Source organism: Lynx rufus, unplaced genomic scaffold, assembly GCF_022079265.1.
Source record: "Lynx rufus isolate CCGP_SWC_20201006 ecotype Redwood Valley unplaced genomic scaffold, mLynRuf1.p SCAF_2, whole genome shotgun sequence".
Taxonomy (NCBI): Eukaryota; Metazoa; Chordata; class Mammalia; order Carnivora; family Felidae; genus Lynx; species Lynx rufus.
This window is the reverse complement of record NW_025814834.1, coordinates 145101920-145246098: the sequence shown is the minus strand read 5'-3', so window position 1 is coordinate 145246098 and position 144179 is coordinate 145101920. Positions and strand designations below refer to the sequence as shown.

General features: G+C 37.4%; 1 protein-coding gene and 2 pseudogenes across 1 annotated transcript; 2 read left to right on the top strand and 1 right to left on the bottom strand.

Annotated features, from left to right (window-relative positions):
* Positions 1 to 27594: 27594 nt before the first annotated feature.
* Positions 27595 to 47879, top strand: LOC124514313 (peptidyl-prolyl cis-trans isomerase G-like; annotated as a pseudogene).
* An 8065-nt stretch (positions 47880 to 55944) lies between these two features.
* On the bottom strand, positions 55945 to 141063 carry HFM1 (helicase for meiosis 1). The gene is made up of 38 exons (XM_047084925.1): positions 140993 to 141063; positions 136854 to 136966; positions 135381 to 135693; positions 126006 to 126271; positions 125580 to 125627; positions 119457 to 119527; positions 118863 to 118995; positions 118057 to 118208; positions 117395 to 117472; positions 117026 to 117184; positions 114328 to 114528; positions 114156 to 114244; positions 109495 to 109538; positions 109286 to 109387; positions 108740 to 108885; positions 107750 to 107844; positions 106985 to 107118; positions 105971 to 106018; positions 103044 to 103124; positions 101095 to 101186; positions 98860 to 98966; positions 98721 to 98768; positions 97785 to 97882; positions 97570 to 97701; positions 94746 to 94831; positions 93783 to 93866; positions 93469 to 93626; positions 91947 to 92050; positions 91196 to 91342; positions 74067 to 74147; positions 73729 to 73844; positions 71274 to 71353; positions 70198 to 70301; positions 63753 to 63866; positions 62287 to 62377; positions 56942 to 57053; positions 56695 to 56849; positions 55945 to 56014 (listed from the first exon to the last, which is right to left on the bottom strand). Exons 1-38 carry the CDS (start codon positions 141061 to 141063, stop codon positions 55945 to 55947), a joined length of 4323 nt encoding a protein of 1440 aa, XP_046940881.1.
* On the top strand, positions 82452 to 83332 carry LOC124515879 (homeobox protein NANOG-like; annotated as a pseudogene).
* Positions 141064 to 144179: the final 3116 nt, after the last annotated feature.

The following is a 144179-nucleotide window of genomic DNA, read 5'->3' as shown; positions in this document are numbered from 1 at the left end:
TTGGTTTCTTTTATTTTTTTTTTTTCAACGTTTATTTATTTTTGGGACAGAGAGATACAGAGCATGAACGGGGGAGGGGCAGAGAGAGAGGGAGACACAGCATCGGAAACAGGCTCCAGGCTCTGAGCCATCAGCCCAGAGCCCGACGCGGGGCTCGAACTCACGGACCGTGAGATCGTGACCTGGCTGAAGTCGGACGCTTAACCGACTGCGCCACCCAGGCGCCCCGCTGGTTGGTTTCTTTTAAAAGCTGTGAGGGAGAGATCTATTCCAGGCCTTTCTCCTTGGCTTGTATAGGTGGCTGTCTCCTCCCCGTGTTTCTCCTTCTGTGGGTGTCTGTGTTCAAATTCCACCCCCACTGGTTTCTAAACGCTTATTTGTTTAGAGAGAGAGGGAAACAGAGGATCTGAAGTGGGCTCTGTGCTGATAGCAGAGAGCCCGATGCAGGGATTGAACTCATGAACTGCGAGATCACGACCTAAACTGAAGTCAGAGGCTCAACCGACTGAGCGACCCAGGTGCCCCCACCCCCTTCTGATACACACACCCGTTCTGTTGAATTAAGGCCCACCCGAATGATCTAATCTTAACTGATTACATTTGCTGTGACCCTATCTTCAAGTAAGTTCACATTCTTGGGTTTACAACTTCAAAATACGAATTTGGACACAATTCAACCCATAACAAGAGACTTTGCGAATATGATTAAAGTTAAGGACTTTGAGAAGAGGGAGGGCATCCTGAATCATCCAGGTGGATTCAATCTAATCACATAGTCCTTAAACGTGAAGACACTTTCCCTTCTGTCCTCAGTGAGAAAGAGTTGTGGTAACAGAAAAGAGGTCAGAGAGAGGCAGCATTGCTGGCTTTTAAGGATGGTGGAAGATGCTACAAGGGAAGAAATGCTTGTGGCCTCAGAAGCCAGAAAAGGCAGGGTGATGGGCATTGAGGAGGGCACCTGTTGGGATGAGCACTGGGTGTTGTATGGAAACCAATTTAACAATAAATTTCATATTAAAAAAAAAGCCAGAAAAGGCAAAGAAGTAGTCTCCTCTAGAGGCTCCAGAAAGGAATTTGGCCCTGCCAATACCTTGATCTCAGTGCAGTGAGACCAGTTGTTAGAATTCTTACCTCCAGAATCGTACGACAGCACATTTGTGTTGTTCTAAACCATTAAGTTTGTGGTGATTTGTTATGGCAGCAACAGAAAACCAAAACAATTTCCTCCCAACCACAGCCCCTCCGTTCACCATACCATCTCCCATCCCCCTTATCTAATGACTCTCCCTGGGACTCAGTACACAGAACTCCCCCCACCCCTACCACAGCCGCTCATAAAAGTCAAGTCATGTAGGGGCACCTGGGTGGCTCAGTCGGTTAGGAATCCAACTTTTCATTTCGGCTTACGTCATGATCTCATGGTTCTCGGGCTCTGCACTGACAACACGGAGCCTGCTTGGGATTCTCTCTCTCCTCTGTCTCTCTGCCCCTTCCCCCCACATGCACATGGGAGCTCTCTCTCTCTCTTACTCACTCCAAACTAAACTTAAAAAAAAAAAAAAAAAAGCCAAGTCTTGTAAAGTGAGGGATTCCTCCCTGAGTATCAGGCCAGCTCATGACCCACTCCCACTGCACATTCCCCAGCCTCTGAACACTCACATGAGACCCTCCTACCTGGACTGAGCTGCCTGGAGCGTGCGGGCATGTGAGCCAAGCGAGAACCGTCTCTGTCTAGATTTTGAGCTAGGAGTCCCCAAGGCCAGGAGTCGGGAGCTGATTCCTGTTGATGGCAGGGGTCTGGAGGGAAGGTCCGTGGATTAGTGTTGCTCAGGTTCTGAAGGCTGTGACGTTTCACTTAAACCGGGTGGCAGTCGGTTGGTTTGACTTGCCAAAGAGCCTGAGCACTTACTTACATTCGCTCATCCAAAAACTGTGCCATGGAGACGAGGCGGGAAGGGAGGTGCAGCAAAGGCCAGGACAGGATGCGGCCGAGAGCCCTGGTGTGGAGAAGGCTGCCGCTCCCGGCTAAAATGAGTCTCACAGAAGTTTCTGGTTCTTCGTTACCATGACATGTTGTGAAATGACTTCATGTTTTCTGCAAAACCGGTCGCCAATTTCTGGAAGGCTTGTTTTCCTCTAGAAGAGCCAAACCGCATATCCCTTATTGTAGGTAGTTCTTGTACCAAAGACATGCTATCTCTTTACACAAGTGATTGCAAAATGTGCAACTGCCTCTCAGGGCTTTTGTTTTGTATTGTTTTGTTTGAACGTGTTTGATTTTTGAAAGCTGTTAAGACCTAGACTGGAAGCTCTCAGATGATCAGATCCTTTCTGGTGTCAGGATGCAAACACGCTACTCCGTACTTAAACAAGGCTCTAGTCTTTTGTGTCTCTTCCATCAGGAACTGCTGCAGATGAAAGCAAATGTCTTCGAAGAGCAAGTGTGACATCTGGTTCGCTATCAGGAATAAATCTCTACCTGCCAAGCAAGACTGTAAGGCAATCTGGAACCGGTTACCACATAAACTTGTTTTATTTCAAAACCGTATCACCTGACTTACCTTTCTATTTATTGCCTTGCCTTGAGTTCTTTTTCACTATCAAGGTGCTTCTAATGAAACACAGTTGACCTGAGTTTTGAGGTGAATTGTGAGAGAGTTTGTAAAAGGGGCTTAAAGGGGAAGAGCCCTCATTTCCTCTGGCTTGTGGGGTGGAAAGGTCACCACAGAAACCAAGCCCCAGCTCTGAAGGGAAGGGAAGGGAGGAGAAGGGAAATCAGCGGTGCTCTGATGCCAACCCCCCCGCCTAGCAGCCGGTTTTCAGATGTGGCAAATGCACAGTGAATTTCTGCTCTGATGTGTAATGTGGTCAGATGCCTGTGGGGCCGCTGTGTGGTGCGTGAAGGGCGCTCAGACGGAAGATGCCTGTGTGACTCGCTCTCAGCTGTGTCACACCCGGGCGGGGACTTTGTGCAAGCCCTCCGATGGCGGACTGATGTCTGGGGGTACCTGCCGGCTGCCGCGTGCTGACCAGGTAGTGCCCTAGCTTTTACAGATGCCCGTGTCTTCCCAGGTGAGTATGCCTCCATACATCCTCAGTGCAAGCACGAAAGGAGTGGGGGTGCCAGTGGGGGCGCCTGGGGGGCTCAGTCAGTTGAACTTCTGACTTTGGCTGGGGTCATGATCTCGTGGTTGGTGAGTTCGAGCCCCACGTCAGCCTCGCTGCTATCCACGCACCGGCTTCAGATCCTCTCTCCCCCCTCCTGCCCCTCCCCCGCTCATGCGCACGCGCGCTCTCTTTCTCTCTCTCAAAAATAAATAAACATTAAAAAAAAAAACCCAAAACGATGGGTGCAAGGGGCCCGTGATACGGGGCTAATATTTGTGTGATAGCCTTGACGTTTTCTCTTGTCCTTTTTAAAGTTTATTTGTGTATAGCCTTGACGTTTCCTTACATACTGTCACATACATCATCTCATAGTGCCCTTCACGGAAGCCTGGTGAAGACACTGCGTCTTTTCCATTCTCCAGATGAGGGTATGGAGACTCAAAGGGCTGACTGAGCCATTAGTAAGTTGAAGAGGGTGGGTCTCCAGCCCAGCTCCTCTGACTCTAATGCAGGGCTCTGAAACTCAAATGGCTAAGGGACCAGGAGAGGAATCTAAGGGACAGCATGACCCGGGAAGCACACACCCTGCCCACAGGGGCAGCCGCTACTCAGCAAAAGCTGGGCCCTGCCAAGCAAGAGCGCAGGTCCACACTTGCCATAGCTGTCTAGTTTTTGCCCCACATTATGGACTTTTGTGCATGAGGTTCCAACCTATTCGAAACACCTTGCTAAAAACTAACACACAAAAAAACTTGGGGCACCTGAGTGGCTCAGTCGGTTAAGCCTCTGACTCTTGATTTCGGCTCAGGTCATGATCTTGCAGTTTGTGGGATCGAGCCCCACACTGGGCTCCTCTCTGTCAGCAGGGAGAATCCCTGCTTGGGATTCTCTGTCCCCCCCTCTCTCTCTGCACCTCCTCTGCTCGAATTCTCTGTCTCTCAAAATAAATAAACTTTAAAAAAATAGAACAAAACAAAAACAACTTTGTGAGCCCTAAACATGTCTTAAAGCCCTGTCCAGTTTCCTTGCCAGAGCGCAACTTTGGCTGGTGGTTCATTTTACATTTATTGAGCACCTATTGTGTCAAGGAATTGTGCTGGGGAGTGGGGGTGGGGCAGGCACAGTCGCTGTTTGAACAAAGCCAGCCTGCTGGTGGAAGGTTTCTTTATTCACATGTACTGAGTGAGTCTATGTAGACTCAGCTTCTGTTACTGTTCAAGTGCAGGCTGTGAGGGATTGAAAAAAAAAAACACATGGTTGCACAACGATGTGAAGGTATTTAATGCTACTGATTGTACAGTTTAAAACGGTTAAAATGGTAAATTTTATGTATATGTTACCACAAAAAAAAATCATGCTTATATGTGTGTGTGTGTGTGTGTGTGTGTGTGTGTGTAATTTTTATCCTTAACAAAGATAAAATCTACATGAGAAGAATTTAATGTTCTCAAATAACTTCACCAAACACTTGAGCACCCACTGTGTATCAAACACCATCCGAAGTGCTGGGAATACAAATTAAGGAAAATTAGTTCTTGTCTTTAAATGTAGCTTCTGTCGAGAAATGACAGTGACATTGGGAGCAGTCTAGGTTCACGCAGTTAATAATAGCTGCTATTTATGGAATGCTAGCTCCGTGCCAGGCTCTTTAGTGAGCTTCACGGGCTCCGTCTATCTCCTTTGAGCCTCACCGCTGCCCTATGGGGCAGATGCTTCTATCGACCTCATTTTACAGAAGGGGCAACAGAAGCTCAGAGAGGCTCAGTCTCTTGCCCTAGGTCTCACAGTGACAGCGAGTGGAGAAATCACGTTTTGAGCCCAGGTACGCTTTACCCCAGACCCCCTAGCATAGAGATGCCACAAGCCCTGGTGTAACCGGCCAGCAAAGGTCAACCTGGGGCTTGGGAGGCAGGAGCAGTGAGGAGGCTGGGAGAGAGGAGGTCCGAATCAAGGTAAGGTGCTGCAGCCCCAGGCAGGGAAGTGTGCCAGTGTACCCGGCCCCAGATGCAGGGCCAGTTTCACACAGGTTGTTCTTTTGGTCCGTTCGTGCTAGTGTCGCAAAATACCACAGATCGGTGAGCTTATAAACAGCAGAACGTTACTGCTCACATTTTTCAAGGCTGGGAGTGTGAGATCAGGGGGCCAGAATGGTCAGTGAGGGCCTTCTTCCAGGCCACAGACATGTATCCTCACATGGTGGATAGGGCTGGAGGGGGCGTGGTCGGCGGGATAGAACTTATATCCTACAGAGCACTAATATTTTATAAGAGTGTTAATCCCATTCAAGAGGGTTCCACCCTCATGACCTAATCACCTCTCCAAGGCCCCACCTCCTAACACCATCACCTCGGTGGTTAGGATTTCAACATAGGAATTCAAGGGCGGGGACACATTCAGACCATGGCAATCATTAATACTGATTCCAAAAGGATGAGAGATGGACAAAATGGAAGGACATTCTGGTCACACAGAGAAGGCTAACACGAGGGCAGAGGAGAGGGGCTTGTCTGTGTCATTGAGCCCTTAATACCCAGAGCTGTGACACAGCAAAAGATGACATTGCACAACGTGGAGGGACATGTGAGGGGGCTGGCAGCCGTGGCAGGGCCTGGGAACCTTCATGGGGCTTGTGGACCCCAGCAATCTCAGCAGCCGACACTCCACCTGGAACTGGACCAGAGGAAAGTGTCAGAAACCACCTGGCAGCCTGTGGGCTAAAGGCGAAAACTTGAAATTGTGGGAAAGTTGGCTTCGAAGGGCCACTCGAGGTTCTACCAAGCAAGGGGTGGCCACCAAGAACCATCAATGGATGCAGATGTTGTGGCACTGTGTTATGCAGATGAACTCAACTGTAGGTTCCAGGGATGTGACACTACAGGAGGGTGGCTCTGGGACACACTTCATTCCTTCCTTAAGAAACATGGAGTACCCACTAATGCCATGCTGTTTTAGATGTTGGGGATACAGCAGTGAACAGGACAGACAAGGTACTCATCCTCATGGAGCTTACATTCTAGGTAGGGTTTGTTATCTGACTAGATGACAATACACACGTAAACAAAAAGTACATGAGACCATTTCAGAAGAAAGGGAGGAGCATAGGGTGTGATGGCAGTTGACAATCTAGATAGAATGGTCAGGGAAGGCTTCTCTGAGGACACATTATTTGAGGTGACACCTGAATGGGAAGATAGAGGTGGGCATGAGTGGGAGTGCTGAAGGCAGAGGGAACAGTAGTGCAAAGGTCCTGAGGCAGGTGTGAGCTTGGTTTCTGCAGCTTTGAACATATCTTTTTAAGGAAAGAAGGAATGTCAGTGCGGCCTGTGGGGAAGGCTGAGGAAGGAAGAGATGTGACTGGAGTGAGGCCAGATCATATGGGACATTGCAGGCCTGGGGCTGTAAATACACATGTATTGGGGATATGTGGGGAGGAGGGGGACAGCCTCACCACTGGTTCAAAGAGGAAGAGGCTCCTGGACCAGCTGGAGAGGGGCCAGGGAAAACTAGCTTGGCCATAGGGCAAACTCCTATGAGGCTATAGTCCAGGGTGCCATGTCCTTAGGAACGTGAAAATTCAAGCTTCATACAAGAGGGCATGGTCATATAATGTTCTGATGCAAAGCAGAATATGACTGTGGAAGTCCATGAGGAAAGTGCTCAGCCAAATCAGCCCCAGCCAGCCCTGGAGGGGTTGGGGTTGGGTCAACACAGGAAAAGATCCTGAGGGGAGGGAGCCAGCAAGGAACTAGGCCTCTGTGGGAGTTTCAGAGCACTGGAGAAGAGAAGCCAAAGCTCGAGTAACAATTAGGTGAATAGATTGGCAGGCTGATGCAGGGCTGTAGAGGAGGGAGGGTTTGCCCAGAAGGATGATGGTGGAGGCTACTGGCACCTGGCGTAGTCCTAGGCGGAGCCCCCCAATTAAGGCTGATTGGGGTGCCACCTGCTGGTAGCCTGAGGCTACTGCTAGTCTCCTGGTGCTGGTCAGGTCCACCTCAAATGGAGGCCAGGAGGAATTTGTATTGTAACAGCATTTATGATGGGATTCTTATTATCTCAGTTTTGGCTGAGGCATGAATACTAAATCCCATGATGTTAAATTCCAAAGGATTCACTGTGCAGAAACCTCAAAGTAGTATCAAGAACAGGGCAAAACAAGTCTTAAATTCCTTAACCACTAGGAAAAGACCAGGAGGATTTGCAAAGAGAATATTTAGAGCGAGCTGCTGTCAAATCCGGTGCTTCCCAGGGTTAGTGGCTGCTCCTGGAGTCAAGCCTAGAGGGACACTCTAAGAAGAATACTTGGAGAGCATGATAAGCATTTCCTGAATAGAGAGATATTAGACTGGGGTCTGCCTTTTGCCTAGAAGATCTAGCAGGCTAGCAATGGGCTGGCTGGAAGCAGGAGTGAAGAAATGGCTGGTGCTTCAGGCAGAAGTAATAAAGGCAAAGCGAGTGCATGTGTGCGTGTGTGTGTGTTTCCAGGTGGGCAGAGAAAGAGAATGAGAAGGGTTTTTGATGTGTGGTTGTTGTAACTGCTGCTTTTAAAGCAAACAGCAGGGATCGATGAAGCAGCTAGATATGATAAACATCACAAGATAATGAAATACTGTATTTCCCAATTTAAATATCTAGATTTTTTTCTGACTATAAAAATAACACATACGAATCAAAACTCAGACAGCTCAGAAATATACACTAGCAGAGAAAGCATTTCCCTATTTCCCACCCTGATCTTTAAGACCTTTTCCTGCATTAAAGCTTCTCAGGCTTCCTGGGGCACGTTCTGTTTTGTGACCAGCAGGTGGCAGTGCACCACCGCTTTAGGGGGTACCCAGAAAAGTGGATTTAAGAGGAAACTCCCATGCAGCAGAGAGCTTTGCAAACTGGTTTTAATTTGAAGCAATCTTTAAGTTTTCTAAAATGATGTCAGGAAAAATTCCTAGTGATTTTTTTTTTACATGTTTAAGCTGCTCGCTTTTGGCCACAGTGCCCTAGATTATTGCCCCTGGGCTTTGAAAGTAAGGGGAAAAAGTATGTAAAACAAAGGGAATGTATTGGCTCATGTAATTGAAAAGTCCAGAGGTTTGTTCTGAGAAGAGAGAGATGTGCTTCAGGTCTGGTTTGATCTGGCTTCACCCCCTCATCAAGGCCTTGGGTCTGTTTCGCTGATATTTTCTGCTATTCCTGGCTAGCTTCATCCTAGGGCTTCCTTCCCTTATGTTAGAAAACAGTCATAGCAGTTGCAGTCCTCAGATCTGCACAATTCACCTTCTGGAGCCCCCAAAATTACTGCCTTGGGTCTCAGTGGCCTGAGTTGAATCACTTGCTCATTCTTTTTTTTTTTTTTAATTTTTTTTTCAACGTTTATTTATTTTTTTGGGGACAGAGAGAGACAGAGCATGAACGGGGGAGGGGCAGAGAGAGAGGGAGACACAGAATCGGAAACAGGCTCCAGGCTCTGAGACATCAGCCCAGAGCCTGACGCGGGGCTGGAACTCACGGATCGTGAGATCGTGACCTGGCTGAAGTCGGACGCTTAACCGACTGCACCACCCAGGCGCCCCTCACTTGCTCATTCTTAAAGCAAACACTGTGACCAGGGGATAGAATTGCATCATTCACTTTAGCCTAAGCTTCATGTCCCAGGAGAGCAGTCAAGTTTCCACCTGAAGTACATGGGCTGTGTTGGGTGAGGGAAATACCTGGATGATTGAGAACAGTTAACATGGTGGCAGGGACTGGGGGGGCCATGCTGGTGGATGTTTGCTGGCAACATGTAGAATGTCAGTGTGACTCTGGTTCCCTGGGTCTCTGGAAAGTCCTACTGCTCACCAGGGAACCAGGAAAAGGTATAGGACCAAGCCTCCAGGTGGCTAACTGGACAACCTCCTCCAGGCCTGCCCACCCCACTCACTTTCCACCCTGCCAGCCCCTGAATGGCTTCTCCAGATTACACATTTGATTGCATAGTTCCTCTGCCCAAAACTGCTGTGGCTCCCATCCTCCAAGCTCAAATCCTTAACAAGGCACATGAAGCCTCATACCCTCTGGTCTCCAGCCTCATCTGCCTCCACTGACTCCAGCCTCATCTGCCTCCATGACTATGACTAAGTCCAATGTAGGGCTTGATCTCCCAACAGAAAGATCATGATCTGAGCTGATATCAAGAGCCCTCTGACTGAGCCATTCAGGCACCTCCCTTCCAGTCTTAAAGTGTATGATTCTTCACCGGAGGCGCATGGGAGGAACAGAGGAGAACTGGTCCCACTGATCCAAGATGGTAGAGGATCATAGCTTCCCTCTGTGGTGGGTCAGCTTGGATCATTAGGCAACAGCTCCAGTTTTGGTTCTGAGTGAATCATATAAGCTACGCATGACCCGCAAACAGCCCCTCTTCTCTCTCCTTAGAAAGATATTTTCACGTTTGCAGAAATTCCTAACGTTTTTCTTCCCAGCTTCCCAGTGGCCTGCCAGAGTGGAGAGGTCCCAGTGTTCTTCAAATGAGGGAGGTCAATGGAGTTGGATTATTAGGAATGACATTACCATGACTGATAAGGACAGCTCACATTCTTTGCACAATCATTTTGTTAGCTCTCATTTTAAGTATAATACATGTAATAAACCATTTGGTGTTTACAAGAAACCATCCTATGAGGTAGATGCCACTACTGTCCCCATTTATAGACAAGAAAACTGAGATATAGAAATGTTAAATATGTTGCCTAAGGACATGAAGCTACTCAGTAACAGAGACAGGGTTCAAATGCAGGCAGTTTGGTCCCCCATACCTTCAACTACCACCCTATATTGCCAGCCTTAGCCAGGCTGTGGAGGATACAGGAGGGAGTGAGGCCAGGTTGGAAAAGGGCATCAGAGCCAGGGGGACTCTCCCTTCATTGCTGCCATGGCTGCTGGTTCTAAAGACCAAACCTGGCTCAGTTCTACCACCCAGGATTCTTTAAACCATCATAAATACTGATTATTATAAGTGAAATGCCTGTTATTAATCTATCATGTTATAGCTCTTAGAACACGTCACAAGCATGAGTGGGGGAAGGGCAGAGAGAGAGAGAGAGAGAGAGGGAGACAGAGGATCAGAAGCTGGCTCTGCACTGACGGCATTGAGCTTGATGCGGGGCTCGAACTCACAAACCATGAGATCATGACCTGAGCCAAAGTCGGTGGCTCAACTGAATGAGCCACCCAGGTGCCCCAAGCCTTATTTCATTAGAGATGGACAATGGCTCTGTGAAGGAGGCATATTAACTCCATTTCACAGGAGGGGCGAGTCTCAGCTTGGCGAAGTGACCACCCAAAGACCCCAAACAGGTAGACAGAGAGTTGGGACCTGCTCCTGAATCACCCGTCTGTGGACCCAGGGCCGACATCACAAAACCTCTTATGGATGAGGGCCTCTCCGTTGTGGGAGAGTCTCCAGTGAAAATGGCTCTGGGGAGGCTTGTTCTTATTCTCCATTCCCTAAAGCCCCCAGATAACACCCAGATATGTTGCTTCCTCAGTTCACAGCCCCCTGCTTAGAGGACCAGGCAGGTCTGAGGATGGAGAACCGCCTCTGTGTCTAGGACAGCCTTCCAGCTCTATCCACTCCCCACCCACTGCCTCTCCCTCTCCTCCAAACATCGTCTTTTCCTTGCCTACACGTTTGAGATTTCATAGTTTCTGCCTCTGAGGTACCAACTAACCTCAGCCGGTGGCCAGGACTTTTTCCCATGCTCCCTGCAGGGTGAAACTTATTGCTTTCATGGATCATCATCCCCCACTTCCCTTCAGAGTCCTTGGGCCTGTGGACTTTCAGGCACATTAGAGCCTGAAGTGCCGGCCAAGGTCAGGTCTGGACTCTGCCACCCTTTCCAGTGTCATCCAAGGACCCCTTAGGGACGGGGTCTGGGAAAAGTGTGAAGGTTGTGTTTAGGATCTTCTTTTCTCGAGCAGATGTTGATGAATTCCTACTATTGGGTCATTCAAACAGCCAAGGTAGGCCACTTCAGGGAAAACACCCCCATCTCTGTTCAGCAGCATCCCTGACGGCCCCAGCGAATCACTTCTCCAAATGAATCCAATCGCCTTCACTTGCACACTTGGAAGAGAACCCTGGGCTGATGTGGGAAGGTCAAGGGGGGTCTGGCCATTTGGAATGACATTTATCATGACTGATAAGGACAGCTCACATTTTTTGAGAGCTCATTTTGTTTGCTAAGATTTATTGATTGCAAGGTACCATTTTAAGTATAATACATGTATAAATCCTCCAACAGTCACAGCCTCCGAGGAGGTGGACATCATCATCATTCCCATCTTATAGACAAGGAAACTGAGGTGTAGAAAGGTGAAGTACCTTGCCTAAGGCCGTGAAGCTAGTGTGCATAAAAGAAGGTAGGAGTTACGGTGAATCCCTGCTCCATCCCCAGGCTCCCCAAGCAGGTGGACACATTCATTGGTTTGAGTACCTCTAAGTTCAGGGCATATAAGGAAAATAAGGTCTAGGCCTTGGCCTCTGTCAGTTAAACACCAATAGTAAAGACAGATATGTGGGTTATGGTACAAAGAAACATGTGCTGAGAGAGAGGTGGGGGGGGGGAGTATGTGGTGGGGAGGGGGGAACAACCCCCCCAAACAACTGGATTACCCCTGAGTTTCCCAGTCCCTGGCCAAATACCCACTGGGTCCTCTCCACAGAGAGTCAGGGACGGGTGATGGGAACAATGGTGAATTACCAGGGATGTATCACGATAGCATGAGTCCTGCTTTCTGGACCCTTTTAAAATGCATGCTGTGGTTTTCTGATATTTTCCATATGTCACAAAATTTACGAGTCTGATCTCACAGAGCAGCCAGAAAACTCAGAGGCAATTGGTGATGTATGTGGACCGTCTGGCTCCTCTGAGAAAAGATTCAGTTGTGTCTCTTAAAGTGATTTAATCCTACATCTAAGGCAGGAATGAATAGAAAATGCAAATCTATCTTCCTTATTTAAGGATTTTGCATTTTTGATAGTTTCAAAACAATCATCCAGAGGGGAAAAAAACCCATATCTTAACAAGTATATCTTGTTGGAAAGTGTAGATGCTGTGACAAATTAGAAAGCCGACCAAGTCACACACTTCCTTGTCAACTCTTGCTTCCAGCAGGCAAGCATTTAAAATAATATTCCAAGGAGGTTTAACATTCACGATTGTATTGTTTGATTATTGCACTTTCTAGATAATGGTTTTTCAAAATTGTATCTTGCAGCTAAAAATTAAATAGCGACTTCTGGGTATGCACGACATTCTTTAATAAAATGAGACCCAATATAATATTCTCAGAGGCTGAGCAGTAATATAGGAGAGATTTACTGTAGTCCAAACGAGTGAGATCATTGATCCTATAGGATTCTTATTATTGTCTCAAGCTAAACTCCAGAGAATGCTGGGAATGGAGCCACATTCTCTATGCATATCTGCCAGGATCCTAGGTGGGCTTTCTTTTCCCACATGGATCTCTGAAGAATTCGTGGGGGTCTTTTGGCTGTGTGCTGGGAAAATGCCTCAGAAGAGAAAGCCGTGGACAAAGCTGCTTACCTGTGTTCACTGTAAAAATGTACCTCTGATCTTCAGGGCAGTGAAACTATTATATATTTGCCAAAACCTATAGAATGTACAACACCAAGGGTGAACTATAATATAAGCTATGGATTTTGAGTGATGATGGCGTATAATGTAGGCTCATCAGTTATAACAAATGTACCACTCTGCTGGGGGATGTTGATAGTGGGGGAGACTAGCATGTGGGGGGCAGGAGGCATATCAGAACTATCTGTACTTTCTAAGTTTGCTGTGAACCTCAATTTGGGCTTAAAGAAAACACGCACCTCTAGGCAGCTCAGTATACCATGCAAGCCTTCCTGCCAAGGTAGCACTCCATTCTCAGACTGCTGCCTCCTGCTCCACTGTACTTAAAAAAAATTTTTTTTTAATGTTTATTCTTGAGAGAGAGACACACACACAGCATGAGCAGGGGAGGGGCAGAGCGAGAGAGGGACACAGAATCGGAAGCAGGCTCCAGGCTCCAAGCTGTCAGCACAGAGCCTGATGTGGGGCTTGAACTCACGAGCTGTGAGATCATGACCTGAGCCGAAGTCAGACGCTTAACCGACTGAGCCACCCAGGTGCCCCTCCACTGTACTTTTTACATTTTTTTTTTTTTTTGAGAGAGAGAGAGAGAGAGAGAGAGAGAGAGAGAAAGAGGCAGGGGGGAGGGGCAGAGAGAGAGACAGAGAGAGAGAGAGACAGAAGACAGAAAGACAGAGGGACAGAGGATCCAGAGTGGGCTCTGCACTGACAGCCCGAGCCCAATGCGGGGCTAAACTCATGAAATGTGAGATCATGACCTGAGCCAAAGTCAGACGCTTAACTGACTGAGCCACCCAGGCATCCACTGTACTTTCTACCAGCCTCTAACCCTTGACATTGTTTCTTGATTGTACCTCACGATCTCGCTGTTCAACCAATGTTTGTGGAGATTCCAATACGTGCCAGGCACTGGCTTACACTTGGGTTCAAACTTGGATCTGGCTACTCCTCAAGGACATCGGCTCAGACTCAGACCCAGCCTTAAAGCAGAGCCTATTTTGAATAGGCCCCAGGTTAAGTTTGAGTGCAATATTAGGTCTGATGGGGCTTTCCATCTGGAATATTTATTTCATAAGAAAATCACTTACAAATGTGCTGCAAAGTAGGGAGCTGGCTGGATTCCCAGGGAAAAAGTGACCTGGGTTGTAGGTGCATCTGCATTCATACATCAGAACAAGGAGGATACATGTGCCTGATGATGAAATCCATGGAGTACCTTGGTAACATATTACTCACTGGGTTTGCCTGCTTCTGATAGTCAGGTTGGGCTAGGTGAGTGTGATAACTGACAGCTACACAATCTCAGGGGTTTAACACAACAAACAATGAAAGCTATTCTTCATTCACACAAAGTCCAACGTGCATGTTGCTGGTTGTGTGACTTGAAGTCATGAGGTCAGGGTTCCAGCTCCTAACATCACGTGTGGCTCTGACATAGCGGAGTCCTTTGTTCCAGGCACAGAGATGGCAAGGTGAGGGACCAGGGAAGATCTTGCTGGGCATTTTAGGAGCCAGGCCCCAAATGCCTGGCATACACACCTGGGATCTGAATGAGCACCGACAGCCTCTGCCACACACAAGAGGGGAGCCATTTCCATTGCAGACAATCTTAAAACTAAAAAGTCATTTTCCATTCTTTCTAGGATTTTTCTATCTCATCCAGCAGGCTTTTTTTTTTTTTCTTATATGTCGCTAGTCAGTCATTAAGCCAGAGACCCTTTGAGGCAAGTGTTCTAAATTTCCCCTCTCCTACTCTGAGTCACGGGACAGCCGTATGTGTTAGAAGAAGGAGCACATGGGGGGACAGCTTCTTTGCTTGTCAAGAAATGGATCTAATAATACAAGCAATGTAATGACATATGCAGCAAGAATTCTGTAAAGGGAACTGGTAAGAAAGACAAATCCACCCTATTATTTCGGCGACCCATAAATAAGCCCAGAATATGTGGCATATCCTGAATTACAGGTCTGTCTTAGGCTTTAAAAGCATCATTCTCTTCCTGACTGGAAATATATGGTTAGATCTATATAGCACTTGATAGTTTTCTGATCATTATCTGCAAATATTCTTCACTGAACATCTGTTGTCCAAACGCATCCTACACAAAGTTACAATCATAAATTCTATTGAGCTTAGAGAAAATGCAAGTGTCCTCCTTTGTCACTTTAGGCCATCACATCTTCATTCAAAAGGATTTTCCCATTAGAGGATCTCAAAGTAGAGATGATGGTACATGCATTTTCATACATGTGCATTCTGGTGCCTGCCCAAATCCAAACCTTGTTCATGTCAGTAGTTAGAAATATATTAGGATGATAGAGCCTTTATTTGTATAGTTGGAGCTTCAGTATGTACTCCCTGCAACCTCACCCCACACCCCCAAGAACCAGGAAATAAGGTTGCCCTTCGAGTACCAAACAATAAGATCAACATCAGAGAGAAGCAAAGTCACATGAAGGAGAGCCCCTACTAGCAATGTAAAACCCCACCAGCAACACAGGGAAAGTGTAACATACACAGGGGAAGACTACATCCATTAGAAGAGCAGCTCGTCAGCGCTGGAAGACTGGAAAAAGGAGAGAATCAAGGGCATGTGCTGATGGCATAAGCAAAGGACCTTGAATGCCAGTGTAGGGGATTGAGACTGGATCCCGAAGTGATGAAGTAGGTATGTTTGTCTTCGGTGCCTTTCTATTTCCCCCTTGTTTACCTAATTCAACTATTTTTAGAACCCTCTCTCCCTCATTTCCTCCAGACAGCCAATACTATACCCATTTCTTCCAAAAACCAGTATTTTCGGAGGCAATAGGAAGTCATGGAAAGGATTCTTACCCCATTGAGGTCATGGTTCTGGAATTACTCAATTACTGATTCTTAACTTTATTATACATATCATATATGTTCAAATACAAGACGAGATGGGTTTTTTTCCTGAAACACTATTCTTTGGTAAAGAGGAAACAGCCTTATATTTACGGCCTCAACAAGGCTCTTGTGAGGCTACTCTCTCAATTACTTTATTGTGCATGGCAAAGTGCTATTTGGGAAAGATTCGTCCAGGTCAAAGGGGGTCTAACTCAATAAACTGAGTCACTGGGTCTCATTTACAAAGGCATCTGTGATGTGAAGATGAACACAGAGAGTTGAGACCAGTTGAATTCTAGTCTTCAAGCCCCAATTAGTTCTAGATCCATTTGCCAGATGGAAGCATCAGTCTATATTCATTTGGTTTCATATTCAAGTCATTTATCCCTTCTTTTTCTGATCCCATTACCCTTCCTCCACTCACCCCCCCCCCCCCCGGCCTGGCAATTCTGCTCACAACTCTGAGTCTACCTTCAGGAAAAGAACATATTAGTCATGGAGACTTTTGAGCACTGGGGTCCTGATGGAGGTTATTTCTCATTGCTGACTAGTGACCCAGCAAATTGCCTTTATTCTTCAGTCTCTCTACTTGGCTAATGAATCTCTACCCCCAAGAAAAAGGATCTGTTCTTGGTTGTTAAAGTACTGAGTCTGCAACACTGAAGTCCAGATCAGCCCCTGGGCAATCCCCAAAGGTAGTGATGGGCACAAAGCAAGACTTCCCGGCAGATGGAACTACTGATCTTGTTTCTCAAGAAAACTTTTGGACTTGTTGGGTGGATGAAAGAGAGCCCTTGATTTGGCCATACGATGAATATTTTCTATTTTGGACGGCAAGCTTTCAGCTTTCATCTCTGTGCAGCTCTAGGGTGTTTCTCTTTTGTATACTGAGAATGAATTTTGCAAGTAATACCCACAATTTGTGTGTTGCTGGCAGTTTTGGAGGAAACAGACTTCTCAGTTCATATTAGCAATTCACAAACAAGAAGTCACAGTATACTCAACACGAAGTGTGAATAAGAGCTGAACTGATGTATGCTGTGCCTTCCAGATCTGAAAACAAAGACTGGGGCCAATAGGTTGGCAAGCAATACTTTGTCTTTTTTGGTGTAAAGCCCCCTCCCCTAGCTCCTTAGGGGATCTGTTTCTTGGCAAGTTCACCTGTATACAGGCACGCACACCTGAAGCACATGTCTATGAAGTAAAGTTGTGATGGGTGTTTTGGTCTGTTGCCTTTTTTTCTTTGATGACTCTATTCTAGACATGTTAACTAAGCTTTCTCTAACCAAGGGAGGCTGGTTTAAAACATGGATTTTAAATAAAAGCTGAAAACATCAGGAGCCACTGCTTACCTAGAACTTGGGAAATGAGAAATCTTCCCTGGCAGTTTTGTATGATAGGAGAGCAGAGGTCACAGAAAAACTAAGTGGCTAATTCTGATACGCTAATTCTGTAACTCCCTGGAACCCTGTCCCCTCTTTTGTAACTTTTGCCAGGGGTGCAATTAACCAATTATGAAATCATTGGGTTGACGTCTACATTTTTGTAACATTTCAAGTTCCAAGAAGGCAGGAACTGTGTCTGGCTTTTTTCCCCTCTAAAAACTCAGCCCCTACTACAGTGTCTTGTACCTCGAAGATGTTTAGTTAATATTAGATGAATGGATAATATACAATCCAAGGGACTATGTCTTTCATCTTTGAACCACTCACTAATGCCTGGCAGAGTGTCTGGCACAGCAAGAACTCAGGCATCAGTTGTGGAAGGAGAAAAGGAAGGAAGAAAGGAAAGAAGGAAAGAAGAAGAGGTCATCTCCATCCCATGAACTCAGCACAATTGGACTCGAGGTTTCCTGATTAATATCATCAAAGGGAAAATCCTCTTCTGTTAGCAAAAGGTGTGAAAAATAAACAGAATGCCATCTAATTTAATTTGAGCTGCAAAGAAAGTGACTAACGAGGCATTTCTGTATTTGGGTGGGAGGAGGACACTCTAAGTGCTACCTGGAAATGGCTTTAGTTACTTTGGTGACTGTTATAGTCTTGTGAGAATAATCTCTTCTTAATAAGGACAATTACTTAGATTTATTACTCCTCTGTGGTCTTGTTAAAGATCTAAGAAGAATCCTATTTAAATGAAAGAACAATAGGAGCTTTTTAACAGGGAGCAAGTTTTAATTAAAGCCCAAGCATCAGATTGGTGCCTCTGTGGCTGGGTGGAAAAACTGGGTTTAAAAAAAAAAAGAATAAATAAACAATGACACCTACTTTACCTACTTTTGAAGGAAAGTCCATTTTGAATGAAAAGCCTCAAAAGGGTATCTGTATTCAGATTACACAAAACATCCCTGTTTTGAGGGTGGCCTTTTGGAATCAAGTCCTTTTCCTTCGCTTAATGAAACATCCTTTAGGGTTGAGATAATGAGCTGGATTACATGCTGGGAGCCCAATCCAAGAAGCAGAGCTGGGATGACTGATGGGAATCACTGCAATAACACACAGTGGTATTTAAAAAGTATTTTAGAATGTTCCTAGGGAGGAACAGGGACCCAGAGTGCTCCCAAAGAAATGCATTGTCCCAGAGACTCCCATCCCACAGATAGAGAAGTTCAGGGTTCTTTCTGCTTGAGTTAGATTAGCAAGAGCTGTTTGGAAACCCCAAAAGCTCTGGCCCTGAGGAAATGTCATTAAAAAGACAAAAACATAGAATGAAACAAACAAAAATCTGATAAGCCATTGGATGGGTAATCTAATAAGCCAACGGGTGTGCACCAAGCAAACAGTTTCTCAGCTGTCTGATGTGGCTAATGTTTCCGTGTTGGAGTAGCGCATACAAATGCAGCTGTCTGCTGTCTGTAACGTTATTCTGCTCTAAATAAATAACCAACAGCAGTCATTTAGATGCATTTTGGGTGACGATGGCACATGGGAACTCATGTCATCTAACCTGAGCCAGAAGTATTTCCACATTAAATTATATTATTGAAAACAATGAAGGAGTAAGCATGGGGTGGGGTGGGAGTAGGGAGGCTCTTTCTTGGCTTATGGGGTATGTTCTGATTTTATGTCACCCTAGTGGTCAACAAATGTCATACCAAGAACAGATGAACACTAAATGAATCTCTTCTTGTGATGATTATAACAAGACTGTAAAATGGAAAACAGTAAATATAACTCATCCTTATTAAGGCTCCCTGGTATTTGTTTCCAGCTAGAGCTCCTAACAAGAGAGTAAACAATACTTGGTCTCTTGTGATTGCTAATTAAAATGCAATAAATTATGGAATCAATTTAAATTCTGGATCAGCTCTACAGTGGGTTCAACAAACCTCCTAAATTTTATTTTCCCCTCGGGGTCTCTTCCGGAACGTTGAGGTACAGGAGTGTGTGTGCATGGTCTCTCTTTTGTTTGATTTTTAATTGCTCTGGTGGCTCTTTCAAGGAAAGATGGCCAATAGAGAACAAATTCCAGGGTCTTGGCATGTTTTCCCTGCCTCTGAGTTACCTCCTTGTTTTGGCTTACTGTGTGGATAACGGAAAGTCTTGGGCAACTGCCCAAAGTTGTTTAGTAGCAGTGGCCTTTGCAAAGTACCCAGAATAACCAAATAGCCCTGGTTCCCCACAGTCTTGTTTGGGCTGGGAACAATGGGGTCTAGGTGGAATCCTTATGTAGCTAATACATGAAGGTAGAGTGTTTGTCAGCAAGACCCAGCAGGAGAGGAGGCTAGTGCCTCCTAAAAGAGGAAGATAGATAGATATAGATACAGAGGCGCCTGGGTGGCTCAGTCGGTCAAACATCCGACTTCAGCTCAGGTCATGATCTCACGTTCGTGAGTTCAAACCCCGCGTCAGGCTCTGTGCTGACAGCTCAGAGCCTGGAGCCTGCTTCGGATTCTGTGTCTCCCTCTCTCTCTGACCCTCCCCCATTCATGCTCTGTCTCTGTCTCAAAAATAAATAAACATTAAAAAATTTTTATAAAAAATAAAAAAAGATATAGATATAGACAGGTATAGATATATGGATAGATATAGATACAGTTATATATATAGATACAGTATTATAAGTCAGAAATGTTTCTACATTAAATTATATTATTGGAAACACTAGGGGTGCCTGGGTGGCTTGGTCAGTTATGCATCCAACTTTGGCTCAATTCATGATCTTGTGGTTTGTAGGTTGGAGCCCCACATAAGTCTCTGTGCTGACAGCTCAGAGCCTGGAGCCTGCTTCAGATCCTGGGTCGCCCTCTCTCTCTGCTCCTCACCTGCTCATGCTCTGTCTCTCTCTCTCTCAAAAATAAACATTAAAAAAACACCACTAAGGGCGCCTCGGTGGCTCAGTCGGTTGAGCGTCCAACTTCAGCTCAGGTCATGATCTCACACTCCATGAGTTCAAGCCCCGCGTCGGGCTCTGTGCTGACAGCTCAGAGCCTGGAGCCCGCTTCAGATTCTGTGCCTCGCCCTCTCTCTGCCCCTCCCCTGCTCATGTTCTGTCTCTCTCTGTCTCAAAAATAAATAAAAACATTAAAAAAATTTTTTTAAATAAACAAAAACACTAACGGGGTAAGAATATACAGATATAGTTATATCTGTCCTTATATCTATGTATTCTTTTCTATATATCTATAGTTATATAGATACATAGAGTGTATATATATATATATAATGTATATATATTATACATTATGGCTATATATAACAGATAACTATATCCATATAATATATCATAGATAGTAGTTAATAATTTTCAGTTATTAGCAATAATTATATCACCTACATTATCTATATATTGATCTACAGCTATATCTCCATATATAGATATATAGTTTCATTCTGTGGCTATTTTAAATTTAGTAGATTCTGCAAGAAAGCAAAATATTCTAACAAAGATTCCCTCTGGGAAAAACAAAGTTACTTTAACCAGATGTGGCAGTAGCTCTTTTAAACTGTCAGAGAGAAGACAGGAACAACTTGCTGTGACTTATAATTCTAATCTCAGACACTGGGTAGGGTGCCCACAGGGGGACCCTTGCAAGTCTTTGTTGACAGCTCCTGATTTGCATCTGTGACGGGCAGGTAAAGTGTGAAGAGGAGATATGCGTGGTTCCAGCAAGAATACAGTTCAACTAGGGCTGCCCTCGGAGCCGAGCCCCCTAAACAGAGCTGATCCACGACCCATGCCTGCTCTTTCCCTGTGTAGACATGCCTAGTTCCTTTCTGCCTCCTTCAGACAAACAACACCAGCAGTTTCATCTTGTGCTTCCTAAGAAGTAAGTTTGGCACAGTGAGAGATGTGCCATCTACTGACCGTTACTCAGCTATAACTCCAGAGAATTAATGTCTGTCCTATTTGAATGTGTGGAGTGCTCCCCCTTCCTTCCCCTCGTCAGTATTTCACAAACTCTTGTGGGTCATTTGCAAGGCAAAGGACATTTTCACCTTATAGATAGACTGTATGATCTCTTTGAAAGCCAACATGACATAGGGGAATAAACATGGACTTTAAAAAAAATTTTTTTTTTACATTTATTTATTTTTGAGAAGCAGAGTGAGACAAAGTGTGAGCGGGCGAGGGGCAAAGAGAGGAGACACAGAATCTGAAGCAGGCTCCAGACTCTGAGCAAGCGGTCAGCACATAGCCTGATGCAGGGCTCGAACCCACGAACTGTGAGGTCATGACCTGAGGCGAAGTCAGACGCTCAACTGACTGAGCCACCCAGGAGCCCCTAGGGAATAAACATGGACTTTAAAGTAAGACAAAGTTGGATTCAAACCTGTTTTGTCTCTTGTTAACTGCATATTCTTCAGCAAGTTATTCTGCCTCATATATAAAATAAGGTTAATAATGTCTACCTAGGGGGCACCCGACTGGCTCAGTCAGTAGAGCACGTGACTCTTAATCTCAGGGTCCTGAGTTTAAGTCCCATGTTGGGTGTGAAGCCTACTTAAAATACAAAAATAATAAATAATGCCTACCTAACCAGGATTATTACAAATGTTAAGCAAGTTCTTATATATATAATGCCTGTAATAGCTAGTAGACACTCAATAAAAGTTAAAACAATTTAAAATTTGGTTTAGTCTGTTCTGTTGCTTTATATCCATTTATCATTTCATATAATTTTAAACTCCTAAATATAACTGCTTCCATGACTATTGCCCCAGATTATTTTCTTAAAGGAGTAGCATGACAATATACTTTTTTGAGAGAGGGAGGGAGGGAGGGAGGGAGGGAGGGAGGGAGAGAGAGAGATAACGCACACACGCACACACACACACACACACACACGTGAGTGGAGGAGGGGCAGAGGGAGAGAGAATCTTAAGGAAGGTCCACGTTTGTGGAGCCTGATGCAGGGCTCCATTTCACAACTGTGAGATCAAGACCTGAGCTGAAATCAGAAGTTGGACACTCAACTGACTGAGCCACTCAGGGGCCCCACATGACAAAATACTTTAAACAACAAAAGGATAGGGTTCCCCCCCACCCCGGGAGAACACACATACATATGTACACAGAGCACACATACACACATACACAGACGTAGACAGCACATGCACACACAGAAGCAGAGGCAGATAGATGACTTTCTAAAGTACCTCAAGCTTTGAGTTGTCATCATCATTAAGAAGGAAACATGTCCAGTATGAGAAAACACACTCAAGCAGTTAATGCACAATGCATCATAGGAGATGTCTTCTTCCCTGACCTTTAAAAAACATGTTCTAAAAAGCCCAGCAGAAGCAGGGTGGGCTGCCTGCTGGTCAGGATGACCAAATTCTGTGCACCTGTGTTGGAAGAAAATGTAAAAACCAAAACTCAGCAATCACTTGCTCTGATCCAAATATGTGGTAGCTGGTAATGAACATATAATGGTGATTAGTTTCATTCTGCCCTGGAATATCTCACAGGAGTACTATTGGCAGAGCTACAAACAGTAACTAAAAAAGACCACATCTTTAAAAAGAATACTTGGCCACAGAAAGGTTTTTTTTTCCCTCTCCAAGCTACAGCAACCAGAGAAGAAAAAGAAATAAATGCCATTTAAATTGGTTAGGAACAAGTAAAACAGTCACTCTTTGCAGATGACATGATACAATATAGAGAAAACCCTAAAGATGCCACCAAAAAATTATTAGAATAAGTTAATTCTGAAAAGTTGTAGGACACAAAATGAATATATGGAAATTGGTTGTGCTTTTATACACTAATAACAAACTAGGAGAAAGAGAAATTAAGAAAACAATTCCATTACATGCAATCAATTTGCATTCGACAAAAACATTTCTAGGAGTAAATTTTTTTAAATATCTTTTATTTTTAGAGAGTGAGCGAGCATGTGCAAGTGGGGGAGAGGGGCAGAGAGAGGGAGAGAGAGGTACAGAGAGAGAGGGAAAGGGAGAGAATCTTAAGTCAGCTCCACACTCAGCACAGAGCCCGATGCGGGGCTTGATCCCATGACCCTGGAATCATGACCCGAGCCGAAATCAAGAATTGGACACTCAACTGACTAAGCCACCCAGGTGCCCCTCTAGGAATAAATTTAACCAAGGAAGTTAAATCTTGTACTCTGAAAATTCTGAGACTGATGAAAGAAACTGAAGATGACACAAATAAATGCAAAGATATATTATGCTCATTAACCAGAAGAGTTAATATTGTTAAAATGTTCATATCATCCAAAGCAATCTACAGACTCAACGCAGTCCCTATCAAAATACCAATAGCATCTTCACAGAATTAGGATAAATAATCCTAAAGTTTGTATGGGACCACAAAAGACCCTCAAAAGCCAAAGAAATCTTGAAAAAGAACAAAGTTGGAGGCATCACACTCCTTGATTTCAAGTTATACTACAAAGCTGTAGTAATCAAAATAGTATGGTACTGGCACAAAAATAGACACTAACATCAATAGAACGGAATAGAGAGCCCAGAAATAAACCCATATTTATATGGTCAATTAATCTACAACAAAGGAGGCAAGAATATACAATAGGGAAAAGACAGTTTCTTCAATAAATGGTACTGGGAAAACTGGACAACTACATGTAAAAGGTTGAAACTAGACCCAGTTTCTTGCACCATACACAAAAGTAAACTCAAAATGGATCAAATATTAGATATTTGATATTCAGATATTAGACCTGAAACCATAAAACCCCTTAAAAAACACAAATAAATAAAAAAAAATGTAGTCTCTTTGATGTCAGTCTCAGCAATGTTTTTTTTGATCTGTGTCCTCAGGCAAATGCAACAAAAGCAAAAATAAACTATTGGGATTGTTTCAAACTACAAAGCTTTTGCACAGTGAAGGAAATCATCAGCAGACAAAACACAACTTACTTAATGGAGGAAGATATTTGCAAATAATATATCCAATAATGGGTTAATATGTATACATATGTGTGTGTGTGTGTATATACATATATATATATATATATATATATATATATATATATATATATCATACAGCTCAACACCAAAAAAAAAAAAAAAAAAAACCAAAAAACCCAAAGAATGTGATTTTAAAATGGGCAGAGGACCTGAATAAGACATTTTTTCCAAAGAAGGCATTCAGATGGCCCACAGACATGTGCAAAGATGCTCAACATCATTAACCATCAGGGAAATGCAAATCAAAACCACAGTGTCACCTCACACCTGTCAGAATGGCTAGAATAAAAAAGATAAGAAGTAACAAATGTTGGTGAGAATGTGGAGAAAAAGAAACCCTCATGCACTGTAGGTAGGAATGTAAATTGGTGCAGTCACTTTGGAAAACACTATGGAGTTTCCTCAAAAAATTAAAAATACAAATACCATATGATCTAGTAATTCTACTACTAGGTATATTTACTCAAAGGAAAAAGTGTGAATCAGAAAAGATATCTGCACCCCTATGCCAACTGCGGTACCATTTACAATAACCAAGATACAGAAGTAGCCCAAGTGTCCATCAATAGAGAAATGGATAAAGAAGATATGGTACACACACACACACACACACACACACACACACACAGAGGAATACTACTCAGCCATAAAAAAGAATGAAATCTTGCCATCTGCAACAATATGGATGGACCTAGAGGGTATTATGCTACATGAAAGAAGTCAGACTGAGACAGACAAATGCCATATGATTTCACTAATATGTGGAATCTAAAAAAAAAAATGAAAAAACAAAACAGAAACAGACTCATAAACACAGAGAATAAACTAGTGGTTGCCAGAGGGCAGGTGGGTAAGGGGACGAAGAAGTACAAATATCCAGTGATAAGACAAATAAGTCATGGGGGTGAAAAGCACAGCATAGAGAATACAGTCAGTAATATTTTCACAATGTGTTTGGTGACAGCAGTCACCACTACACTTACCACGGCCAGCATTTCCTAATGTATACAAATGTTGAATCACTGTGTTGTATACCTAGAAGTAATATAATATTGCATATCAACCACACTCCAATTAAAAATTCATACATTCATACAGAAGTTTCTTCTCTGTGTCCTAATTGCTCTTGTATTTTTGATCTGACAGTGCCCCGTGTAATGAGCCTTTTCCATTTGTGCTCGTTCTTGTGTATGTAGTAAATCGAATGTTATCTTCCCGTTCCTCTCTTCTGCCTGGTGACTTCTCTGCATTGATATTGCTCAGTGATGGAGGGGGTCCTGCAGAGCCAGTGCTGAGTCAGCTCAAGAAGAGGAGCCCAGATAGTGTGGACAAGTGGGTAGAAACCCTGGCCTGGAGACTGGCTGTGAGCAGACCACTGTCCCCAGAGAGGAGAGAGTCCCCAGAAAAATTCTGTTAGAAAATAAATGCTTCCCAGGTCTGTAAGAGGACAAGGGAATCCTTTTATCACAGAAGGCCACCACCACCAATCTTAATAGATGAAAAAGGAATTTTTCTTAAAAAGCCCCAATGCAGGACAGAGGCCTGGGGAGACCACAGTCAACTGGCCCACCAGACCTTTGGAAAGAGGTGTATCAGGTTCTTCAGGCCCTCTCTTTTTCTCATATCTCATAATCAGTAAATAAACTCTGTTGCCGTAACCTTAAAATATATCCTGGATTTGACCACTTCCCACCATCGCCACCATCACACGCTGGTCCAGGACCTCACTGTGTCTCACCTGGATTCTGCAATAGCCACCTACTTCTCCCTTGCTCTCCTATTAGGCCATTCCCCACACAGCTGCCAGGGTGACCTTGCTAAAACTACAACCTGCCACGTCACCCCTCGCCTCAAAACCCTCCAGTGACTTCCTCTGCATGCAGAACAAAACCAAGTCTTTACAAAAGCCCACCAGACCTGCCTGATCTGCTTTCCAGCCTGCCCCACTCTGACCTCTTCTCCTGCTTCTTGTCCAGAGCTCCCCCCAGCCCCGCCAGGATCTTCCTCTGGGTGCCTGGGGCGGTGAGCTGCTACCTCCCGTTTGTACTTTGCCTTTCCTTCCTGTGTTCAGATCTTGTCAAAGGGGCCGCCCTGGCTGGCCCATCTCAGCCCCATGCCAGACTCCTACTCTTCTTCCTTGTGTTATCTTTTTCTCTCACTGCCTAACATACCGATCTTTTATATATTGCATCTCTGTTTTATTTTATCCTGTTTATTGTCTGTCTCCTCCTACTTCTATTCACTCCTGAGTCACCATTGCCCCAAACCTGTGCCTGGTGCACAGGTGTTTTATAAGTAAGTGAATACCAAAGGCTCTGCGGGTGGCTCCTTGGGGGAGCACAGAAGGGCAAGGTGGAAGTGGCATGCAGATGTCATGGAACCTGGCTTTGGAGGAAGACGTGGGAGAATAGCCGGTAAAACAAGCTGTTTGAAGCTGGCGTGATGGCCTCAGCATCTGGCACGCAGCCAGGCCCCCTGCAGCCACTTGGAAATATTACTGAACTAATAATGGACACCTTTTCTTCAGACTGGAGAAATCTGAAAAAGGATCGAGCCAAAACCAATCAGAGTTGTTGATTTCAGAATCATATGATGCCAGGTTACCCAGAGCCTTTCACCTGGATGTCCTCTTGCTAGGGCACCTTTCCTTTACTAATTAAATGCAAACACCTCAAGTTTTATGGGCCAAGTGCTATGGGAAGCCTAGTAACTTCCCCAAGGGTCACAGTAAATCCCTGTGGCCCACATACTCTGAGTCACCTCTCTCACAGACCTCCTGGGCCTGCCAACCCGTGTCTGACATGTGTCAGGATCCGACTTGGGCTGTACTCCTCCCTCATCCTGTGGAGTCCACAACCCTATAAACCCCAATAATATAGAGTAGTGTATACAGCAGGCTCATCCTCAGATTAGGCATCAATACAACACATCAAACAATTAATTTGAAAATTAGTTATCCTTCTTCCTAAAACCTAAAAGTTCTTCGGCTCCCTCCATCCCACAATTTCTCACTGCCCCACTTTTCTCCTCAGGCCACACAGACGCAGGCGGGGTGAACCTGGCCCATAGCTATACCTTTCCTCATTGGGTCTGGCACAGAGTTCCCTGGAACACCTTCATCTGCAATGTCAGAGACATTGAGACTAGGTCTTAGGAAGCCGTTTTCCATTTCAGTTAAGTACGTGTGATTTGAATTTTAGGAACATGGTTTGGAGTTATCTCAATTAAATGTTTTATGAACATGATTTCCAGCTTGCAAGTAGTTAGAAAACTGCTTCTTTCTCACCCCTGTGTGTGGTGGGAAATTAAGAACAATTTAAACAGGTCCCACCTTCCCCAAGAACTAATAATTCAGACCACAAGCCCCACTCACACCCCCTGTCAATCAGCCACTGCGGATTTAGGGGAGGAAATAAGAGAAAGACAGGCACCAGAGGAGGTGCTCTGGCTCTGTGCATTTTGTAGGCAATGGGGTGTGGGAAGGAATTAAGGCTACAAGAAAATCTGCCTTACACCTCACTTCCATCATACTCTTTAGGAATCAAGTTGCAAATCACCACTTACCCCTGAGAGCAGGCTTTATTTCAGCAGAATGCGAGCCCTCAGCCAGCCTCTGGAGGATCATGAGCACAGGAGTGCCGAGTGCTCCTGGCTGATTGCAAATCAACAACACCTATTTTACCTTGGATTCTCAGAGTGTGGTCCCCAGACAAGCAACATCAGCATCAGCTTTCCCTGGGAACCCATCAGATGTAAATTCTCAAGTCCCACCGCAGACCCACTGAATCAGAAACTCTGGTGTGGGGCTCAGCAATGTGTTTTAACAGGACCTTCCTGCAGTACTGATAGACGCTTAAGTCTGAGAACCTCTGACCTGAGGACCCCTGCCCTCAGGTCTTCTTGAAGTTAATGTTGGGCATTCTGTGTAGCTTATATGCAGTCAGGCCTCCAAATCTGGTGAGATCTGCTCAAGCATTTCCATGTAATGGGAAAACAGTAAAAAGCAACTTAATTTTATTTATACAGATAGATGAACAAAAAAGGCCCAGAGAGGAGGCTGGATAGTGCCACCCAAAATTTTTTTAAATGTTTTATTTATTTTTGAGAGAGAGAGACAGACAGACAGAGCATGAGTGGGGGAGGGGCAGAGAGAGGGGGAGACAGAATTTGAAGCAGGCTCTAGGCTCTGCACTGTCAGCATAGAGCCTGATGCTGGGCTCGAACCCATGAACCATGAGATCATGATCTGAGCTGAAGTCAGACGCTTAACCTACTGAGCCTGGATGGTGCCACTTTAAATCATGAGGCACAACAATGGTGTGGCTATCCATGTCTTCAGGGGTGAGATGCTTGCAAGATCAGCCCTCCAGTAGCCAGGAGCCGACACACAAGGGAGAAAAGAAGGCCCCTGATGTCCACTGAGCTGTTGCAAAGCCCTCAGGTCCTCTTGGTACTGACTTACTTTCCCATGTACCTGATGGAAGCCTGACAACTGTGCCTCAGCTCCCAGAAGTCTGTGCTGGATTCTGTACTAAGGGCCCTTCATCTTACAACAACCCTACAGTGGGTATTTCTTTTCCATTTTATAAACAAGGAAACAGAGGAAGTTAATTGTTCAAGTTCACACAGGTAGTAAGTAGTGAAGCTGGAATTTACTCCAGAATGTTGGACTCTAAAACACCTGGCTTCATCTGCAAAACTCTGCCTTCTCTACTCAGAAGTGATGAATGGGATTTATAGGTAAGCTTATGGGAGAAGGAAATGCTAAGGCCAGGGAGAAGCCTGAAAGCCACAGCCGAACAGCCATGTGCAGCTCAGCAGCCCAGGCAGCCACTGGGAGGTACCTAGTGGCAAGAATTCATTTACACAAAGAAAACGTTGGTATATATGCTAACCCAAATCCAAAAGCTAGGGAGGCAAGCAGTTATGTTAGAAAGTTTGAAATGCAGGGCGCCTGGGTGGCTCAGTGGGTTAAACGTCCGATTTTGGCTCAGGTCATGATCTCACAGTGTGTGAATTCGAGCACCATGTTGGACTCTGTGCGGACAGCTCAGAGCCTGGAGCCTGCTTCGGATTCTGTGTCTCCCTCTGTCTCTGCCCCTCCCCCACTCACGTTCTGTCTCTCTCTCTCTCTCTCTCTCTCAAAAATAAATAAACTTAAAAAAAAATAAAATTTGAAATGCAATGTGGTTACACTGAGTGGGTTACAATAAAAATATCATTTAGTTATTTTGGAAGATTTTTACCCTCCCAGAAAACAACCCATTTTACTGATGGTGCCAGCTAGATAAATGATTACTGCAATATACTTTTGTTCAAATGCATGATGGGTTTTTTGAAGGATGAGTTTAGTTCTGAATTCTAGACAGGTGAAGAGCGTAGTCATTCCTGGTGTCTCAACTGATGAGCCCCAGCGACAATGCAGGCAGCCAAAGCACTTCTCCTGTGGTTTGGGTAGGCAGCAACCTCCTGGGAATGCACCTGAACCTTGAAAGTGTAACCATAGCCAAGCAGGTGTAAGCACTTTGTTATTACCATGATTGTTTTAATAAGCATCATCGGCAAACTTACCAAACTTATCTTCTTGAAAAAAAGAATGTAATTCTTTTTCCCTGGTAACAGGGGAATAACTTATGAAAATAATGCCTTACCATACACAGACAACACTCAAACAGGCGATTAATTAGTACTTGGGCCTCCTGCCTGTTCCTCACATGCATATGGGCTCTGCCCTTGCAAGAAGGGGTAGAGGTATTCATGTGAAACACTAGAGAAGCTAAAGCATTCCTATTCTGAGGATGGAAGAAAGATTAATTATTCCTTTGAATCCTATTGGGTGAAGTGGGTTTTTTTTCCTTTCCTTCCCATAACACAACAGGAGAATTATTTCCTAATAAAACTTCCACTAGGCCAGACAGTGTTGATGGAACATAATTTTTAATATGCAGTGGCCTGGAATCTGACAGATATTGGCAGAGTGGGTGCCCCTGTTTTAAAAAGCTGAATGTGGCTGACAGTAATATCACTGCTTCCTTATGTCTATTATAGTCAGGGCAAGGTTAGACAAATACATTCCCACCAGCACAAAATAGCAACCTTCCAAAATGTATGTCAGTGGTGTATTTACAGCCAAATCCAGAAGGAGCTTGTACTTCTTATGCTGTTCCCATTAATGAGACAAATGTCAGCATCCATAAGCTATTTTTTTGTTCCTGCTTATCAAATCTTTCAAAAAATTGATAACTAGTCTTTATAGATTGTGAAAGTCAGATATAACTCTGAATGTATTACTTTACTGGACCCCTTGGGGTAAACTTATCACCTGGAAACCATTTTACATGGACGATTTGACTTTCATGTGGCGTGTCATAATGCACCCTAGATGGAAATCTAAAATAAAATATCTGGACTACAACCTTCCTCTTGGTGGAATTTATGATTCCCTCAGTACAATAATTTTGAAAATTGTATCCCTTAAGCTACAAGACTTGATATATTATTAACTGCTTGAATTGAAGAAGCTTTCCAATAGGCTTACATGCTATCTAGAGGCATGGATTAATTTCTATGGAACCACAAGCTTATCTCAAACTGTTTTTCAGCAATCTAAACTGCCAGCTTCATCTTCTTCCTAGGATGGAACAGAGTGTCCATTTCATCCAGGATGCGCTGCTTTTAGCAAAGCTCTTCCAGAAGATGGGGACCATGGATCCACTAGAGAATTGGTTGTGTTCAGTCAATCACACCCCAGGGAGACTGACGTCCACTTGGGGCTCTTATCTTTCTATTTCTTGTGACATTTCTTGTGGTTTTAAGTCTAGTCTGGCCAAACTGAACTGGTGAACAAAGAATGCTGATAGGAGGGAGTTTGGAGGGCAGTGTTTTCATGAATTTGGAAAACAACTTTTTTCTTTCCCTCGAAGGGGCTTGTACTGCTGAGAGAAACTGTTCAACTGTCTTCTGCTTGCTTTCTCTGTTCCTCTTCTCTCACCACAGATTCTGGGCAATGAAAATCAGCAATGACCAGGTACATAGGAACCATGAGACTCTCCAAGGGCAGAGGGGGCCAGGAATCTTTCAGCAGGGCTCATTCTAATAAGATTCGTTTTCCGTGCCAAAGTTGAGTTGCGAATTCATTTAATTATATATGTTACAGTCAATTCCATACACTGTAAAGATATTACCAACTGTCCTGATATAAGGACAGCTTCCATAAATACTATTTCTAGGGACACCAAAGGGCTTGAGAGCGCATCACCATGGAAACCAGTGTGGCCTATGGCTGTAGGTACTCTGAAAACATGGAAGTGTTTAGGATCAGTCATTCCACAAGGAGACTTGAAATTCCCTGGAATTTTACAGCTCATGTGTGAAAGAAATAGAAGTTTTCCCCAATTTGACAACAATCCTAAAACCTTACGTGACATTTCCTGTAGCAAGTTGCAGAAATGATATAAACTTTAAAAAACTAGCATTAATAAAAAAACCCTTTTTTAATCAGTCATATTAGAGGTAGTCAATTGTAGGGAAAAGTGTTGAGGTGTGTAGCCAGCTAATCGATCACGGCAGGTTAGTTTTGTGGCTTTTGTGAGGTTTGTAATTTGCTGTGATTTTAGTTTGTAGTTTTGTTGTGATTTTTTTTCTCAACCTAATTAATATTCATATTTACCCAATTTTGTATCAGTAATTTTGTATTCTTTTAAAGAGAGCCCTCCAAATTGTATAAGCTTCAGGCCCCACAATTACTGGCTCCACCCCTGGGTGGTTTAATCACCCTTCTCTGTTAATCAGATGCCTAACTTTGGATAATATAATCACCTTCTATGTGTGTAATTTGATCAATGACCAGAACTAAACTTTTAAAAATTTTGAGTTTTAAAATCTTTCTTAAAGCTAAAGCATCATATGTATCTCCACAAATTATTTTAAGAGAATATATTGAATACATCAGCAAATTGACACTGGGATTGTTTTTCAAGTTAGCATAATCGAGTTCTATAAAATCTCTAAGGTTCTCTATGAAAAACATATATTTATGGTGAGTTTCTAAATTTCCCTTGTTCTTTGATAGCTATTTCATTATTATTAGTCATCTTTAGTCATCTCTTTTAGAAAGTGTGTATAGACCAAGGACTTTATTCATCTAGTAAATGTTCACATGTAGGGTTTAAAAATATGTTGAGAATTGGCTACCTGACTTATTTAATAAGTAATTCAGTGATCAAATACTGAGTCAATAGGAATCAAGTCTGTTACTTAAAGTTACTATTTTTTATGAGCAAATCTAAAGTTAACACTTAAGTGATCATCATTTAGAGGAAAATGTTCTCCCTGAGGGAGCCGTGGGCTGGATTACAAGGTGAAGGTAGTATTGTGTATTCCTATGGCCTTCTCAGCAGCCAAAGTACCACAAGCAGTTTCTAAACAAATTTGTTTTGCAGATGGGAAAGGAGTCAACAAGCAGCCTGACTGGTGCAGGGCCAAAATTTGGGGCATATTTGAGAGAAACCCATCTACTTCCTCCAGGCAGCCTGGAGGATGCTTGCCTGGGAGCAGTGCGGATGATTCCAGGATGTGTCTCTTGCCAGCTGTGAACTCCAAGCCACAGGTCATGGGGCAATGAAACAACAGTGGGCACTTGGCAAATTTGTGGTCATTTCTGGGCTACAGTAATTTCCCCACTCATCTTATAGTCAGGCTGTTCGAAAACTTCTTAGAATATAAAAACTGGAGCCTCCTTTAGCCCTTCAAAAAACAGGTTGTCCCTGCAGCGGACAGACTAAAATTAGAGAAAGCGCCACACAATCTCTTCCACGGGAGACTCCTGGGCACACATGCTTCTTTGTTAGCTGTACAGAAAACCCAAGTTTGCAGTTGGTAACTTTGGCTGTCACGAAGTCTTTGCATTTGTAGAGCGTTTAGCTTATTGACCTAAATGTTCTCATGTTTAGGAAAAAAAAAGTAGTTTAATTAATTCACAATAAAAATCCTCCATTTCATAGAAGATAAAACTCATATAACCCAAACAGAATTGAATGTGTTATATGATGCAGTCATCAGCATGCAGCAGCCTTAAAAATTACAATATCTGACCTTAATATGTGTGAATCTATCAGGATTCCATTGTCGACATGTATATTTTTCAATATTCTTCTCTGAGCTGAAATCATGTCATTTATATGCAAATGACCACATCTTCAGCAGCTGCTGCTTCTCCGTTGAAGCCGAGGGACTTATTTGCACTTAATAAAGCCTCATAAATAGGTTTTGCCTCTAAAAGGGTGGGGGAGCAGGAAACCCATCGTAGCCTTTTACAGTTACCAGCTTCTTTTTGTTTTGAAAGCTAGCGGCCACCCCTAAAAAGGATGGTTCTCAGTTGCCAAAGAAACACGATCTTCACCCAGCCAGTTCTCCTCCTTCCCTCCTTAGAATACAAATCTCTTGTCCTTCCTGGGGCCTTCTGCCATTGAAGCTGTAGACAACGTCCAATCTCCAGCAGGGACTGTGATTTAATCCAGACTTCAGTGCAAGAAGGGCGGCCCTGTCAGCAGAGCCTCTTGCCAGGCGGTCAGAGCAGGTGTCCAGCTGGGGAAGACCCTCTCAGGCTCCCTCGGGCTGTCCTGTCTGAGGGGAGGTGGCGATGGAGAACTTCCGGCCAGCAGAGAGGAATTTTTCCTTTTTGGAGTTACGAGTTTCCCTTTGAAAACACTCTACATAGAGAAGGGGCAACTTTTGGGGACTGTGTGTACACTCTGCTGGCCCAATCAAACAGTGTTAAGACCACATTAAACATGCCTTCATTCATGTGATAAGCACACAGCAGCTCTCTTTTCTCCTCTCACTACCATCTTCCTAGCTGGCCATTCTTGTTCAACAGAACTGGATGAAAAAGGAGGATTGTATGCATTTGGAATGAATTCCACCCATTTTTTAATTAATGCTCCTATAAAACCACCCATGTTTCTACTTTAGGGTCAACAGAAACATTTAATTTACCACTTAAAACCATTTAAGACAGGCTGAAGACGAAGAAGAAGACAAAGAAGAAGACGAAGAAGAAGATGAAGACGAGGAAGAAGAAGAAGAAGAAGAAGAAGAAGAAGAAGAAGAAGAAGAAGATGATTATGGGGTAATTGTCTCCTGCTGTTAGATGCTAAGACAAATCTGAGGCACTTATGAAAAATAAATAATGATGGGAAGCAGGGTCATTTATTTTTAAAGCACTGTGTTGCTGATTTGGTAATAATGACCTATTATCCTTGTCAGAGTAATAGACTGTTACTGGAGCTTCATTTCTGGTGTGTGAGCAACTGGTGTAGTAGAGATGATTATACGGTCTGATAAATGTGTATAACCATCAAAGACACTGGTTGACAATACTATCATTAAATTGTCACCAGCTTGGCAAAGAGACAAACATCGCTACCACATCGAACTAGCAGAGAGGTTTATAACTGCAACAACATCCTAGCATGATATTAATGCAGATAACTGAAATCATATACACACCCTCAAAATCCAGCCAATAGGAGCGACATGTAGCAGGGGAGGAGTCAGAAGGGGGAGATAGCTTGCTCTTGATATATTTAAGATTTTACGTTGGTATACTTTTAAAAAATGTGATAAAATACATTTAACATAAAACTTACCATCTTAACCATTTTTAAGAGCACACTTCATTGTTAGGTATATTTATATTGCTGTGCAACTATCACAACATCCATTTCCAGAACTCTTAATCTTGCAAGTCTGAAACTTTGCACTGATTAGATAATAACTCCTCATTCCCCTCTACCCCTCCAGACTCTGGAAATAATCATCCTACTTTTTGTATCTATGAATTTGACTACTCTAGATGCCTTAGGTGAGGAGTCACACAAGTGCTTGTCCTTTTGTGACTGATGTAATGTCCTCAAGGTTCATCCTTGTTGTAACATGTGTCAGAATTTCCTTCCTTTTTCAGGCTGAATAATATTCCATTGTATGTATATATCACACTTTTAATCCATCCATCCAGTGATAGATACCTGGGTTGCTTTTATTTCTTGGCTATTGTGAGTAATACTGCTGTGACATGAATAAACAAATAGCTCTTTGAAATTCTGCTTTAAATTCTTTTGATTGTAGGGGCGCCTGGGTGGCGCAGTCGGTTGAGCGTCCGACTTCAGCCAGGTCACGATCTCACGGTCCGTGAGTTCGAGCCCCGCGTCAGGCTCTGGGCTGATGGCTCAGAGCCTGGAGCCTGTTTCCGATTCTGTGTCTCCCTCTCTCTGCTCCTCCCCCGTTCATGCTCTGTCTCTCTCTGTCCCAAAAATAAATAAACGTTGAAAAAAAATATATTAAATTCTTTTGATTGTATACCAAGAAGTAGAATTGCTGGATCATATGGTAATTTTATTTATTTTTTGAGGTATCTTCATACTGTTTTCCATAGTAGCTACACCATTTAACATTCCTACCAACAGTATGAAGGATTCTAATTTCTCCACATTCTCATCACCACTTATTTTGTTTTTTTTTTCTATAGTAATCATCCTCATAGGGGTAGGGTGGCACACATTGATTTACTTTTTAATACAATGATATACAAGAATAATTGTTTATGACATCATCATGAAATTTTTCACATTTTGAATGACTTATTTAATGAGAGATTAAATACTAATTTGCCAAGTATATTTACAACTACAGTAGAGAGTGATTTAGGAGCTTCTCTGGCACCTGTACTATGTATTTTTAATAGAAATTTGTCCCCCCCAAATTATTTGTATGCTTAATTATATAACTCATACACATATAGTGATACCTAAGAAGCTTCCAACCCATCAAATCCAAACCCATCCCATCCAAACCCATCCCATCAAATTTAGTGGAATCCCTTCAATAAAGTTCTGTCAAGTAGTTGTCTTCTCTGTGTTTCAACATTACCAGGGATGGAAGCAAAACATTATGGTTGTCTTATACTCAGCTTGTTTTTGAATAAAAAATCTCTTTAAAGATTTTAATTACTCTCTACACCCAATGCAGGGTTTGAATGCACAAGCACAAAATCAAAACACACTCTACCAACTGAGCTAGCCAAGTTCCCCTCAAATAAAACTTTTGAAAAAATAATACAAGTTGCTTAGACATGTACCCCATACTCTACTTATAGGGTTTGATGTTACACTAAAGTCAAAGACTAGAATTTTGTGGGAAAATTCCACATTGTTATATTTAGTCTGTTGTTTTGGCCATATGAGAATCTTTTGAATCCTAATTTTACAATTTAGCATTCTTTCACTAATCAGCGAGCTGTAAATGCTAACATAAAAGTTGTTAGTGAAAACGTCAAACAATTTAGGACTGAGGGGCCAATCTCTAAGTTATTCCTCCCAGAAATCTTCCAGTGGAGTTATATTTCTTAAGTAGCAATGTTAGGATTATTCAACAAGTTAAAAGTTTTCCTACCTGTAGCAACCAGTGCAGTTCTTTCATAAGGGTATCACAAGATTCTTGGTCAGGCTGTAATACCAATAATCTTGGTCTATAAAAATTCCTCTGGTTTCCAGTATATATCCCTTTAGAGCAAGGAAAATGCATTTAGGTTGGCATGACCTTACTGAACCTACACTATTCCTGGAGATCACTATTTACCTTGGAAACAGGTGAAACTATCTTTAATATAATTAGTTCTAGGTTTATTAACTATTCATTCACAATATTTATTCCTCACAATTAAATATTTCTGATGTCATGTAAACTAGTCTATAAAAATAATAATGATACAATGAGTAGCCACTGTGCATCAAGTATTTATTATGTGACAGGTGCTGGCTAAAGTGCTCTATGCTGCATTGTTTCCCTCCCCTATGAGGCAGCCTATTATCCCAATTTTACAGGGGAAAAAACTGAAATTTGGAACTGTTGAGTAACTTGCCAGGAGAATAAAGTAGATGCTAGGTGTATCAGACCCCAAAGCCTATTTTCCCAATCTATTATATTACCTTCCCTTGGGATGCAATGGTTCAGATGTGGATTCTTGGACAAGTTGGGGTGCCACTTCGTTTTGCTAACACTTGTCCACACTTTCCAGTCAATCTTCCAATCTTCTTACCAAGAAAAAAAAAGATGGTAAAATACGAGTGGAGAAGTTCTTTTCCTCACTGTTATTATATACTAACTTATCGTCATTATTTTCAAGCTGGGGCTTTTCCCTTCCCAGAATTCCTCCTGCACTAAATTTTTTATTTTCTTTAGCATTTTTACCTGTTTCTGACCATTAACCTTCTTCTAAGACTTGAGTTATTCCAGGACCTTGGGTATGTGTCATCCTGTTCACTTTCACCCATGTTCATCAGAAAGCTTGCTATCCAACCTAAATGGTCTCACTGGATTCCTCCAGCTTTTCTTCCTCATTGGGTCCATTGCAATGGTCAGAATCAAACTGTGCACTTATTCATTTTCATTGTTTGTCTTTCTTCTAATGGAGTCATGATCATGCCATCAGTTAACAGGCCTTTCCATCAGGCCCATAAGAACTAGTGTGCCTCAGAGAAAGCCAAGCTTGCACTGCACAACCTACCCATTCTTTGACTGCATTTGACAAGAGGACTTTGCTTGGTGTTGTAGTGATATATACATTTCCTCTTGCAAACTCTGCCTGCGTTCTCAAGAATTTGCTGGAGTGGCACACTCAGAACATCAAGAAAACAACAAATCTGCCATGATTCTGTCTATAGAACACTTTCCAAGTGTTCCAAGAATTGTCCAGGGAAGTTCTGATGTGGAGAGGGGACATGGAGTAGTGGTTAACAGCCCAGCCCTTGAGTAAGCCTACTATAGGTGACAGTGGGCACAGTGCCATTTCTTCAGCTTTACTTTCCTCAGTTGAAAGTCGGGATAATAAGCATGGGATAATAGGATAATGCACATGTTACTTAATGGATGTAAGTGCTCCTTAGCACAGTGGCTGTATATATTACCATTTTTTAAAAGTAGGCTCCACACCCAGAGTGGAGCCCAACATGGGGCTTGAACCTCACAACCCTGAGATCAAGACCTGAGCTAATTCGAGTTGGACATTTAACTGACTGAGCCACCCATGTGCCCCATTTATATTTTAGAACTCCTTGACCCCATGTAAGATTTTGATCAGCTGCCCAAAACTCCTACCCTTTCTACCTTATTAGCTCAAGGCCATGTCCAGGGCCAGTGACTCCCAGTGAAGATGCTTAACCACTTTCTAAAGGTTTTGGCCAGAACAGAGGCCAGGTTGATTACAAGACATTGTTTATAGTTGCAAATCATTTTAGAAAATGTCTTTGGAGTTTAAAACCTGAGGAAAGGGGAATTAACTCATAAGAGGACTGATTTCTTCCCACACTTAGGAACCTTCACTAATACTCCATTTCTCTAAAAGGCCTCAGAATAAATGGGAACAAAGTGAGCTTGTGATGAATAAAAGGCCAAGCAAGAGCTTCTGCTGTGTGCTTCCCTGGTTTGCCCTAGCTTTGTCTTGGATTATAGGTCCAGTTTGGGAAAGTCATTTCAATCCAACTAAAATGACACTAGTGTAGCTCTATGCCATGAGCCCCAAAAGTAGTTTCTCTTGCTGCTATAACAAATTACCACCAACTCTGTGGCTTAAAACAATACAAATTTATTACTCACAATTCTAGAGGTCAGAAGTCCAAAAATTAATGTCACTGGGCTAAAATCAAGGTTGCTTGATTTTAAAATCCAGGGCTACATTTCTTCTGGAGGCTCTAGGGGAGAATCCATTCCCTTGACTTTTCCAGAAGCTGCCTGCCTTCCCTGACTTACAGCCTTTTTCTCCATCACCGAAGCTAGAGGCACAGCATCTTCAAACCTATCTCCCTTTCTCCTCTCTTTCTCTCTGGCCTTTGCTTCCATCCTTATATCTCTTTCTCTGACTCTCCAGCTTCCTTCTTTCCATTATAGGAACTCTTGTGAGTACATTGGACCCACCTGGATGATCCAGGATATTCTCTCCATCTCAAGATCCCTAACTTCACATGTGCAAAGTCCCTTTTGACATGTAATGTGACATAGTTACAAATTTGGGGGATTAAAACGTGAATATGTTGGGAGGCCTTATTTTGCCTACCACAGGTGTGTGTTATACATTCTTTCCTCAATCATAAGGCTCAGATATTATCAGTCCCAGTTTATATTTGGCAGCCAGTACTTCAAATGGAACAAGCTGACATTCAAAGGAGCTGTAAGTTAATCAAATAAAAAGCAGGTATCAGCATGCACTTTATCACATCACCAAGAGAATCAAAACAGTATGATAGTAAATTTGACTTCTTGTCATGTTGAATTCTTCTTTCAGTACTACCTTATCAGAAAGAGGCAGTATTGGTATAATGTAATTTATATAGTGCCTTCCCCTGAGTGACAAACAGAATATTCCTCAGGATCCTCAGAGAATTAGTCTATCTCTTTTTATCCCAGCTCAGCCACTCCAGCAATATAATATGTAGCAATATAATATCTGTGTGCAAGGAATAAATCAGGCTCACTAAATTTAAGGATGTTCACTTAAAGAAATCCCTTTTGGAGTTGCTTTTTTCCCCCTTTTCATTTGAAAATGTTCTTTGGGTAGTATAGAGCCATTGACCCACATTAGATTAATTAGGTCAATTAGCCTTTATATAGTAATTGCACTCAGATGGCTTTGAATGATTCCCCTTTAATAAAGATGTGCCTTGAAAAGAGATTATAACTTTAAATTCCTGCCACATAGCGGCATTAAGAAAACATGCATTTGGCAGTTCTTCCTGCAATATGGCTTTAGGTATAGCAATGATACCGGGTAGAAAAAGCTTAAAGACTTTACCTTGATGAGTTGATTATTCACATTCACACCTGGTTAAAAGCCACGTAGGTATTTTCCATTTTGATGGGCTGTTGGTAACCCTGAATGCTGAGCCTAATTCAGAGCAACTCCTTTTCTTCTTCCAAGCTGTCAATATTAATTTCCACATTTCCAAACTCACAGTGGCCCTAGAACCTGATCTCGGGCTCTCACCAGCAATCCAGACTATCTGAAATTCTTTGCTTTCAGCTTTTCTCCTTCAACAACATCCCTTTACTTTATCTTAATATGACAATAGCTACCACTTAGTATTTTCTAGATTCCAGACGTTTCACGTTCATTATTGCTAATTGTTACCTTGAATGAATGAACAAATATTTGTTGATATATTTGTTCTAGATAGTGGAGATACAACCCAATGGAGGTTCTTACCTCTGTGTAATACCATGAGGAAATAGACAAGTTTAGTAACTAGCCTAAGGTCCTGCGGCCACATGACTTTGCACACAGCCCAGGGTCAGCCTGGCTCTACAGCCCAGCTCTGTCCACCCCACCAGGCTGGAATTGTTGTCTGATTGGGAGGCTATGTTTGAAAATGAATTTGACTGTTGCCAATGAGGTCAGAACCTTCAAAACACAATAAAGGCCACTTTAGGAATGAAGTTGAAAAACAGACAACTCACAACTACTTAGAATATGGATCCCACTATTAGTAATTAAAGACTTTAATTTTTTTGACATTCAAGATTCCGATGCATGTACAAGTGCAAAAAAGTTGATGTGCTACTTAAGTGAATCTGTATCCCTTCTGCTTTTCTCTGGTAGTTCACTCAGTCCCTGATGTATAGGTCAGACCAAAGCAGTGCTAAATATTCAGCTGTGTAATGACATTAACATGGTTTGTAGTCTTTGACCTCCCACTGAACAGAAGGTACTAAGTGAGTAAATTAATTCTATTGAGGAGATCTGGACATTTGGATGGCCTGGAATATGGAGATAATTTTGTTGCTGTTTGTTTTACAAGTGTTTTAAGCTTTAACACCTTGTGAGAATCAGAAAGTTTCATATTATGAATGTGAAAATGGTATTTCTGGAAGGTAGTTTGACAACATGTTTCAATAATTAAAATTTTTCTTAATGTTTATTTTTGAAAGAGAGACAGAGCATGAGAGGGAGAGGAGCAGAGAGAGAGGGAGACACAGAATCTGAAGCAGGTTCCAGGTTTCGAGCCGTCAGCACAGAGCCCGATGTGGGGTTTGAACTCATGAACTGCAAGATCATGACCTGAGCTAAGTCAGACGACTAGCTGACTGAGCCACTCAGGTGCCCCTGTTTCAATAATTTAAATGGGCATTTCTAGTGAAAGGCAAGTAGATAAAGATATATGTATAAGAATGTTAATTGTAACATTAGTCATTAAAAAGAACTGGAAAAAACCTAAATATACATCCATGGGGTAGTCATTGAATAGGTTATGCAGATCCATGCACGTACTACATTAAAAATGATTTATATCAACAGATTTATATTATACTGTTTAATGAAAATAAGATTAAAAGCAGATTATAATCCCACTTTAAAATGTGTGTGTGCATGCATGTGTATGTGTATGCATGTGTATGTGTGTGTTATCTGGATGGCTATATTCCAAACTATGCGCTGTGATATTATCAAGGAGTGGAACTGAGGGTGATTTTAAATTCCTCGTACTTTTAAATTATCTGAAATTTCTTCTTTTACTATCTTTGAACCCCATTTCCTACTTAGATCACCCAAACCACCCCCACAACAACTATCCTAATGCATTTAATATAAATCTTTTATTTTGTTTGTATAGTCCTAAAAAATTTTTTTTGTACAGATATTTTAAATTTACTTAGATGGTTTCTCATCCTGTTTCTTACATTTTCCACCTAGTACTATGTGTTTCAGATCTATGTTGCTATGTATACAAGTCTACTGGATGTAACTGCTGAATTATTTTTATAGTATAGTTATTGTAAATAAGCATGTGCTTTCATAATCAGAAAAAATCTAATAAAGCTCTTTTTATTGTGAAGAAAGAAGAGAAAGAAAACAATCTTTCTTATAAGAGCATGAAGCTATAAATTGCTTTACATAATTTTGCCAATAGAAATATCCCAATGGAGAAATATTTATTACACTGGAGATTCTATGTTACTAAACACCTCTACTTTATAAAAGTGCTTAGACGCATGGAATTCTTTTAAAGAGAAAAGAGAATGTTTCTTTCTATGAAGTCTCTGAAATGCTTGACTTAATTTAGGAGGCAGAAATTTCAAAAGACAAAGTTATTTTGAAACTGAAAAGTAGTGAAATGAACTTATTACAGTGTGTTCTCACTATATATTAAAAATGAAATTAAAGTCATTTAAAATAAAAGAAATATGACATTGTAATGCAAACAGAAATTGAGGAAAATCCCAAAAGGATAGGAAACAGTTGGTTGATGGACAGCACATGAAAATGAAAAGACAATCAGAAGAAGTAATAAAGCGTATTGGGAAAAACCTGAAATTTATATATTGAAAGTTCATAATTTTTAACATAAAAATCTAATAATAACTGCTAATCCCTTTTCTTTCTTTAAACTTTAATTTAAGGATAAAAATAGAACTTCAGGTGTAACTTTATTCAGTCATATTTTTATAAGATAGATAATCAAATACTCTCAGTAAAGGTTTGTGTTTAACTTTCAAACTTTTCTTCAAAACAATATATTCCTAAATGAGAGGTGTGAAAAAAATCACATGTAACTATATATTATGGAGAAAAATAGCCAGATGACAATTATATTCCAAGCAGATATGACTGAAGTACTATAATCCCAGAAGAGGTCACAAAAAGCTGTGTCTCCTCTCTTATTTAGGCTAGTTTTCATGGATTAGCAGCAGGGAAGCTTTATAACACAGCACTGGCAAAACAAAACAAAACAAAATAAAACACCACACACAAAAACACAAAAAAACCAAAAACAAAACAAAAAAACCCAAGTTTCCCTTTTTAAGAGTATTTTGTTAAAAACAGGGCCTCCTTTTTTCCCCTCTCTTTTCAAAATACTGGGTTTCGGAATGAAGTCATCGATCTAGGGAAGATAAATAGCCTTGGGAGAGGCAGGTCAGAGAAACAAACTAAAATACAGTAGCTTAAGTGTAAAAACTAAAAATCAAAATAGAGACCTGAAGTTTCAGAGCCAAATGGGAAGAAAAGATGTCTACTCGTGTCGATAGGTGACGTGTAAAGGGGAAGGCTTGGTTCAATGATTGGGACATCTATGGAGAAGGTCATGGTCATCTTGCTTCTCTGGAAACCAGAGAAAGAGACTGTAGAATGTGTCTTGACTAAGAGCCTCCTTGAATTTGTCTTAAATTCTCCAACAGGAAAACTCTGAAGATTAGAAAAACATGGATTTTGATGATTGGATGTAACTTTAAAGATGTAGTATTTCAGTACTTCATTCTAGACAGAACAGCAAAATGATTATGCAAAGCGTTCTCAAATCACATAAAGTTCAAGATTTGCAACCTTTGGCAATACATTTAGCTTTTGCATGCATAAGATACATACATAATGAGTGTATTTACCTCATAGAACTATTGAAAGGATTAAATATGCCATCCATAGGGCTTAGGACAAAGTACAGGACATATACTTAGTAATGTTAGCTAGTACTGTTTTGTTCTATTTTGCTTTTTTTAAAAAGAGAAGATATGTTCAGCACCTGAGCAAAATCTCTACCTGATGACTGAGACTCAGATCTGAGTTTCTACACCAGTTGACATTAGTATGTCGTAATGCTTTTGGTAGATCATATTGAATCTGAAGATGCTACTTGTTACTAATGATATTACAAAATGAGACTTCTTTCACAAACCTATCACTGTTAATAATACAGTGGGTCCAAGTTTAAGATCATAAACTCAAGTATGCAAGAAATGCCAACTTTTAGTTTCTATTGCAAACCCCCATTCCACTAGATGTTGGAGAATCAATCTCCATCAATGCGGTCTCCCCTCCCCTTATGCTGGGATTGTGTTTATGATCCAGGGGACCATCTCCTGTTGTTAGTTGTCATCCTCTCTGTGATGAGGCACACATCCTGGTCCTGATTGGCAGTCCACAAAGTTTACAGCTGTGTACTCCTTGTGTTGGACACTAGTTTCTGTGACTTCTGGGAGAGTGAGAAAAGGAATGTGGCACCAACAGGCCCTATCTCGTCCCTATAGTAGCCTTTGGCTCATGGGAAATGCTTCTGCTGTTCTACATGCCCACAGGGACTCTACAAGGCTACCTCAGTCTCCCCTTTTAACATTAACCTACCACACCACCATCTCTACCCTATTGCTCTGTGCCATCGGCATGCGGGAGTGAGGGAGAACTCTGGGGTCTTGCCACCTTCTCAAAGTACACAGAAATAGTGACATTCCTTCTGCTCTTAAATTTCTAAAATTGAGCAGAGAGGAGTATTCTATTTTTCCCCCAATCTTACCACACATGACTTTAGAATAAATCCAAGAGAAAGCTGAGCCCGGGTCTTCTTTCAGGTACCCAGCATCTGAGCTCTTTTCTTTTCCACTGACTTCTCTCCTTTTCTCCAAGTCTAGAGAATCTTCAGTCTTGGGGGCAGAAAAAATAGGTTTTGACCCATCAGGTATTTTTCAAATTATTTTATCTCAAGTCTGGATCTTAGATTTGAAATTTTAAAATTCAAGGATTTGATAACCCTTCCTTGAGGAACATCTAATTTATAGTTTAGCTGCCTCAATGAAGGAGACAACAGGAAAAACAAAACAAAAAATAACAACAACGTTGGTTAATATCTCAAAAATACATTAAAGTAGGGAAGGATATATGTTTTATTGTTCCCATCTAAAACTATTTTAAATTTTAAATACTTTAACTTCCCATAATGAGTAAGTCTTCCAACTAAAATATTTTTCTTTCATTAGAAACATGGGTTACTTTATACACTGATAATAAGTTCTCGACTTTGTAATTTCCTTTCAGCCCAAATTGTACATTTTAATTATATACCATATATGCATGTAAATGATCCTGACTCCAATCTGTCAGATGCCCATGACTCGTTTCTTCAGTCCCTTTATTCCCTTCTTCTTCCAGAATCTGTCAATCTGTACTGTGATCTCTTGCTCCTTTCCAAAGTCACTCCATTCTCTAACTTTTTATAATCCACTATCTAAAAGAATGTGTAGCCTTCCTTTTCAAAGATTTGACTATGTCTGCATGTTACCTCCATAAGAAGTCCAGACACTATAAATCTTTTGTAGAGTCTAGAAAAAAACATGTCGGTAATGTAATTTGATGGTAATGATATTAATTTTTTAAAAACATTGATAACTTTAGCAGCACCTGGGTGGCTCACTTGGTTAAACGTCTGACTTTTGATCTTAAGTCATAATCTCGCAGTTCATAGGATCGAGCCCGTGTCGGGCGTCTGCAGTGACAGTGTGGAGCCTGCTTGGGATTCTCCCTCTCTCTATCACTGCTCCTCCCCTGCTCTTTTTCAAAATAAACAAACATTAAAAAAAAAAAAACACCTTGATAACTTTAACAGGCCTATGTTTTTGTTGCATTTTGATCATTGTTACCTGGATCATCTATGGGTCCCTTGAAACATGACCTGCTCATATTCATCTTTCTAATATAGGTAGTATAAAACAGCTCTTCAATCACTATGTTCAATGAAAGAACCATATTTGGTCATTTTCAAACAGTAATGCATAGCAAGACCATTCTAATCTACAATACAATATACTAAAATTTATACGTGTGCAATATTTCAAAACTATAAGTATAGCAATAGCTGTACTTCTACCTAAATTGTATTTAGAATTTAAGGGGCGCCTGGGTGGCGCAGTCGGTTAAGCGTCCGACTTCAGCCAGGTCACGATCTCGCGGTCCGTGAGTTCGAGCCCCGCGTCAGGCTCTGGGCTGATGGCTCAGAGCCTGGAGCCTGTTTCCGATTCTGTGTCTCCCTCTCTCTCTGCCCCTCCCCCGTTCATGCTCTGTCTCTCTCTGTCCCAAAAATAAATAAACGTTGAAAAAAAAAAATTAGAATTTAACTATTTTGCCTCATAGCTAGAAAAGAATTCCTTAATACATTTAGGGAAGAAGAGAGTGAAGTACATTTTACCTTTATGATAAAAGATAAAAAGTTTACAGAAGTAAGTATGAGGTATAACCTCATTGCTTAAGAATAGGAATTAAAGTAGGAAAAGTATAATGCCAACCTGGGTTCAATTCTGGTTCTGCCAAGGGCAAGTAATTCTACTATGGGTAAGTAATTTAGTATTTTAGTGGGCTGTTTTCTAGTGCTGTAAGTTGAAATTCTGAATTAGAATCTAAGGTTTGTTTTATCGTACCATTCAATTATTTCCCTATTTAAAAATGTATCAGATAACAACGGAAAGAAAAAATTAATTTTAAAAGTAAAATAAAAGTTTTGTAGTGAATTAATCAGTAAAGGTGATTGTAGTAGTGGACTTCAGTGCCTTTTCTGGGCAGTGTAGTTCTGAAGCACATTAAAGGACAGGATCCCAGGGAGAGGACAGTGTTACCAGTACAGGAGCAAAAGGATTGGATCAGTTGTCCTTGATTGAATCAGTTTGTTCCTGATTTTTCTCTATTTAAAGATTTAAGTATTGGAGCCATTGGAACAATGATTCAGCATCCTCAATGTTTTACGAGTTGTTTTTTTTTTTTTTGACATTGCCATTAATAATCAACCTGCTGGAAGAGTCGTCTTTGAATTTTTTTCTGATGTGTTCCCCCAAACATGGGATGAATTTCATTGTTTTTTTACAAGTGAAAAGGGGTCAGGGATATTCACTCAGGGGGCATTATAAGAGTTTTCTTTTTCACAGCATTGTCAAAGATATTATGGTTCAGGTGGTGACTTCAGTGAAGAAAATGGAGGATATTTTGAAGATGAGAATTTCATTGTTAAACACAAGAGAGAATCTCTCTTATCAGTGAAAGAAGGAAGGATACAGAGAGAGAGACAGAGAGAGAGAGATTGATCTACCTAACTTCCAGCCTACTTCACAGCAGAGGAGACTTTCAGTTACTAGGTCTGGCAATAAAATTAAAGGAATAGAACTACGACATTATACAAACGGTTCATAGTTCTTCCTAACAAAAACAGCTCCTCATTTAGATGGGTATCATGTTGTTTTGGGGGCAAATGACTTCTCTGCAAGAAGTTGTGTAAGAGAGAAAACCAGAAAACAGATGCAGTGAGCAAACCATTTGCTGAGGTAGACACTCAGTTGTGGAGGGCTAATTCCCAAACTAAAGAAAGAAAAAACCGCATAAATCCTCCTCCTCCTCCCTCCCCATCCAGTGACTCATATAGCTCAAGAGATTCTCAGTCCCATTCTGATTCTAAAAGTGCTTCTGAAAAGAAATTTTAAAATTTCTCTTAAATTTTCTTTAAAAAAAAAGAAAAAAAGAAACATAGGAAAAATGCCCCCACACACACAATAGAAAGAAAAGAAAATCACATCTAGTGAAAGTGAGGCTGAAAATCTTAAAGCATAACACAAGTGTATTGTTTATCCAGAAGAGTTCCCTCCTATGCCTGAAAATTGATTCTTAATTAGAAAAAGTGCTCCCAGAGCTGATGGCAAAGAAAGGAGAGAGGAGAGAGAGAGAGAGAGACAGAGAGAGAGAGATTGATCTACCTAACTTCCAGCCTACTTCACAGCAGAGGAGACTTTCAGTTACTAGGTCTGGCAATAAAATTAAAGGAATAGAACTACGACATTATCAAACTCCTTCCAGATCCAGTTCAAGGGATCGTTTCAGATGTAGTGAGACTACTTCACAGAGGAGGCATGAGATTCAGAAAGCTCAAAGAATGAGGGTATCCAATGGTGAAAGATGAATCAAAGTAGCTTAAGAATGAGTTAGCTAAAACTGAAACAAAAGAAAATCAAAAAAGCCCAGTTGGAGTAAAAGAGAAAAATATAACTGACCATAGGCATGTGTCCAAGAGTCCAAACAAAAAGTAAAGAGGAAAAGAAAGTTTAAGACCATAAATCTAACAGCAAAGAGAGAGACATCAGAAGAAATTCAGAAAAAAAGATAATATAATAAAAACAAGGTGAAAAGGGGGCCAAATCTAAAAGAGGCAATAAGAGCAAACAGAAATCAGAGTTAAGAAAAGCATAATACAAAAAAAGAAAAAAAAACATAATACAAAGTATAATGGACATGAAGAAAAGAATATGGGGTCAAGGAGTAAAGGAAGGGATCATGAGAATGTTAAAGAAAAGTCAAAGTCTAAAGGAAAAGATCAGGAAAGGGGTAAAATTAAAGAGAAGTTTAAATAGAAATCAAAGAGCAAGTGAGCATGATCACAATAAAAGTGAGACAAATAACAGATGCACATAGTCTAGAAGGGAACGTGATACAACCAAAGGCGAACAGTTACATGGTCATCACTCATCAACAGTTACTCCTCTGTCCTCACTCGTCCTGGGGCCTCAGCCCTCCTCCTAGTACCTCACTCTCATCAGGAAGGAACTGGGCTCCAACAAACACATAGGAGACAGGGTGCCCAGCAGGATTCTAAAAAAGAAAAGAAAGAGCTTTTCTTCTTTTTCCATAGTTGAGGTGTGTCTGAAACACAATAAAATGGTCCCATATTTTCAACAAAAATTAATTCTACCAGCTACAAAAAGACTGTAAACCAGATGCCACTTCTTAATAGTTTAAGAAACATGTGACCTGGAGAATCAACTCAATTTTGTCACCCATAAAGTGAGGTTCTTTTATCTGACCCCAATATCAAAGGGATATTATGAGAAACATGTATACACTATCTTTAAAGTGCTTGTGGTTGTCAGAGAAGAAAGTGGTGTACAGGGTAAAACTATAAAATAAAGCATCCCCAAAGGAAAACCAGTTACAATGGTAGAATGAGAGAAAGCAGTAGGGCTGGAGTGGAAGGGTGCAATCTAGAAGCCCTGATAGAACTAGCAGCAGAAGCAAGGAGTCCCACAGATACAGAGAACAGGGTACAAGAGGGGAGGGTCATAAAGCAGAGAAAAGTAACATCAAGAAAAAAAGATAGGAGAAGGAGGAGAGGTTTATGGAGCTCAGAGAGAGAAGAAAATCAAAGCAGAAACAACAAAAAATACAGAAACCAAGAAAGTTCACACTGGAAAGAAAATGCTGAAGGTCAGAAAAGAATGTATCTTTTTTTTTTTTTAATATTTATTTATTTTTGAGAGAGAGGGAAAGTGAGAGAGCGAGAATTCGAAGCAAGCTTCAGGCTCCTAGCTGTCAGCACAGAGCCCAACACAGGGCTCAGACCCATGAACAGAACCGTGAGATCATGGCCTGAGTCGAAGTCTCACTCTCAACCTACTGAGCCACCCAGGTGCCCTGAAAAGAATCTACTCTTAAAAACATCCTAACAGCCCAAATAATAACAGGGGGAAAGGCTGATAGAGATCAAAGTCATTCTTAAAATGAGAACAAAGTAGGATAAAGAATTAAAGTTCTTCACATTGAAAAATAAGGAGCATGCAAAGTCCATATCCTCAGTGGAAAAGGAAAACCAAAAATCAAAGGGTTAACAAAATGACCACGTACATGATAAAAATTAAAACTTTGACCATAAAAAAGTTGACTATGAGTCCAGCTCTAGAACACTTGAAGACAATAGTGGATGAGTGAGTTGTGGAAAGTTCATTTCCATTTTGTCTCAAATTTTAAGTTGTAGAGTCTTGCTGATAAATCTTTTTGTTGTCTTCCTCTTTTGTTTTTGGTTTGTTTTATGTTTGTCCTTTTTTTTTTTTAATGTGGACTTCATCTGAGTTGATCTTTTGATAAATTGCAACCTGAATAATTTGTACTGCTAATATTTTAACAAACTTGAAATGAGAAAAAATATTGTAGTAAAATTCATTTAAATTTCAAAATTTTAAAAAATTTCTAAATGGTAAAAGGTTTATATTTCCAAACTGATCAATACAGAAACAAACCCCAGAATAATGACTTTATTGTGTGTGTACTTTCTAAAGGATTGAAGCCACCTACTGTCATAAGGATGTGCTTCAATGGGCAAAATGCTAATATCAGCTGAATTTTCATTCCTTTTTTGATAAAAAAATTATAGTTACAACATATATGAGTGCAGGTTTATGCACATTTTTCTAAATCTTTCAGAATAGTATGGGGTTTGGGTTTTTTTTGTTTGTTTGTTTCATTCTGTTTTGCTGAAATATGTAAGAAGTTTTAAGGCATATGTTAGTTTAGGGAAAGGTTTCTGAACTGAAATGTGAAAATAAGCAAGACAAAGATTGCTCTTTTGAATTATCGGCTTTTATTATGTTAATTAAAACAAAACTCTATAGAGCATCTAAGTGCCTCTCAAGCTACATAAAAAAAAAAAATACCCAGTTGATGCATGGGAATTATAAAGATAATTTACACAGTTGGTGAAGAAAACAACCTATACTGAAAGGCAATTAAACAAGAGTGATATCACCATATTACATTTAAAATAGGAAATATATGTGCAGAAAACCAACTAATCATCATTACTCTTCTGCTTGTCTTCTGGAATGGATTCTCTTAAAATTCTGATATTGCCTCCTTTCCTTTCCTTTCCACCTTAAATAAGTGCTTCTCACAATGTAACGTGCATGTAACCAACCCAGGATCTTGTTAAAATGCAGATTCTGGTTCAGTAGTTCTGGAGTGAGGCCTGAGAACTTCTAACTCCAGCTCCAAGGAGTTTCTCCTGTTACTGGTCTTTGGATCAGACATCGAGTGGCAAGGCCTTTAACTATTGGCAGCCAGGAAGTGACAAGCTAAAGGATAAGAAGTGCCAGTATTTTCCTTTCCTTTTGTTTTGCTTGTTCCACTAACCAAAACCCACGTTGAAATTCTTAGATTATTTACATAATAAACTTAGTAAACTTAGTTTAGTTTACTTCTTTTTGCCCTAACTTTCTCCTCACTGGTATCTTCTCTAGTCCCACAAAAGTAGAAGTTCTTAAATTAAAAAAAAATTTTTTTAATGTTTATTTTTCAGAGAGAGAGAGAGAGGCAGAGTGTGAGCAGGGGAGATACAGACAGAGACAGAGACACAGCATCTGAAGCAGGCTCCGGGGTCTGAGCTGTTAGCACAGAGCCCCACGTGGGGCTCGAACTCACACTGAGCCAAAGTCAGACACTCAACCGACTGAGCCACCCAGGCACCCCAAGAGGTTCTTTATATCGACACCTGTTCTGATGTAAGATGCCACAGGTGTTATCCATATAACCCCTAGGCTACAGGTCCTCAAGGAGTAGCTCCCTAACTATCCTTGATGAGGGTGTTTTCTAGAAATGGGGTCAAAGTAAAGAGACACTTTGTGTGACCCTACTAAGGAGTAAACTGTGAATAATTCAGCAATCATTTCTATCTGGTTTTGGAATGCATTATAATAGAATTTGAAGATTTATTTTTTAATGTGTATTTATTTAGAGAGAGATTGCACATGTGCACATGATTTGGGGGGACCAGAGAGAGAGGAGAGCAAGAATTCCAAGCAGGTTCCATGCTGTCAGTATGGAACATGATGTGGGACTCGATCTCACAAATCATGAGATCATGACCTGAACCAAAATCAGACGCTTAACCAACTGAGTCACCCAGGTGCCCCAGAAGATTTATTTTCTAATTACATTTTACTTAAGGTAATACTAAAATAGATATATATGCTCTGACCATAAAACAACTAAGAATGCTGGTGAGGAGGGGACAGAGATAGAGCAATCTACCTGAAAGCATGAGGAAGTGTACATAGGAGGGAGGTCCAAGAGAAAATTTCTATGGATGATTCATCTATGGAAAGTCAAAGAGTTCATTTGTCAAGTCCTATGCAACTTACTGCAATTCAAATATGACAAATGAATGCAGATTTTCCTTGACTTACACTTACGATGAGGTTATATCCTGATGAACCCATTATAAGTAGAAAATACCATTAAGTCAAAAATGCATTTGGGGTGCCTGGGTGGCTCAGTCAGTTAAGTGTTGACTCTTTGATTTTGGCTCAGGTCATGATCTCACAGTTCATGGGTTCAAGCCCTGCACTGGAGCTCCACTGATAGTGTGGAGCCTGCTTGGGATTCTGTCTCTCCCTCTCTCTCTGTCCCTCCCCTGCTCACGCTCTGTCTCTCTCTTTCTCTCTCAAAAAAATAAATAAAACATTTTTATTTTATTTTATTTTTTGAGAGAGAGAGACAGAGAGAGAGACAGAGAGAGAGAGAGAGAGAGAGAGAGAGAGAGATCATGAGTGGGGGAGGGGCAAAAAGAGAGGGAGACAGAATCTGAAGCAGGCTCCAGTACAGCTGGAGCTGTCAGTACAGCTGTCAGTGGGGCTCGAACTCACGAACCATGAAATCCTGACCTGAGCTGAAGTTGGATGCTTAACTGACTGAGGCACCCAGACGCCCCAATAAAACATCTTTTAAAAAACACTTAATACACCAAACATACTGAGCATCATTGCTTAGCCTAGCCTGTCTTAAACATGCTCAGAACAATTATATTAGCCTACAGTTGCACAAAATCATCTCACACAAAGCCTATCTCAGAGTGTTGAATATTTCACGTACTTTATTGAATACTGTACTGAAAGTAAAACAGTTTGGTTGCATGGGTACAAAATGGTTTGTCAGTGTATGGTTGTCTATCCTCATGGTCCTGTGGCTGACTGGGAGCTGCAGCTCCTTGCTCCTGCCCAACTTTGCCACAGAGTATCCTATGCATATCACCAGCCTGGGAAAAAATCAAAATTCACAGACCAAGTATGGTTTCTATTGAATGCATATCATTTTCACACCATCATAAAGTTAAAAAACTATGAGTCCAAACAGAAGGTGGGGACAGTCTGTTTGTATTATTTCACCCCTTCCCCATGGGCTATTTAAAGTACTGCTCAGTAGGGGCGCCTGGGTGGCTCAGTCAGTTAAGTGTCCGACTTTGGCTCAGGTCATGGTCTCACGGCTTGTGGGCTGCTTCAGGCTCTGTGCTGACAGCTCAGAGCCTGGAGCCTGCTTTGGATTCTGTGTCTCCCTCTCTTTCTGCCCTTGGCCCACTTGCACTCTCTCTCCTTCAAAAATAAATAAACTTTGAAAAATAATAATAATAAAATAAAGTACTGCTAAGGATATTTTTTAAGTATGAACAACTACCACTTACTAAGAACATATTATGCATCAGTCCCTAAACTAAGAGCGTCCCACAAAGTGGCTTATTAAATTCTTGTTTCATACCTATGAGGTAGGAGCCATTATGCCAACACTGTGAGAAAAATACAGCCTGTTAAGGACTTTTTTAACTGAAAGAAAAAAAAACAAAAGATGAAAAAATTGAATCCAACAAAGATTTTTGTGTAAAGCTCTGTTGTGTGGTTCATTGAAATATATTTAAACCTTACGTTACAAAATGGAAACTGTAGGGTTATTCACTCATGGAAAGAATACCCAGTGACTAGACTCCTTTAAGAAATCAGTCTACTTCTTAAGAACTACTACACTTAACTTTCCAGGTAAACACTTGCACAAAATAAGGCATGTCTATGATAAAGCTGTTAATTTGCCATTTGTTTTACTTATGAAGTGAAACTACCCATGTGTTTCCAAAATTGGCTTGATAATAAAGAACAACCTGAAGTCTTGTTAAAACTATAGAATTCCCAGTCCCTTTCACCTGGCGATTCTGAAACAGGTAAGGTCTAGGAATTTTTATATTTAATATATTATCCATATGTTTCTTATGATCAGGCAAGTTTGCGAAACATTTGTCTGCTGAATAAAGCTCAGGTTTCTTAGCATTTAAAGTCCTCCACAGTCTGGCCTTAAGATACATTTCAAACACCTCCTACAACACTAACCTATGTTTAATATTATCTATTCATTATTCCCCAAATAGATATTTTCCTCCCTAGGAGCTTTGCTCAAGCTGTTTCCTCTGCCAGAATGTTCTTCTCTCATGTGTTTGTTCACCAAGATCATTTTCATCTTTTAAAGCTCAGCTCAAATTTTAACTCCTGTATAGGGGCGCCTGAGTGGCTCAGTCGGTTGAGCATCCGACTTTGGCTCAGGTTATGATCTCACGGTCTGTGAGTTCAAGCCCCATGTCAGGCTCTGTGCTGACAGCTCAGAGCCTGGAGCCTGCTTTGGATTCTGTGTCTCCCTCTCTCTCTGCCCCTCCCCCGCTCATGCTCTGTCTCTCTCTCTGTCAAAAATAAATAAACATTAAAAAAATTAAAAAAAAATTTAACTCCTGTATAAAGGCTTCCCCGACTCTATGGTCAGGATTATGTTCTCTCTCCTATGAACTCCCAGAGCTCTTTAAACCTCTATTGCAGTGTTTCTCAAGGTGCAATCCTTGGACCAGCAACATCAGCATTTATTTGGGCATTTGTTAGAAATGCACATTCTCAGGTCCCAGCCCAGACTTACTGAGTCAGAAACTCTGAGTATGGTGCCCTGCATTCTGTTTCCAAACAAGCCCTCTAGATGACTGCAATGTACCCTGAAGCTTGAGAACCACTTCTCTAATGTATTCTGTATTTTATTATTGCATTACTATATGTCTCAGTTTCTCTCCCAGAATGTAAAGTAGGCTCCATGAGAGCAAAAACAGTATTTTCATCATTTGCTTCCTTTGCAGTATCAAGCAGAGTGCTTTTGCTTAGCAGATCATAATAAGTCTCATTGAATTAAATTGCTATTTCTTTAGTGTCATAGTCTATGTATGCAAGATGAGCAGATTGCAGTGCACCAATTTTTCATTTTAATGGTGTTTAATAACCTTTAAAGGTTGTAGCATGATTGATTCAGATGCAGAAACATGCCAATTGTAAAGATGACTAAAATAAAGGAACTGGTTGCTCTTATTTTTCAACATGGTAATAAAGCTTCTTAGTTTTGTTTTAAGCTTTTTCTCTATGCTTAATATATGATGCCTCATAAATGTTTACCAATGATAATAACAACAATCTCATCTGGAAGTTTCTCTTCTCTACTTTTCTCATCTCTAAGGCTTTTATGCTTAAAGAAAAATTCCTAAAATTTCTTTTATTTATTTATTTATTTATTTATTTATTTATTTATTTATTTTGAGAGAGAGGGTGAGAGTGAGCGAGCTTGAGAGGGGGAGGGACAGAGAGAGAGAGAGAGGGGGGGAATCCTAAGCAGGTTCTGCACTGTCAGTGCAGAGCACAATGTAGAGCTTGAACTCATTAACTGTGAGGTCATGATTTGAGCTGAAATCAAGAGTCGGACACTTAACCAACTAAACCACTCAGATGCCCCTAAATTCCTAAAATTTCTTAAGTGGGCTTCAACTTCACCTGTATCTATAAATAAACAGAATAATAAGCACTTCTTAGGCTGCCTATACACTACTTATCAATAAATATCAATAAATTTGAGAGAAAATTCATGGGAAAATAACATGAAATAGTGTTTGCTAAAGGTCAACGTAACAAAGTTTTAGGATTCACCATATTGGAAAACAAGCTAAAGGAAAACAATCTATGTTGATTAATGTTTCATTTATTATTATTTGAAGTTATATAACAACAGTTTCAGACAGCCACAGACTCTTAAAAATCTTTAGTAAAACAAAACAATATTGGTGAATAATCCATACAATAAACAGATTCAGTAACCTAGCATCATTTCTTTTCATAGAATACCTTTCTTCTTGTTGAGAAAATTAAGAATAATTTTTTTTTGTTTTTTGTTTTTGAAGAAAAATTTTTTAATTAGTTCCTGTCAAAATCCAATCAAGATGTATTTAATAACCAAATAATTGCTAAGAGCAACTTAATTTTCAGCTTACTGAAACAAACCCACTGTGAAAGTGCTTTTCATGAAGTTACAATAGGAAAATGAATCTGTCCAAATATTTTGTTGCAAATCAGTCAACAGAACTGATCAAATCCAAGAGAAAAAATAAATTGAACAATTATGAACTACCTTTAAAAAATAAAATGCTTGCTTTATAACTGGATGTCTTTATACTTTGTCTTATTAATATAAGATAAAATTTTTTGGTTTGTTTTAGAAAATACCATCAAATATTCCCAGAAAAGACTTTATTTCCTCAGCTTCATCATCGGGATGATACCTACTGGGGGGGAAAGCAAATATAGAAATATATATAGATTGCTGAGAGGTAATATATCAAATGAACTTCAATATGCATAACCTTAAGAAGTCTGTTGGGGGGAAATCAGATTTCATAAACTGTGAGAAGTAGGGATCAAACATCTTAGGTATTTCTTTAAGCATTTAAAAAAGTAATATTTAATCAATATGTGAACAAGTCTGTAAACCTTGACTATTAAAGAGAGATAGAGAAATTGCTATAGTTAGCCATAGAAGTGACCAGTCATGGGGGCACTAATTTGACTTAATATGCCTTTTCATCGAACCTGTACAATTGTGAAAAAGCTCCATGGCTAAAATACAACTTGAACTTTTGAAAAACTAGCAAATCTCATTTGGATTTTAGTAACTTTACACTTTACATTATCAACATGTTGTGTTCAAATCCTTAAAAAAAAAGTTTAGCAACAAAATATATTTTCATTAAAAGTATCAAACATATATTCTCAAAAACTGACATACTTAAAATTATGAATTGTCTTAAGGGTTTAGGTCACCCTAAAGGGGTATAACTTTTCAATGTCTTTAAGCAAATAAAATGTTTAGGTTATCTTTAAAATAAATCAAGGAAAAAGGAATGCTGAATTTCTTCACAGAAAGTTTTTATTGGTATAGTCTTGAAACACTTTAAAGAATTCTTACCTGAAATCAATTTCCTTTTTACATTCATTGTTGCTAATAAAGAAATCCACTTTCTCAATAAAATGTGAAGAATTTGGTATTTTTTTAGAGTGAGTAAAGCACAGCTTTTCAATCTCTGGTGACAGACTCTGCTGTTTTCTTTCTTGTAAACAGACCTATATTTTGAGGAAAACAGAAAAAAAGGCAATCACTGAAAGTTTAACTCTTCAGGCAGAATTTAAAAGAAAAACAATGAAGTGCTTCTTACAATATCTGCATTTCCAGCTTGTGGAGGCAATTTTGTCATGGAGGATGCATCAAACTTGAACACAGGAGAATCTGATAAATAAATATCTGGCTTCTCATGTGATGAAACAACACTAAAAATCAAAATTAATTATTTTTAAAATATGGGAATAAGAGAAACAAACCGTCTTAATTAGATCAATAGTGATTCTTTGGGGAAGATGATTATAGTCTGTCATATTTATTACAAAAAAAAGATGCTCTGTTTTTTAGACTCATGGAAAATCTGGTGTTATCTCCTTTCCTTTAGACAAAATACCACTTTATACATATTTTTTTAATTTTTTCTTTTTTTTTTTTTGAGAAAGAGGAAGAGTGTGAGCACAAGCAGGGGAGGTGCAGAGGGAGAGGGAGAGAGAGAATCTTAAGCAGGTTCCATGCTCAGGGCAGGGCTGAACGGAAGGCTTGATCTCACGACTGTGAAATCATGACGTGAGCAGAAATCAAGAGTTGGACGCTTAACTGACTGAGCCATCTAGGTGTCCCCCAATCTATATATATTTCAAATTAGATAAAAATACTATTTTTAAAAGGCTACAGAAGTAATCATTCAGTAATTTTCCTTAAAATTGGGTCTCATGCTTAATTTTCTATTACCTAGCAGTCTGTAAATCTTTTCTAAATCTCACTTGGCTCAACTTTTAATCTCCTTTCCCTGCTCTGGTCTCACTGTAGATAGACACCTTTATTTATCTTCCAATCTAAAACTACACTAGGATTCACCTTCAATCTTCTGTATTAAATTTATTCATTAAAAAACATTTATTATTCACTACCATATGCTAGATATTGTACTAGGAGCTAGGTATGAAGAGGTAAACAAATCCTGAGGAAGTTATCATCTAGTAGAGGAGCAGACAATGAGTAAACAATAAATACATATAATTATAGATCCTGAAGTTATATGAAGGAAATTAATTGAGTAATATTACAAGAAAAAGTGTGAAGACATAAACCCACTTTAAAAAGGTAGTCATGAATGCATGTCTGAGGAGGTGACAATTTAAGATGACACTCAAAGGCTAAAATATGATAGCCATGTAAAGAGTAATAAACACCAGTTTGCATTCCCACCAAAAAGAAAAAAGAAAAAAAAAAAAGAGAGGGAGGGAGCGAAAACATAAGAGACTCTTAAAAACTGAGAACAAACTGAGGGTTGATGGGGGATGGGAGGGAGGGGAGGGTGGGTGAGGGGTACTGAGGAGGGCACCTGTTGGGATGAGCACCAGGTGTTGTATGGAAACCAATTTGACAATAAATTTCATATAAAGAAAAAAAAAGAGTAATAAGCAGTGGATACCGGTAGTAGAGAAGTACATGTATTGATATGATTGAATCTTTTTGTTTTTGATCAAAAGCAAGGAATTAAAATAGTCAAAAAGGGTACAAAAGGAAAAGCATGATTCCTTCCCACCCCAAATCCTCAGGTCCCACAGGCCTTCTTTCTAGTTCCAACTTATGGCACAATTTTTTCTTTAGAGGCTAATTGATAAGGATTCCCTTTTAAATCCACTTATTTTCTGTTCATCACTTTTAAACTCTCCCCAAATTATTTATAGCTTCTAAAAGTATGGCTCACCAAACTGTCTATGTGCTTTGTTATCTTCCTACTTCCTACCTATTTTTTGCTTCTCTACACCCACAGCTTTGTTCTACTTTGATGCTTCTAATTCATTTATTTTGTATGACTCACAGTTAGAACCAATGAATGGAAATAGTAAGAAGACAAATTTTAGACAAATATTCTTAAAAGCTATTGAATGGTCTGAGAGACCCAAACATGGATCAGGCATGTTGAAGTGAATGAGCTCCTGGTCACTAGAGCTGTTTTAGTAGAGATGTCATGAATATCTATGGCAATGACGTTGGATGGTGATTCAAGTATCTTGCAGTGGAGAAACTAAATGATGCTTAAATTAAGCACACTTCGGCTCTGGAATTCTCTGAAATCTATGATTCTATGATGTTGATAAGTAAAATGACTAAATAAGAGCAAAAATACCAAGAGACACCACAAATTTCATGTTTTTTTTAAACTAGGAGAAATAAATAATCCTTAAGTAAATTAGACCCTGAATAAAAAGTTGTCAGTATTTCTTTTGGGGAAAGTTTTGGCTGTGGCTATAATTACTCTCCATGACTTCTAGCCAAGTCCACTATCCAGATGCACTTCGCATTTCTGCAAAAATACTTCAAGTTGAAGTTTCTTTTTTTTCTTTTTACAATTTTTTAAAGTAGGCTCCACACCCAATGTGGGACTTGAACTCACAACTCTAAGATCACAAGTCTCATGCTCTACTGACTGACTGAGTCAGCCAGGTTCCCCAAAATTTAACATTTTTAAAATTACTATTTACTTTTACAAATGTCTGTGTGTCTTATATTCTCAGATTAACATCTTTGTGTACTCACTTGCCATGTATTTTTTCCCTCTTCCTCAACTACTGTAGTATGTGCTATCTATGAAATGTTTCAAAAATCTAACTACCTCTCAGTTCCCATCACCTCTGCTCTAGTTTCGGCCTTACCATAACCTGTCTTTTGTGCTGGCCACCATGCTTCTCATGGTCCCACCTTCTACAATTCAATCTCTCTCTATATATATATCATATACCTATATCTCATCTACAAATAATTTTGTCTCATCAAATTGTTTATCCTGTGCATAAGTATCTTGGAAGGCTTCCTACTGCTTACTATGGAGACTAAAAACTAGACTATACCTGGAGTGGGGGTTGTTATAGATTATATCACATTTTTAAAAATTAGTTTTCAAAATTTAAGTCAGGAGATGTCACACCGAATTTTAGATACCTAGCTTTTTTTGAAAATCAGAATATTTGACAACACTAGATACTTACTTCTTGCACAGCAACAACTGGCTGGACCTGAGTAGTGGTTGCTCCTTTTATTTATTTATTTATTTATTTATTTATTTATTTATTTTACTTTTTATTATTGAAATATAATTGACATACAATGTTGTATTAAATTCAGGCATATAACTTACTGATTCATCAATTTTATACATTACTCAGTGCTCGCCACAGTAAGTGTATTACCATCTGTCACCATACAATGTCATTAGAATATTATTGACTATATTCCCTGTGCTGTACTTTTCATCTCTGTGACTTATTTATTTTACCAGTGGAAATCTTGTACATCTTAATCCCCTTTATCTATTTTGTCATCCACCACCACACAACCATCAGTTTGTTCTCTGTATTTAAGAGTCTTGTTTTTGTGTTTGTTTGTTCATTTGCTTTGTTTTTGTAGATTTCACATCTAAGTGAAATCACATGATCTGACTTATTTCATTTAGCATAACACCCTCTTGGTCCATCTATGTTGTTGTAAATGGAAAGATCTCATTCTTCTTTATGGATGAGTAATATTATAGATACAAATATATAAATATCTCCTATCTTCTTTAGCCATTCATTGATACCCACAACTTGGGCTGCTTCCATATGTTGGCTATTGTAAATGCTGCTGCAAAAACACAGGGGTGCATTTTCTTTTTGAATTAGTGTTTTTTTCTCTGGGTAAATATCCAGCAGTCGTATTACTATAGTTGTATTTCTAATTTTTGAGGAACCTCCATGCTGTTTTCCACAGTAGTTGCACCAATTTATATTCCCACCAACAGTGCACAAGAGTTCCCTTTTCTCTACCTTCTCACTTACTATTTCTTGTCTTTTTGATATCACCCATTCTAACTGGTGTGAAGTAATATCGCATGGTTTTGATTTGCATTTTCCTGATAATTAGTGATGTTGAGCATCTTTCCATGCGTCTGTCAGCCATCTGTATGTCTTCTTTGGAAAAATGTCTATTCAGGCCCTCTGCCCATTTTTTAAATCAAATTGGTTTTTTGGTGTGAGTTGTAAAAGTGTTTATATATTTTGGATATTAGCCCCTTATTGGATATATTATTTGCAAATATCTTCTCCCATTTAGTAGGTTGCCTTTTTGTTTTGCTCATGGTTTCCTTTGCTGTGCAAAAGCTTTTTATTTTGGCCTAGTCCCAATAGTTTATTTTTGTTTTTGTTTCCCTTGCCTGAGGAAATATATCCATAAATATATTGCTAAAATTGATGTCAAAGAGATTATTGCCTGTGTATTTTTTTTAGGAGTTTTATGGTTTCAAGTCTTATACTTAGGGCTTTAATCCATTTTGAGTTTATTTTGTATATGGTATAAAAAGTGGTTGTGTCTATTTTTTTGCCGGTACCATACCATTTTGATTAATATTTTTTGTAGTGTATCTTTTTTTAAGATTTTATTTAAAAAATTTTTTTAATGTGTATTTATTTTTGAGAGACAGAGAGAGAGAGAGAGAGAGAGAACGCGAGCATGAGTGGGGGAGGGGCAGAGAGAGAGAGAAACACAGAACATGAAGCAGGCTCCAGGCTCTGAGCTGTCAGCACAGAGCCTGACGCGGGGCTCGAACTCAGAGAGTGTGAGATCATGACCCAAGCCAAAGTCGGACGCTTAACCAACTGAGCCACCCAGGTGCCCCATTTAAGATTTTAGTTTTAAGTAATCTCTACACCCAATGTGGGGCTCAAACTTACAAACCCAAGATCAAGAGTTGTATGCTCTACAGACTGAGCCAGCCAGGTGCCCCAGCTTTGTAGTATACCTTGAAATCTGTAATTGTGATATCTCTACAGTTGTGCCTTTTAGATGGGACACTCTGTGGTTGGCCTTGGCCCACTACGTCTTGAAGGTGGTTTCAGTTTGTGAGCCCTGACCTACTGGATATGGTAAAGTTATCTAAATATGGCATTTGAGGCTCTTTACAATCAGACCTCAGCACTCTCAGCCTCAATGCTGTGACCATACAGACAACACTTTATTGACCCTTGAGCATGAGATGCCTTTTCAAGCCGTATCCCTTCACACATGCTTCTTCTATCTGGAATGCCTTATCTTCCTCTTTTCTACCTGTCAAATTCCTACTATTTAGTTTTCAAGTCTTTTGAGAAGTGAAAATTCCTGTGCACCGACCCTAGAGATCATGATATAGTAAGTCTAGTGTGGGGCCCAGGAATGTGTTTTGTTTTGTTTTTTTTTTTTTTTTTTTTTTAGGAATGTGCACTTTTAATATATTTCAATACTTTTGAAGTAGTTGGTCTGTCAATAGATCTTTGAGAAACACAGCTCTAAGAGTAAGAAGGTTCAGGTTAGCTAATACCTTATAGCTTCTCTGACATCTAATGATTTGATCCCCATTCTCCAATTATATGTCAGGAGGATATACACTTGTAAAGTATTTCAAACCAAAATTCCAAAACTTGCCTTTTTGACATTTCTCGTTGGAATTTGCTCTTTGACTCTTGAAGGGATAGCTTACTTCCCTGGATACTTGAACTCAAAGTGTTTCTAAATCCTATGTAAAGAGATAACATTTTGAAGTAAAATGTCAGGAAACAGAAGAATGGATCTTTTCAGAAGTTCTACAAGGGCTGTCTCCAACAGATATGATCTGATTAAAGAAGGAATGAATACTTCTCACTAATCACATTTAATTTGCATAGAGAAATAAGGGAGCAAAGCTAAGGGAGTAAAACTATAAACACACGGGTTAGCTTATTAGTCACTATACTAAAAGGTCCCAAACCACTTTTACTTACTTACTTAACTCATGTAAATGATCAGTTTGAATTTCATTCTATATTTTCAATGGTCTGCATGTAGCTAAGTTCATTTAAAGTGCTATATACATGACATTTATTGAGACTGATTTTTCCAGTGTCAAAGCTATGCCCTCACAGGATTAAGCTACCTCAAAGAATCAGTACAAATTGCCTCTTAAATTGCAATACACATGACTATTAATTTTGAGGTAGGGACTAGTAGTTGTACAGCGATACAGGAAATTGTGCCTACTAACTCCACATCATATATTCTCCTGACCTATTTTGTGAACGTGGTCAAATCCTATTCCTTCTGGAAGGAATAATAGCTCTTTAGGCAATTCTTAGAGCCCTAAAACAATAATATTTTGACTTCTAATTGCTTCCCTTAAGATTTTTTTTTTTTAAAGAGCACTGGGGTGGGATACATTAAGAGGCAACTATAGTTCTGAAGGACTGATTTCCTTCTGTCAGCCATCAGTATCTCCATTTTGCTGTCTTCTCATATAATTACCAAGATTCTCATTTTCTGTTTTAGTGAGATAGAGTGAATCTGCCAGTAATTCAGAAAATTCAGTCCCATTATTTTGGGGTTGTAAATGATTTAAATACAATATCCAATACAGAAGAAATTAATTTTTTCCTAATTTTGTTTACTTATACCTGAAAAAAAATCAGTTATGTCTGCTAGAGATAAAAGGTGTCTTTCATTTTCCTGGCTAACAGATGAATACTTTTAAAAATGGAGTATTTTTTGTCCTTCACAAACATTAGCAGATTATGTGTGATCACAGAATTGAGAGCTGGATAGTGTGTTTTATAAGGGAAAATTCAATAAATAATCTGAATTTGAATAGCGTTTTTAACAATATAGGGGAGCAATAGAATAGAAAAAGCTCATGTGCTGCATCATTATCATGGAATAACCTTGACCTCTGTCCTTAGAGGAGGAAATGCAATTTATGGAAGGGTTACTTTTTCAGTTTCGCTAAAAATCATAATCTTAACAAACCAAAGCTAGTTAAGCAAGCGCATAAAAAAGACAAAGAAAATGAGTCCCAGAAACTGAACTGAAAAATATTCAAAGAATTTCTCATGAAATTATTTCATGCTAAGATACAATTTTACCTGATGTATTTGTCTTCTCAGTACCGGCTGAAAAATCAGTAACTTCTATTAAGTTCTCATCATCAAAATCATCCCAAACTTCATCTCCCAATTCAAAGTTCACATTCAGAACTTCTGAGAATGGAGAATTACTTTTATCCGCATCTGTCAAATTCTGGTTTCCAGATGCATTAAGATGTCTGTTGAACAGTACTGTTTGAGGGGCTTTCTCATTTGAAGTTGTAGAAGAGTTCCATCTAGAAAAATCTGTCATGTGCATGTATAAAAGAGTATAGGTACTTTTTAAACCATTAACATCAGTTTCTATTGATACATCAAACACATCTTTCAACTACTAAACTGAGGTTTGAACAGTAGTTTTCAAAAGTATTGGGTCAAGCAATATTGTTGAATATTGTTTTCAACCAATTCTATTTACTGTAGTACATATATTGATAGTTGCACTAAATTGAATTTTCAATAGATTCTTTCAGACAGAATTAATTTTCCCTATTAATTTCTAGATGAGAATAGCCATACTCTAAAAATGAATAATTTCTAAAATGGTATTCCTCCCCCCAGCTCTTTTCCCTACAGGTGAATTTTGAATATTGTTATGAGATATATTTACCCAAAATAGATCTTAATTTTCTCCTGCTAAAAAATCCTCAGTGTTATCTATTATTTATAGCCTAGGCTTAGAACCACACTACCTGGGTGAAAAATTCCACTTCTCTCATTGTATAATCTTAGACAAGTAATTTAAAGTCTCTGAGCCTAATTTCTCCTCTGCAAAATGGGAATTATAAAAGTACCTTTTTCATAAGATTGTTGTAGGGAATAAGTGCCTTTACTCTTGCAGTTTTCCAAAGTAATTGTGCTAATAAATGTTTAATAAATTGCTTCTCAAAACATGTATGCATTTATATACATACATGTGTTTATTATATGTATTTATTATAGGTAAAAGATATGTAGCACATGATTTACAAATAATAATAAAATATATAACATGCATAATTATAAATTCCATATATCTGATTTTCACTGAATGTTTTCATTGAGTTTTGCCAAATTCTTACATCTATAACCAACCTATCATTACAATTAACAAATGAATACAGTTCTCACAAAAATGCTATTTAACATTCTTGTTGACTTTAGCAACTAAGATGAAAATAAAATAACAAAGACAGAGGTTGGGACTTTACTCATTCATTCACTGACTTAGGCAACTTCTTCGCTAAATTAGACAATGGTTTTCAAATACTACAATATTCCTTCAATTTTTCATGGTATTCTCAATGTAATAGCTATGTACACAACATATTATTAAATTTAATCTGCATGATTTTTTTAATGTTTATTTATTTTTGAGAGAGCATGAGTGGAAAAGGGGCAGGGGGGGTGGGGGACAGAGGATCCAAAGCGGGCTCTGAGCTGACAGCAATGAGCCCAATGTGGAGCTCACACTCACGTACCATGAGATCAGGAGCTGAGCCAAAGGTGGACACTCAACCAACTGAGCCACCTAGGTGCCTCTAATCTGCGCTATTAACATTTTATCCATCACTTTCATAAATCTAAACAAAACAATAAATCAAGTCCTAATTTGTAGTGTTTGCTGATTTCTATGGTATAAATACTCCCATTATGATTAATTTCAAGCTTCCAATGTAATATCTCTAAAAGTAAAGTTGAGAAGAAATGCATAGTAGCACCCCATAATATAGTATTTCCACCATACAGATACAAATATAGAGGTAAATAATCTCAAGAACACAGAAAACAGTAATATATGGTAGAATATTAGTTCTGAATACAGTCTTTGTTTTTAGTATAACTTATTTAATTGAAATTTTATATAATTAAACTTTTAATAATGGCTGAACGATTCCCAAGAATAATCATCTCTCACAAGCCAGCACAAGTTTGCTCCAGTGCACTGAGTTTCCTTCACTTTTAAATATCCTCTACACTTTTCTTCACCTAGCCAAATCTTACATTATCTCTCAACTGTTCTACAACTCCAGTTCACATTTTTCTACTTCTGTTCATTGATATACATACACAATATAATACATACTAAAAATAGAAGTAGGCACAAAGTGCAATGAGAATGCAAAGGAAACAGGACTTAAACCTATAACAAAGTCAGAGGGGACACCTCTAAGAGGGTAAAATGCTTAGAAGTTAATGTTGGAATTTGAGCTTGATAGAGTGGTGCCTGCAGAAATGGGCAAGAGGGGAAGGCAAGATACTCTGTGAGGGGAGAGCAACATGTGAAAGACACAGCAGTATGGGAGACCAGAGAATGTTTGGTAAACTATGTTTTCAGGATTTCTAGAGCACAAAGTAGAAGAAAAGGGCTCATTGAGACTGCACAAGCATTTAAGTGCCAAATTATGTTGATGCTTAACTTCAATGTTAAGGAATTAATTTTTTTTTCCATATAGGCAATGGATAACTACTGAAGATATTTTAGCAAGAGGTTTACGTGATGGGAGATGCCTGTTAGATCATTCAGAATAGTTACAGATGGAATGATAATGAGACTGAAAGCAAAGAGAAAAGTAAGACATATTACAATGGGAAAGACATTGAATGTCTAAGCTAGAGTATCAGCAGAAGGGAGAGAGAAGAAGAACAGATATGAGAGATGTTTAGGAGACAAAATAGATAGGACATGGCGATTACTTGCATGTAAGGTAAGATACTTAGGATGACTCTTTTTCTGCCTTTAGCAGCTTAGAAAAGAAGAGAATTCACTCACCAACCTAAGGAGAAAAGAAAAGGAGCAGTGTGAGATACAGAGAAGACAGAAAGAGTTCAGAGGCTGATATGTTAACTTTTAGGTGGATATATCCAGGAAGGTGATTGTATAGATGGGTCAGGGGCTAGACAGAAAGATACAGATGCAGATGTAGAAATCATCTAAATATAGTTAGTAATTGTAGACATGGACTTGAGTGGCAGTGAATAAGAAAAGTTTACAAAGCAAGAAAAATAAAGAAGCAAGAAAGAAACTTTTCTAATATCAAAAGGAAGAAAAGCCCAAGCAATTCAAGAAGTAGTAGGAGAAGCAGAATGGCTTAATTAAAACCAAAGGAGAGATTTCCAAAAGGAAGGCAAGACCAAATGTGTCAAATACAAAGGTCAAAGAAAATAAAAATTGAAAAGAGTTCACTGAATTCAGAACTTAGAAGATCACTAAATGGTCTAAATGAAACCAGTTTCAAAGGAGTGATGGAGAATCCAAATTTTAGTGAATGAAAAGTGACTAGGAGGTAAGGAAATGAGCACAGTGAGTATAAATTGCCTTTTGAAGAATTTTTGTTTTGATGTGGAAAGCAAGACATTAAAGTATATAAAGACTCTGGTGATTCTGTTTTTTTTTTTGTCTGCCTGATATGCTTTCCCTTAAAAAAAATTTTTTTTAAGTTTATTTATTTTGAGAGAGATGCAAGAAGGGGCAGAGAGAGAGAGGGAAAGAGAGAATCCCAAGCAGGCTCCGTGCAGGCTGTAAGCATAGAGCCTGACATGGGACTCAAACTCACAAGCTGTGAGATCATGACCTGAGCCAAAATCAAGAGTTGGATGCTTAACCAACTGAGCCATCCACGTGCCCCTTTTCACTTCTTTTAATAGGAGTATCTTTTTCATCCTTTGGGGAAACTGCCTCCACCCATTCCATGTGATCCTGGTGAGGATGTCTTTCATGGTACCCTGGTCCCTAGGGCTACAGTGGGGGAACATATGACCCAATCCCCAGGCTGTAGGAATTGATCAAGAGAGAAATACAAGACTCAGCTGAGGCCAGTTAGAATGAACTCTGGTTTACCAAAGGTAAAAGGGGAAGACTGTTTTTCTACCAAGTCTGTTAAACTGGGAAGATGTGAGTTAGGGGTTACCTGTCATGTGAGAAAGACTATTGAAAAAAATAAAGCCAAGTAGTAACAGGCATATCTAAAAGATTGAGAGAAAACTAGAAGCATGACTAAAATCATAGTGCCTGGATCTAGCAAGATTAAAGCCAGATGCATGTCTGGATTTACAAGTTTACATGAGTGGTCTTCTTTTTTTGTGATTAAGTCACTTTGAGTAGCATTTCCGCCACTTACCACCCAAACGGTCAGGAGTAGCTAGATGAGAACAGGGAGCTGAAGAAGGAAGAGACATGAGCATATTTACATGTTGAAGAGAAAGAAATAAGGAAGAGAGATGGACAATATGGGAAAGAGGAAATGGATACTGGTCTCCTAAGGCCCTCCCTAAGGGGAGGCAGGATTGGGAAGATTAAAACTACAGCTGGAGAGATAAGCCTTGAATAGAATAAAAGATAATTCTTCTTTTAAGACAGAGTTAAGGATGGATGCAGAAATAGAGAAATATATAGTTGTACAGTGGAAAGTTGAAAGAGTTCATATAGATTCAATTTTCAATCCTCCACTGACAACTAAAAGTCAATTTCATTTTATAGAAATGGCATTGGACTGGGAATCAAGAGATATAGAATCTATTTCTGGTCCTGCCATTAATTAGATATGTGATTTTAGGCAAGTAATTTAATCTCTCAGAGTCTTGGTTTCTTTCACTATAAAATGAAAAATTACACAAAGGTCCCTTACAATTTAAATTTTATGATTCAACATGCTTTCTCATATAGTTTCTGACATTTTTCTTTTTCCTTTCTTGAAATTGGAATTAGGATGACAAAAATTGGCATGTTTTTCTTAAAAACATTCTCAAGAGCAATATTTGAATACATATAAAGTATGTTTTGCCATGCAAAACTAATATGTGAAAGGAATAATGAATATACTCAATTACTATTAATAACAGTACCAGATACTATGCTAAGAGCTTTGTGTACATTATCTCATTTAATTGTAAAATCCCTAAAACATAAGCAGATGAGGGAATTGAGATAAAGTGGTTGGATATATTATGAAATGTGACACAACTAATAAATGGCAGACCTAGAATTTGAACCTAGACAGATTATTCTAAGCATTTATTTTTTAGTAATTTCTAAGCCCATTGTGGGTCTCGAACTCAAAACCCTGAGATCAAGACTCGCATACTCTACCAACTGATTCAGTTAGGCACCACTAGACAGATTATTATAGATCCTGTGAATTTAAGTACTATACTACACAGCTTCTTCTATTAAAAAAAAAAAAGTGGCCCATTCAGTAAAACAGGGATACAATTATCAATGATGTCTAATGAGACTTTAATATCATAATATAAACTGGATTTGGAATGGGGGTGGGAAAGAAATCAAAGTAGGGAAACTATGTAAAGACAGCATGAAAGTGAACAGAGGGATACGTAAGTAAACAGGGATAATTAAAGTAAGCAGAAGTGCAGGGAACAGAGCAGCAGAACAAGGAATAAGTTAGAGGGCTATAGGTTGAAGGGATATAAAAATAAGAGTTGACAATCTCATACCTTCTCTCCCTGTTGTAATGATATTCAGGCTTTGAGGAAGTTGGATAAATGCTCTGATACTCTAAGTGACATTAGGGGACTTTTCTTGTTCTTATTTGGGCCTAATGACTGCCATGTCATAAGAGGTGATTGGTACGCCAGCCCTTGCCTACTTAAGATCTTAAATTATGGCCAGAGGAAGCATTAAGTGACAGCATGAAAGAAAGAGTGTCAACAGATGCTAAGGTCACACACATGAAATTATTTGTGGGAAACCCCAAGTTTACCATTTCTATATACAGCAACTCAAACAAACAACTCTATAGCCAGGATTATTTCTCACACATTTTAACAGACTGGCTATTAATGGCATGACCCAGACAAAGGATGCTATTAATATCAGGATCCAGAGTATTGATAAACCAATCCCAATGTTGAAAAAGAATTTAATGACTGACACAGATGAAAAGCAAATCTAGACTACATACAAGCTATATTCCACAAACTAGGTTATATTCTCTTATTATCATGGAAGTTGTAAGAATCATAGGTTTAGCAACTGGAGAGATATTAAAGGACACCTAATTTAATCCCCTAATTTAAAAGATAAGACTAAGACCTAAAGGGGTTAAATAATTTTCCCAAGGTCACACAGATATTTTGTAAAACTGGACTAATTTTATAAACATAAAATTATTTTAAATAATTCTAAAGACATATAAAAGTAATAGTTCAGCATTTTAACACTTTGTGTATCTTGAGATCCCTTATTTTCTCAGCTTTTCCTCATATTATCTTTAAATAAAAATAGTCAATGCTATGTAGGGCAGAGATTTTTTAAAAATCTGTGACAAATATAGCAAGACCATCTGAAATAACAGACCTAAGAATTTGAAACTGGTCCAATAACCCAAGAGAAAAATGTTGCCAAGTTAATCATAGTAATTTCAGATGCTGGTTTTTCAATAACATTGTCATTCTGAAGTAATAATAAATAATTTTCTCTTTCAAGGCAGTATCAATGGTAATTTACCTTTGTCTTGATATTCAGATGGTTCTTGTTGAACTTTTGCACAGATTTCATGCTGATCCCTCTGTTCCATTATAGACAATTGAGGTATATTTAAACACTCTGACCTTTACAAAGCCATAAAAATATTAAATATTAAAATTAAATCAACACTTAAATCAAAATTAGATCAACAATTAAAATTAAAATCAACACTTTTATGATAGACTGCATTAGCCTGGGTAGTAAAGGGTAAAAAAAATAGGTGTTTAATGGAAGCAAGATACTTAGTCATCTTTACATGTCCCAAATATGTAGATATCTGCTATCTGTGTATAGCCTTAAAAATCTATTGCTAATGCTACTTTCAATTAGATAACAAAAGCTAGGATATCTTTAAGTAGTGTTGGCATCTGTTCTGATTGGTCAGTGGCTGTTCTGTACTGTTTGTTAAGTATATTAAATGTCATCCCTGAATATAGAATACCCTTATCTGGAAGGGAAATGACATATACAATTGCCTTCTAGGCATCATGATATAGGAAAAGAATGCTGAGTTATCATCTAGGGTCTTCTCCTTAAAACCAGGAATATGAGTTTCGGTTATTTTATCTATAAGATGGGATAGAAATACCTCATTTTATGAGCTAGGTTGTTGTTAAGGTCAAAAGAGATAATGCACAATGTGCAATTTTTAAATTGTAAATTATTTTATAAATCTGAAGTGTTATTAATATAGAGTGGGCCCCTAAATGGAAAAGATTAGACTTTGTACAGCAACATGATTTCTCTTTCTAAAATATACTTTTGTCTCCTGTTAAGTTTAGAAGGCAGAAAAAGCCTGAGGGCATGACATATAGGATGGATAGTTTCCCACGAAAGAGATGATTCAATGAATGTTAAAATATTCTATAACTACAGAGTTCTAAATAAATTTAGATAACCAAACTCTTATGATGCCATTACTTCATTACGGAACTACATGATTACTGTGATTTGAATGTAGCCAGTGTTCACCTTTCTCTGAACACATGATTATTTGGAGAAGCAAAGAATTTATGAGGACTATTCTACCTTGGATATTAACATTATATTTATACCTTGATATGCTGGAAAGAGAAGGTTTTGGAGTAAAACCAAATTCTTTAAGATCCACACTTTGAGATTTATTCATTTGCATCTATTAATGAAAAAAAAATTCAACTATCAATTTCATAGCAACACTTTTTAACAAGCCAAACAGCAAAATTCCTGCCAGTACATAAAGTCACAAAATCAATGAATTATGAGAAATTCAGGCTAGTTTTCAAATCAAATCTCCTTCTCAGGCACTTCTTAAACGTAGGTATTTCTTCATGGTTCTTTACTAGGCCTTCTCTTCTCCCTCTACACATTTTCAAACACCTCACTTACATCCCTGGCTTCAATTATCATCTACACGTGAATGACTTTTAAATATGTATTTCTACTCAGCTCCTTCTCCTGGTTTTCTGTTATATTCAACTGTCTGTGGAACATCTTTACCTAGACATCTTGCAGGTTTCTAAATTCAGTATTTACCAAATTGAAATTAATGTATATCTACTTCTCTAAACTTGTTTTTCCTTTGGAATTCCTACCCTAGTGAAGCCTCACTTTGTTCCTAGCTGCTCAACCCAGAAAGCTGGTCATCATCTTGATCCTTCTACGTCACCCCTCACAAGCAATTAAGTACCAGGGTAGTTGATTCTATCTGAGAAATATTTTAAACCTAGCCACTACTCTCCACTGCTACTGCCATTACATTAGAGTAGGCCAATCTTGCCTAGATTACTGCAAAACCTATCTAATGAGTCTTTATGTTCCTTTTCTATCATCCTCTAATCCATTCTCTACATTGCATCCGGAGTGAATTTATAAAATGCAATTTTGGTAATGTCACTGCTTTAAGCCCTTTAGTCGTTTCCCAATACTTTCAGGATAAAGTCCAAATCCTTAAAATAGCAAAAAGGCCTTCATTATCCAGCTCTTACTTACCTCTTCAGCCTTTTCACCCTCATCTCTCCACTCCCCAATGTGTAACTGAACTCCAGATGTACTGTATAACTTCAGTGTTTTAAAAGATCTCCTCTGGCTCTTTATTAGCTCTGGACCACTGCACATTTTCTGTCTGGAATACTTTTTTATCCCTCTCCACCACCACTATGGTGCCTCCCTCTCCATACTTGGCTTCAAGTCTCAGTCATGTTTGTTCGGAATCCCTTCCTGGCCTATCAAATGTGGAATGAGTACACTTTCTATCCAAATTCAAGTTATCTTAAATTTCTGTCATAGAATCATCCATCACACTACATTGAAAAAGCCTATTTAGCTATCTATATCCTTCACTCAGCTATAAGCTCTATGAGGATTGGGACTAAAGCTGTCTTTTTCACAGCAGTATCTTAGCATCTATAACAGTCCTTTGGCATATTCTTGGTGCTCAATGAATACGGAAGGGGGGCACTTGGCTGGCTTAGTTGGAAGAGTGTGAGACCCTTGATCTCAGGGTTGTGGGTTTGAGCCCCATGCTAGATGTACATATTACTAAAAACAATAAATCAACTTAAAAAAATGAATATGGAAAGAAAGAAGGAATAATATGGAATGGAGAAGGAAAGAGGAAGGAAAGATGGAAGAAAGGGAGGGAGAAAAGGAGGGAGGAAAAGCTTGGGCTACTAAAAAATTATCTCAGAGAAGGTGGTAGCTGTTTCAAAATGCATGTCACTCCCTGTTTCCCAATATTCCCCTTGTTTAAGCCTCATGACTTAAAATCTTCATTCTTGTTAAAGAACAGAAGAGAAACAGAAGAAACAGACATTCTGCTATTTTCTTGCCTCTCTTCTGTGGCCTGATCAATTATTTTGCCCTGGATATGATGATGCAGGCTCAGAATAAGTCTGCTACTGACTAGCCTATCAATTGTATAAGCTACCATCCTTTCATGACTTGGAAAGCAGGCTCTTGCTCAGTACTCATCCAAGTACATGAATCAAAATCAACTTCAGAATTTCCACACCAGTTTCAACACAAACAGAACACAGGAAAGGGTAAGTGTCTCTAGTTTCAATTGCTGGTTAACAACAACAAAAAGACTAATAAGGGACTATGTAGAACTGTGTCCCAAAAGTAGATTTACAGATTCATTAAGAAGTATATTTTCCTTCAGAAGAAGTATTTTGGGGGCGCCTGGGTGGCGCAGTCGGTTAAGCGTCCGACTTCAGCCAGGTCACGATCTCACGGTCTGTGAGTTCGAGCCCCGCGTCAGGCTCTGGGCTGATGGCTCGGAGCCTGGAGCCTGTTTCCGATTCTGTGTCTCCCTCTCTCTCTGCCCCTCCCCCGTTCATGCTCTGTCTCTGTCTGTCCCAAAAATAAATAAAAACGTTGAAAAAAAAAAAAAAAGTATTTTGAAAATACAGCCCTGAAGTAACTAAAGTACACTGCAGATACCTACCTAATTGATATACAGAAAGAATATAAAGGAATATTCATATATATTAAATTACAGAGCAAGGGATAAATGTTATTAAAACTAACCTTGAGACGTTTAACTGGAGGAAGTGATGAAACAGCATTCCTGTTTCTTAAATCAGATAAATATGAAGAGATTGTTGACTCTTTCATTACTGACTTTTGTGCAACTCCAGTTTTACCTATGAGAAGAAATTCTAGATCCTTTAGGTTAAACTTTAGGTAGTGTTCATGTAAAGCCAAGTTTCTTTATAATTTCTAATCTAATTTTTTTCATGAAAGAAAATCATTTGAATTATAAACTGCATAATATAAATATCATACATAGATAATTAGGCTGTTATTACTATTCAAAGACCTTTCAATTTTTAAAACCTGAAATAAACATCTTTTATGGAACTCACAGCAGTCATGTCCACATGTATGTTTATTTTTACAGTGATGATTACATTCTCGGTTCCCAGGTTTTTTGCAAGCAGTCATTCCTAAATTAATATAAGAAAAAAACCTGTTTTTTACTAGAATTTATTTCCTTTCAGACAGTACAAAAAGATTATGATTTTACACTTCCTCAAGTGTTAACCCGTTTAATATTTTAAAATGGTATTTCTGATAACAGCTAGTCCCTGTTGGGCTATTTGCCCAATCCCAGCTTTTTGCAAGGAGCATTGACCCACCTATAAGCTTCTCTTAACCTCCCTGACATAAATAGAGCCAAATACCACAGAATATCAGTAACTCTTATCTTGAATGAGGTAAGAATGAGGGTGGAGTTTTTAAACTTCTCTGCTGCTTTATACTTACACTTAAGAAGAACGTGGAAAGAAGCAAACGTCATGTCATTTTAATGGCATCAGTGATAGTTTCTAGTAGGGAGGACACCATACGTATTTAATAAACATTGAAATAAGTGTTTTAGGGGTATAAGAAATTTGCTATATGAATTCATAAAGAAAAGAGATTGCTGCCTGCTTGACCCACTGAGCTAGTATATCCAAATACATAATTTATTCTTCATAATATTTTAAGTAGGTTTTTTCTTGATCTTAGTAACATGGGGGAAGGGACAGACATCTGAATTGATAGATAGGATCTGGACATGAGAAGGGGACCAGGGGAACATGTTCACATAGAGGGCATAATACCCAAAGAGGGCAAACCACATACTGTAGAAATAGAAATAAGTTTATTTTTGCTGGAGCACAGACTTTAACTAGAAATGTTGAAGATAGTGAAGAATTTTGAAAACCTTTACAATCATTTTTTGGTCCTTTACTCTTAATTTTCAACGCTGTTGCTCATTTTCAAGACATGACATATCTGGATAACGATAACATCTGTATAGCATCCTGGACTACATGGATAAGTCTACTCACCACAAGAGGGAACTGGTTAGATGCCTTAAGGGCCAGCAGATCAATGTATTGGGTAGTGATAAAGTAATGAAACTGCAAGCTGACAGCTGGACCATAGTGCTCCCAACTGAATACAATCAACTTTGGCAGAATATAAACAATACTCAGATAAGACCATTCTGTGACTGTGGTAAAGACAGAGATAAAAACTACTGTGTAATTATTTCTGAAACTAGAGGCAAGGACACTCATGAACCACAAAAATAACTAAACATCCCCCTCTTCTGGCTAACACAAATGACTACTATTTCCTTAATCCTCCCATCTCTAAGATAAGATACCAAAATATCCAACTCCACTTTTTGAAAATATCCAATGTACAATTGACCTCTGCTCTCCCTAAACTCTCCCAAGAATCACCAGCACAAGCTGAAATCCTATAAATAAGCTCCTCTCAACTCCCTGAGATAACCCACAGCTCTGCCACAGCTGTGCTCTTTTGCTATAGCAAGTTTAAAAATACTTAATCAACTTTCCTCAAATATACGTGTATTCCCAGCGGTCTTTGGCTGAAAGGTTTCAATATTATACTTTGCAAGATATGCCATGGCTTACTGGTTAGAAGTTTTGCCCCCGTTCATAATTTCATCTCTCAGTCACCTGGTCTCCTTGTCTAGTCCTACCAAGCTACAATTTATTCTCCACACTGTTGCTTAATTAGTCCTCCTAAAGTTCAACTCTGATCAGATCATTTGCCCACTTAGAAATGTTAGTTACTTCCTACTGCCAACAAAATTAATTCCATATTTAAAGTCTTCCACAATGTAATTCTAGCCTCCCTTTCTGGCACCCATATTAACCCTAATTCATCAGAACACATTCGCTTGCCATTATTCAAACAGTCTCAAGACTTTCTATGATTGTACCTTTGATATTACCTCGTCTTAGAAGCCCCTCACTTCTTCATCCATCAGAGGTTTATCAACTTTCAAGGCCAACTTAAATGGCACTTTTATCATGATCTATCCTTATCACTCCATCTGAAGTGATTTCTCCCTCCTTTTGAGCCCCTCCAGCATTTTCTTTGTCCCTCTGGCTCACAGCATGCTGCCTTACATGAAATGTATTTACACAAAAAACACAGTGGTGAAGTACAGGGTACCCTAAACTAAAGTAAGAAAACATGAGTTGGGGGGGGTGTGGCAAGTTCAGTCAGTAGAGCATGTAACTTACAATCTCAGGGTCATGAGTTCAAGCCTCATGTTGGGTGTGGCCTACTTTTAAATAAATAAATATACAAATAAATAAATAAATAGAAAACATGAGTCTTAATATAGGCTCTTATCTGTAAAAAACAGATTAAAAATAATACCTGTTTTGTTCATCTCAGAGATGAAAACATAAAATGAAATTAAGTATATGAAAGCATTTTAAGTTTTTAAACGTTTATTCATTAAAAAAAATTTTTTTTAATGTTTGTTTATTTTTGATAGAGAGAGAGAGAGACACACACAGCATGAGTGGGGGAGGGGCAGAGAGAGAGGAAGCAGGCTCCAGGCTCCGAGCTGTCAGCACAGAGCCCGACGCAGGGCTCGAACTCAAAAACTGCGAGTTCATGACCCAAGCCAAAGTCAGACCCTCAACCGACTGAGCCACCCAGGGGCTCCTTAAACATTTATTCATTTTTTTGAGAGAGAGCGCAAGCGCGAGTTGGGAAGGAGCAGAGAGAGACAAACACAATCAGAAGCAGGCTCCAAGCTCTGGGCTGTCAGCATAGAGCCCAATGTGGGGCTCGAACTCATGAACCATGAGATCATGACCTGAGCTGAAGTCAGCCACTTAACTGACTGAACCACCCAGGCGCCTCTGAAAGCATTTTTATATTAAGTGATAAACTAATATATTAGAGTATGTATTATCTTTACTATCATTACTTAAAGATTATACAAGTAACTATAAAACTAAAATTGTTCAGAGTGCTATGAAGGAGAGGGACACAATGCTATATGACGACAGGAGGCACTGTTCTGGTTAGGGGATGTCTTGGAAGGCTTTCCTAAGAAGCAACAACTGAGTTGAGGATTAAAAAAAAGAATGGGAGTTAAGAAGGCAGAGGTAGGAGAAAGAGTACTTCAGGCAGAGAGGATGGCATATGCAAAAGCCCTATGACAAGGGAAAGCATGGCATATCATAGAAATTGAAAGGTCAGTGTGGCTGATGCTTAGCATCTAAGAGAGAGTACACAAAATGAGATTAGTGGAGAAAGGTCAGGCTACATTTGTAGGAGAATGGTTCCACCATGGTACCCTGGAAATTCCAGGTCTCCACATAGGCCACATAGGTAAGACTCAATCATTTTCAGAATGCCTTCTGATCCTCTTTGGGATATTTCTAGATAGGCAGTCTTGTAAGGAGGTGTTAAAAACCACTTCTCATCTGTCTCCTCAGCTTGCAAGAGGCTCCATATCTTGCATGAGACTGCCATGAAGCAGTTTCCCATCCACCTCTGGTTCCACTAAGGCACTGGACTTTCAACCTTGCGTCTTGCAAGGTACAGGTGCAGCCTATGGTTGATGTCTCAAAAACAAAACAAACCACCATTTCTGTCATCTGGTCCCTCCAGTTCAGTGTTATCCTGTGGGGTTAGGAATGTAAGCAGTTGAGAACATTATGATCTTGTTTTGCTGTCTATGTAAATAATACACTACCTAGATCCATTTAGGTTTCTTATGTCCTTACCAGGCAATTCTATGGAGGTGGGGCGAGATTACCTAGCGGCTGCCACCCTACTGCTGCTTAGGAACTGACCGAACACGTCCCAGTATGGAACCTTGTAGGGATGTTAATGATTTGGATCTTTTATTCTAAGACCTATGGGGAGTTACTACAAAGCTTCAACCAAGGAACGAACATAACTGAATCTGCATTTTGAAAAAATGCTACCATAGGAGTCTAGGCAAAAAGAAAAAAAAATGATGGTAACTAAGTCTAGAGTGGTGGCAGTAGTAGAGTCAGAGAATGGACTGATTTAAGAGCTATACAGAAAGTAAAAATATTTTTAATACAGAACCAAGTGAAGTGCTTTTCTTTCTTGAGCAGCACATTGTTTTCTCTCAAGTGTTACTGCCTTTCTTTTAGTCTAGCAATAGCTAAAGTGTTTTTTTTTTTTAAGTGTATTTGATATTTTAAAGACAAAGACAAATACATGGAAACACCAGCCATTTATTCTCCCCCTCATAGATACCTCCTTCCTTGAGCCTTATATCTTCCTCCTAATGCAATCTAGGCCTGCCCTATAGTTGTCATCCAGGAACTTCCTTTCATTTAGCTTCTTGACTGAATCCAATATTCTTGGATTCTTTGACTTTTTTTTAAGTTTATTTTGAGAGAGAGAGAGAGAGAGCGCACAAAAGCAGGTGAGGGGCAGAGAGAAGGAGAGAGAGGATCTCAAGCAAGGTCCACGCCATCAGTGCAGAGCCCGATGCAGGGCTCAAACCCAGAAGACATGAGATCATGACCTGAGCTGAGATCAAGAGTTGGACGCTTAACTGACTGAGCTACCCAGGCACCCCTCTTTGACTTTTTCTTTCTTGGTTAACTGCTTGGTTAACTGCTTGTGCTCATCCTCAAGCAACTGCTTTGGAAAAGATGTTTATGAGTTAAACATTCCAAATACTTGAATGTGTTAAGATTACTTTCACACTTACTAGTTTGGCTGGGTATAGAACACAGGGTTGAAAATCATTTCCCCCTGGATTTTTAAGTCTATTAAATTTTCTACCATCCAGTGCTGCTGATAAAGATTAATAAAATTTCAATTTTTGTTCCCTGGAAGTATTTATGATTTATCCATGATGTTCTAAAATGTTGCAATTATTCCCCCTTCGTATTCTTTCATTTATCCTAACTAGCACTGAGTAAGCCTTTTTGATCTGCAGATTTACATCTCCAAGTGTAGGAAATTTTCATAAATTACTTCTGATTTGTTTGTTCTTTCTGGGACAGTTATTAGTCAGCTATCAGATTCTTATATTTCCCTTTATCTCCTACACTTTCTGTCTCATCTTTTTGCTTTCATTTAGATCATACTGACTTTATCTTCGGTTCTCCAGCTTTTTTTTTTTTTCCCATAGTTTTTACTTCCCTGTGTTCACTGTTGTTTTCTAATTGTTCTTCCTCCCTCCCCATGGCATCCTATTCTGTATCATGTTTGCAATAAAATCTTTAATTTCTCTGATGTTACTAATTTGTTCATATGATGTTTTATTACATTCCTGAATTATCCTGTTGTTCTTTTATCCATTTTTGGTTTACTTATTTTGGGCTTTCTTTCATATACTCCAGATTTTCCTCAAATGTCTCATCTTTGATTATCTGTCTATAAGGCAGTCCTATTATATCTCCATTTCACAGATGAGAAAAGTAGCTCATACATAGATTAAGTAATATGTTCAAGACTATCCAGATAATAAATATGAAATCTGAGATTCTAACTAAGGTAGTTTAATTCCAGAGCCTTATCTCTGAACCAATCTGCCTCCCTAGTTATACTAGCTACCTTAGTTCTTCCCCAAATAATGCATTTAATTTATTTAGTAAAGAAATAGAAGGAGGGGCACCTGGGTGGCTTAGTCAGTTGAGCGTCCGACTTCAGCTCAGGTCATGATCTCACAGTTCATGAGTTCAAGCCCTGCGTCGGGGCTCTGTGCTGACAGCTCAGAGCCTGGAGCCTGCTTCTGATTGTGTCTCCCTCTCTCTTCCCCTCCCCTGCTCACGCTTAGTCTCTCTCTCTCAAAGATGAATAAATGTTAAAAAAAATTTTTTTTTAGGAATAGAAGGAGCTGGAGATGGGAAAAGTAAGAGGAAGTGCCTTATAGCTTGTTGTTTTGCAATAAGGGATAAGGAATTGCTTTCGTCTCTTAATCCAAGGACTCCTAATAGGTGTATTTCTAAATGTCACCACAAGATGGTGCACAATGACTACACATATTTACTCCCAGTGGTTAAAAACCACCATTTAGGAGCTGAATTTTAGAGATTCTGGAGAATCCCAAAAAATTCAAGGCAGAGTTGGCAAATCTTGTCAGGAATAAGGACTGTATACAAATTTCTTTATAGAATATTAGCACATGGATGTTAATTATCTAAGGGAGAAAAACTTTATTTCTGTTAGAAATGGTACTTAGAAACTGTAAGTGCTCCCCCATCCCCACCCACCTCCCATATCCTGAAAATTGTCTGAATTTGTCTTGTTAGCAAATATAAACTTAAGCTTACAGAGATTGATAATTGGAAAAATTAATTAGGCTCTCAAAGAAAACTGACCTATGCTGTACTCAGGTATAATTTAAAGAGACCATGGGGTGCCTGGGTGGCTCAGTCGGTTAAGCGGCCGACTTCGGCTCAGGTCATGATCTCGCGGTTTGTGAGTTCGAACCCTGTGTTGGGCTCAGTGCTGACAGCTCAGAGCCTGGAGCCTGTTTCAGAACCTGTGTCTCCCTCTCTCTGACCCTCCCCCGTTCATGCTCTGTCTCTCTCTGTCTCAAAAATAAATGAACGGTAAAAAAAAAAAAAAAAAAAAAATTAAAGAGACCCATAACTCCATCACTATAATAATCTGAAATACATACATTTTCACAGATTTGTCACATATGAATTTACATGTTTTTAAACCTCTAATTCTAAGTATTTAAAGTAAAATAAATTTATTTAAAACATAAATTTATTAATGTCAACTAGAACAGTATTTAAGGAAAATATTTAAAATGACTTTAAGACAGGGCGCCTGGGTGGCTGTCTGTTAAGCATCCAACTTCGGCTCAGGTCATGATCTCACAGTTCATGGGTTTGAGCCCTGCGTCGGGCTCTGTGCTGATAGCTCAGAGCCTGGAGCCTGCTTCCGACTCTGTGTCTCCCTCTCTCTCTGCCCCTTCCATGCTCATGCTCTGTCTCTGTCTCTGAATAATAAATAAAAGTTTAAAAAAAAGTTAAAAAATAAAATAAAATGACTTTAAGAGGATCAATAAGGGTTGGTGGGGCAAGGGTTAGTTGCTTGAAAAAAAAATCTTAAGGAAAACTGATAATAGTAGGCACATAATCCCTGATGCACTTAGCTTCACATCCTAATTATAAATTTAATAAGTGGTCTGTGCCTAAGCTACTGAAGTTAGTATTTCTAAAAGAATATTACTTTGACTTTTGCAGTTTCTGATTTATGCTAATCAGATTTATGCACTTTATGACTTCACTTTTTAAAAAAATTTTTTTTTCAACATTTATTTATTTATTTTTGGGACAGAGAGAGACAGAGCATGAACGGGGGAGCGGAAGAGAGAGAGGGAGACACAGAATCGGAAACAGGCTCCAGGCTCCAAGCCATCAGCCCAGAGCCTGACGCGGGGCTCGAACTCATGGACCGCGAGATTGTGACCTGGCTGAAGTCGGACGCTTAACCGACTGCGCCACCCAGGCGCCCCAATGACTTCACTTTTTAAATGAGAACATCTCCTCTTAATTTTTTGTCAAATCTTATACTATCATCTTGTTATTTATCAGGAAAAGGTTAACACTATGAATTGGAGTCCTTGGTTTTGCAATTTAATGTATACACCAAAAGGTATAAAGAACAACTAAATGCATTTTGACTAGCATTTAAATCTGCATACTTTCACAGTGCTCAGGCATTGGTTTTATCCTTGCATTTTTCAAATATATTAAATTTTCAACTCAGAATGGCATAGTAAATGCAAATGAATTTATTAGTGTCAAATCAATTTTCTTCAAATTAAACAAAGTCCATTCTTCTTATTATGAATCTATTTAAAGAATAAGAAGTTTAAATGCTTAAACCTCATATATTAAGAATTGACCTGGGGCGCCTAGGTGGCTTAGTCGCTTAAGCATCCAACTGTGGACTGTGGTCAGGTCAAGATCTCCTGGTTGTGAGATTGAGCCCTGAGTGGGGTTCTGCTCTGCAATGGGTCTGGAGCCTGCTTGGGGTTCTCTCTCTCTCCCTCTCCCATTACCCCTCTCCCACTCACACACAAGTGCATGCTTGCATGCACACACACACTCTCAAAATAAGCATTAAAAAAAAAAGAATTGACCTGAAAATATTTAAAACTTTTTAAAACCAAAAAGTGTATTTTTCACATTGCTATATCTTAAAAAGAGCAAAATTATTTTTCCTTTAACAAAAGAGTTATCTATTGGACTGTCACTATATATGAGAAACTACTGCTAAAAGAATGCTTTCGGGTTTTTTGCTAAATTGGGTTGGGTGGCGCTTGGCTACTTCAGTGGTGATGCCACTTCATCCTGTCTTTCCTGATACTCTCATATCTGGAGATCTTCAGATTTCTCTAAGTTCTTCCATCTAGATACATAAGCCTGTATCTCCCTCTTTTTTTTCTTCTCTACCCTCAGCTCACCAATATGAGCATGGATCCAGTTCAGCCCCAATGCCTGCCTTGCCCCGAAGCCCCCAATTCTAGGGAGTCTTCTCCAATGCCTGAGATTTATGGGCCTCAAGAAAATTATGCATCCTTGCAAATGTCATCTGCTGAGACCCTCCCTCACCCCCTCCCCCGGAGACTGTCTCTCCTCTTCCTTTCTCCATGGATCTGCTTATTCAGGACAACCCAGGTTCTTCCACCAGTCCCAGAGTAAAAGTGCTACCCACTTCTGCAGAGATCATGGTGAAGAAGGAAGATCCAGGTCAGGGCAAGAAACAGAAGATAAGAACCATCTTCTCTCAGACCCAGCTTTATGTACTCAATGATAGATTTCAGAGGCAGAAATATCTCAATCTCCAGCAGATGCAAGAACTTTCCAACATTGTGAACCTCAGCTATAAGCAGGTTAAGATCTGGTTCCAGAACCAGAAAATGAAATGTAAGAGGTGGCAGAAAAGCAACTGTCCAGATAATAACAGTGTGATTCAGAACAGCTCTGCAACTCCAGAATACCCAGGCTTCTATTCCTATCACCAGGGATACCTGATGAACACTTCCGGAAACCTTCCAATATGGAGCAACCAGACCTGGAACGGCCAGTCGTGGAGCAACCATTCCTGAAACAGTCAGGCATGGTGCCCCCAAGCCTGGAACGACCAGGCCTGGAACAACCAGCTGCATGACTGTGGAGAGGAATCCTTGCAGCCCCAGATCCAGTTCTAGCAAAATTCTGTCAGCAATTTGTAGTCCATCTTAGAAACTGCTCAGGAAAGCCATAGTGTAATACAGCAAACCACTAAGTATTTTAATGTTCAGCAAATAATAGATTTATTCCCAAATACCTCTGAACCTACAGCCTGAAGATGCGAGAGGATGAGTATATTAGCCAATCTCCATTTGGGTGGTGGCTATATTACTTCTCCTAGGATTTGTCTGTTAGGGTCCAGTATCTCTGCCTTGATATTGTTTTTCGTTATGCTTATTCTGTCAATCAAGGGAGTACAGTTGGAGTCTAATCAAAGAGGATTCCATAGCTTTGGCTGCTATGGACAACATGCTAAAAGATGTTTCTGGCTATAGATAACTAGATATAATACTAATTTGGATATCTTTAGGCTCCAGAATTTAACCTCAAGAATAGAAAGTAAAAATACAGAGACATGTGATGAAGGATTATTTGTATTTTCTGAGATTGTGAGGCTTGTTAACAACCTCAGTTGTTAATGGTGGAGAGTTAAGTTATAATGTGTGTCACTGATTTTCTCTGCCCCAACTCCCAACCTGTTCATTATAACCAGTATTTGTAGAAAGCTGTTTTATATTTTAATGTATCATGATAATAGGGCCAGTTTGGCTGGTGGTTTATAGGTTTAAGTACAAATAAATACCCACTTTATCTTAAAAAAAAAAAAGGAAAAGAATGCTTTCAAAGACTTACAGGAAGCATGAAAATAATTTTTAACTATATTATGTAAATTAAGGTGCATACTTCTATTTTTATATGCAGTAGAACCTTGGACTGTAACTTATTCTGCGAGTGTTCCACAAGACGAGCAAAGATTTCTAATAAATTTTAACTTGATAAATGAGCAATGTCTTGCAATACAAGTAGTACGTGACACTGAATGTTGCATGATCACAACTGAGCCAATGGTTCTCTCTTTCTCTCTCTGCGGGATTGTGGGTGATCATCTCCCATGCTCAGATGCTCAGTTTGGCAGGAATCAGTGATTTTTCAGAATGTTGGAAGATGCCCATACAGGCACCAGTGTATTTTTTTGTCAAAGCACCTATGGACAGTCCTTTGCTTTTCCATAAAAGAATAAGCCTAGGAATGCTTTGCTTCATTCTAGGTCAGGCTGCCTGCAAACATAGACCCTTTCATCTGCTGCCTTAATGCTAATTACATTAAGTACACTATATGACAAGAGTTTGTTAATACTGTATTGTAGTCAACATCTGTGTGAGCGTATACAATGGCCCCCAAGCAGATAAAGGTTGAAAAGAAAGGCAGTGAGAAGGAGATGATTACAGTTGAAGGAAATCGAGAAGTACAAATGAGGTATGCAAGTGGCCGAAATTCCAAGATTTTATAAGAGGGTCTACATGTGCATCTCATCTGCAAACAGGGAGGAGAAAAAGGCAGAGAATCCCTCACTTAAAATGAGACTACAGAGATGTGTAAAATGTGGTAAGCAGTACAAAATTTTACAAAAAAGCACCCCCTAAGGTTGTATCAGTGCGAGCAATGAATCTGTTTAATGACAACACAATGTCACATTTCCTCCTCAGAAGGAGGCAAAAGTAAGTGTCATTGGATAGGTTCCTTGTTAAAATTGCAGGAAAAGAAAAAGATTCCATTGAGCCAACAGACAGCAATGATTTCATTAGTGACAGTGAAAGTCATCCTACACAAAAACCTTCCTCTCTCGTCTCCCTCACACCAGCCATGAAGGTTTTCAGAGGTTAAGTGCAGGTTGTTTATTTTTCTTTATATTTTGTATTTTCTTTATTATTTTGTGTTATAGCATTGTAATCATTTTTATATGACTATTTTTGGGTGGTGGAATGAATCATCTGAGTTTCCATTATTTCTTATGGGGAAATTTGCTTTGATATACAAGTGCTTGGGATTACAAGCATGTTTCCAGAAAGAATTATGTGCACAAATCAAGGGTTTACTATAATTGGAATGTTCATAAGATTTGGGATGGTTATGTGTATGTGTATGTGAAGGGTGCATGTGTAAGTAAGTGTGTGTAATAAAACATTATTTGTATGATAGGAAGCATCTTTTATCTGTTTTCCACAGGATTGTTCTAAACATGTGGGGAACTTTTGCCCTCATAAAAGGCTCATGCTTGGGGCACCTGGGTGGCTCAGTCGGTTAAGCATCCGACTTCAGGTCAGGTCATGATCTCACAGTTTGTGAGTCTGAGCCCCAAGTTGGGCTCTATGTTGACAGCTCAGGGCCTGGAGCCTGCTTTGGATTGTGTCTCCTTCTCTCTCTGCTCCTCCCCTGCTCACACTCTGTCTCTCTCTCTCAAAAATAAATAAATTTTTTTTTTTAAAGGCTCAAGCTAGCAGGAAGTATAGTAAACATTCCAACTTCTCACTACATTGTAAGTAACAAACAATTCAAGCTATTTTAAAGAAAAACAGCTGGTGAGTGGGGGAAACGTGTTACATGAACATAGATATGTCACAGAATCCAAAGCAGCAATTCAGCTAGGCATCAGAAGGGACTGAAACCAAGAAAGTGAAAGTCATCAGAAACCCAGCTCTGGCATTTTTACCTTTGCACCTATCTGTATCTCTACTTTAGTCTTCTCTTCCATAGTCCAGCTGTCTGTGATCCTGCATGTGGTAAAGGATGGCCAACTGACAGCTCTGACTTTATACTATCTTTGTGCAGCTCTAATTCTACATTGTCTTTCTTAAACTGATTTCTGATGCTATAAATGGTATTTTTAAAATTATGATTTCTGTCTCTTTTTTGTTTGCTGGTATGTGGTAATTATTTTTCAAATTTTTTAGTTGAAATATAATTCATACTATAAATCCACCCTTTTAAGGTGTATAATTCAGTAGGTTTTTAGTATATTCCCAAAGTTGTATACCATTATCAGTATCTAAGTCCAGAACATTATCACTTTAAAAAAAAAAAAATCACATACCTATTAGTGGTTACTCCTTATTTCTTCCTACCCCACCCTCTGCAACTACTAATCTGCTTCCTATCTTTATAGATTTATTTATTCTAGACTTTTCATATAAATGGAATCTAACACTATCTGATATTTTTTGAATGGCTTCTCTCATTGGCATAGCGTTTTAGCATTCATCCCTGCATCAGTAATTTATTCTTTTTTATGGCTGAATATCCCCTTATATAGTTCTAATACAGTTTACTTATCCATTCATCAGTTGATGAACATTCAGTTGTTTCTACTTTTTGGCTATTATGAATAATGTTGATATAACATTCATGTACTAGTTTTTGTATGTTCTCAATTCTTTTGGAATTATAAACCCAGAAAAGGAATTGCTGGGTCACATGGTAATTCTATGTTTAACTTCTGGAGGAACTGGCAAACTGTCTTCCAAAGCAGCTGGACAAGTTTACATTCCCACTCACAGTGTTATGAGGGTTTCAATATCTCTACATCCTCATCAACACTTATTTTTGTCTAACTTTTTTTTTTAATTGTCCACCTTTTTGACTAAAGTAGGTGGGAAGTAGTATCACATTGTGGTTGCGATTTGCATTTCCATATTGACTAATGATGTTGAGCAATTTTTCATGTGTGTGTTGGCCATTTGTAGCTCTTCCTTGCACAAATACCTATTCACATCTTTTGACCTGTTTGAATTTCGTTATTTGCTTTTTTATTGTTGAGTTATAAGACTTCTGATTATACTAGTCTATACATAATTTGCAATCAGATATAATTTGCAAATATTTTTCTCCCATTCTTTAGATTGTCTTTCCACTTTTTTGATAGTATTATTTGAAGCAAAAATGTTTTTAATCTTGATAAAGTCCAATTCATCTTTTTAGCGGCTTGAGCTTCATGTATCATATCTAAGAAACCACTGCCTAATCCAAGGTCATGAAGATACAAACCTATGTTTTATTCTACTTTCAGGTCTTTCACCCATTTTGAGTTAATTTTTATATATGGTATGAAGTATTTATGGTATGAAGTAATACTGTAAATGATATAAAGTAATTACGGTATAATTAATGCAACTGAATGTCAAGTTGCCTAGCCCTATTTGTTGAAAGCCTATTCTTTCCCCCTTGAATGGTTTGACATCTTTGTCCAAAATCAGTTGACCACCGATGTATGGGTTTATTTCTGTACTCTTAATTATATTTCATTAATCTGTGTCCATTATTATGCCAGTCCCACATTGTCTTGATTACCATAGCTTTGTAATAAGTTTTGAAATCAGGAATTATGTGGGCTCTGTGCTGACAGTGTGGAGCCTGCTTGCGATTCTCTCTCTTCCTCTTTCTCTGCCCCTCTGCTGCTTTTGCTCCCTCGCTTTCTCTCTCAAAATAAACTTTAAAAAACAAAGAATGTGTGTGGGTGGCTTAGTCTGTTAAGCATCTGACTCTCGATTTCAGCTCATTATGATCTCATGGTTCATGGGTTCAAGCCCATGTTGGGCTCTGTCCCGACAGTGTGGAGCCTGCTTGGGATTCTCTCTCTCCCTCTCTCTCTGCCCATTCTGTGGTTGTGCTCTCTTGCTTTCTCTCTCAAAACATATAAATAAACTTTGAAACCAGGAATTATGAGTCCTCTTTTTTTTTTTCAAGACTGATTGGCTAATTTGGACCCTTACATTCCCATATGAATTTTAAAACCAGCTTATGAATTTCTTCCAAAAGCACAGCTGGGATTTTGACAGAGATGGCAATGAATCTGTGAATTGGAAAATGTTGCCATCTTAACAATATTAAGACTTCCAATCCATGAACATGGGATATCTTTCCATATATTTAGGTCTTTTTTAACTTCTCTCAATGGTGTTTTGTAGTTTCTGCTCATATCTTACACTAATTTTATTAAATGTATTCTTAAATAATTCTTTTTAATGCTATTGCACAGGTTTGTTTAATATTGACTCTGTATCCAGTGTATTTCTAAACTTCCATGTTAATTCTAACAGTGTGTCTCTAGTCTTTTGGATTTTCTAGATACATAATCATGTTGCTTTCAAGTAATGACAGCTTATTTATTTCTTCCCAATCCTTGCCATTTTTATTTTTTTTATTATATAACTGTACTGAGCAGAACTTCTAGCACAACGTTAAATGGAAATTGTAATAGAGAACACTCTTGTATCATTCTCCATCTAAATAGGAAACATTTTAAACTATTTCACTACTGTGTATGACATTTGTTACATGTGTATATTTTTTAATAAAAATGAGCACTGAATTTTTGTCAAACTTTTCTGATCTCTGTCAAGAAGACCACATGGTTGGTTGGGGGTTTTTTGTTTTGTTCTGTTTTGTTTTTTGCCAGTTAATGTAGTGAAATACACTGATCCATCTTTGAATGCTAAGATACTCTTGCATACATGGAATAAGCCATACTTAATAGTGTTATATTATGCTTTTAAAATATATGGTTGGATTCAACTTGCTAATATTTTGTTAAGAACTTTTGGATGTACATCCATGAGAAAGATTGGTGAATAATTTCCCCTTTTTTTTTTAATGTCCTTGTCAGGTTTTGAAATAAAGATCATGTTGGACTTGCTTTAAAAAATTAAAACATTAGAAAATATTCTTTCTTTTCTATTCTCTGAATAAGTTTGGGTAAGTTTGATATTTTTTCCTAAATGTTTGCAGAAATTTACCAGTGAAATCATCTGACGCTTAGAATTTCTTTGTCAAAAGATTTTCAATTGCTTAAATTTCATTACAAGTATCAGACTACTCAAATTTTCTATTTTTTCTGTGAGGGGTAAGTTTTGCTTCACAAGGATTTATTCATTTTTACCCAAATTATGTCAGACTTATTGGTATAAATTTATTCATAATATCTTTAACTTTTTGATGTCTGTAATGGTATCCCCCTTTTCATTCCTAATATTGTTAATTTATATTTATTTCTTTATCAGTCTTGATAAGGGCTTCTTAAATTTATTCTTTTCAAAGAACCAAATCTTAGCTTTGTTGATTTTTCTGCTGCACATTTGCATTCTATATTTCATTCACTTCTGCTTTTTCTTTTAATAATTTTTTTAACGTTTATTCAGTTTTGAGAGACAGAGTATGAGCAGCAGAGGAGTAGAGACAGAGGGAGACACAGAATCTGAAGCAGGCTCTAGGCTCTGAGTTGTCAGCACAGAGCCCAGTGTGTGGGGCTGGAACCCATGAACTGTGAGATCATGACCGGAGCCGAAGTCAGAAACCTAACCGACTAAACCACCCAGGTGCCCCTCTCTGCAGTTACTATTTATCATAGCTACCAATACTATTCAGAAAGCATAGTTGTTTAGGTTACTTTGGTAGGAGCCATTGCTCTCACGTTCCCAGTACCTATTAATTGCTCCCCTTACTGTGCCAAAGCAGTGAACTGGATGCCTCAAGTTAACAACATTCAGTTTTTGCTTTATAGATTTAACTATAGAACCATGTAAATGCTTTACATTACTATAAAAGAAAATTCCTAAAAGTTATTCTAAAAACATAAAATAAAATATAATATAAAATAAAACAAGGGCACCTCAGTGGCTCAGTTGGTTAAGCACCCAACTTTGGCTCAGGTCATGATCTCACAGTTCCCGGGTTCAAGCCCCACATCAGGCTCACTGCCGTCAGCACAGAGCCTGCTTTGGATCCTGTGTCCCCCTCTCTCTGCCCCTAACCTGCTTGAGCACACTTTCTCACTCTCTCAAAAAAATTAACATTAAAAAAATTTTTTTAATAAATAAAATCAAAAGAAAATTATCCAGTTAGTGCCACAGCCACATACAGATCTATTCCAAGTAACTTAAAACACAGTAATTTGATTATACATGCCTAGTGAGTTATATTCTAAGAACAAAAATATCTCCACAAAAATCTTAAGCTATTTTTAACAATTATATTAAGAATCGTAGTTTGGTTTGTTATTCTGAGACTATTTGTTGTGTGTATAATGTGGAATAAAGAAAATGAGTGACATTCCATCATTTCTGGAGTCACTGAGAAGCAAATTTCTCAGCATGGCAAGAAGGATATACTAATAATTGCATTTAAGGATAAACCCTATAGCCCTGAATTTGACTTAGACATTTAAGCATGGGTTACTTATGTATTTTATCTCTAAACACAAACAAAAATCACATATTTCCTAATTCTGTGCATGAAAAAAAAAAGCCAAGAGATAAAGATCACATAATAGCAATGAGCTCCTCTAGCCCACAGACTGTGATCTTGGAAACGTATTTATCACTAAAAGAAACCAAGGATCCTTGGAGAAAAGGCTTATTACAGATTTGGGGCTAGAAATATACATGATAAGCCTGGAATATCATAGCATCCCATACATTAAGGAAGCTCTCAAAAGTACTAGGGACAGACCAAAAGGATTCAGGAGCCAATCTGGTATATCTAGATAGTATTAAGATGATAAAGCTGCACTTATGAGATAGTTGTTCTTAAATCCTTACCATTTACAAATATATACTAAGACATTTACAGAGGATACGATAGGATACCTGGATTTTCTTCAAACTATAGAAGGGGAAAACTAAAGAGAGGTATAGACAGTATAAGCCATGAGTTGATCATTGTTTAAGGTGGGTGATGAGCATATAAAGGTTCATTATACGTGTGTGTTTACTTTTGTGCATAGTTGAAATGTCCCATAATAAAAATTTTTAAGTTTACTGTCATCTGGTTTACCTCATCAAATCTACAGTTTTGTAAATCACTTGCTCTCCCCCAACAATGGCTGTAACAATATAGTGGGTATAAAAAAGAGGCACTGTATATCAAAAAACTAGCCAAATAATTTGTGCTACAAATATCACTCCAATATGACAAATATTAATTATAAGAAAGAATTCCTGCTATATATTATTAACTCAATTATTATGAAGCTTAAACATATAATTCCAGAGTATCCATATCTAAATGGAACAGAACTGTAACACTGATACTCCTCCCTAGCCATAACTTTGCTTTAAGGCAAAACAAGAATAAATATAACTATTTACCTTTATTGGATCCTGTTATAGTAGATCTATTTGAATGTTTAGAATGGGAAATCTCTGTTTCTGATTTTTTTTGCATAATTATTTGATTTCCAAACCTCTTAGGTCCTAAGTAAAAGACTGTAAATTTCTGCTGTATGTCAAGTCCAACTGGAAAAAGGAAAAAAGTATACAAGTGCTAATTTAAGTTGTATAAATCTAGCCATGAGACCATCTATTTGTTGTTATTTGTTGGTGAGTTGGTTTCAAGTTTGTATTTAAATTCTAGTTAGGTAACATACAGTGTAATATTAGTTTCAGGTGTAGAATTTACACACTTACATATGACCCACAGTGCTCATCAGAACAAGTGCCCTCCTTAATACTCATCACCCATTTCTATACCTTTTGAAATGAAAGAGCCAACAAGTCCAGGAAGTAAAAATGTTTAAAAAAAGGCATTAAAAATATAATGAAATTTATACATCTATCATCATAAAAATAAAAATCAAAGTTCCTACAAGTTTAAAATTTATCTTGGAAATTAAAATACCTATAAATGAACAAATAAAATTTTAATTTTGTTATCTTAGTCCATGCTACCTTTTATATCTCTAAATACATGAAACTTCCCTTAAAATTATTCATAGTATTTAAATGCATTATTTTTACACAATATCATTTAAATTGTTTTTCTGTTTCAGCATGAAAGAAATAACTTTTAAATGCTATCACATGCTTTACATTCATGTGTTCACTACTTCGATGAACCTACCATATTCAGAACTAATTAGATTTATGCTAAGATCTTCAGATTTAAAAGCTCTCCTCACATCAATCTTTTTAGTCCAATTTCCAGCTCTTAGCAAAACAGAATCCCTGAAAAAGAATAAGTTATCATTTAAATAGTGATCCAAATACTAAATGAAATAATATTATTGACCCTTAGATAAGTCCTATCTCATAGTAAACTAAAGTCAATACTGAAAATCACTTGCTACAAATTCTGAGGGGAGAAATGGGGTGTCAATGGAGATACCACAACCATTGACCAAACAGCTGATTCCAAACTGCATTGCCTCATTTCAGGCCCACCTGAACACATAGTTGCTGTCAACCACACAAGAGCTTGCCCCTAAATCACTACCACTTTTAAATGGCTATACACAGGTTACACAAATTTGTGAGAACTTTAGTATCTTTAAAATTAATATAAAATAGCTCATATCCAGTAACATCACAAACCAGCAACCAATATTGTGACTGAACTTATTTTAGCCTTAAGTAGTCAAGACTATAATCAGATTTAATTTTCACAGAGAACAAAGATTTGTATAATGACATATTCTCTACAAATGTGCCATGGCTAGTTGCAGGAGAGTAGTTAACAGTGAAAGGGATATCCTATCAGACACTGTAATTCCTATAGGAATCTTGCATAGAACATTTCAGGATGGTATCCTCCAGTACTATGGCAACAATGAGGAGTTTCCCATTTCAGAGTCAATGCCATTCCTGAACTTATAAGTAAATCAGTATAATTAGGAACATAGCCTCTGGACTCAGAATGCTTAGGCTCAAATCTAGACTTTGCTATAAACTATCTATATGCCCTTGGACAAATTAATTAAACTCTCTTAGTCTCAATTTCCTTCTCTATTAAATGTAGATAATGATAGCACCTATCTACACAAAGATTAAATAATTCAATACCTGAACCTACTAAGTGCTCAAAAACTATTAGCTATAGCTATAACTGATATCCTTAGAGTTTGCTTATGACATCCTGGGAGAAAATAACAGTATTAGAAAAAAGGCTGATGTAAGAATTACAGAATGGCATGCTAGACAACTAGCATGAAGGTACCTCCTTTACATATTTGATCTGGTTGCCTGGATCCTACAGTGGAGCTACAGTAGGTTGTTACATTTTAATTTGGAAACAGAAGATGTATCTTAAAGGAGTAGGAGAAAGATAATCAGAGTAGTAAAGTCGCGAATGGAGAAAAGCAACAAAGTAAGAAAGTTCAGCAACAATGGACTACAGCCACCCCTAATGGTCATTTATTCGCTTGTTTCAAACCACGGTGATAGGTTTCACACTTTATTCATTTGAGTACTAACAACAAACCCAGAGTTAATAACTTCTTTAAAGGACAAGTGGAGAAACAACCCTACTACAGTGTAAGGAAAATGTAATTTAATTGATCTGCCAGTGATTTTATTACTCCTTCTCAGAATTTTTCCTTTAATAGTATACACTTAAAAATAAAATCAAATAGAAATTATACACTTACATAATTTTGTGCTTGAAAACCAGTTGATTATCTGCATCACCTATGATTAAGGTAACATAGTGAGAATCTGGCGCTGTTCTTTTAGTTTGTAGCTGTTTAAAGTTTCTTAATATAATGGTCACTAATATTTCTGCCATGGTATCATTATATCTTGCAATCTTAAAAAAAAAAAAAAGATAGGAATAAAAAGTGTTAAAAATAACCTTACTGCTCATATTCAGTTCCAAGTCAGCTAGAGGTAGATTTATTCCTGTAAAGACAATGAAAATACCTAAAAAACAACAAAAACAAACAAACAAAACCAAAATATTTACCTGTTCCACTTCAAGTTCGTATTTTGGTAGATACATCACTGTTTCTTTTATTTGCGTTCCAAAAGGAGGGTGTCTATTTAAAATCTAAAAACAGTTATATCATTATATTCTTACCACAACACCAGAAGTTCTTTTAGTAAAATAGTCAATAGTTTTAATAATGCTTATTATCCAAAACTTTAAATAACTTATGACCACAAGAAAGTATTTTTTAGAAGAAATAAAGATATAAAAGGTTAGAAGAAATAAAGATATAAAAGGTAGGCTTTATGGGAATGAAAGCTGGTGCAGCCACTCTGGAAAACAGTATGCCGGTTCCTCAAAAAACTAAAAATAGAACTACCCTACGACCCAGTAACTGCACTACTAGGTATTTATCCAAGGGATACAGGTGTGCTGTTTCAAAGGGACACATGCACCCCAATGTTTACAGCAGCACTATCAACAATAGCCAAAGTATGGAAAGAACCCAAATGTCCATCGATGGATGAATGAATAAAGATGTAGTATATATATACAATGGAGTATTACTTGGCAATCAAAAAGAATGAAATCTTGCCATTTGCAACTAGGTGGATGGAACTGGAGGGTATTATGCTAAGTGAAATTAGTCAGAGAAAGACAAATATCATATGCCTTCACTCATATGAGGACTTCAAGAGACAAAACAGATGAACATAAGAGAAGGGAAACAAAAATAATATAAAACAGGGAGGGGGACAAAACATAAGAGACTCATAAATATGGAGAACAAACAGAGAGTTACTGGAGGGGGTGTGGGGGGGAATGGGCTAATGGGTAAGAGGCACTAAGGAATCTACTCCTGAAATCATTGTTGCACTATATGCTAACTAATTTGGATGTAAATTTAAAAAAATAATATAACATAAAATTAAATAAAAGGTAGGCTTTAAAATTTAGATAAAATTCACATAACATTAGTAATAAGTGAATATTAAATACCAGTTCAAGCTCCCTTGCATCTGTTTCTTCTATTTTTTTAAAGGAGGTCAAACCTGCATTTACCATTGCATTTGACAATGTTATACCTGTGGAAAATTAATCAAATAGCAGTTTTTAAACAATCCATTTTAAACTAAATCTATACTTAAGTTTTCAACAATAGTAAAAAAAAAATATTTTAAAAGATCTAGAATAAGAACTAATTTTTAAAGTTTTTTTTTTTAAGTTTTCAGTTGGATTAATTGGGCTGTGACATTTATTCAATTGTTCATATTTATTTTTTCAAACTAAAATAAAACGTCTTCATTTTATAGAAAAGGAACTCTAGTCCACATGATGACTCAACCCTTATTTTTATCATATGTCATTCACAGAGCAAGTACCAAGAGATTCCTATTGTTATACTCATGTTTGAAAAAAACATGATTCATGGATGGGAATATTGCTTCATAAAGCTATCGTTCTCTGAGCATTTTTTTTAATGTTTATTTTTGAGAGAGAGAGGGAGAGAGAGAGGGAGAGAGAGAATGAGGAAGGAGCAGAGGGAGATAGAGGATCCAAAGTGGGCTCTGTGCTGACAGCAGAGTCCGATGTGGGGTTCTAACTCACCAACTGTGAGATTATGACCTGAGCCGAAGTTGGGATGCTTAACCGACTGAGCCACCCAGCTGCCCCATCTGAACATTTGTATCTTAGAAAGAGTTCTCTGTTTCTGTACTGAAATCAGATAACTTTATTCTTCTGTCTAAAATTTCATTACATTTAGAATAAAGTGAAAATTTCCTACCATGGCCAAAATCCCTTACCTATCTGACTTGACCACAGTCTACCTATCCCTCTAATTAATTTCCTACCATTCTCTTGCTGACTAACTCTCTAGTCACATTGGTTTTAATTTTGTTCTTCAAGTACATCAAGTTCATTTCCATATTTGTATCTTCCCTGTTTCTTTATGCTTTAAGAAACTGGAATTTAAAATTCTTACACTCATAAATGAATTTAACCAAACCCCCAAATAGGAGATACTGTCAGAAGTACAAAGTTCCAAAATATTACCATGTTGTCTAAGGCACATACATTACTGGTGGGAATATTACACTATTCTTTTTCCAGATCCTTAACTATCCTTGGGAATTTCTCTTATTCATTCTTAAGATACAACTCCTAGTATTAATAATTCCTTCATGTTCATTTTCCTTTAAAACTTTTCCTGAATTTTAATTTTTTACAAACATTGTTGAAAATCAATATGCATTCATTTTTTCCCCCTGATACTCAATAAGAACTTAGATTTGCTTTTTTGTTTAGATTCCCTCACTTTTCTATTATATGAGTTTTGCTGGGCGATTTTTGCTTCTTTCTCTTCAGCTGTACTAAGTAAGTATGAAAAATACATTAGTGGGGCGCCTGGGTGGCGCAGTCGGTTAAGCGTCCGACTTCAGCCAGGTCACGATCTCACGGTCTGTGAGTTTGAGCCCCGCGTCAGGCTCTGGGCTGATGGCTCGGAGCCTGGAGCCTGTTTCCGATTCTGTGTCTCCCTCTCTCTCTGCCCCTCCCCCGTTCATGCTCTGTCTCTCTCTGTCCCAAAAATAAATAAAAACGTTGAAAGAAAAAAAAAAAATTAAAAAAAAAAAAAAAAAGAAAAATACATTAGTGTTTGACAATTTGGAAGGGAAAGAATGCAAATGATCCCTGATTGACAATATTCTAGAAAGTCAGACAGGCTGGCTTTTTCATTAGTAATTTTATTAGTAATCATTTAATCTATTTTCAAAATTTTTCTATAAGTTGCCATTTCCTAATGTTGTATGGAACCTCCTTCTCAATTTAGAACTCATCTTTGTGAGATGGGTGCAGCATTTGGTTTGCCAGGACCTCCACAGAAAGGTGAACCTTAATGTCAGGAACCTTTCCTCTAATTTGACCTTACTTTCACCAGCCAATCCCTATTTCCCCCCAGTTTCTATTTCCCCCCCAGAGGACTAATTAGTCCTCTGCCATCCCACTGATTTCAAACCTCAAGGAAATAAAAAAGGACTTCCTCACAAAATAGCTGGAGAACTTTGTTCTAAGGAATAATGAGACAATCCCTAATAACCCATTATATAATTTTTAATGTCCCCAAGATGCATGTAAAATTATAAAGCTAACAAAGCTGTCAGTCATGGAATATAACAACTCTCCTTAGAGTTCTAGGTATCTAGGAAAGAGTAAGGGTCACAAAGTCAAAGGCACCAAGCTGGAAAACTCTAGAGGACTTTAGTTATACCCTAATCTTTGTAATTGACATACTCCATAGTTTTTCAGTTCATACCCAAGTTAGATCTCAATAGATAGGAAATAATTAGGCACAATCTTTTGTCTGCAGAGTCTCTATGAAGATAAGTATAAATATTGTGCTGTTACTGAAAAAAAAGAGGAAAAGTTAAGATATAATTAGATGGCATAATTTTTCTGTAATGTATTAGGAATAGCCAGGATTGCTAGCTCTGTAACTTATCAAGATCAAACCAAAATAATCATAAAAGTGGAAGAGAGAGCAACACAGAGTTACCCAATCACTAAAACAAAATTTCACTCTTGGTTTGAGAACAAATTTAAAAATAAGAGCATTCACTTTTATTGGGTTTCCCAATTGATTTCAAATAGAATCCTTCAAGGAGGAAACAAAAATCAGATTTTCAAGAGAAGTACAGTACTTATTTAGGCCTACAAACACATTTTTTCTCAAAGTCTATAAACACCACAGAATAATTTTCCTAACAATAAAAAATAAAATAAACTGCAGACATTGACAAATTGCCTGCCTGTATTTGGTACCTACCAATTTTTTCCAGCTGTTTTGATACATGCAGAGAGTTTTCCCAAAGTTTACATCTAAAACATTTAGCTAAAATCAAACTGTTCAACAGTACAGCAAACTTCTTTTCTTGAACAGCCACAAAATCTGACAACCCTAAAAAAAATTTTCTGATGTTAAATCTAGTATACTAGTTTACTGGAAAAAATACTGAAAAATCCATTAATCCTGTAACATACATCTTGTAATTCGTGAGCCATTTCTGAAAATCTTCGAGGTATCTTGGGTCAAAGCAAAGTCTTGTATGGGAATGCATCCTAGTTGAGCCTGAATAAGGCTGAGGGAAAGAAATTTCATGATTTCCTTTTACAAACTATTATCTCATAGTTTTTGATATCATTTATTGAAGTTATCTCTTCTTAAATATCTCTCTGCCTTAATCTCTGTGACACTAGATGATTCTATACCTCATATCAAGTTATTGCTGACTTTCTCTTTTCAATGTCTAAAAGTCCCCTTCTTTGTCTCTCCCAGAATGCCACTAACATTCAATACACATTTATTACATGTGTTTCTATACTGTTATCTTTATATACATGAATCTCATTCCAGCCAACCTGAAAGCTCCTGATGATGAAAAACTTAGCTTCTTTTCTGTCATTTACCTTGCTTCAGCAGAACACACTCTCAAAAAAATGTTTGTTGATTTAAAAAAATCACAAATTATTGGGGCGCCTGGGTGGCGCAGTCGGTTGAGCGTCCGACTTCAGCCAGGTCACGATCTCGCGGTTCGTGAGTTCGAGCCCCGCGTCGGGCTCTGGGCTGATGGCTCAGAGCCTGGAGCCTGTTTCCGATTCTGTGTCTCCCTCTCTCTCTGCCCCTCCCCCGTTCATGCTCTGTCTCTCTCTGTCCCAAAAATAAATAAAAAATGTTGGAAAAAAAAAAAAATTTAAAAAAAAAAAAAAAATCACAAATTATCTATTTTAACTGAAGTCTAAGAGATTTTGGACATTAATTTCACATCTATATTCTGATATATATTCTTGTTTTATGTAAATATGTTCTTTTTGTATTAAAGAAAACAAATTTAAAGGTTTAAAACTAAAAAAAAACTTTCAGAAATATGAATCACAAACAGTAGTCAGTATTTTAAGACATTTAACAATCATCTTTACCAATTTACTTTCATTTCTCTTGTTTTAATTCTTCCTTCCATTGGAAATCTGTAAATAAAAACACAAGGCAAAACTTTTATTACTACTTATTTTAACTAAATAAAACCTTTTAAAAGTTATTTAAAACATATTTCCATACCTGATAGTTACCCGATGTGGATCTTTGTTCAATGTATTCAATGTTTTCTTTTCATTTATCCTTAACTGCACATCTACAAATTCCTTGCAGCTGGCTATCATTGTGACCTATAAAATTTCACATTTGCTCATTCATTTATGTCCATTCTTTACTTCTTTCCTTTCATACTCTTTCTATGTATTTACTTCTTTTTCTTTTTTTAAATTTTTTAAATGTTTATTTATTTATTTTGAGAGAGAGCAAGCAGGGCCAGGGCAGAGAGAGAGGGAGAGAGAGAGAATTCCAAGCTGACTCCACACTGTCAGCACAGAGCCTGACATAGGGCTCAATCTCACAACTGTGAGATTTATGAACTAAGCCGAAATCAAGAGTCAGACACTTAGCCAACTGAGCTACCCAGGCACCCCAGTATTTACTTATCTTTCATGCTGCCTTGGGACATCACAGCTTTGTCATTTAGCATAACAGAATTAAAGATTTACTTTATATATTTTGCTTTTTAAAGGATTCATTCATTCATTCATTCATTAACAAGTGTTTACAAACACTTGTTATATGCTAGACATTATGTTACACACTGGGACTATGCCAATAAAATTGTAAAGATTAACAAAATAAAATTTAAAATATTCAGTCCCATGCCTACCACATAGTAAGCACTCAATAAATGTAGCTTTCATTTCTACTACTATTATATTATTATTCACCCTTCTGTAGTTTGCAAAACATTATCCTGATTGAGACTAATTTTGTAATGAAAAGAGTACTTTAGATATTAAAAAATTTGTGTTATAGAGCCTAGTGTCAGATGACTGAGCAAAGCACTCTTTGTACTTTGGTTTCTCATATCTGTAACATTAAACTCACATCCCTTCTAATTCTCTTCCACACTTACTGAACTCAAATTAAGATGAGTTAATTTAATATTAGTTTAATATTAAATATTGTGAATTTAATATTATTCTTGATTTCTTCTTAGTTAAGAATAATATTTACATAAAATACAAGCATTCTACTTTTCATCAATTTTGTGCATTTTTTCATATAATAATCTTATCTCAGTAATCAACGTAGATATTTTAAATAAAAATTAATGGTTGGGGCACCTGGGTGGCTCAGTCGGTTAAGCAGCCCGACTCTTGATTTTGGCTCAGCTTGTGATCTCACGGTTTTTGAGTTCGATCCCTATATCTGGCTCTGTGCTGATGGTACAGAGCTTGCTTGGGATTTCTCTCTTTCCCTCTCTGCCCCTTCCCTGCTTGTGCACTCTCTCTCTAAATAAATAAATAAACTTAAAAAAATAATGGTTAAATTTGAGAATAAAAATAAATGTCTTATTGCATATTCATGTCCCCTGTAAAGAGAGAAAGGACCAATACAGTTGTCCGGTATCAACAACAAGACTATGGTACTATTTACTGCTGTAGCTGCAAAGTTGTCCCCCCTGTTGATATCTCAGTATAACCTTGTTTTCACTCCCATTTTCTCCACAATCACTGCTTTTCTCTAGTCTATCATCAATACTATTCTATTTCTACTATTATTGTTACTCTTATGCAAAAGATTTAGGGAAGAATTACAAGTACATGGCACACTTGCCCCTCACTATCCGTCATTCACAGCAGACTGGCCTAATATATCATGCCATATCATCCTGGATCCTTCTCAACAAAGTATACTTGGTAGCCACTACCAAGGTAATTGGCATTATCACATAAATTGAAAGGCAGTTTCCATCCATACTTCGGGTATGTATATAAATTTTCTTAGCCCTGATACAGAAATACAATTGAAAATACATTATAAAGAGTAATATTCCATATCTAATGATCAAAGGTATATAAGGTTGGGAGACATAAGCACTATTAGAAATGCTTTCTTGGGCACCTGAGTGGCTCAGTTGGTTAAGCATCCAACTTCGGCTCAGGTCATGATCTCACATGTTCAAGCCCCGCATCCAGCTCTGTGCTGACAGCTCAGAACCTGGAGCCTGCTTTGGATTCTGTGTCTCCTCTTTCTCTGCCTTTCCCCCATTCAGGCTCGCTCGCTCTCTCTCTCTCTCTCTCTCTCTCTCTCTCTCAAAAATAAACAAACATTAAAAAGTTAAAAAAAAAAAAGAAATGCTTTCTTATCTGCTCAATCTTAAGTTGCAAGAGATATGCAAATTAGTTGTTTCCCCAATATTATTTTATACTATGTCATTACATATTTATTTTCTAGTGACAACTAATTTACCAGATCTAATAAAGTCTCTTTTCCACTGATGGTACAAAATTTCTTCACTGTCTCAAATGTAATATAATACCAAGCCATCAATCTTCCTGCCTCTGTGGAAAAAGATGAAAAAAGGAACATTGACTCCATCAGTTGAAGCAACCTGCTTTTTCATCAGTTTAACAAAGATTCCTTAACATGTATTCTGTACCTATAACAGCATCAGGTAAAAAGACACACCAAAAAATCTTGAAGACACAGTGTCTGGAATTTATAGGTTGACTAGGGAGATGGCTACATACAAAACAGCTAGACTAGAGGACAAAATCCAGTTAATGATAATGTTTATATCTACAACCTTAAGTCCAGAGGAAATTAAAACCTAAGAGAATGGTCAGTGTGGGACGGCTTGGTAGAGAAAATGGGGCTTGAGCAGGATTTTAAAATAACTAATATGCCTTGGCAGAAAGAAAATAAAGCTGTCATGACCTCAGTAAAAATCAAGCCTTGTTTATCAAAGCAGTAAAGTTAAAAAGACTATCTTTAGAAAAATAAAAAAGACTATCTTTAGAACACTGTAATGAGAGATATGGCTTAACAGTGACTATGCGTTCAGGTCAAACTGACCTGCTTCAAATCACTGCTCCACCACTTGCTAAGTAGGTGATCATGTGCAGGTTATTTTACCAGTTTCTTAATGTAATGTGGGGATAACAGAAGTACGTATGTCATAGATTTTTTATGAAGATTAAATGCAGTAATACATATATAGTACTTAGCAGAGTGCCTAACATTAAATAAATACTGCCTACTTTTATTGCCAAACCATGATGAATAATAAACTATGAAGGCCTGAAGAGCCTGGAAATACTAGTAAAGGAGTTTAGATTTTGGATTTGATTTGTAAAATAACAGAGGACCACTTAAAATTATAAAGCAAATTGTAATTAAACTGAAGTTTGAAAATAAATTGTTTTGAAATAGAACTTTGAGTTGGTTGGGGGTAGCAAGATGGGTACAGTGGGGGTGAGTAAATGATGAAATGAAATTCATTTAAAAAGCTACTGGTTTCAATTACAGGTTGTTAAAAGCATTACAAAGAATTTCAGTCTTGTGAACACACACACAGAAAACAGCTGGGAAGAGAAAAATGGCATACTGCTTCTCAAGGAAAGGGCTAACATTTATGTATGTGCTACAGGTTTTGCTGAAGAAGGGAAGAATTTGACATCCCATCAGACATATAGGCATCAAGGACATGGTAGAGTAGAAAGAACTAAGAATCAAGAATAGAGAAGTAACCAGGGCAGCTTAGAAGTCACTTTATCAATTAGGATTCTGATGGATTTGTTCAGCCAAAATGTAGGTGATGCAGTGGTTCATAAAAGGGAGCATCTGGGAGCAGTGTGTGAGATATAGAGACTATGGTTACCATGGGAACTAGTACATTAACCCGTAGGATACATTTAAAGATGCTCCTCTTATCCTAGATGTTTATAAATTAATAAAAGGTTTCTCCCTGCCAGAGAAAATGAAATGTTTGAGAAAAGACTTGATACTTGCTGGCTTATTAGAAAGGATGAAAGTTTCCTAGGTAAGGGATAAAATTAACTTAGAAAGGAAGCCATGAAGCAAGTGAGTCAAAGAACTGGCAAAAGAGCATCTATAAGAGTTATAAGAGATTTGAAATGACCCTAAGATTTGAGTATTTCAACTCAAGTTACCAGAATCAGCGAAGACAAAGTCTGTGCCTGCCAAAAAGAAGCTCTATTAATTTTATAAACAGGACTCATACAGTATAAATAGATCATGCTAACAATGATGATACCCTGTTATCATCATTGAGATATTTAATGAGATATTTAACTGAGATCACAATTTAATTTTAGCATCATCTAAATTTTAGTAGAACATATTTTAAAATTTAGTTTTAAGCAAGTGTTAAATTTACTAACTGATGGAAAAATTACCAGTTGGTTTGAAATTAACATCTTCATCCATCCTAATCAAGTCCAGAGATGATAAATCATTCAGATTCTTCAAACACAATTCTGTTCAGTAATAAGAAACATATTTTTCTATTTTAGTAAGATAAGGGAGCAGCACAAAATAGAATTGATAATCAAATATGCTAAAGTTGTGTTTCTGTATATTTGCTGTGGGAAAAACTATAGTCTCTACTTAAGTGGTAAGAAAAAACTCATTAAATAAAAGAGCCAGCTAATAGGCTAAAAAGTATTGTTAGTAAAAAGTATTGTTAGTTAGAGGTTAAGTATTAATATTATTTGATATACAAGCTAAGAAACAAAGAAATGGGCTAGGTTACTTGCTCAAGGTCTTTGCAACCACTTTCTATCTGACTTCCAATATGGCATGGTTTTCTTTTTTTTTTTCCTTTTTTTTTTAAAAACTTTTATCAAACATGTATACACACAAAGCATAGAGTCAAATAGATCTATAAAGATTGTTCAGAAAAAACACCAGTCTTTTCCCTCCTCTGAGTTTGCCACTTTTTTGAGTTTGCCACTTTTCTGAGTTCGCCACTTAAGAACAGTTCAGCTGATGCTTTTAGTACTTACTTCAGCATCTCTAAAATGCCACTATTGCTACCTGGAAGGAACTTTTGAACAGGAAGTTCACTCTCATTGACTGATGAAGATCAGAGCAATTATAGTAGCTTGCTGCTTACAGTGCTCTCATTGTTCCATGCTATAAAGCTCAGAAGACTGGAGGTTGTTCAGAGCAGGGAGTGAAAACACCACAACCTACTCAATCTTAAAGAGAGTAGCCACTCACAAAAACACAGCCCTTGGAAGGCAAAATTCTTTGAGAAATACTTCAGTTTAAGCAACATTGCTTAGGCAGCTTGATAGTTTTAAGTATTTGTTTAAGTAAGGCTTTGAGGTCTTTGCTAATTTTCTTAATTTTTCACTAATAACTTTCAGTAAGTTAATCAAAGGAATGCTTATTACATTACATTCTGAGAGCACTATTCTAAGCTTTAGGTTTAAAGCCGTGAACAAGACAAGGTTCCTTCTCAAAAGAACTTACATTTTACTGAAGGAAACAATCAGTACACAGTTTAACAATAATAAGATTTCAGGTATTGGTGTGTTTAAGGAACAACAAGAGATCCAATTTAGAGACAGAATGAAGGAGGGGGCAAGTGACAAGAGATCAAATCAGAGAAACAGGCAGTGAGATATCAAGAAGGATTTGTGGGCTCTGGTGGAAAGTCTGCATTTTATTCTAAGAGTGATGAGGGAGCTATTGGAGCATACTGAGCAAATATAACAATATTTAGCAATATTTAACAATATAACAATATTGGGGCATACTGAGTAAAACATAACAAACGTAGGAAAACAAAGGATCCTTTCTAAGAGATTTAATGCAGATCTCCAAGGATACCAAAACATTATATTCAGTTATATAATAAACTTGGCTATTCTTTATAAGCAAACTTAGCTACCCTATAATGACCAAAGATAAGGCAAATATAAACTGTGGTTCTACTAATTTAATGAAGTTAAATTAAGGCTTAATTAAACTAAATTAAACTTAATTAAATTATAGTTGTCAAAATATAGCAAGACATTTTTTGGACTATCTCTGATTTCTTGTGTTCCTTATGATCAAAATATGTTTTAAAAAACTCCATCCAAAATTGGCCAGTAAAGGACAATACAACTATTTTATAGATCTGTTTCTCAACAGCAGCATTATGAATATACGTTATTACTTATCACCTTGTTTCAACAATATATTTATTCTTTAATTTTTTAATGTGTTTTTTTTTTTTTTTTTTGAGAAAGAGAGAGACAGAGGGCAAATGAGGGAGGGGCAGAGAGAGGGAAACACAGAATCTGAAGCAGGCTCCAGGCTCTGAGCTATCAGCACAGAGCCCGATGTGGGGCTCGAACTCATGAACTCTGAGATCATGACCTGAGCCGAAGTCGGACACTTAACTGACTCAGCCACCCAGGCGCCTCAATAATATATTTATTCTTTAATCAATACAGTTTTACTGCTTCATCCTTATCTCTGCATTTTAATATGCATATGTGTATATCCAAGTAAAGAATAAATAAAAGTTGGCTAAATATTTTTAGATCTACACCAGGTGAGGGCCCAGACTAGTATTGTTGCTCTGTAGATGAATATCTATTCCTTGATTCTTTTTTTTTCTTAAAGTAGGCTTTGTACCCAGCATGAAGCTCTGGGGCTTGAACTCACAACTCTAAGATCAGGAGATGTATGCTCTACTGACTGAGCCAGTGAGGTACCCCAAAAATGGCTAAATATTTTTAGTGAATCTAACATTTTTTCTTCTACTGAGAGTCTCAATACAATGAAAAGGTAACAATTTCTAATCTTAATAAATGCTCAACTATCTTTTGACATCTTAAAAGAGAGATCATGAAGTATTGAGTGATTAATTAGAATGAAGCTAGGGTTTGATGGGAATATACCATTAGCACAGATTAGGATAAGAAGCCCATAATCAAGGTAGGCTTATATTTTCAATTAAAATTAAACTAGAAAAGAAAAAATGAAGAGTTGTGTATCTACAGTCAATATTTTCAAAGTCAAGGATCATTGTAAAAATAAAAACAAACCAAGTTAACATATTTTACAAAGGAAGATATTCTGATAGAATTAATTAACTAATTCAGAAAAAAGTACATGTGCTAAACTTTATTTGCATGTGAAAAAGAAATAGTTCATTTTTTTTTTCTGGAGGAAACAAGTTTACTTTTTAAAAATAATTTTAAATTAAATTTTAAATTAAAAATACTTTTAAAAAATAATTTATCAAAAAGTATTCTTTCACTCTAACCAACCTTTTTCATTAAACTTTGTAAAATATAATTTTTTATAAGGAAATGCATCTAACCTTGTAATTTTGCTTCAATTCCATCTTTGTTCAATCCAGATGCAAAACCTATATAAGTTATGAAAATTCATAAAAAATAAAATAGAGAGGATTTAACTCACTTTATAGGCTCAGTTTACACCTGGTTAACTACAAAAGAGTAATCTAAATCTTAAATTGGGAAAAAAATAGCTTACTGAGTTAAAGCAAGGCTTAACTATCTACAGAAGATAACCACTGTTGTGAAATCCTTTCAATATCAATTGACTATCTTTTGCATATTTTATAACCATGATCAGGCATTCTGTACTTTTTTCCCTTGGAGATCTTAAAGTTTTTTGTATTTTTTTTTGTTTTTTTGTTTTTTGTTTTGTTTTTGGGTTTTTTTTTACTTACGAATACATTTAATTAAAGATCTCTACTCTGAAAACCACAACATGTTGAGGAAAGAAATTACAGAAGATACAAATAAATGGAAAGGTAGGAGATCTTAAAGTTTCAAATGTGTGTGCATTAGAATAGTATTGCAGCAAGTCAGGTTTTAATTTGATATTCAGCAATTGTAAGTATTTTTACTTTATAATCTGTACCACATGAAGAACCCTCTAGAAGCAATATAACCACGTGTATATTAGCTTTAGAAGCAGGATTCAAATTCCAGCAGCAAGAGCAGTACTACATACTTTGATGTGAACATTAGTTCAGACAAAATTCAGGAATTTTTTATTTTAACTTTTAAAAATAATTTTAGGCATATTTTAAATTTTTATTCGAGTTAACTTTTTTTTCTAAAAGATCTATTTTTAATGGTGCTGATTTCTAACCTTATTAAAACACTAGAAGCATAAAAGATAAAGATTTCTTACATTTGTCTACTCTTGCCTCTAAATGTATTTCTGAATGTTATTACTTTTTGCTTTTGTTACCTACTAGTGTCTGTAATCTATTCTGTGACCTAATACTATGCCTAATAGTATAAATATAGAACCATCTGGCTTGAAAAATTTACTACTTTTTCAAATCAAAGTAACAAACCATAATGAGATGGATTTTTCAAGGCTCTGATATAAAGCAAAGTTGATCGTATCCATTCCAAAGCAATATTCACATCTGTGATGGTATGCAGCACTATCTCTGCATTTAAATGTTCAATAAGATGTCTGTGTAAACTAACAGAAAAAAAAAAAAAACAACTTTGCCTTAGTAACATGTATTTCAATGCCATAACCCTTACTTTTTTAAAACTTCAATATTTTGAATAATTCAACAATATAATTGAATAATATACTCGTTGCTATATAAAAATTCATGAAAGATAACTTAATTTTCAAAATATAAGAGAAAACTTTAACAAACAAGTTAAACTGTTAAAAAATTATAGATTTTTCTCTACTGCATGCCTCTAGAAGACATTATTACTTAAAAAGAGTGGGGAGTGAATTTTCTCCTAGAGTATTAAAATTATATACTTTACTAAAAGGTCCCAGATTGCCTATTATTAAACAAATTTTAAAGATGTAAAGAGATGTGAAAATTATAGTCTTCCTCTTATTACTAATTTGGCCTTTTATAACAAGGATACATGCTACCACATGCTAAGAAACTACTGGATAAAAATATTATGTTGTCTTTTTTTTTTTTTTACTACTAAGTTTCTTAAAAGGATACAAACTTTCCACTTAGATTATTGAAAAATTTCAAGAACATAGCCTTAGAAAATCTCCTAATCAAATTTCCTTTTATATGTGAAAAGGAAAAATATAGGCTATAAACATCTTTTTAGAATATTTTCTGTATTACCTGCTTTCTACAGTGTCACTACAAGCTAACATCTGAATATACTTCTCTTTTGTATTTAACCGAGTCATAATAACTGCAGTAGCTGTAGTGTCAAACTGGAAAAAAGCACACACACACACAGACACAGAGAAATGTAGTAAAAAAGAGTACATGTTGGTACCAGTCCTCTTCAATAACTCATGAATTTCATTTTATATTAAACAGTTTCTGTCTTAAACAATAGGTCAAAAGGGCATTAAAAATGCTTCTGAATTTGAATGTTCACTGAAAATGTAATTTAAAACCTTCCAAGAGTATAGATGCAAAACTATCACTTGGTTTCAATGTAATATAATTTTGGCAATGGTAAAATCAAAACAAACTTAGGCAACTGGATAAAAGTTATAAGATTTGGTGTATTTTACATATAATCTAATTGATCCTATAAAAATCATGGATTTGGATAACATAGTATTTTGACATTCTTTGAAAAATTATTTTTCCTACATGTTCCCTTACTACCCATACGAATGACTTCTATAAGTATTTATTAGAGTAGGACATGTTTTGTAATATATATGGGCCAATTTTTAATTGTCACAATACCTGGGGACCACTATTGGCATTTTGTGCTAAGACTCAGGGATACTACACATTTTGCAAGTTATGACAGTCCTACACAATGAAACACTGTCCCATCTAAAATGCAAATAGCATCCCCATTCAACAAAAAATAAAACAAAAACCCTCAAAACCAAAAAAAGCATTAACAGCATACACACATTCATAAATCCAACTATCAGCCAATGGAAACTCAGAGGGAGTAGAGCAGTATGTGTCCTTTGGTAAGACTTGTTTTACTTCTATTAAAGTAGATTTTCCATTACATTTATTTTTAAACTTAATCTAAATAGAAATGTTAATCTCCTGTTTAACAAAAAGTACACAAAAAGAGTTTTTGCTTTTTACCTCATTTTAAAACAAGTTACAAAAATAAACATTGTCACTTACTTGAGGCCGACCCGCTCTACCAATCATCTGTAGAATATCTGTTTCACTGTATTCTTCAAACATTCCTCCAGCATAATGCATTGTAGATTTTATAACTACTAGGTGAGCAGGCAAATTTACTCCCATAGCTAAAGTACTGGTAGTAACTGCATCGGATTAAGAAATAGTATTTTCAAGCTTTATAACTTTATTGCTTCAGGTAGATATCTTCTTATAAAATATATATTCTTATAAATGTAATAAAAACTCATACATAGGGAATTTATGAAGAACAAAGAGGAAAAGAACACTACAATGCAAAATAATGACACACTTAAAAACTATTAAATTCTTATTTTTCAAGTAGCACTGTGTTCAGTAACACGATAACTAAAACTGCCAAAAAGTTTACTGTAGCATGTGTCTGCACGGGTAGTTACATAATTTTAGAATCTTGGAAGAAAAGCAGAAATAAGTCAGAATGATTAGGCTTTTTCTTTTTTTTTTCTCTTAATAAATAGTTTTCCAAAATATCTTATAATAGCCACAAGAATTTGTTTTACTTACAAAGAACTGGTAGATCTCCAACAGTGAAAGCTCCTTCAACTACTTTTCTATCTGACGGCTCCATACCAGCATGATGATAAGCAACACCATAGATTAAGATATCTATAACAGAAATATATAATCTGTTATACACTGTTAATATTGCATCAATAATTGATTCCTTTTATCTATAGCTGAAAATGCAGTTCAAAAATAATCTCTAAACCTACCTCTCAGTTTTGAATCTCTTAAGGAATATGCACACTTCTGTAACCTATTTTAAAAAATCATAAAATTATTAAGTTATTCACTAATATAAAAACTCTTAGTTTATTAATTATTGTGAAGGTACAGATATCAAAACAGTTTCACAATATCATTGTTTGAAATCATCTTTAAGAAGTAGAGAATATCTAAATGTTTGTTTGTTTGTTTGTTTATTTATTTATTTATGAAAGGGGGGTAAGGGCATAGAGAGAGGGAGACAGAGAATCCCAAGCAGGCTCTGCACTGTCAGTGAAGAGCCCAACAGAGGGTTCAATCCTACAAACTGTGAGATCATGATCTGAGCCCAAATCAAGAGTCAAGATGCTTAACCAACTAAGCCACCCAGGGGCCCCAAGAAGTAAAGAATATCTAACTTTGATACTCAGACATCCCTAAATTCACAACGCAGCAAAACAAAACAAAAATCAAAAAAACAATTTAAAAATGGGCAAAGGACCTAAAAGGACATTTTTCCAGAAAAGACACAAATGGCCAATAATACATGAAAAAGTGCTGAACATTATTAAACATCAGGGATAAATACAAATCAAAACTATAATGAGATGTCACCTGTTAGAATAGCTAGTATCAAAATGACAGGAGACAACAAATGTAGAGGATCTAGAGAAAAGAGAGCCCTTTCACACTATTGGTGAGAATAGTAAACTAGTATGGCCACTATGGAAAATAGTATGAAGATTCCTCAAAAAATTAAAAATAGAACTACTAAATCATCCAGAAATTCTATATCTGAATTATATCCAAAGGAAACATCAGTATCTCAAAGAGATATCTGTATTCCTATGTTCACTGCAACATTATTCACAATAACCAAGACAGCCAAACAAGAGTCTCAGACAAATGAATGGACAGAGAACATTTGACATACACACACACACACATACACACACACACACACACACACAGGAATATTATTCAGCCTTAAAAAAGAAGGAAATTCTGCCTTTTTTGACAACATGGATGAAACTAGAGGGTATAGTCCTAAGTGAAATTAGCCAAAAAAAGAAAGACAACTACTGCATAGTGTCACTTCCATGTGAAATCTTAAAAGAAAGGAAAAAAGAAAGAAAGAAAGAAAAGAAAGGAACTCAGAAACAGAGTAGAAAAGTGGTTGCCAGAGGTTGAAGCTGGGGGAAACAGGAAGAGGTTCCCAAAAGGGTACAAATTACACGTGCGCGCGCACACACACACACACACACACACACACACACACACACACAAAGAAGTCCCTATTTTATCAGCTGTAACACTGAAGCTCATTTTAAAACAGGAATTTGGAAACCTCACTTTCCACCAGAAAAAAACATAAATGGTGATTATTACATTCATGGGTCAGAATATAAGTCTATTCCCATAATTTGCCTGGAAAATATTCACAGGGAGTAACAATTTTTAAATCTCTACTATATTACTAGTAAGCCAAAAAAAGATAAAAATAAGAAGTAGTTGTTTATAGTCTTCTGAGATATGAAAGAAAGAAAACTAGGTTAAATCAAGAGAAGAGGAAGTTAAGAGAGTTTCTTGACAATCTGAAAAGGAATTCTGGGTACTTTAGAAGATTTTGGAGGTTGGTGGGCTTGGTTCTTATTTATGTCTAAGAACCACCAAATTTGTGTTTTTCCATTTCACTGTTGCAGATAATGACACTAGCACACATTATTTTTAATATAACATTCACAATTTTTTTAAGGATTCATAATATAATGAAGAGAAGGCAAGAAGAAAAGACATGTTGGTATTAAGCACAAACTCTGTGCTATACACTGTTAAGTGTCTTAGAAATGTTGCTTTATTTAATTCTCACAATAACATAGTGATACAGATAGTCGACTCCCATATTAAGAAACTGAAACTGATTAAGAAATTGAAATGGAGAGGTGTGCCCAATGATACACTGCCAGTAAAGTGGCAACACTGCAATCCAAATCATGGTCACTAAGTTCATGCTATTTCTAACACTACCATTTCATTCCTGAAAAAAACAGGAATAAAAAAGGGGGCTAAAGAAAAAAAAAAGGAGAGACAAAGAGTGAAGACAGCAGGGAATTAAAAGAGCAATTTTTCTTGAGTTACTTGGTAAGAGTGGGAAATGAGAAAAGGAGAAGTATGATACATGCTTCTATTTAAGAAAATGATTATCTGAAACAAAATTAGCTACTTTGTGTGCAGCAGACAACAGAGGAAAAGGGAGAGGATGGAATGGAAATTAGTTTTAAGGATGCTTAAAGGTTAACTATTTCAGTTCCTTACTCCTATAAATAGGCTCAGGTCCAAAATGCTAATTATTAAGTATTCATTTTGGGAGGCTATATAGTCATTCCGTATTAATGATGCCACCACTACACAAAAAATTCTATAAGTTTTTAAAAATTTCCTTCAGAGTTAGTTTTAGATCAAGAAAATAAGCTTCACTGCTTGACAGCCACATGTGTTTCTCACTAAAAGTCACATGACCCAACTTGATCAACTAGTTTATTCACCCAAGTAGTTTTCAAATTAGTCATTGCTACTTAGAGTCTTTTTATACCTACTTTTTTTTTTTTTAAACCCAGTTTACATTTATTCTATTACTAGTTTTATAATGACCTGGTCAGTTTTTGAAACACCATCTTTACTGAAAACATTTAGAAAATTAATAATCAAGAATGTTATAAAACCAAGTGCTGCTGGTTTGAAAACTATCAATTGTGATTCGATCATAGAAAAGGTTTGTGCTAGCAAAATGACCTGAGGGATGCATACAGTCTCCCAATGTGCTTGATCATGGCACATAAACAGCCAAGGAGTTTTCTTGATTAGAACCAAAGGCTCAGACTAGTTGATTAAAATAACTTAAAAAAAAAAAAAAAAAGCTCAGGAAACATTCTCATTATGAAAATACTACCAATTAATTTCCTGAAGTTAATTAAGAAATTTCAAAATACAGAAATATTTTGTTATTTGGATGTATGCTACAACAGAAAAAGTATTTGGGGTGCCTGGGTGGCTCAGTTGGTTAAGCATCCAACTCTTGATTTTGGCTGAGGTCATGATTTCACAGTTCATGAGTTCGAACCCCATTTTGGGCTCTGTGCTGACAGTGCAGAACCTGCTTAAGATTCTCTTTCCCTTTCTCTCTGCCCCTCCAACGTTCTCGTTCTCTCATTCTCTCTCTCCCTCTCTCTCTCAAAAGTAAATAAGTAAACAGGGGCACAAGGGTGGCTCAGTGGGTTAAGCATCTTACTTTGGCTCAGGTCATGATCTCACGGTCTGTGAGGTCGGGCCCCACATCAGGCTCTGTGCTGACAGCTCAGAGCCTGGAGGCTGCTTTGGATTCTGTTATCTCCCTCTTTCTCTGCCCCTCCCGCACTCACACTCTGCCTCTGTTTCTCTCTCAAAAATAAACATTTAAAAAAATTTTTTAAATAAATATGTAAAAACAGAAGCAAAAGTATTTAATAAAAAGCTAAAGAAACCACAGTACAAAATAGGTCATAGCTGGGGATGTTAGACAGACTTAGAAACCTTAGTAACAGAATCTGGGGATTGATGGACAAAAAGAAGTCTTGTAGAAGTTGTTAGAATGTGAGCAGTTAAAGGCAAATTGAGGTAAGCATCAGTCTCTTTCCCTGGTCCACACCAACTCAAAATGGCATTCCATTCCTTTTCGTTCAATGTATCTAAAATAATTACATTTTATGATTCTTTCTCTCAAACCAACTTCTCCTCCAGTGTTTCCCAGCTGAATTATATAGCACTCCCTGGTTGCTCATTGCAGAAACCTAACACTAACACCTCCCTCACCTTCCTCCACACAGGTGATCGATTACCAAGTCCTGTTGATTTTTACTTCTAAATATATGTTAAATATATAATTTTACCTCCATCAACACTGCCACCTCCTTAGTTCAAATCACTATTAGTTTCTAATAGTTTGAGATGCCCATAGATATGTAATTGGAGATGTCAGTTAGGCATGGACTATAGACCTGGAACTCAGAATGGAGATCTGGGTTGGAGCTATAAATTCACAGACATATATAAATATGAGTGTATGTATATTCTTTGAACCCATGTGATAGATACAAATACTCAGAAGTGTGGAATTCGAAAGAATGAACCTTGGACAGAACCTCTAGAATGTCAACATTTAAGAGCTGAATAGAAGAGGTGAAAAGAGGGCTGAGAATGAGCAGCCGGCAAAGTAGGAAGAAATCTGATAGAGGATGATCTTGAAAGCACAGAGTCCAGAGTTTTTAAATACGGTGGGAGGGACCAAATGTTTTAGAGGCTGCTGAGAGATCAACAGCAAAATTAGCTTTAGTGAAAGATTACAACAGATGCTGAATTGAAAATGGGCAAAAAAAAAAAAAAAAAAAAAGAGGACAGCAATATGAATTTTTCAAGAAACTTGGCTATGAAATAAAGACAAGATCATAGTGTCACTAAGATTCAGTCTCTCAATCTTCCAAATTACTATTATCCTTGTTTTATAGACAAGGAAACTGAGGCTTAGAGAGGTTGAGTAACTTCAAAAGGTTAAGGAATGAACCCAGATTTCTCATCTCATCAAGGTAATCCCTAAAAGTCTTTCTACCTCCAATAAAAAAAAGAAAAAAAATACCTCTGCTTCTGTTCCACAGCCATAATAAACTTAGCATCTTTCACAAGAACCAAAGCAGCCTGTTGCACACCTTTCCTTGTTGCACAAAACTGAAAATAAATGAATAATTCTTGGATTAATCATATTAAAAACTGAATACTACACTCAAAAATATGCAACTAACAATCCGTACCACAAGTGTGGGTTTCTGATCAGAGTATGTTTGTATAACATTGGCAATTTTGTAGTTGAGGGTTAAATCAAACTTAAATTCGGTTTGGTTACTACTGCAGGGAAATCCAAGGACCACTTTCCGAAGTTTCACCGGCCGATGTTTCTCATCCACTTTCAGACATACAGCAGGTCTTTCACCATTTGAAAGCCATTCTGCAATCTTTAAATAACAGAAATATACATTAAAAGTTTTGTCTAGTGAAGTTTTATGGCTAAAAATAACCGAATAACAGAATACCTTAAAGTCAAGGTATAAAAATATGTAATCAAGTAGTCTTTTTCAGTATTACATATTCCATTGACACTGCTCTATTGATATATTGGTAAATATTATCAGTAGCAGTATTTTAAGATTATACCCCGTTTTCACTATGATAAATTCCCAATTAATTATAATTATTTTCTTTTATTTTCCTTCCTACAAAATTGATTTCAGCAGAGAAACTGAATTTCTCACTATCATTATAACCTTCCTATTTTTCAGAACTATGCCTAGATATGGGTGACACAACTTTTGAGTTGTGCTAAGTAACAGCCGAAGAGTACCAAAGTAATGGTTGGCCTAGATTGGCAAGAGCTGACAATTTTTAAACAAAGAGTAAATAAATACTTGAGAAATGGCAATGCCAAAAGCACATTACAGGCTCAATGCTGAAGTCACTAATTTCTGGAACTATTGTGACCAGACCTCATTGTCACATAACCCGGTTAGTAATCAGACTTCATGCCCTGCTCTGAAACTGACCATTGCTTTTACAGGAAATTGTAGTTGCACAGGAAGGAAATATAAAAACATTTTCAAGACTATCATGGGTGTAAATAAGATCACACAAGAATTTAATTTGAAAGGAGCAGAAGGCCAAGAGTAAAGACACTAATTTAGGAGAAAATTGAGGAAGAGGATTTGTACCAAGAGATAGAAAAGTAGCATTCACAGATGTAGCAATTATCACAAAGGGGGAAAGAATTTCAAGAATTACAGAGTACTAATATTAAATACTGTTTACAAATCAAAAGAAAAGTTTATTATCCCAATGTGGAAAAAGGGTAAAGAACAAGTTTCCACAAGTTGCAAAAAAGAACTTAAAGTAAGTTGGCAAGTTGCAAAAAAGAACTTAAAGTAATTAATTTTTAAAAAATATTTACTTCACTAAAAATCAAAGCAGTATAAAATTTTAAAGTAAAGTACGTTTAAACAAGAAGTGTGACAACTATTTAAATGTAATAGTAACAATAATAACTTATTATAATATCCAGTGCTAGAATAGAGAAATGGCTAATGGTGGAAGTACAAATGCCTGTACCATTTATTGAAAGCACTACGTCCTTAGAGTTTTATATATCCTTTCACTCAGTTATTCTACACTAGAAGTTCATCCTAGAAAAATAATCATGTTTTCAAAGATATATTAATTTTAGCACCATTTACAAGAGCAAGAATGGAAATAATCTTCTAATATTAAAGCTAGATAAATAAATTACAATAAAACCACAAAAATTGTATTAAAAAAGAATATTTAGGGATGCCTGTATGGCTCAGTCGGTTAAGCATCCAACTTTGGCTCAGGTCATGATCACGCAGTTTCTGAGTCTGAGCCCTGTATCGGGCTCTGTGCTAACAGCTCAGAGCCTGGAGCCTGCTTCAGATTGTGTCTCCCTCTCTCTCTGCTCCTCCCCTGCTCACACTCTGTCTGTTTCTCTCTCTCTCTCTCAAAAATAAACATTAAAATTTTTTTAAAAAAGAATACTTAATGACATGGAAAAGACTGTAGGTGACTTGCAAGTCACAAAAGAGCATGTACATTTTGATTCCACCTATACATCTAGAATGACAAACACTGGGTTTCTGTTGATTACATATACTTAAAATTTTTCTTTATTATTCTTGAGCATGAACAAAACAAGTTGTCAATTTACGAACAAAAAATGTTTAATGGTGCCAAATTAAAGATAAAGATAAAATTTTCCATTGTATTAGACAATATGGGAACAATTTGTGAAATTTCTAAGTAGTGGGAGAAAACAGTCATACTATAGTAAGCTGAGAAGTAAATAAGAGGGAGAAATAATAATTATTTTTCAAGAAGTTTCCCTAAATATTGAGGAAAAAAATTAGGATATATATTCATTACAGCAAGTATAATATGGCATACAATTATTTCTTTACCTGTCTGTGTACCCCATTAACCATGAGATCCTCAAGTTCAGGGTCTATATGTTTTCACTTTTTTATCTATTGCTAGTGCTTACCATAATGCCATTCACATAGAATGTGGAAAGGTGGGTAGTAATCACTTAAGCAATTATTTTATTCTCTATTGTACTTTGCTATTCAACCAGAGTCAGCTGATTAGAACAACCATAACAAGTTATTAGTCAAGTTATTATGAGGCATCTGAAACTCATAAAAACTAAGACTCTTAGATATTAGTAAACAATAGACTTATCCCAAAAATGTTTGATTAAACAAATCAAATATTGATACTGCCATATCTATGAGACACAGCCATAGCTTTCTACAACATACTTTCCTACTAAACTGGTTCTGAAATTTTCAGGAAAAAACCCTTTATTTTCCTCTAAGATTAAAATGACAAAATGTTCCACCAGCACCAGTGATTAAAAAAAAAATCTGACAGACTAAAATTCTAACTTACATCCTCAGCATTTGGAATTGTTGCAGATACAGCTACAAATCTCATTGGAATAATTGTGCTGCTATTTTCTGAAGCAGGAGATAAAGACTGTACAGTTTTCATTCTGCTGACTACAACTTCAAGAGTTGGTCCACGATTTTCATCTTTTACAACATGTACCTAAGAAAGAAATCAAGAAAAAATGATTGACTATAAAATTAAAAAATTCCTTAATCAATTAAAATCCTTAATATTATCACTCTTCCTTAAGAAAATAAACTTTTCCACTTGAAGGGATAAAACATATAGTTCAGTTGAAAATGTCTTGTTTCTTTCTATCCATTCTAATCATTTTACCTTTATCTCTAAAAGTGAAAATGTGTTCACTACCTCATCAATGAGGAACAGTCTAACCAGCTGGACCAAAGAGTTGTCTCTCCATTTTCTAGTCATGCTATCCCATTTTTCCTAGGGAAAAAATGCAAGTGGCTTAACATGATAAAGAATTATAATAAATATTATTAAGATATCAATAAAAAATTTTAACATGATACAAATCATAGGCAATATTTTAGTTCAAACTTTTAGTTCTTAAAAGTATCCTGAAAAAAATGTAAAGATTAAAAACACTTTAAAGGATTTTGATAGTCTTACAAGTGCTTAAAAAACTAAACCCCCATTTATTTTTAAGTTTAACCAAAAATATTCAAAATTCTAGTCTAATTGCCTTTTTAAGCCCTCCCAAGTTCTTCCCTCTGCGATACATAATATTTGGATAAAAGAAAGCAAGCAAAAAGTATCATTACAAATTATCCTAAATAACAAATTGCTTATTCATATCTTTTTCTTATTTTTCCCATTTGGTAATTTGTCTTTTACTGCTGATTAGTAAGTATTCTTTATATAACCTGAACACTAGTACTTTTTATGTTTGTTTGTTTTACATTGCAAATATATTCTTCTACTTTGTATTTTCTTTTAACTTTTATTCTTGGTGAAGAGAAACATATTTTCTAATAAACCAAAAAAATAAGAGTATAAATAACACCTACTGGAGTTGTCATTATTATATGGGCATGCTGAATCTCAAATAGGTCATCCATTACTGTATCTCCAGTGAGTTCTTTACAATTCAATCCTATTGATCCAAATTTTTCTTTCCAATCATCAAAACGCTGACTACACAGGGCTTTTATTGGTGCCACTACAACAATATGAGATATTTACTTTGAATGTCAGTACAGTTTTAAAATTACTTTCACAAACATTGGTTAATAAAATTAGGATAAAACTATACATCCAGGTGCTGTGTAATATTTATTGAGAGTTAATAATATAAACATATTATTTAGAGATATGTAATAACCAAACTGAACTAAAAATAGAAAAAGAAATAAGTGTTCAGGGAACTGTAACTAAGAATGAAGAGAGGTAAGGCAGATTACTGGTCTTCATTACAAGCCTTTTTGTGATAATTGATTTTTTTAACCATGTACATAAATTACTTTGATGAAAAATTTTAAATACATATATACCTAAGAAAGGAGAGTAGAGGTTTCTATGGAAATTTTTAGAATTACAAAATGTTTCAATTTATTGTTCATTTTGTTGTCCTTTTAAAAATAAACTTGTAAAGGTCAAATACTCAATTCAAATATTACTTTTTATTTACAACTCTGGGAAAATGTGTGTTGAATTTAATATAACAGACAAGAGCAAATGTGATGTGTCTTCATTAAAAATGTATGGAGAACCAAATATTAATTCCTATGGCTTGAACTTGAATTTATTTCTTACTTTTGCCTTAGTGGTTTTTCATTATTATAATTAATCACTCTTACAATATATAAATACTTACTATAAACAATTTTAATGTTTGACCATGGCAATGGTACTTCCATTAACAATCTTGTTATAGCTAGTTCAAACATTACAGTTTTCCCAGAACCAGTTGGAGCACAAATCACAAAATTTCTATCTGTGTAAAGAAGCTAAAAAAAAATTTAATCAATCATGATATATATAGAATTTTTCATTCACACTCTCAATTTGTTAGAAAATATGTAAGAAAGACTCTCTGGAATAATAATTCAAATTATTTCTACCTCTAAGCTTATTAAAATTCTAACCTTGTTCTAGACCTACAACTCTCAAAAAAACCTATTAATAATTTATCATTTTATTTTATATGTGAAAGTAATATGTCAGGCCTAGAAGAAAATAATTTCTTTTGTTTCCAGAGAAATTTTAGAAATATAATAAATGTAAACAAACCCACCTATGAAAATCACATGCATTCATATAGCAAACAGTTTTTGAGTTCCTGTAATGTACCAGTCACTGAGCATAGCACTAGAAACATAAAGATGAATGTTATCTAGTCCTTGCCCTTAAAGAACACACTATCTAGTAAGAAGAGGCAGATAAGTAAAAATCAGAATAAAATACTTACATCATCAAAGGCTTTGGATTGTATATAGTTAAAATATGGGAATTCTTTGAAAATACTTCTAAATTTTGATGCTTAGAATAGCATTAAGGAGTCAAATATTTCAGAATTTTAAGAATTGGTTACTTTTAATTTTAAAATTCAGTTAACTAACTGATAGTATTTAATAATGAGGCTTTAATACTTGCTATTTTAACATCATAAGAAAGGAATTAATAGGTATAGAGGAAAGGACCAACAGAGCAAGTGGCTCTTTAACTTCCCCTCCTGTCACAGATGCACCAAATACATAGCTACACATGGAGCAATTTTGAAAAAAATTAAAAAATTATTTAAGTGACTTCTACACATTGGGTAAATGAAAATACCTATGATGAAGGTAGGAAAGGCTGAGACAACTCTTACCCTAAATCCCATCCTTGGCACAGCACCATACAATTGGGAAGGAACTCTCAAGTCCCAGCTTCTCTCTCAGGAGCAAAGATTTCGGACCACACATCTATAGCTCCAACCTTTAGGGCTCCCACCCAAGGGATAAAATCCCTAAACACCTAACTCTGTAAACCAAAAGGGCTTGCATTCATGAGTCCCATAGGACTATAGCAAACAAATAATTCTTTTTTTTTTTTTTTTTTTTTTTGAGAGAGAGAGAGAGAGAGAGAAAGTGAGTGCGCATGAGCAGGGGAGAGGGGGAGAAAAAATTTCAATCAGGCTCCACACCCAGCGCAGAGCCTGACATGGGGCTCGATCTCACAAACCATGAAACCATGACCTGAACCGAAATCAAGAGTCAGATGCTTAACTAAGCCACCCTGGCACCCCCACAAATAATCAATTCTTAAATGGACACAGGAACAACTTCCATTCCTCTACAGGTACACATCTAGGCTTGGTGCAGAGAAAGCAGCAAAAATGTTCATCTCTAGTTTCCACCTAGAAAGGATTTCCACTGCAGACTTTCTCAGCTGCTGCCTCAGGTCCTGGCTTCTAATTAGTTTGGACCTAGATGCCAATTACAACCCTCCCCTTTGGGACACTGATAAATTTTGGCACACCCTCAACTTCTAGAAGCCACTAAGAACAAAGACAGTAAGTTGGGCAATCAAAAAGGTCTGAAAGGCAGCTAGGAGCTTGGGTTAGGTTAATTGATGAGGCTCAGCCTGTCAAGACTGAGAGAGGCAGATATTTTATTGAGTGTGTAGAAACCAGCAGCACAGAGAGTTAAGTGAAGAAATGGGAATATGTTCCAAACAAAAGAACAAGATAAATCTCCAGAAACCAAACTCAATGAAATAGAGGTAAGTGATTTACTCAATATTTTTAAAAAATGCATAAAGATGCTCACCAAGGTTAGGAGAGCAATGCATAAACAAAGTGAGAATATCAACAAAGTCATAGAAGATACAAAAAAGTATCAAACAGAAATCATAAAGCTAATGAGTACAATAAGGGAACTGAAAAACTCAATAGAGGGGTTCAAATGCAGACAGATCGAACAGAAGAAAGAATCAATGAACTCAAAGACGGGGCAATGACACTAATCCAGTCAAAGGAGCAAAATGAGAAAAGAACGAAAAAAAAAAATAATAAGATAGCTTAAGGGACTTATTTTACACGGATACCAAAGCCAGGTAAGGATACTACAAAAAAAGAAAATTACAGGCCAATATCCCTAATGAACATAGATGCAGAAATCTTGTATAAAATATTACCAAACTAAATTCAACAGCACATTAAAAGAATCATACATCATGAACAAATGGAATTTATTTATGGGATACAAAGATGGTGCAACATCCACAAATCAATCAGCAAGACACTCCCACATTAAAAAGTTAAAGATAGGGGTGCCTGACTGCCCCAATTGGTAGAGTATGTGATTTCTGATCTCAGGATCATGAGTTCAAGCCCCACATTGGGCAGAGAGCTTAATTAAAAAAAAAAAAAACTTAAAGATAAAAATCATATGATCCTATCAATAGATGCAGAAAAAGCATTTGACAAATACAGTATTTTTTTCATGATAAAAACTCTCTAGAAACTAGGTAAAGAATGTACCTCAATATAATAAAGGCCATATATGACAAGCCCACAGCTAACATATTCAATGGTAAAAAGCTGAAAGCTTTTTGTCTAAGATTAGAAACAAGACAAGGATGCCCTGTTTCACCACTTTTATTCAACATAGTAATGGCAATCCTAACCAAAGCATTTAGGCAAGAAAGATAAATGAAAGTTATCCAAATTGAAAAGGAAGAAGTAAAACAGTCTCTATTTGCAGACAACCTGATATAATATAGAGAAAACCCTAAAGACTCCATCAAAATATTATTGGAACTAATAAATTCAGTGAAGTTGCAGGATACAAAATAAATACACAAAAATCAGGTGCATTTCCTTACACTAATAACAAAATATCAGAAAGAGAAATGAAGAAAACAATCCCATTTATAATAGCATCAAAAACCAAAATACTAAGGAATAAATTTAACCAAGGGGACAAAAGATCTGTACATTGAAAACTAGAAGATGCTGATGAAAGAAAGTGAAGACACAAATAAATGGTAAGATATCTCTTCAAGGATTCAAGAATATTGCTAAATTATAAATTGCCAAAGCAATCTACAGATTCAATGCAATTCTTATCAAAATTGCAATTGTATTTTTCAGAGAAATATAAAAAGCAATCACACAGGGAGCTACAAAAGACGCCGAACAGCCAAAGCACCCTTGAGAAAGAACAAAGCCAGAGGCATTACACTTCTTGATTTCAAGCTGTATTACAGAGCTACAGTAATCAAAAACAGGATGGTATTGGCATAAAAACCAGACACCTAGATCAATGAAACAGAAGAGATAGCCTAGAAATAAATCTGTGCGTATATGGTCAATAAATTTTCAAAAAAGGAGCCAAGAACTGGGAAAAGATGGTCTCTTCAATAAAGGATACTGGAAAAACTGAATATCCACATGCAAAATAATGAAACTGGACCCCTATATACAAAAATCAACTCAAAGTGGATTAACCACTTGAATGTAAGATGTGAAATTATAAAATTCCTAGAAGAAAACACAGGGAGTAAATTCTCCTACATTGGTCTTAGCAATTATTTTTCTAGATTTAAAACCACAGGCAAGGGGCACCAGGGTGGCTCAGTTGGTTTAATGTCCCACTCTTGACTTCAGTTCAGGTCATGATCCCAGGGTCTTGGGATTGAGCCCTGTGTCGGGCTCCACACTGAGCATGGAGCCTGCTTACGATTATCTCTCTCTCTCCTTCTGTCCCTCTCCCCTGCTTACGTGCTCTCTCTCTCTCTCTCTCTCAAATTAAAGAAAAAAGGCAAGGGCAAAAATGCAAAATAAACAAGTGTACTACTTCAAACTAAAAAGCTTCTGTAGAGCAATTTAAAAATGAGCAAAGGACCTGAATAGATATTTTTCCAAAGAAGACACAAATGGTCAACAATACATGAAAAAGATTTCAACATCACTAATCATCAAGGAAATGCAAATTAAAACAACATGAGATATCCAAAGCAAGCTCCAGGCTCTGAGCTGTCAGCACAGAGCCCAACATGGGGCTCAAACTCACGAACTATGAGACCATGACCTGAGCCGAAGTTGGATGCTTAACCGACTGGGCCACCCAGGTGTCCCCCAAATTTCACTTTTTAATGTTGACTGTGTTTCATTACCTGATGTGGGTTTCTGGTCACCCAGCCCTGAATCCCTTTGTTATCAACAATTTGGTTGTACTAAGTGGTGGATTTAAATGCAATTAATCAGCATACTGGCTGAATAAGAACTTACACTGTACTTCCTCTGTAAGAAAGCTCAAAAATATTAGTAGATATGGAGAATAGACTGTCCCCTCTCCAAGGTGAGCCTGTTGTCAGTTTGGAAGATACTTGTATTTACATGGTATTCTTCTCAATCTGAGTCACATCTATCAACTACATCTATTAAACACTATATGCAAAATACATTACTAGATTTAGAAAGCTGGGGGAAGCTATAAAGAAGAAAAGTGAGTTCCTACAATGGAGGCTGTAATAATCTATTAAGAGACATAAAATAGATAATATATCTAAAAATACAAATACATTATTATTTAAGCAATTATATTTTTATGAAGATCTATAAAAATTGATGGATTGTAGTAAGTGATCTTGTTGAAAAGTTAAATCAGAACGTATTACTTCTCTGCTCAAATTCCCTGCTTTCTCTTAAAGCATATGGCTACAAGGCCCTACATGATCTTGCCTCTCCTCTCCATCTTTGTGATTCTGACCTCATATCCTACTACTCTTGCATCTGACTAATCTCCTCTAGCTATATTGGACTCTTTTTTGTTCTTCAAAAACAACAGAACTTTAGCTGTGCTAATATAGCATGAAAGTCTTTAAAACTCTTCAAAAGTGTCATATCATGGCAAATTCTAGGGATAAGAACTTTCCCATCGTACAGCTAATGAAACTAACTTTAACTATTTAAAGCTAAGCTATTTCCTATGTTCCAACCATATTTAGATCACCAGGGAGAAGAAAGTATAGCAGGATTGAGACATCATGCTGAACAGAAGCACTAAAGGCTAGCTATATCTGAAGTTATGATATCATCATGTATACCCTTTACTGTTCCTTCCCCTCATTCTAACTTAGTTCAGTTATCTGCATTGGAGGCAAAATTTCATGATGAGTCAGGAAAATATTTTCTAACTATACTTCAGAATTGTCTCAGTCCCCTGAGTACCCAGGATTACAATCACTCTCCTCTAGTTTCCTCCAACTTAACTGCCCAATATCTGGATTTCACTTTCTGTTTTGCCACCTAGACAACAACTTTTGTGGAGTCTAGAGCCTTCCCTAGCTTTGAGTCATTAATTCTATATTCCTAAAGCATGATTTTGATGACATAACTTGACCTGCTCAAAAATACTGCATGGTTGGGGCGCCTGGGTGGCTCAGTCAGTTAAGCGGCTGACTTCGGCTCAGGTCATGATCTCGCGGTCCGTGAGTTCGAGCCCCACGTCAGGCTCTGTGCTGACAGCTCAGAGCCTGGAGCCTGTTTCAGATTCTGTGTCTCCCTCTCTCTGACCCCCCCCCCCGTTCATGCTCTGTCTCACCCTGCCTCAAAAATTAAAAAAAAAATTAAAAAAGTTAAAAAAAAATACTGCATGGTTTCTCCTAAATGCTTAATTAAAAAACAAAAACAAACCAAAAACAAAACAAAACAAAAAAAAACCTCTTCACCTTGGTATCCATGGCACTAAATAACCTGATCCTGGATACATATCAATCATTATTTCTGACTAGTCCTGGAATCATAGCTTTCATTTCAGCCAAACTGGAATGCTTGGCCTTTCTAACATATTCTACCCTCATCCTCACACATGGCTACTTTTTTGCCAGAACAACTTCCTTACTTTACCTGCTTTTCAACGTATTTGGCGATAGTAAGATAAATAAGGGATGGCCCTTGCCTTCAAGGAGTTCATAGGTCATAGGGAAACACAATAGTCACAGCTGATGAATTATAATAAAAAAAAAACAGTAAGTACACTGTGTTACAGACATACACAGGGTATCAAAAAAGCAAAGAGGATGTTACCTCCAGAACACACATATGTACTCAAAATATTTATATTGGAAATGCCCAGACATGTAAATCAGATTATAGGTAGAAACTACAAATTTCTTTAAAAAAAAATACTAGATTTGTAAAAATGTTCTCAATCCACAGAATGTCCCACTCTCATTTATTTCCCCTACCCATGTTTATCCCAATATGCTCTCCTTACCCAAAGTATAAGAAATTATGTGTATCCATTTGTAAGTAAATATGCTAAGAGTTTAGCCAATAACACAAAACTTGTTTTTGTACTTATCTTGTCACAAAGATAACTTGTCACTGGTAACAAACAGTTCACAAATTGGCACAGTCTGCAGACCACACTCTGGGTAGCACTGACTATCACACGCATTGGGTCTCTTATATGATCCCAAAAATTTACTTTTCCCTCTTTTTCTTTGTCAACCAAAATAAACATAGACACAATGAAACAGCATGTTTACAAATTATGATTTCAAATATAAAGCTGTTGTAGTAAAATAACTTAAAGGATACGGATTTCTGTGACAGCCTTCAAGGAATCTAAATCATTTTCTGTTACTCCTAAAAAAAAAAAATTATACATATTTATATAGGTATTTTTTAACCTCTTCCATACAAACTGCTTCAATAAAAGTAGCATAACTTTTTACTGAGAGCGCAGTTAAAAAATATTAAATTGTAGTTTTATTTTTTAAGTAGGCTCCATGCCCAACATGGGGCTTGAACTCATGACCCTGATATCAAGAGTCACATGCTCTACTGACTGAGCCAGCCAGGTGCCCCTATATCATAGTTAAAAAAATACAGTATGATAAAGAAATGCAAAAACTACACATAGATAATCTACTCAAATTTACTATTTTTTAACTTTTCCTTATGCTGAGAAACATAGATTTGTTTGTACTGTTTTAAAATTAACTAAAAAAAACAAGGAATTACCTTGAACTTCATGAGGCTGGGATGTAACTGAAAAAGTTGGTGCTTTGAATATGTCTTCTCTGATTTCAGAATGAGAAAAAACGTCACTTGCTGTAAACATGTTAATGTCTGAATATTGATGTCTCTGCTTATTATTGCTACATTTCCATGATTCCCCTTTGTTCATTTCTGTTGGGACAATTTTCACTGAAGCAACAGGGAAGTCCAGGTTTGTACTGTCATTAGAATAAACATCCTCATGTATGTTGTCAGATATTTTAAATAATCTGCAAAAAAAAAACCAAAACACCAAAAAAACCACATTTGCACTTGTAACAGCTGCTTAGAATGGAAAAAACTAACATAAAATTGGTCCCTTTAAAAATATCCATAGACTGTGGTTTATTCAAACATAAAATTCAATCACTCCCCTAAAATATGACTTGCTAAATTTACCACTGAATTATGTCTTTTCACTTTTCTAAAACCCAAATAAATCCATTTGTAGTAGCCAACCTTCAAGACAGCCCCAATGATCCCTGTCTCCTGCTATGCACACCCTTTTCAAGCTAGGACTTCAAGTCAGGACTGACTCATCAGACTAGAAGAATATGATGTAAGTACAAGTGTGTGACTTCCAAGGCTAGGTCATAAACAAAACAATACTGTCACTTCTGCATGGTCTCTTGGATCATTCAGTCTCAGAGGAGCTAGCCACTACATCATGAGAATACGCAGGCAACTTTATGGAGAGGCCCACAGAGACAGGTATTGCGGCCTCTTGTCAGTAACTGCATCAACGTCCCAAATATCCAATAATCATTTTAGTATTAGAAATACTAAAGAAGTATAGAAGTCAAGAATACTTTGCCAAGAAACATTTTTTTTTCAAAGTTCTAGAAAACACAGGCCATCTCTAGGATTGTAATTTATTATATTCAACTGATCAAAAGACAACCCACCAATTAATTTGTTCACCAGGGCCCTAAGGGACGAAGTGACCATTAATTTCTTAATATAACATTTACAAAGTAAATAATAGGGATGACAGCAGGTATCAGAATTCTGTAAGAAATGACACCCCAACAAGTATTGTGCAAATACAGGACACTTTCTAAATCATTTTTACCATCAGTTAAAAAAAATTGTTATTATTATTTATTTTTGAGAGAGAGAGCACAAGCAGGGGACCGGCAAGGAGAGAGGCAGACAAAACTTGTCAGCATGGAGCCTGATATGGGGCTTGAACTAAGAAACCACAAGACCATGACCTGAGCCAAAGTTGGACACTCAACCAACTGAGCCACTAAGGTGCCCCTACTATTAGTTTTAATGACATGTTTCCATATAAGAAAGAATGAGTCTTTAAAAACACTATAGATTGAGAAATACATTTGAGAGAAAACTGTAGGTACGCATCCTCCAACACTAGCAGCTCTCTTTTTTTTAATGTTTATTTACTTATTTTTTAATATATGAAATTTATTGTCAAATTGGTTTCTATACAACACCCAGTGCTCATCCCAAAAGATGTCCTTTTCAATACCCATCACCTACCCTCCACTCCCTCCCACCCCCCATCAACCCTCAGTTAGCAGCTCTCTTTGAAGATAGAAAATTCAAAAGCAGATGGTTAGCCTTGGATAATATAATAGAATCTGATTATGAAATAGTATCGAGGACAAGAAAAACAACTTAACTTATGCCACAGGATAACTCCTTGCTGTATGCTGTCATTATCAGTTAAAAGCATAGACTTTGGAGTCAGAAAAACCTGGGTTTATTTTTATTTTTTGATGTTTATTTATTTTTGAGAGACACAGCATGAGCAAGGAAGGGGCAGAGAGAGAGGGAGACACAGAATCCAAAGCAGGCTCCAGGCTCTGAGCTGTCAGCACAGAGCCCGATGTGGAGCACGAACCCACGAGCCACAAGATCACGACCTGAGCTGAAGTCTTACACTCAACCGACTGAGCCACCCCGGTGCCTCAGAAAAACCTGGGTTTAAATCTAAAGCTCTCGGGGCGCCTGGGTGGTTCAGTCGGTTAAGCAGCCGACTTCGGCTCAGGTCGTGATCTTGCGGTCCGTGAGTTCGAGCCCCGCGTCAGGCTCTGTGCTGACAGCTCGGAGCCTGGAGCCTGGAGCCTGGAGCCTGCTTCTGTTTCTGTGTCTCCCTCTCTCTCTGCCCCTCCCCCGTCCACGCTCTGTCTCTGCCTTTCAAAAATGAATGTTAAAAAATTTTTTTAAAATAAATAAATAAATCTAAACCTCTCTATTTTTCTAGCTGTGTGACTTTAAAGTTAAAAATAAGTTTTTCAAACAGTAAAATATTATCCATGTGCTAGTTACCTAAATTCTCTAGACCTCAGATTCTTCCTAGTTCCTCTAGAACTGCCAATCCATATACTCCTCCATGTTCTCAGCTTCTTCACTGATTGTTACAGTTACTTCCTGATCTTAACAAAAATATTGCATTACCCTAAAAAACTCTTGCTTCTTCAAATCTTAAGGAGAAACTGTTAAATCTTCCACATCCAATGTACTTGAGGGTTCAGAGTCTGTGCCTCCTCCACCCTAAATCTGCATCATTATTCTTCCATTGTCTTACAAAAGTATCTATGCTATCTAGTTACACCACCTTGCAACCCTCCTCATGGCATTTATCATATATTAACCTCTGGTCACTTTAGAATCTTTTCCTCTCAATCTCAAATTCTGCCACTATCTGTGTTACTTCAACATTCACGTAGATGAGCCATTCAAAATCCCCTCCCCTCCATTTCTTAGGCATTCATCTCCAGTGGCTTTCTTCTTCAAACAATCTCATCCACCTATTCTATCATCTTAAACACTGTCATTATCCAGAACTGCTCCTACTCTCAAATCAATCATTCTGATATATCATTCTCTGACCACAACCTCTTATCCTTTTAGCTTGTTTGCACAAGGTACCAATGAGGTAAAACAAAAACAAAAACAAATTTACTTTAATGAACCTCTTTATTTTCTCCCAAACTATCTTCCCTTCTCTTTTCTCATATATCTTTAATGAACTTAGATTCCATGGCCTATCTTTTTGACCACTCTTTTTTACCAATATTCTAAACTCCAATTCTCCTTTATCCTTTTAACATACTTATCTTGCAAAACCTCAATCCTGGATGAATCCATGTACTTTTTAAAATAATTGCAGCCAGGGGCGCCTGGGTGGCGCAGTCGGTTAAGCGTCCGACTTCAGCCAGGTCACGATCTCGCGGTCCGTGAGTTCGAGCCCCGCGTCGGGCTCTGGGCTGATGGCTCAGAGTCTGGAGCCTGTTTCCGATTCTGTGTCTCCCTCTCTCTCTGCCCCTCCCCCGTTCATGTTCTGTCTCTCTCTGTCCCAAAAATAAATAAACGTTGAAAAAAAAATTTTTTTTTTAAATAAAAATAAAAAAATAAAATAATTGCAGCTTGGGGCACATAGGTGGCTCAGTCAGTTAAGGGTCTGACTTCAGCTCAGGTCATGATCTCACTGTTTGTGAGTTCGAGCCCCGCATACGGCTCTGTGCTGACAGCTCGTAGCCTGGAACCTGCTTCAGATTCTGTGTCTCCCTCTCTCTGCCCCTCCCCTGCTTGCACTCTGCCTCTCTCTCTCTCTCTCTCTCTCTCTCTCTCTCTCTCTCCAAAACAAATAAACATTTTTAAAAAAATAAAATAAAATAATTGCAGCTGGAGGGGCGTCTGGGTGGCTCAGTCGGTTAAGCATATGACTGCGGCTCAGGTCATGATCTCACAGTTCGTGGGTTCGAGCCCCGTGTCAGGCTCTGCGCTGACATCTCAGAGCCTGGAGCCTGCTTCGGATTCTGTGTCTCCTTCTCTTCTGCCCTTCCCCTACTCACTCTCTCTCTCTCTCAAAAATAAATAAACATTAAAAAAATTTTTAAATAATTGCAGCTAGGCAGGGGAACACTCCTGGAAAAAGCAGTTAGGTGGATGATATAATACTTGAACATTAAAATTCAGTGTCGCAAAAAAAAAAAAAAAGGGAGGAGGTGCTTGGGCAGCTCAGTCAGTTAAGTGCCTGACTCTTGATTTCAGCCCAGGTCATGAACTCGCAGTTCGTAAGAACGAATCCTATGTTGGGCTCTGTGCTGACAGTGTGGAGCACGCTTGGGATTCTCTCTCCCCATCTCTCTGTGCCTCTCTCCAGCTCACGTGCACATGCACGCTCGCTCTCTCTCTCGCTCTAAGAAACATTTAAAAAAAAAATAAAATTCAGAGTCATCATCACCAAGATTGCAGATACAAAAATCAATATATACCAAAATCAATTGCTGATGTCTATACACTTGCGATGTACAATCTGAAAAAAAATTTTTTATTTTATTTTAAAAAGTATCGAAAAGAATAAAATACTTAGGAATACATTTAACAAAGTAAGTATGACCTGTCTACTGAAAACCTCACAACATCATTGAAAGAAACTAAATAAAAACTAAATAAATGGAAAGATATCCCATATTCACATAATGGAAGGCTTAATGTTATTAAGATGCCAATATTCTTCAACCTGATCTACAGATTTGACACAATCCCTATCAAAATTCCAGCTGGCTTCTTTGCAGAAAATGACCAGTTTATCATAACATTCATATGAAAATGCAAAGAACCCAGAGGAGCCAAAAAAAATTCTTGAAAAAAGGAACAAAATTGGAGGATTCACACATCTCAATCCGAAACTTTACAACAAAGCTACAGCAATCAAGACAGTGTGGGATATGCCCTTATGCAAGTCATAAGGACAGACATGTTGGTTAATGGAATAGAATTCAGAGTCCAGAAATAAACCTTTATTTAGTATACAGTTAACTATTTAGTATAGTAGGACATTTCCTATTTAGCATAATAGGAAATATGTATTCACTTTGTCCTCAGTTCCTGGCACAGAGCTCCCAAAACCCTTAGAATTTTCTGTGTAATAGGAGTAAGAGAAGCATCATTTGTTATTCATGACAACCCCTTTCAATCCCACCTGAGTTTATGCTAATGAGGTGAATCTTGTACGACCCCCACATAGTTTCAGGATTGGGGTTAACTGCCAGAAAAAATAAACTTTGATTAGAGGATTGAATTTTCAGCCTCACCTGTGGCATCCAAGGAAGGGAGAGTGATGGAGAGGCAGTTCAATCACCAATGGCCAATGATTTTATCAATCATGCCTATCTAATGAAACTACCATAAAGGAAAAACCCCTAAATGACAGGGGGTTCAGAGAACTTCCAAGGTGGTGAACAAACCAATGTGCTCAGAGGGTAATGTACCTGGAGAGGCATGGAAGCTCTACACACCCTCCTTCTGAATACCTTGCTCTATGCATCTCTTCCATTTGACTGTTTCTGAATAGTATCCTTTATAATGAAGCGGTAGACGTAAGTATAGTGTTTTCCTGAGTTCTATAAGTCATTCTAACAAGTTATTAAACCTAATGTGGGGATTATGGGAACCCCAAATTTGTAGTCTGCAGGGCAGAAATGTGGGTAGCCTGGCACCCTATTTGTGGATGGCATCTGAAATGGGGCAGTCTTATGGAACTGAGTTCTTAACATATAGGGTGTAATGCTAACTCTAGGAGTTAGTGTGAATATAGAATTGAATTGTTGGACACCCATTGGTACCAGAGATTCAGAGAACTTGCTGGGTTCAGAAAACCCCCCAGACTTTACATTTACGGTCAACTGATTTTCAATGAAAGTGCTAGGACATTCAATGGGGAAAGAATAGTTTTTTCAACAAATGGTGTAGAACAACTGAATATCTACATACAAAAAAAAAATGAAGTTGGACTTCTACCTTGCATTATATAAGTTAACTCAAAATAGATCACAGACCTAAACGTAAGAGCTAAAACTATAAAAATCTTAGAAGAAAATGTAGTAGTTAATTTTTACAACCTTGGTTAGGGAATGGTTTCTTGGATACGACACCAAAAGTCAAAGGAACAAAAGAAAAATCAGATAAACTGGACCTCATTAAAATTAAAAACTTTTATGCTGATAAAGAGTGAAAAATAGGGGCTCCTGGGTGGCTCAGTCGGTTAAGTGTCCAACTTCAGCTCAGGTCATGATCTCATGGTTCATGAGTTGAAGCCCCATGTCAGGCTCTGTGCTGACAGCTCAGAGCCTGGAGCCTGCTTCGGATTCTGTCTCCTTCTCTCTCTGCCCCTCCCCTGCTCATGCTCTGTCTCTGGTTCTGTTTGTCTGTCTGTCTGTCTGTCTCTCTCTCTCTCTCTCAAAAATAAATAAACATTAAAAAATTGCTTTAAAAAGTGAAAAAAAACACAAAGAATGGGAGAAAATATTTGAAATCATATAGCTGATGAGAGACTTTTATAAAGAATATATAAAGAATGCTTATAATTCAACAATAAAAAAAAACAGGCAAAGTATTTGAATAGACATCACTCCTAAGATGATATAAAAGTAGCCAATAATCACATGAAAAGATGCCCAATATCATTAATCATTAGGAAAATGCTAATCAATGAGAGGCACTCACACCTACTAGACTGGCTATAATAAAAAAGACAACTGCTAAGAAGGATGTGGAGAAACTGGAACCCTCACATATTATTTGTGGGATTGTAAAGTGGTGCAGTTAATTTGGAAAACACTTTGGCAGTTCCTCAAAAAAGTTAAGTATAGAGTTACTATATGACCCAGAAATTCCAATTCTAGGTATAAATCCAAAAGAATTTCAAAATATTTTTAAAAATGGGGCACTTGGGTGGCTCAGTCAGTCGAGCACCTGACTCCTGATTTCAGCTCAGGTCATGATCTCACAGTCGTGGGATCGAGCTCCATAGGGGCTCCTCCATGAGAGTCTCCAAGAGGAGATTCTTTGCCCCCTCTTCTCTCCCCCCGCCCCTCCCTCTTCTCAAAAAAATAAAAATAAATAAAAATTAAAAATATGTTCACAGAAAAATGTGTATATGAATGTTCACAGCAACATTACTAGTAATAGCCAAAAAGTGGAAACAATTCAAATGTGCAACAATTGATGGGTAAACAAAATATGGTATTGTCCACACAATGGAATATTATTTGGCCATAAAAAGAATGAAGTACCGATATATGACATAGTACAGATAAACCTTGAAAACATTATGCTAAGTGAAACAAGCCAGACACAAAAGACCAGACACTGTATGACTCCACTACATGAAATGTCTAGAATAGGTAAATCCATAGAAACAGAAAGATTAATGGTTGCCAGGGTCTGGGGAGAGGGGAGGATGATGAGTTGGAAAGGAGAGTGATCAATAATGAATGCAGAGTTTCTTTTGAGGATAGTAGTGATGAGTGCACAACTCTTGTGACTATTCTAAAAACCAATGAACTGTACACAAGAGTGAATTTATATGTAATTATATGTTAATAGAGCTATTATACAAAAATGCATAGACATAAACCTCAATCGGGCCCTTTAGAGTACCCAACAATCCTGTTATTATTCTAAGTGAATTGCTTTCCCATTTTCCATAATCTCTTCTACCCTTCTCATACTTGCTTAATACCTTTTCCCCTCAAACTCCATAAATAACTTCATCCCTTATGTCACAGAGAACACAAAACCTATCAACTAGATCTCTTCTGAATCTTAAACCCATACATCCAATTCTCTATTTAGACAATTTATAAGTACTTAATATCAACATATCAAAAAAAACCCCCAAAAAACCAACATGTCCGAATCTGTACTCATCGCCTTCTTCTAAACCTGTTCTTCCTTTAGTTTTCTAGATCACGAAAGGGCACTACCCTCCTACATCATTCGGGCTCAAGCCAGAAAACTAGGAGTCCAGGTGTCATATCTAATAATCCTTTGGGTCTTATGCGATACGATCTCATAAATCACTCTGAACTCTCATTCTTGCTACCACAGTCTACATCAGGCTCCCACTCTCTCTCACCTGGACTAATAAAACAACCTTCTAAGTAACTTCTCACAGTGCATCCTAGATCCCTTCTAATTCATCATACTGATGCCATGACGGACTTTAAATTTTTTTTAAAAATCTAATTTTACTCCTTTGCTTAAAATGCAGGACCTCAGCACACTAGTTCTCAAACTTTAGTGTGCACAACAATCATCTAAAAAAATTATTAAAAATGGTCTGGGTTCCATCCTTACCTTTATCTAGACTGTGATTCAATAGGTCAATGGTAGGATCCAAGAATTCAACTTTCTAGTAAGCACTCCAAGTGATTCTGATACAGTGGGTCCACAGGCCACAGTTTAACAAACAGTGCCTTTAAAAGGGGCACCTGGGTGGCTTAGTCAGTTAAGCGTCAGATTTCGACTCAGGTCATGATCTTACGGTTCGTGGGTTCGAGCCCTGCATCGGGCTCTGTGCTGACAGCTCGCAGCCTAGAGGCTGCTTCAGATTCTGTCTTCCTTTCTCTCTGCCCCTCCCCCACTCATGCTCTGTCTGTCTCTCTCTTTCTCTCAAAAATAATAAACATTAAAAAAATTAAAAAAAAGAAAAAAGAAACAGTGCTTTAAGAAAAAGCACAAAGTTTATCATGCCTACCTGACTCTGAATGGCCTGGCCTTTCCAAACCTTACCCCTCAGCATTCCCTCTGATTCTAAACAAAAGGAATTTTTCTAAGAATAGGCCAAGCTCTGTGCTACCTTAGGTCTTTTCTGCACATAGTATTCCTTCTGCCTGGAATACTCTCCTTCTTTATTTGTCCTTAGTTTATATCTCCTTAAGGTTAAATTTATTTACATATTTTGAGAGACAGAGAGAGAGGGAGAGCATGCTGGTGTGAGGGGGAGGGGCAGAGAGAGAGATAAAGAGAGAATCCTAAGCAGGCTCCACACTAACAACACAGGTCCCGAGTGGGGCTCAAACTCATGAACCATGAGATCAAGGATGGTGGAGACTCTTTCAGAGAGTTCATAAGGTCAAAACAATTTTCATAATATTACTAACATGTTTGCCTTTAAAATTTTTCAGTTTTAATGTCTAATATGGTTAAATATTGATAGATATAAATCACATATACAAAAACTGTTGGGAATTCCCAATAATTTTTAAATGTAAAAGGGTCCTGACAACAAAAAGTTTGAGAACCTTTGTTTTAACCATATATTTCATCAAAATAATTGTCATACTACAAAGCATTTAATCAATTATTTTTAGTTATTTACTGTCTTTCTCCCATTAAGTTGTACCACTCTGAAGGCAAGAACCTATGACTACAATCCCAGAGTTAACAGGGCATCTGGTATATAGACTCTATTTGTTGTTGATGTTTTTCCCATTTAGATTCTATCACACTTCATACTTCTGGAAAGACACATAAACATTTAACTTTATCACTGAATAGTGTGTATTTCATTTAATTAATTACCTTTTTCGGAAGGCTGATGTGCTTTCTCCTTTATCTTCTGCAAAATTAACTAGTTTTGTATCATCTGGAACATTTTTCTCAGGTGCTATCTCAGTGCCAATGTGATTTTTGTATTTCTGAGAAGAACCATACGTCAGCTTGCCAGGAACATGTGATAAGTCATCATTACCTGCCCCTCCTAAATTCAGATAATCTTCTTCATATTTTTTTGAGGAAAAGGCAAACTGGAATTTTTGTGTTGGTGAAATATAATTTGTGTCTTCATTAGTTATCTTTAAATTTGATGGTAACATTTTTGGCTTCTTTTCCTGACCTACAAAAATGGAATATATTGATTAATACATGTTCTTCATGAAAACAAATTTTCAAAATGACCATGAAAAATTGTAGTAAAATTTTTCAAAAGTTTGAAATACAGGTAATTGTAACTATTAACGTATATTATATCACTGAAGAACATTCAGAAATTAATCAGGAATTACTGAAATTTGAAATTTATATAAAAACTATATTATAGGACAGGTTTAATTCCTGACTCACAGAAATAGCCATAATTATAATATTTAAGTATTTTATCTACTAGAAATGATATAATTATACAATTACGAAGATTTGAAAATTTATATAACTAATTTACACACAGAAATACAATGAGCAATCATAAAATGTTACTGAATTTGATTCAGTATTAAAATACATGATACAATCCTTTTAACTTTGTAATATTGCTTCTAAAATCAAAATAAAGGAATGCTTTCATCAAGGTGACGAAATGTTAAAGGTTTCTTTACAGAGACTTTACAAGCATCTTTGAGAAGTCAGGAGTCTATAGGTTTTGTTAGGGCATAAATTTGCTTTACCATCTTTATATATACTTTATACATACTATATATACTATACATAGCCTATATATTCTATATATTATTTGGTACATACAAGAATATAAATAATGTACATTTTCATATACAAAATATATACAAATTACAAAGCTTAAGAAAATATACATATACAAACTATCACCTAATTTAAAAATAAAAGTTTTATCAACAATATCACATTAGATCACATATATTGAGTATGCTTATTTTTAGCTTTATAAAAATGGTACCAAACTATATATAATATTCTGCATATTGTTTTTTGGAATCTGTTTTGGTAAAGGTTTCCTTTACCTTTAGTAAAGGGGAAGAAACAAACTAAATGACAATGACAGTTTTAAGGGTAAGAGGAAACAAATTCATACAATAGAACATGTATATGTGCGACAGTGTATTGTAAACATATAATATGCATATGTATGTATATGTATGTAATGAGATGAAAAATGTTTTAGATTTTAAGATTTGGTGAGCACTATTTTGAATAAAAGAAGTCTCCTTTATTTTATTCCATTAAAATAAAGGAATTACACTTTAGTGTGTTACTAGATTTTTTACACTGACATAAGCTGCATGGGTTTATGTGATAGTTTACCTAACAGTTTATGACTTTCTATTTCCTCCTCTAATGCCTGAGTATCTGGAATTTCCGATATCAATGGCGCAGGTGGGAGAAACCAATCCAATGATTTTTCAATGTCTGGATTGCTGTATAAAATATAAAAGTGTGAATATATATGTTAATAAAGTTACATCAGAAACTATCTATTAATTAAACATTACTCAATTACAGACTCTTAGATAAATATCCTATAAATTAACTTTCTGTGGTGACTTTGATGTATCCCTATACACAGCAGTGTGCTCGATCTTTTTTTTCTTGTGTGTCATAGGGTTAATGGCACTGCTATGTGAGATATGCTACCTAAATAATGGCTATAACTCCATCTCTTTTTGTCTAATTCAAACGCTTGTGACAAGAATCTTAAATCTTCTCCAATATAAAAAATAGTAAATCATTCTGAAACATTAGCATCTTAACTATCACAAATAATAAATTACTTATGACACACCTTACAACTAATCATGGGTCATCAGTGTGTAAATGACACCACTGCTGGTACTCTAGAACATTCCTAAAACATTATCACAAATTAATGTACTAATCCAAATATTCTTGATCCAGAACCATCTACAAACCCCAGAAAATCCAAGAAACCAGTTGAAACTGACAATCCCTTTGTAAACCTACAGTAATTGTTGAGATTTTTGCCACTCTGTGACTCTGTTGTCACTGTGAACTACTTCTCCTTATCTTTCACCCATGATCCTATTAACATATAATGCTTTAATATTTACTTTCCAATCAAAGTTGATTTGTCCTTCATTGGAAAAAAAGATAAGTATTAAGCGACAGGAAATAAAGTTGAGAAAAGCATCACATATACTGCCTACACCAAGTTAAAAGGATCTTATGATTTGCTTTTTACTCTCTTCATTTAGAATTTTAAGCCCTCAAAAGTGAGAGACCGAGCCTTTTACTTTTCTGCCTTTCACAGCATATAACACATAGCTACTACAGCTATGTTTTCCAAATCAAAAACCTACAACACGTTATCTAACAATGTCTGATAGACTGTCTGATGATAGGCCAAAACATCTGAAATTTAGTATTATGTCAGAGGGTCCCCAAGATCACCCCAGAGCCAATGATGCAGTGGGCTGATTCACAGGACTCATCATTCAGTCCTACTCGTGACTATGGGGCAAATTTCAGGGGAGATCAGGCACAAGTTTCCAAAGATCCTTTCCCAGTACAGTAACATAGGACATCTTTAATTCCCTCAGCAACAATCTGTGACAACATGTGTGAAGTGTTGACAATGAGAGAAGCTCATTAGAGATTCAATGCCAAGGGTTTTTACTGGGGACTAATCATGTGGGCATCCCCTGTCTGGTACATACCTAAATTCTAGATTCTCAGAAGAAAAGCAGATGTTCAGCATAAACCATATTATCTGTATAAACAGTTTAGGCACTGAGCCACTCTTATCAGTAAATGGTGGGAACTTCCCTAAAGTTCTGACTCCAGCCAAAGGCCATTCTTGCAAGCAGGACTTTTTCAAGGACAGCAGTTTAGGCCTGATGTATTAACTCTTTTCTAGACAGAGACTATTTCAGAAAATCTAAGAAAGATGTTAACAAGATAGAAAAAGCACACATCTAGCTCTACTATTCAGCCCCCACCAATAAAATCAAATCTTCTTTATGATTTGCCTATTTTTTCTCTCAGCCATCCAGAATCCAAATCACAGTAAAATCTTTTACCACTATAACCACACATACACGCCTTACTTCATCTTCTTATAATGCTTCTTGAATTCATCATTTCCTTGTTTTTCCACTGTCACCATTCTAATCAAGGCTCTAATCAACTTATGTCCGCTTAAAAACAAAAGGGTTTTCACTGGCCTCACTGCCTCCAGCTGTCTCTAATATATTTTACACACTCCTGTCACATTAATTTAGAATTGTTTTCATCATATTTATTCCATTCAAAATACTTTAGTGGCTTCCAAATAATGCCAAACTTCCAGTGGCCTTAGGCTACCTTACAATTTTAATTCTCCTACACTACTTACCATAAGTCAAGACCAAAGTGAACTATTTGTATGCCAAATAGATGCTACATTCTGTCCCTCATCTTTGTTCAAAAATATTTCCTTTACACTGCTTGCCACTGTACATGACCCTTTGCCCTATCTACCCATAGAAGTTCAACTGTTTCATTCCTTCATTAACCTATTCAATAATTATTCACTGAGTATTGTGTTCTAGAGCTTATGTTCATTCGAAATCCAGCTCAAGTCCTATCCTCATGAAATCCTCCTAGGTTGTCTTCCTTCTCTCTCTGTAACTACTATGTGAACCTATAATATTTATCACAGTCCTACTGCATTGTGTGTGTCTGTGTGTAGGTCTATATAGAGGTAATAAAAACATTGATGATGGACAGATAGATCAGTCTGATACCACCCCCAGATCATAAACACACAAGGGTTTTGATTTACCTCCATTCACATCAATAATAGCACAGTCCTTTAGATAATTAGGCATATTAGTGAATAAATGTTTGTTGATTCAGTTCTGTGGCTTTCAACACATACAGTCATGTCCAAGATCCTTATTCTGACATTTATCTCCCACCCCAATCTATCCTCAGTTTACTTTTCTAACTTTATGTCCCACAGTCTCTCCTTTATGAATCCTCTATTCCAGGAAATTTTTTACACACTATCTCCTAAAAGTGCTGCAAATTGCCCCACCTCCATTCTCTTTTCTTGCTGTTAAACTCTGCCTTCAAGTGGTCTTTTCCCCTTTGCTTCTCAAAATTATCAAATCCTTCAAAGTCTCCTGATGTCTCTCCCCACTACCATAAAGCCTAACCTGATCAGTCTGTACCAGGTCTCCCTTGAAATCTGAAATTTCATTGCATGAAAATATGCTTATCATTTGTTTTGCACCCTTTCCTGACATTGTATTGTTAGAAAGGCAACCATATGTTGCCAGTCCTGGCAACCATATGATTGCGCAGGCCAGTCCTGATTAACACGTGTTGTGCAAATGGATGCATTCTTTCACTCTCAAAGTGTCCTACTCTAGATAATGAATTACATGGTTGCATTATTTATTAATGGCCTTTCCATATGTGTGCTTAATCTCCTCAGTTTTATGTTCTGTTTAAGTAAAAGTCTGTTTCATCCTTCTTATACACCTTTCAGCATTCAATCAATATTTGAAGATTTGAATGAATGAAAAAAATAAAGCAATAAATACTTTACACAATGCTTCCTTTTTTAAAAAAAGGATAATACAGGGACACCTGGCTGGCTCAGTCAGTGGAGCATGCAACTCTTGATCTCAGGGTTGTGAGTTTGAGCCCCATATTAGGTGTAGAGATTAGTTAAAAATAAAATCTTTTTGGAGGCACCTGGTGGCTCAGTCGGTTGAATGTTCAACTTTGGCTCACGATTCGTGAGTTTGAGCCCCACATCAGGCTTGCTGATGTCAGCACAAAACTCACTTTGGATCCTCTGTCCCCCTCTCTCCGCCCCTTCCCTGTTCACACAAACTCTCTCTCTCTCAAAAATAAACACCAAAAAAATTTTTTTTAATAAATAAAATAAAATCTTTTTTTTTTACAAAAAGATAACACAAGAGAATACGCAGAAAACAGAATTGAGAACAATTCACATGTGAAAATCCATAAAAGCCTGTATTTAACATACTATCTATTCTCCATTCTTATTTCCTTTAGTGCCACATCTTTATTTCCACCCCTACTTCCTGCCTGCCCTGAATCTGGCCAACACACTTGGCCCTTGGCACACTGCCCATTCCGTTGCCAAAAGGTGCCATCACTCCTTGTCCAGGGCTACTGTTTGACCATTACTTCAAGTATTTACCTTGGCCAAAAATAATCTGAAAAAAAACCAGAAATGCAAATACGTGAAAGCCAAACAGGCCAGAATCTACTCTATTTTTTAAGTTATAACATTTAAGATGTTAAACTTCAGTTACTCCCTTTATCTGACTTCCATGTTTACCTGAAACATCATTCTGTTGATCCCTCATTTTTCATTTGTATATTTCCAGAGAAAACATTAAAACCCCTTAAAAATAAAAAATGTCTAAAACAATATACTACGTTATCATTCTTTAAGGCAGACTTACTTTTCAGCTTCATCTGGTCTTTCAAAAGACAAAGTATCCAAAGCAAACAAGGAGTCATTTGATTTCAGCATTGTTAAAAATTGGACTGTGTCATAAACCTACCAAAATACAGAAAAAGTAGTTTATATTTTATTTATAAAGCTATAAAAAATATTTCTATACACATTAACTATAATCATTAATTTCCCAGAATAACCACAGACCATCTTTCTGCTGTATCTTCTGCAGCTTCCTCCAAAGTGCCTCAATATTCAAATACATTATTCCCTGTTCTCCACTCATTCATGCATATTCACATTTGTACCCCTCTCTTCATACTGCATCAATGCTTACAATGTGTTTTCTTCCATTCTCTACTTGGCAAATCCCTACCCATCCTTCATGTATAAGTCAAATGTCATTCCTTCTTCAAAGGCTTCTCTGAGTTTGTCCTGTTCTCTGAGGCAGAATTAATTGCTTCTTTGGGGCTCTTACAATATTTTGTTCATATCATTATTTTTTATTTAGGATAATGTACTTTACCATGAATGTGTGTGTCTCTAACAACATACCAGGTAATTATGCAAAGGTTTGCTTCAAAATAAATGAGGAGATGTAGAGGGACACTGATGAAACCAGACTGACAATGAGTTGATATTGGTTAAGCTATATAATAGGTACATGGAGTTTAGTATAATGTTCTGCCAATTTTGTATATATGTTTGAACTTTTCCAAAATAAAAAAAAATTGCAAGTTTAACATCTATATGTATATTTACATTCACACTACATAAAACATATAGAAAGACAATTTTTACATTCATAGATGTTATCTAAATGTAAAGGATAAAAATAATCAGCATTGGCCACACGGGAATATAATAAAATTCTAGGGCTGAACAAAGCCTCAAATTTGACAGGAGACTATAAAGAACCATGTCTACAGACACATACATTGCTCCATTCACATTGCCATTCTTTCTCCTGCACATCAACACTGCATCCCAGTTTTTTTTCTGAATTCTGAAACATGATAGAAAATTCTAGATGACAGAACATGAAATAGATGCACAAATCACAAAGCACAAATCAGATTTCTATTTATTCTGTGATAGTTAATACATTGCAAATCTTTCCTTAGGATAGAACCTAAAATCGAGGAAACTATATGAGTGCCATCTTGTGGGCAAATCCATATAACCAAGTCAGATAATGCCCCTTCAATTTTGAGTCTTCCACGATGTGGGGATAAGATACACATGGGAGTATGTGGAGGAGGGAGGAATGTTGCCACACGCACCCCTTGACAAAATTCTACTGGTAAGAGGACTAAATATATGCGTATCTTATGACTGTCCTTAGTTATCCAGAATGTTGCAGGATTTTTCATTGTTTTAGTTATTTTTTCTCCCTGCCATCTGTTTGACTTAATTGCCCTCTTTGTTTTTTTGAATTTATTAATCACTTAGTCACCAACAAAAAGAAACAGTGAAATTGAAACAAATTACCATGGTTCCATAAATGTCTAAAACAATTGACTATATTAACAATAGAAACCTAGGATCACAAGGTAGGAGACAGAAAGGAGTCCTTCAGAAATATGCTAAAGAAGTCTTTAATATCTGTAAGTAATCAATTTCAGAACTTGATAACAATTACCTGATGAAAGTATAAATGAAAATACTAACCATGCTGCTTACTATACTGTCCAAAAAGTAACAAGTAAAACATTCCCTTTCTCATCTTAGGAGAACTATATAATTTTAAGCAACAAAAAAAGTTTTGAAAATTAAAACTCACCAGGCCACTTTTATATGGTTTTGCTACCTCAGAATTTAAGTAGAAAATCCCAAGGCTTACATGTATGTGTTTTGATTCTTTATTCTAAAGGAAACTGCAAACAAAGCAAACCTATAAATTAAAAATATTTGTTTTGGAAACGCAATTATTTCCTAAAGTAACCAATAAACTCCCATACAAACAGCAAATATATTCAAAAGAACTTTTGATTCAGTTTCTAGTTCTGGCATAAAAGAGAATATAACTTTTTTGGTTCAGAATAGAAACATGTATGCATTTTTGTTCTGATGTGCCTCTATGAAAGAAAACACCACTTATCTAAAAGTCTCCATCCTTACCGTGCATTATTTTTCTTCATAACACTAACTGATAACTGGCATTACATTATAGCTTATTTACCTTTCTCCCTCTTGAGTGAGCAGGAACTTTTTGTTTACTAACATATTCTAATAACCCAGAACAGTGCCTGGCACATAGTAAATAATCCGTAAGAATTCATTGTGGGATATAGGCATTAGCAATGACCAGCTTATAAAAATAATTTTAAATAAAAATATTTTTCCATCAGCTCTGAAACTTAGAATTTCACCCCAAACTTTTAATATTCAATTTAGAAAATGTGATTTTTTTTTTCTAGTTCAAGATTCATGCAATGAATTCTTTAAGGTTCTAAAAGGCTATTAATTTCACACTTTCATTACATAAAAAATATTTTAATTTTTTTTGTTTACATTTATTTATTTTTGAGAGACAGAGTGAGACAAAGTGAGAGTGGGGAAAGGCAGAGAGAGAGGGAGACACAGGATCGGAAGAAGCTCCAGGCTGTGCGAGGCGGGGCTCGAACCCACACACGGTGAGATCATGACCTGAGCCGGAAGTCCGTCGCTCAACCTACCGAGCAACCCAGGCACCACCATAAACAAATATTTTAAAACACAGGCCCTAAAAGGAACTTTGCTACATTTTAATATGAGTTTGTGATTGTAGAAGATGCTAGACTTTGAATTAATTAAAGTTTCAGGTCTAGAGTCAGATTTTCTGAGTAAGTTTCCATGTTAGATCATTTTTCACCAAGTTTTAGGTTCAGCATGTGGTATAAAATTATTTTTTCAGATGTTTGCTTCTGCTCTAACCACTCTTAAAATACTTAAACTGTGTGTGTGACTACATCATTTGTTGCCTGTTGAGATGACCCGCATTTTATATAACTTAGTGACAATTTAGCTTTTTCTTCTCTTCTATAATGCTTATTATATAAACGTTTCTGATCTATTAGTCATTCCTTACGATTTGTACTCTCAGAAATAAACTCCTTGGGGCGCCTGGGTGGCTCAGTCGGTTGAGCGTCCCACTAGGGCTCAGGTCGTGATGTCGCGGTCCATGAGTTCCAGACCCCCGTCGGTCTCTG

What these genes read in the sequence shown, in the direction of transcription:
- HFM1 (XM_047084925.1), bottom strand. Translation starts at nt 141,063, where the DNA reads ATGCTGAAATCAAATGACTCCTTGTTTGCTTTGGATACTTTGTCTTTT. An exon ending in AGTGACACTGTAGAAAGCAG is followed by an intron (nt 107,119 to 107,749) that starts GTAATACAGAAA and finishes TTTTTCTGTTAG; the next exon opens with TTTACACAGACATCTTATTG. An exon ending in TATAACAGGATCCAATAAAG is followed by an intron (nt 74,148 to 91,195) that starts GTAAATAGTTAT and finishes ATATTAATTTAG; the next exon opens with GAATGACTGCTTGCAAAAAA.